General features: G+C 32.1%; 9 protein-coding genes across 9 annotated transcripts in view; 7 read left to right on the forward strand and 2 right to left on the reverse strand.

Moving 5' to 3' along the window:
- Positions 1–314: 314 nt before the first annotated feature.
- LOC142219433 (uncharacterized) lies at positions 315–110,695 on the forward strand. The gene is made up of 4 exons (XM_075288423.1): positions 315–446; positions 503–547; positions 105,793–105,881; positions 110,153–110,695. The coding sequence occupies exons 1-4, from the start codon at positions 363–365 to the stop codon at positions 110,508–110,510; spliced, it is 576 nt and encodes a 191-aa protein (XP_075144538.1). The 5' UTR covers positions 315–362; the 3' UTR covers positions 110,511–110,695.
- Positions 18,530–19,188, forward strand: LOC142222523 (sarcocystatin-A-like). Its single transcript, XM_075292697.1, has 2 exons — positions 18,530–18,779; positions 18,847–19,188. The coding sequence occupies exons 1-2, from the start codon at positions 18,595–18,597 to the stop codon at positions 19,043–19,045; spliced, it is 384 nt and encodes a 127-aa protein (XP_075148812.1). The 5' UTR covers positions 18,530–18,594; the 3' UTR covers positions 19,046–19,188.
- LOC142222524 (uncharacterized) lies at positions 26,231–27,070 on the reverse strand. Its single transcript, XM_075292698.1, has 2 exons — positions 26,727–27,070; positions 26,231–26,600 (listed from the first exon to the last, which is right to left on the reverse strand). Exons 1-2 carry the CDS (start codon positions 26,981–26,983, stop codon positions 26,378–26,380), a joined length of 480 nt encoding a protein of 159 aa, XP_075148813.1. The 5' UTR covers positions 26,984–27,070; the 3' UTR covers positions 26,231–26,377.
- On the forward strand, positions 44,847–45,575 carry LOC142219430 (sarcocystatin-A-like). The gene is made up of 2 exons (XM_075288419.1): positions 44,847–45,081; positions 45,340–45,575. The coding sequence occupies exons 1-2, from the start codon at positions 44,918–44,920 to the stop codon at positions 45,521–45,523; spliced, it is 348 nt and encodes a 115-aa protein (XP_075144534.1). The 5' UTR covers positions 44,847–44,917; the 3' UTR covers positions 45,524–45,575.
- On the forward strand, positions 55,709–56,460 carry LOC142219431 (sarcocystatin-A-like). Its single transcript, XM_075288420.1, has 2 exons — positions 55,709–55,935; positions 56,008–56,460. The coding sequence occupies exons 1-2, from the start codon at positions 55,772–55,774 to the stop codon at positions 56,201–56,203; spliced, it is 360 nt and encodes a 119-aa protein (XP_075144535.1). The 5' UTR covers positions 55,709–55,771; the 3' UTR covers positions 56,204–56,460.
- Positions 79,356–80,020, reverse strand: LOC142222525 (sarcocystatin-A-like). Its single transcript, XM_075292699.1, has 2 exons — positions 79,773–80,020; positions 79,356–79,707 (listed from the first exon to the last, which is right to left on the reverse strand). Exons 1-2 carry the CDS (start codon positions 79,955–79,957, stop codon positions 79,509–79,511), a joined length of 384 nt encoding a protein of 127 aa, XP_075148814.1. The 5' UTR covers positions 79,958–80,020; the 3' UTR covers positions 79,356–79,508.
- Positions 82,666–83,323, forward strand: LOC142222526 (sarcocystatin-A-like). The gene is made up of 2 exons (XM_075292701.1): positions 82,666–82,913; positions 82,980–83,323. The coding sequence occupies exons 1-2, from the start codon at positions 82,717–82,719 to the stop codon at positions 83,176–83,178; spliced, it is 396 nt and encodes a 131-aa protein (XP_075148816.1). The 5' UTR covers positions 82,666–82,716; the 3' UTR covers positions 83,179–83,323.
- Positions 91,246–100,470, forward strand: LOC142219432 (sarcocystatin-A-like). Its single transcript, XM_075288421.1, has 3 exons — positions 91,246–91,427; positions 91,496–91,614; positions 100,201–100,470. The coding sequence occupies exons 1-3, from the start codon at positions 91,353–91,355 to the stop codon at positions 100,391–100,393; spliced, it is 387 nt and encodes a 128-aa protein (XP_075144536.1). The 5' UTR covers positions 91,246–91,352; the 3' UTR covers positions 100,394–100,470.
- A 15,240-nt stretch (positions 110,696–125,935) lies between the features above and the next one.
- The window catches only part of Pde6 (phosphodiesterase 6), a 474,642-nt gene continuing 456,398 nt past the window's right edge, over positions 125,936–144,179 (forward strand). Inside the window, exon 1 of the mRNA XM_075292702.1 lies at positions 125,936–126,977. The gene's annotated coding sequence lies outside the window, so the exon portion shown is untranslated. The remainder of the gene's footprint in view (positions 126,978–144,179) is intronic.

Raw genomic sequence — 144,179 nt, forward strand, 5'->3', positions numbered from 1 at the left:
GAAAAAGCAGGAAAAAAAAGAAAATTCTCAACTCGGTTAGTTAGTCTACAATTTTGTTTCGATGGAAATATATTTTTTTGCGTGTATCTCAAAATTATCTCAATCAAATTTCTCTTCCGGTTAATAGACTACAAAATTTGAATGATGGTATTTTCCATTTTGAATTTCACACAATTCATATACAACTTGCATAAATTTTCTAATTTTCTAACAATGAAAAAAAAAAAAAAACTACAAAAGCAAATATTTTTAATTACTCCAACGTTGTTCGTATTTACAATTAGTACTGAATTCAAACTGTCCGAGTTAACACTGTTTTTTTGAAATCGTATATTTGTTTTTTATTATAAATAAAAGAGAAAATGTGTAAAATGCCTATAAATGTAGCATATAAATTATTATTTTTAAAAATTGCGTTTATTGCATACGTAATTTTACCAAGAATTGTAAGTAATATAGAAATAATGTTACAACATGATCTTTGACATGGGTATCTTTTTAGAGTGCTTTGTGTATTTACAATGAACGCTCTGTTTGTTTAACTGAGGTGAGTAATTATTTTTATTGATTATCTTGAAAAAATAAAAACACGCAATTGCAATACGGATTGTTTTTATATTATAAAAACCACCATGGTCAAGATAAAAATATTAACTGCAATAAATAAATATCCCACATAGGGGATTTTTTAGATTTATCATAGAAAATATTCTTGACAATGTTAATGATCATCAGAGGCATACAGAAAATGAAACACTTCGAACATAATGCCATATACATATGTCACGACTTTCATCTATAATAAAAGGTTTTCCATTAAGTGGTGTGGTGGTCTTGCATGCAAATGGATATTTCAAGATAAATGATTGAATATTTATTTTTATTTTATAATATGTCATTGATAATGAAAAGCCAAATGACCACCATTCCCATGCTTATAGGACCCTATATTTGATCAAACCGCTATCTATGCACGGTTGCCACTCGAGCCCAAAATAATCTAACAAAATTTAGAGAAAATTTTACCAAAAAAAATCTTGTTTTGCAAAATTGTATTTCTATTAAAAATTTTGTGAAAATTTTATTCCTATAAAAAATGTTGTCAAAATTTTATTTCTATAGAAAATTATGTGAAATTTTTATTTCTGTAATAATTTTTTGTCAAAATTTTATTTTTATAGAAAATTTTGTCAACATTTTATTTCTATAGAAAATTTTGTAAAAAGTTTATTTCTATAGAAAATTTTGTCAAAAATTCATTTCTTTGTAAAATGTTGTCAAAATTTTATTTCCATGGAAAATTTTGTCAAAATTTTATTTCTATAGAATATTTTGTCAAAATTTGATTTCTATAGAAAATTTTGTCAAAATTTTATTTCTATAGAAAATTTTGTCAAAATTTTATTTCTATAGAAAATTTTGTCAAAATTTTATTTCTACAGAAAATTTTGTCAAAATTTTATTTTATAGAAAATTTTGTCAAAATTTTATTTCTATATAAAATTTTGTCAATATTTTATTTCTATAGAAAATTTTGTCAAAATTTTATTTCTATAGAAAATTTTGTCAAAATTTTATTTCTATAGAAAATTTTGTCAATATTTTATTTCTATAGAAAATTTTGTCAAAATTTTATTTCTATAGAAAATTTTGTCAAAAATTCATTTCTTTATAAAATGTTGTCAAAATTTTATTTCCATAGAAAATTTTGTCAAAATTTTATTTCTATAGAATATTTTGTCAAAATTTGATTTCTATAGAAAATTTTGTCAAAATTTTATTTCTATAGAAAATTTTGTCAAAATTTTATTTCTATAGAAAATTTTGTCAAAATTTTATTTCTACAGAAAATTTTGTCAAATTTTTTTTTTATAGAAAATTTTGTCAAAATTTTATTTCTATATAAAATTTTGTCAATATTTTATTTCTATAGAAAATTTTGTCAAAATTTTATTTCTATAGAAAATTTTGTCAAAATTTTATTTCTATAGAAAATTTTGTCAATATTTTATTTTTATAGAAAATTTTGTCAAAATTTTATTTCTATAGAAAATTTTGTCAAAATTTTATTTCTATAGAAAATTTTGTCAAAATTATATTTTTGTAGAACATTTTGTCAAAATTTTTTTTCTATAAAAAATTTTGTCAAAATTTTATTTCTATAGAAAATTTTGTCAAAATTTTATTTCTATAGAAAATTTTGTGAAAATTTTATTTCTATATAAAATTTTGCCAAAATTTTATTTCTATAGAATAATTTGTCAAAATTTAATTTAAGAAAATTTTGTCAAAAATGTATTTCTTATATTTCATGTTAGCCTGATACCGAAACAGGCAATTGACGTCCAAATGCATTATATCTAATTATACAATTATTTTTCGAGCTTTATGGACAGATATAGATTAAGGAACATGGTTAATAGAGCCATTGAAAAGAAACATGTACAGTCCAGGCGTGTATAGATTTGTATCTGGCGTTTTCTTTTCAATGGCTCTATTAACCATGTTCCTTAATCTATATCTGTCCATAAAGCTCGAAAAATAATTGTATAATTAGATAAAAATTTATTTCTATAAAGCATTTTGCTAATATTTTATTTCTATAGAAAATGTTGTAAAAAATTTATTTTAAATTTGATCCCTATAAAAAAAAATTATGTCAAAATTTTATTTCTATAGAAAATTTTGTGAAAATTTTATTTTTGTAGAAAATTTTGTCAAAATTTTATTTTTATAGAAAATTTTGTCAACATTTTATTTCTATAGAAAATTTTGTCAAAATTTTATTTCTATAGAAAATGTTCTCAAAATTTTATTTCTTTCGAAAATTTTGTCAAAATTTTATTTCTCTAGAAAATTTTGTCAAAACTTTATTTCTATAGAAAAGTTTGTCAAAATTTTGCCAAAAGTATATTTCTATAGCAAATGTTGTCAAAATTTTATTTCTATAACAATTTATTGTTAAAATTTTATTTCTATAGAAAATTTGGTCAAGCTTTGATTTCTATAGAAAATTTTGTCAACATTTTATTTCTATAGAACATTTTGTCAAAATTTTATTCCTATGGAAAATTTTGTCAAAATTTTATTTCTATAGAAAATTTTGTTAAAATTTTATTTCTATAGAAAATTTTGTAAAAATTTTATTTCTATAACAATTTTTTGTTAAAATTTTGTTTCTATAGAAAACTTGGTCAAACTTTGATTTTTATAGAAATTTTGTCAAAATTTTATTTCTATAAAACATTTTGTCAAAATTTTATTTCTATAGAACAGTTTGTTAAAACTTTATTACTATAGAACATTTTGTCAAAATTTTATTTCTATAGAAATTTTTGTCAACATTTTATTTCTATAGAAAATTTTGCCAAATTTTAATAGCTATAGAAACTTTTGTCAAAATTTTATTTCTATAGAAAATTTTGTAATTTTTTTTTAAATTTTATTTCTGTCGATAATTTTGTAAAAATTATTTGGTTTTTGATAGAATTCTACAATTTTTATATTTATAGAAAATTTGGTCAAGCTTTGATTTCTATTGAAAATTTTGTCAAAATTTTATTACTATAGAAAGTTTTGTCAAAATTTTATTCCTATAGAAAACTTTGTCAAAATTTTATTTCTATAGAAAATTTTGTGAAAATTTTATTTCTATAGAAAATTTTGTCAAAATATAATTTCTATAGAAAATTTTGTCAAAATTTTATTTCTATAACAATTTCTTGTTACAATTTTGTTTCTACAGAAAACTTGCTCAAACTTTGATTTTTATAGAAAATTTTGGCAATATTTTATTTCTATAAAACATTTTGTCAAAATTTTATTTCTATATAACATTTTGTCAAAACTTTATTACTCTAGAACATTTTGTCAAAATTTTATTTCTATAGAAAATTTTGTCAAAATTTTATTTATATAGAAAATTTTGCCAAATTTTAATAGCTATAGAAACTTTTGTCAAAATCTTATTTCTATAGAAAATTTTATAATTTTTTTTTTGGATTTTTCTACAATTTTATTTCTATAGATAATTTTGTAAAAATTGTTTGGTTGTTGATAGAATTCTACAAACTGTGGGAATCGTGTACTTATGTCCACCACAAAAAAAAAAAAAATAATTCTTTTGTTCCAATCGATACAGCCTTAGGTTAGTTTAGGTATAGTGGCAGCCCGATATTTCAGGCCCACTTAGACTATTCAGTCCATTGTGATACCACAGTGGTGAACTTCTCTCTTATCACTGAGTGCTGCCCAATTCTATGATAAACTCGATGACAGGGGACCTCCTTTTTATAGCCGTGTCCTAACGGCGTTCCACATTGTAGAGAAACCACTTAGAGAAGCTTTGAAACACTCAGAAATGTTACCAGCATTACTGAGGTGGAATAATCCATCGCTGAAAATTTTTTGGTGTTTGGTCGAAACTGGGTTTGAACTCACGACCCTGTATATGCAAGGCGGGTATGCTAACCATTGCACCACGGTGGCTCCCTGCTATTTGTGATGGTTTTTTAACTAAAACCAAAAAAAAAAAAATAATTATATTTAAGAAAAATAAAATTTTGAAAATTAGGGAGTTTTCTACCCAAAAAGGATAATTACAAAGAACGTCAAAAAAATGTTATCTCTCAATTTTGTTCTTACACTATTTTTTGGGTTTATTATAGAGTATATTAAATAAATTAAAATAATAAAATTTTGATATTTTTGATTAGAAATATTTTTACGTTTGTAGTATATTTTTGGCAAAAATATCTCATTTTTAGCAACGAAGGGATTTTGAATGAGTTTTTGTCATGTATTGCATTTTATGTTAATTTTATTAGGTTTGAGTTTTCGATTTTAGTTTATACTCGTTGTTAACTATCATCCACAAAAATAAAATTCTGCAAACATTCGAAATTAACATTCTTTGTTGTTTTTTTTTTTTTTTTTTTTTTAAATTTTAACACATTTGATTTTTTGGCCATCTTAGTGGCACTTTGAGGACTTGTAATAAAAAATTATATCTCATTTCCATTTTTTTTTGAATTTGTATTACATTTGTTGTTAATTTTTAAATTTAAATTTAAAATTTTTCTAATTTTTGAGAAGTAACATAATTTTTTAGAAGATTTGCACAATTTTCCCTTTTTTGGCCATCTTGATGGTATTTTGAGGATTTGTAATAAAAAAATGTATCTCTGAATATCATTTCTCTTTTTGATTTTGTTTAATATCTGTTGTTAGGTTACAAGTCTTCAAAGTACCGCCAAGATGGCCAAACAGGAAAAAATTTGGAAATTTTACATGTTTTACAAACTTCTGAAATAATCGTGTTTCTTTTTTCATAATTAGCAAAATTTTAGTTTTTGAGTTGAAAGCTAACAACAAATATAAAACAAATTTATGTAAAAAAATCGTAAATTCTAAAAAAAATGAAAAGTTGATAATCTCTTCCTATAGCCGAGGGGATCCATTTTAGAGGCCTTTCAGTAGGGTTACGGTCCACCTAGGATCTCAAAGTTTGGCTCACTACTTGGTCGATATCTCTGCTCTAACCATAAAAAATCTCAAAGAGTGATCTATAACCCTTCCCAAATGACGGACATTGTCCCATTTTTGTTATCGCTCCCTTTTATGCAATCAGATATATTTGATTCCTTACGTGAAGAAGTGTTCCGATCGGAGGAAAAGTTCGCATTTATCTTAGCTTTCATCATCAACAAGGCCTTTCATTGTCATTAAAAAGCAATTATGACTATGGCCATCAACGCACACAGTCAAGCAGATCTATTTATAGCCCAGCAAAAAAAGAACTTGCAAAAAAGTAGTTTGGATCGCCAATTTGTTATCCGAAAGTAGTGCAAACTTGGATCATCTCCAATGAAATTAACATGGACTTGTCATATGACGGAATTACTCCATTTTTTGATCCTTTCCATTGCTTTAGAAATTGTGCCTTGGAAGTTCATTTGGATGGAGAAATTTAAAAAACTAAAAAAATTTTTTTTCCAATTTCACTTTTTATTTTTATCAGTAGTTTTTGTTACACTTTTATTTTCTTATTATCTAATTTTTACAAATTGAAAAACCTGGGTCTGTTGGCACCATAACAGAACGCCTTAGCACACTCAGCCGCAAACACCATTGAACACGACGCCTCAAAAGGTCTATTCAAATGTTAGTGATATGAATCTAATATGACCCCACGGCATGACATTCTAACTACTTCCTGAGATGTTCAAATCTCACCAATATTTTTCTAAAAAAATATTTTTTATGATATACATCGTTTTTATTTTGTTGTTTTCGGCATATATTTTTCTATAAATATATTTTTATACCCTCCACCAAAGGAAGGGGGTATATTAACTTTGTCATTCCGTTTGTAACACTTCGAAATATTGTTCTCTGACCCCATAAAGTATATATATTCTGGGTCTAGGTGAAATTCTGAGACGATCTAAGCATGTTAGTCAGTCTGTTGAAATCACGCTAACTTCCGAACGAAACAAGCTATCGACTTGAAACTTGGCACAAGTAGTTGTTATTTATGTAGGGCGGATGGTATTGCAAATATCGGATCACTTTTACGTATAGCTCCCATATGAACGGACCCCCAGATTTGGCTTGCAGAGCCTCTAAGGGAAGCATATTTCATTCGATCCGGCTGAAATTTGGTACATGGTGTTGGTATATGGTCTCTAACAACCATGCAAAAATTGGCCCAAATCGGTCCATAATTACATATAGAGCCCCTATATAAACCGATCCCCAGATTTGGCTTGCGGAGACTCAAAGATAAGCAAATTTCATTCGATCCGGCTGAAATTTGGTACATGATGTTGGTATATGGTCTCTAACAACCATGCAAAAATTGGTCCATATCGGTTCATAATTATGTATAGCCCCCATTTAAACCGATACCCAGATTTGGCTTGCGGAGCCTCAAAGAGAAGCAGATTTCATCCGATCCGGCCGAAATTTGGTACATGATGTTGGTATATGATCTCTAACAACCATGCAAAAATTGGTCCATATCGGTTCATAGTTATATATAGCCCCCATATAAACCGATCCTCAGATTTGACCACCGGAGCCTCTTGAAGGAGCAACATTCTAGTGTTTGGCCAATAACAACCGTGCCAAAATTGGTCCGTATCGATCTATATTATATATAGCCCCAAATAAATCGATCCCCAAAATTACGATTGCCACTCGAGCCAAAAATAATCTACCAAAATTTTATTGCCATAGAAAATTTTGTAAAAATTTTATTTCTATAGAAAATTTTATCAACATTTTATGTCTTTAGGAAATTTCGTCAAAATATAATTTATTTCTATAGAAATTTTATGAAGCATTTTATAGTTGAAGAGGAATATTTTTCAAAATTTTCCAAAACATCAAGAATTCTACCAATCTACCAAACAGTAAACAAGTATATACGGCCGCAAGTTCGGCCAGGCCGAATCTTATGTACCCACCACCATGGATTGCGTAGAAACTTCTACGAAAGACTATCATCGACAATCGAATTACTTGGGTTGTGGTATCTTAAAACTTCTTAACACCGTTTTCTAAATTGTGATTTAGTCCATACATGGTATATATTAGACAAAAAAAGTTAAGTTAAGTCTACAAATAATAACGAATCGATATGGACTTTTTGTATGTAGAGAGCCAGAATTGAAATATGGGGATCGCTTATATGGGGGCTATATACAATTATGAACTTGATATGGACCAATTTTTGTGTGATTGGGGATCGATTTATCTGAGGGCCATATATAACTATAGACCGACATGGACCTAGTTAGGCATGGTTGTTAACGACCATATACTAGCACAATGTACCAAATTTCAACTCACTCGGATGAAATTTGCTCCTCCAAGAGGTTCCAAAACCAAATCTCGGGATCGGTTTATATGGGGCTATGTACGATTATGGACTGATATGGACCACTTTTGGCATGGTTGTTAAATATTATATATTACCACCACGTACCAAATTTCAAGCAGATCGGATGAATTTTGCTTCTCCAAAAGGCACCGGAGGTCAAATCTGGGGATCGGTTTATATGTGAGCTATATATAATTATGGACTGATAGGAACCAATTCCTGCATGGTTGTTGGATACCATATACTAACATCACGTACCAAATTCCAACCGAATGGGAAGAATTTTGCTCTTCTCTGGAGGTCAAATCTGGGGATCGGTTTATATGGGGCCTATATATAATTATGGACCGATATCGACTAATTTTTGCATGGGAGTTTGAGGCCATATATTAACACCACGTACCAAATTTCAACTGAATCAAATGAATTTTGGTCTTCCAAGAGGTTCCGGAGGTCAAATCTGGTGATCGGTTTATATGGGGGCTTTATATAATTATGAACCGATGTGGACCAATTCTTGCATGGTTGTTAGAGACCATATACTAACACCATGTACCTAATTTCAGCCGGATCGGATGAAATTTGCTTCTCTTAGAGGCCTCGCAAGCCAAATCGGGGGATCGGTTTATATGGGGGCTATATATAATTATGGACCGATGTGGACCAGTTTTTGCATGGTTGTTAGAGACCATATACTGACACCATGTACCAAATTTCAGCCGGATCGGATGAAATTTGCTTCTCTTAGGGGCCTCGCAAGCCAAATCGGGGGATCGGCTTATATGGGGGCTATATATAATTATTGACCGATGTGGACCAATTTTTGCATGGTTGTCAGAGACCATATACCAACACCATGTACCAAATTTCTGCCGGATCGGATGAAATTTGCTTCTCTTAGAGGCCTCGCAAGCCAAATTTTGGTGTCCGTCTATATGGGGGCTATACGTAAAAGTGGACCGATATGGCCCATTTGCAATACCATCCGACCTACATCAATAACAATTACTTGTGCCAAGTTTCAAGGCGATAGCTTGTCTCGTTCGGAAGTTAGCGTGATTTCAACAGACGGACGGACGGACGGACATGCACAGATCGACTCAGAATTTCACCACGACCCAGAATATATATACTTTATGGGGTCTTAGAGCAATATTTCGATGTGTTACAAACGGAATGACAAAGTTAATATACCCCCCATCCTATGGTGGTGGGTATAAAAATCTGGCATTTTTGGTAGACTCGTGTTCATAATTTTATATATGCCCCATATAAAGCTACCACCATGTTTCAATTCTGGCTCTATAATTACAGCACAAAAGTTCATATCGGTTCGTAATTATTTCTTCCCTATATATACCGGTCAAAAACTGAATATATACGTATTTAGTCGACCTTTCTTTTGTCTACTATTTATCCCGCATAGACTAACTTATAATTTAGAAGATGATGTTAAGAGGTTTTAAGACGCCTTGCCATCGGCCGCAACCCAAGTAATTGAATTGTGGATAACTGTCTTTAGTAGAAGTTTCTACGCAATCCATGGTGGAGGGTACATAAAATTCGGCCTGGCCGAACTTACGGCTGTATATACTTGTTTCATTTAAAAAATCAACAAAAAATTAAAAATTATCGTAATTTGCGGAACCTTCTCAAAATAACTTCCATGGAAGTGAAAAAGTCAAACGGCACAGGTTCAAATCCCAGCGGGTATGAATTCTTTTATGGATATGCTTTTTGCGAAATTTAATTGTACAAAACTTAAATTTTCATTTAAAACGGCCTAATTCCGTACTTTCTAAGACTTGACCAAAGGGATTGCATCGGAAGTGAAAAAAAAATCGATAGGGATGCGCTTTAAAAGAAATGTTTGTGGACTTGTCCAAAAGGACCGGGATGCACTTTAAAAGAGAAGTTTGTGGAACAACTTCCAATTTTTTTGCTAGATTGTTTTGCACACCCAAGTTGCCCAGCAAAAAAATTTGGAAGCATTGCCAAAGGCACAACTTTAAAAGCAGTTCCAAAAATATTCTTTCAAAGATGTTCTTTATTTTAACTACTCAAGAAGTTCTTCTAGTTAAATTTTTTTTATAATTCGCTTTTTTTCATATTTTTATACCCTCCACCATAGGATGGGGGTATATTAACTTTGTCATTCCGTTTGTAACACATCGAAATATTGTTCTAAGACCCCATAAAGTATATATATTCTGGGTCGTGGTGAAATTTTGAGTCGATCTGAGTATGTCCGTCCGTCCGTCTGTTGAAATCACGATAACTTCCGAACGAAACAAGCTATCGACTTGAAACTTGTCACAAGTAGTTGTTATTGATATAGGTCGGATTGTATTGAAAATGGGCCATATCGGTCCACTTTTACGTATAGCCCCCATATAAACGGACCCCCAAATTTGGCTTGCGATTGCTCTAAGAGAAGCAACTTTCATCCGATTCGGCTGAAATTTGGGACATAGTGTTAGTATATGGTCTCAAACAACCATGCAAAAATTGGTTCACATCGGTCCATAATTATATATAGCCCCCATATAAACGGATCCCCAGGTTTGATCACCGGAGCCTCAAAGAGAAGCAAATTTCATTCCGATCCGGCCGAAATTTGGTACATGATGTTGGTATATGGTCTCTAACAACCATGCAAAAATTGGTCCATATCGGTTCATAGTCATATAGCACCCACCTAAACCGATCCCCCGATTTGGCTTGCGGAGCCTCTAAGAGAAGCAAATTTCATCCGACCCAGCTGAAATGTGGTACATGGTGTTAGTATATGGTCTCTAATGACCATGCAAAAATTGGTTCACATCGGCCTATAATTATATATAGCCCCCATATAAACCGGTCCCCAGATTTGACCTCCGGAGCCTCTTAGAGGAGCAAAATTCATCCGATCCGGTTGAAATTTGGTACGTGGTGTTAGTATATGGTCTATAATAACCATGCAAGAATTGGTCCATATCGGTCCATAATTATATATAGCCCCCATATAAATCGATCCCCAGATTTGTCCTCCGGAGCCTCTTGGAGGAGCAAAATTCATCCGATCTGGTTGAAATTTGCAACGTGGTGTTAGTATAAGGCCGCTAATAACCATGCCAAAATTGGTCCATATCGGTCTATAGTTATATATAGGCGATCCCCAATTACACAAAAATTGGTCCTTATCGGTTCATAATCATGATTGCCTCGCGAGCCAAAAATAATCTACCAAAATTTTATTTTTATAAAAACCATTGTCAAAATGTCATTTCTATAGAAAATTTTGTCAAAATTTTATTTCTATTGAAAATTTTGTCAAAATTTTATTTCTATAGAAAATTTTGTCAGAATTTTATTTCTATAGAAAATTTTATCCAAATTTTATTTCTATAGAAAATTTTTTCCAAATTTTACTTCTATAGAAAATGTTGTCAAAATTTTATTTTGTCAAAATTTTATTTCTATAGAAACTTTAAACTTAATTATATACGTATTTAATCGGCCTTTTTTTAGTTTAATATATACCACGTATGTACTATGTGGTATATATTACAGTGTTAGGAAGTGTTAAGATACCTTGCCATCGGCAAGTGTTACCGCAACCCAAGTAATTCGATTGTGGATGACAGTCTTCAGTAGAAGTTTCTACGCAATCCATGGGGGAGGGTACATAAGCTTCGGCCTGGCCGAACTTACGGCCGTATATACTTGTTAAAGGGTAATTTTAACTTTTTTTGTCTCAAATAGGTTAAAAACAGAGTAAAAATTAATAAAATGGTAAAAACTATTTAAATTTTGTCGAAAAATGCTAAATCCATTTTGGAAAAATTGCGAATGTTTTTTAAATATTTGAGGCGAAGCGTTTCAGACAGGCATTATAATGGATTAAAACTCATAAAAAATTAAATAATTAGTTATTTATCAAAATATCTCAAAATTGTTTAATTCACATCCAAAACACTGAATTCGGATCACACCTAAAGAAGTGATGTATATTCAGTGCAGCGGCTGTTGAAATGGTGTACATCCGTCCTATGACAAGCCCATGTTAAATATATCATTATATATACTCGTACATATATTTTTAAAATATAACTTTTATTCCTATGAGAGGTTGTTTGACATTTTTTTGAGTGTATTAAAGTTGTTGAAATAAAAATATATATTCACTATAATAAAATATTTTTATTTTAAAGTAAATAGTACATATTTATAAAAGTTGTGTAAATATTTAAGTTAACAAAAAAAAGCATATACCAAAATTCAAAAAAAAAAAAAAATCCTAAACATCTGTCTTAAACTAGACATTTGACTTTTTGGTATAAAAAAGTTTCAAAATTATAAATTGATGTGAGATCACCACTTGTCTTTGGAATCGTAATAGAAAATATCGAACATGAAGGTTCTCTTCGTTCTCGCTTTAACAACTTTAGCTGTGGCTAATGTATCCGCTATTTGTGCTGGCTGTCCCTCCCCTATAGATCCTTCACAGGCTAAAACTATTCTTGATGAAACATTTCAAAAAGTTGCCACTGCAGGGGGTCCTAATTTTAGGTATGTAAATATTTGGATATTACGAATGACGAAACATAGATTTATTGTAATAAAATATAATTTTAATATTTTATAGATTAAATAAGATTTACTCTGCTAGTTCTCAAGTAATTGGTGGCCATAGATATCGTATGAATGTCGATGTGATCAATGAGAATAATCAATCGCTTGGATGTGACATTGTCATCGTAAAGAGTGCAGGATCCCATCAAACTGAAGTAACATTTAATTGTTCCAATCATAATGTTTTCGATGTCGTTTTTGATAATTAAAATAATGTCTCAATTCTAAATATATTAATTAAGTTGTTTTTTTTTTTGTTTGAAATTATGTTTAATATTACACTGAAAAAAAGCTTTATCAGATCCAAAGAGTTTGCCGTTACTTAAGTTATTTTGATTGTATTGAACCCACGCCAAAGAAGCGAGAAATTTCACTAAGAATACATGTAAGACTCAATTTACTTTTAAAATTAGGCTTTTAATTCGTTTTTCTAGCTGTTTTTAATCTATATATATAAAATTCAAATTATGTTTGTTTATTTGTTTGTTTGTTTGTTTGTTTATTTGTATGTTCCGGGTTGGCGCGAAAACGGCTGAACCGATTTACTTGAAACTTTCAGAGATCGTGGGGGGCACTCATGTGCTGAAAATAGGGTACCTCATTTTTTGACATATGGTCGCGGAGAGGAACCTCCCCTTTGTCCGACTTTTTGAAAATTAAACCAAACTTGACCGATTTGCACGAAGTTTTCAGGGATAGTAGGGGGTGATCCCTAGACAAAAATTCGCAATTTTTTTTTCGAAATTTGATCGGGAGGGGGTACCTCCCCTTAAGCGACTTTTTGTTTGTTTGTATGGTCCGAGTTGGCTACGAAACGGCTGAATCGATTTACTTGAAACTTTCAGAGATCGTAGGGGGCGTTCATGTGGTGAAAATAGGGTACCTCATTTTTTGACACCTGGTCGCGGAGGGGACCTCCCCTTTGTCGGACTTTTTGAAATTTGGACCAAAGTTGACCGATTTGCTTGAAATTTTCATTGAAGGTTGGGGTTGGCATCTAGACAAAGATCCGCTACTTTATATTTCGATATTTGGTGGCGGAGGGGGACCTCCCTTTGTTCGACATTTTTTAAAGTACAGTGAAAAAACTAAAATTCTCTAAATTATCTGAGATTTACACAGAACATGCGGTGAGGTTATTTAATTAATATCGGATACCTGATGATTTCATATGTCGACGGGGAGAGGGACCTCCCCCTTGCCCCTTACTTTTTGAAACTTGGAACAAAATTATGCGATTTGCTTGAAATTTTCATTGAATGTTGGGGTTGGCATCTAGACAAAAATCCTCTACATTACTTTTCGATATTTGGGTGGGGGGAGGGTTGGGAACAGCCCCTTTGCCCGACTTTTTTTTAAAGTACAGTGAAAACAAAACTAAATTCCCGCGACTGAAATTTTACGGAAAAAATGGGCGAGGTTATGAAATTTATATCAGGTTCCAGATTTTTTAATAAAAACAAAGGGGCATAGGGAGACATCGGCTTCTCTTAAGTACATACAGAGAAACAATTAAACTTTACCGAGTTACTTGAAATTTACAGAGGACTGGGGAGAGGTTACGATATTAATAGTTGATACCTGACTTTGTGATATTTGGACGGAAGAGAGGCCGCCCCTTTAGGCTTATAATTCCGATATCAGGTCGGTGTGGAGTGAAGGTGGGGAGAGGGTTCCCTTTTGTCCGTTTTTTTTTCTTAAATTGAAAGTAGAGGGTTGTCCATAAATGGGAACTCGGTACATAATTTTATGATTTTTGCACAGGCTTCTGCCAGACTTCTTTTTAGTAACGAACTTAAATTTACATGAAATTGGCAGCCAACATAGAGGGTTAATGTGGTAAACTTTTTTACTACTTTTGCTTTTTCCGATTTATTGGATGGGAAACAATATTTTATTGTATGTTATTATAATAAAGTGCTTAATTTTGAGGAGAAGGATACCTTTCCTTGACAAACCACACTTAAAATTCTCAAGAAATATAGAAGATTGTCCAACTACTTGAATACAGAACATTATTTAAAAAATTTGGAGGAAAGGGTACACCCTCTCCCAGACATTTATTAAGACGAACCGTTTTACATATGAATATCCTCCGTATTTTCGAATTTGTTTTCAGCACGAAGGATATGGTTGACTAAGTTAACGCAAATTGTTCCTACAAATATGCTTCGGAATGCGCAGCGAAGCGGGCCGGGTTACGCTAGTATATAATATAAAAGTCCTTCGTAAATGTGTTAACCGCAACTTAAAATTCAAAATTGAAAATCGCCGTCAAGTATTAATTACGCCATGTTTATATCCTCTATCGCTGCTGTGGTACAGGTTATTATAAGTTTGAGCATTTGTATGTAACGCTAAGAAGGACCAGACTGAAACCCAAAAAATTCGACCAAAATTTTAAGAACATTTTACCGAACAACTACCAAATAAAAAAATATTATTTTGCATTGTTGTGAACCAAAAATGTTTCTTCAAACGAAATGTTTATTTATTATTATTTGTAGTTTTCACAATAGATAAAGTTTTTACTACACAAAAGGCAGAAAAGAGAGAAATTTGCAGTAGATAAGCTTAAAACGAAAATTAAAATTTTTTAAAGATATTGATTTTATAGAAAATTTAGTCAAAATATTTATTTTATAGAAAATTTTGACAAAATTTTATTCCTATAGAAAATTTTGTCAAAATTGTATTTCTATAGAAAATTTTGTCAGAAGTTTATTTCTATAGAAATTTTTGTCAAAATTGTATTTCTACAGAAAATTTTGTCAGAAGTTTATTTCTATAGAAAATATTGTCTAAATTTTATTTCTATAGCAATTTTTGTTAAAATTTTATTTCTACAGAAAATTTTGTCAGAAGTTTATTTCTATAGAAAATTTTGTCAAAATTTTATTTCTATTAAAAATGTTGTCAAAATTTTATTTTCATAGAAAACTTTATTTCTATAGAAATAAAATTTTGTCAAAATTTTATTCTATAAAAAATTTTGTTAAATTTTTATTTCTATAGAAAATTTTGTCTAAATTTTTTTTCTCTCAAAAATTTTGTCAAAAATTTAGTTCTCCTGAAAATTTTGTCAAAATTGTATTTCTATACGAAATTTTGTCAAGATTTTATTTCTATAGGACATTTCGTCAAAATTTTATTTCTATAAAAAATTTTGTCAAAATTTTATTTCTTTAGAACATTTTGTTAAAATTTTATTTCTATAGAAATTTTGTAAAAAATTTATTTCTATAGAAAATTTTGTCAAAATTTTATTTCTATAGAAAATTTTGTTAAAATTTTATTTCATTCGTTTTGACAAACATTCTTTTCCAATAGAAAATTTTGTCAAAATTTTATTTCTATAGAATATTTTTGTCAAAATTTTATTTCTATAGAAAATTTAGTCAAAAAATTATTTCTATAGAATATTTTTGTCAAAATTTTATTTCTATAGAAAATTTTGCCTAAATTTTCTCTCTTTAGAAAATTTCGTCAAGGTTTTTTTTATATAGAAAATTTTGTCAACATTTTGTTTCTCTGTTGGGTAAGCTACACTTGTAATTAATGAGTGCAAGGTTTTAAGCTGAAATAAAAAAACAACAACAATGCATAGAAAATTTTTGTTAAAATTTTATTTCAATAGAAAATGTTGTTAAAATTTATTTCTATAGAAAAATTTGTCAAAATTTTATTTCTATAGAAAATTTTGGCAACATTAATTTCTATAAGAAATTTTGTCAAAATTTCATTTCTATAGAAAATTTTGTGAAAATTTCATTTCTATAGAATATTTTGTTAAAATTTTATTTCTATAGAATATTTTGTCAAAATGTTATTTCTATAAAAAATTTTGTTAACATATTATTTCAATAGAAAATGTTGTCAAAATTTTTTTTCTATAGAAAATTTAGTCAAAGCTTTATTTCTAAAAAAAAAAATTGTATAAATTTTTTTTCTATAGAAAGTTTTGTCTAAACTTTCTTTCTTTAGAAAATTTCGTCAAGGTTTTTTTTCATATAGAAAATTTTGTCAACATTTTGTTTCTATAGAAAATTTTGGTTAAGTTTTATTTCGATAGAAAATGTTGTTAAAATTTATTTCTATGGAAAATTTTGTCAAAAATTTATTTTTATAGAAAATTTTGGCAACATTTATTTCTATAAGAAATTTTGTCAAAATTTCATTTCTATAGAAAATTTTGTGAAAATTTAATTTCTATAAAATATTTTGTCAAAATTTTATTTCTATAGAATATTTTGTCAAAATGTTATTTCTCTCAAAAATTTTGTCAAAATTTTAGTACTTTTGAAAACTTTATCAAAATTGTATTTCTGTACGAAATTTTGTCAAGATTTCATTTCTTTAGAAAATTTCGTCAAAATGTCATTTCTATAGGATTTTTTTGAAATTGTATTACTATAGAAGATTTTGTCAAAATTTTATTTCTATAGAAAATGTTGTCAAACTTTTATTTCTACGGAAAATTTTATCAAAATTTTATTTCTATAGAAACTTTTGTCAAAATTTTATTTCTATAGAAAATTTTGTCAAAATTTTATTTCGCTAGAAAACGTTGTCACAATTTTATTTCTATAGAAAATTTTGTCAACATTTTATTTTTATAGAATATTTTGTCAAAAATTTATTTCTATAGAAAATTTGTGAAGTATCTTTGATTTAGAGAGGAATATTTTGCGACATCTACCAAAACATCAAGAATTCTACCAAAGAGTAAATAGTTTACCATTTTGGTAGAATTCTACCAACTGTGGCAACAGTGATAGTGACGCTATGTATTTCAATAGAATATGTTGTCAAAATTTTATATTTATAGAAAATTTTGTCGAAATTTTATTTCTATAGAAAATTTAGTCAAGACTTTATTTCTATAGAAAATTTTGTCTATAATTTATTTCTATAGAAAATTTTTTCTAAATTTTCTTTCTTTAGAAAATTTCGTCAAGGTTTTTTTCATATCGAAAATTTTGTCAACATTTTGTTTCTATAGAATTTTTTTTTTTTAAATTTTATTTCTATAAGAAGTTTTGTCAAAATTCATTTCTATAGAAAATTTTGTGAAAATTTAATTTCTATAGAATATTTTGTCAAAATTTTATTTCTATAGAATATTTTATCAAAATGTTATTTCTATAGAATAGTTTGTCAAAATGTTATTTCTATAGAAAATGTTGTTAAAATTTATTTCTATAGAAATTTTTGTCAAAATTTTATTTCTATACAAAAATTTGTCAAAATTTTATTTCTATAGGAAATTTTGTAAAAATTTTATTCTATAGAAAATTTTGTCAAAATTGTATTTCTATAGGACATTTTGGAAAAAATTTATATCAATAGAAAATTTTGTCAAAATTTTATTTCTATAGAAAATTTTGTCATAATTTTATTTCTATAGAAAATTTTGTCAAAATTTTATTTCTATAGAAAATTTTGTCAAAATTTTATTTCTATAGAAAATTTTGTCAAAATTTTATTTCTATAGAAAATTTTGTCAAAATTTTATTTCTATAGAAAATTTGGTCAAAATTTTATTTCTATAGAAAATTTTCTCAAAATTTTATTTCTATAGAAAATTTTCTCAAAATTTTATTTCTATAGAACATTTTATTTTGCTAGAAAATATTGTCAAAATTTAATTTTTATAAAATATTTTGTCAAAAATTTATTTCTATAGAAAATTTGTTAAGTATCTCTGAGTTAGAGAGGAATATTTTGCAACATCTACCAAAACATCAAGAATTCTACCAAACAGTAAATAGTTTACCATTTTGGTAGAATTCTACCAACTGTGGCAACAGTGATGGTAATACTGCAGTAACGCATTGCTATGTATATCATAGGCAATATATTTTCTTGGAATGACTAATATTAAAATTGAATTGCTAACCAATTTCGAAATTCAAACTAAATACTAGGCCTAGCATTCGTGGAAAATCTAAGCCCAATTACAATATTGTAATGTCTTATCAATTCTCAAATCAATATAAATACCAGATGCTAATAAATCAAAGTCTGTAGTCATTGATTGATTGAAGAATAAATCATTTATAAACTCAAAATCAATTTTCGAAATCGAAATCAAAATGTTGAAGTTCTTCGTACTCTTGACTTTGTCGACATTGATCTTGGTCAATGCTACTGAAGACACCCCACAAAGAGGATGCGGTGGATGCAGAACCCCTTTAGAGGGTGATGATCTTAGGGAAGCTGAAAATCTATTAAAGACTTCCTTGTCGAAACTAGCAGCTGGTGATGGTCCATCCTTTAGGTAACTAATGTTTTTCTATAATAGTTTTTTCTTGGGTTTTCTATAATGTTTACTCTCCTCTTTACAGTATCGAAAAGATCAACTCGGCTTATAGACAAGTAGTGGGTGGTACTAGATATGGTTTCAATGTGGATTTGAATGACAGCACCAGCGGTCACAAAAATTGCGATATTGATTTGATTTTCCTGATTAGTACGCCAAATGAAGTTGAAGTCACCTATAAATGTGGAGATGAAGAAGAAGTAACTAAAACTCATGTAGCTTGAAATTCCAAAAAACGATTCTTTAGATAACTTTGTAGACCTATATTTCATATAGTGTACGTAGTAGTGATAGAGGTCAATCAATTGGCAAAAAAATAATAATAATAGTAATAAATATATGAAAATAAATTTTGGTAGTAAAGAAATAGTCTGACTATTTGATCACGGGCAATTTTGAAAGTAAATGGATCGCAACACACAGTTGTTGACTGACCCAAAGGCGACGATAAAGGTGGTAGACTGTTATTTTTCGACTCACTTAAATCATTCAGTTCATTATGATACCATAGCTGGTGAACTTCGACTTCAACTAAAGTCCAATGCGGTAGTATCACCTCACAGTAATGCTGATGATTTCTCCGCCTTACTACCTTTCGTACGAATTTTAGCTTTAAAACAGTAGACAAAGTTATCACACGCTGCACGAAAGTGGTATTTTGGTTCATACCCGGCATCTTGAGATGATCGACACAGTGGTATTTTTTAGAGTCAACCTTACTTTCCAAAATGCACCAGGCACAAAGCTCATCTGTGAATTGTGGAGGAAAGGGCTTTAAATAAAGGCCAGGACTTGTTTTGAGGATTTTGCATCTTTGGATTAAAGATTTTATTTGGAATTAAGAATTTTGTTTTACTTTGAAGAATTTGTTATAATTTGGAATTTGAATGTGTCATTTTTTGTTTTTAAATATGACCTGTAACAATTGTGAAGAAATTAGTCCAAATCGCTCTATAATTATACATAGCCTTCATATAAACCGCTGCGGGGATTTGGGCACTGCAGTCCTTGGAAGAGAAAATTTCATACCATCCGACTAAAAGTTGGTACTTGATAAATTTTTTTATGGCCTCTGAAAATAATAAAATAGCTTCCATAAATATAACATCCGTAGCCTTTTGGAAGAGTAAATTTCGTCCGATACGGTTGACATTTGGAACGTGCTGCCAGTATATACCCTCCAACACTTGTTCCAAAATTGGTCCATATTGGTATATAATTATATATAGCGTCTTGAAGGAATAAATGTCATTCGATCAGAAACTGAACATGATGTTAGTACATGATTTCTACAAAATGGGTGATATTAGTCAATAATTATATATGGACTAATATTTGAGCTCCAGAGCCTCGTTATGGGGCACATTTCATCCAATGCGGTTGAAATTCGGTACTTGATGTAACCTTTTTAATAATCATGCAAGAAAATTGTTTATTCCAATTTTCATTTCATAGAGCCTAGATAAAAATAGATAACTGACTAAAAGCTGTCTTTATTTTGAATGAAACCGCATCTATGGTTCGGAATCAATATAACATTTTTGAGGAAAAAGTCAATGACATTTTTTACAGCCGACTTAACTTTATTTTAGTTCATGAGTTGATTTTAGTTAAATTTTTGTGTGTGTGAGAAATTGTGAAAAGTTTTCTTAAATTTTGTCTGTCTTGAACTACACCCAGAGAAGGAATATGATCACCTCAAACATGTTTTAAGAGCAAAATGTTATTTTTGGGTGGTGACCATGTAACATGGTTTTCGCAACCATGTTCTTTTCTCGGAAATCATGTATCTGATTTTGGCAAGCAGGTTATATTTGACGAGAAAATAACATTTTAGTGACAAACATGTTACATGGTCACCGTACAAAAATAACATTTTGCTCTTGAAACATGTTTGAGGTGATCATATTCCTTCTCTGCGTGTACATATAGCGCAAAAGACATTTTAAGTTTTTTTTATAACCTCCACCATAGGATGGGGGTATATTAACTTTGTCATTCCGTTTGTAACACATCGATATATTGCTCTAAGACCCCATAAAGTATATATATTCTGGGTCGTGGTGAAATTCTGAGTCGATCTGAGCATGTCCGTCCGTCTGTTGAAATCACGCTAACTTCCGAACGAAACAAGCTATCGACTTGAAACTTGGCACAAGTAGTTGTTATCGATGTAGGTCGGATGGTATTGAAAATGGGCCATATCGGTCCACTTTTACGTATAGCCCCCATATAAAGGGACCCTCAGATTTGGCTTGTGGAGCCTCTAACAGAAGCATATTTCATCCGATTCGGCTGAAATTTGGTATATGGTGTTGGTATATCGTATCTAACAATCATGCAAAAATTGGTCCACATCGGTCCATAATTATATATAGCCCCCATATAAACCGATCCCCAGATTTGGCTTGCGGAGCCTCAAAGAGAAGAAAATTTCATCCGATCCGGCTGAAATTTGGTACATGATGTTGGTATATGGTCTCTAACAACCATGCAAAAATTGGTCCATATCGGTCCTTAATTATATATAGCCTCCATATAAACCGATCCCCAGATTTGGGTTGCGGAGCCTCAAAGAGAAGCAAATTTCATCCGATCCGCCTGAAATTTGGTACATGATATTGATATATGGTCTCTAAAAACCATGCAAAAATTGGTCCACATCGGTTCATAATTATATATAGCCCCCATATAAACCGATCCACAGATTTGGCTTGCGAAGTCTCCAAGAGAAGCAAATTTCATCCAATCCGGTTGTAACTTGGAACATGGTGTTAGTATATGATCTTTAACAAGCGTGCCAGATTTGGTCCATATCGGTCCATAATTATATATAACCCAGATTTGACCTCCGGAGCCTTTTGGAGGAGCAAAATTCATCCGATCCGGTTCAAATTAGGAACGTGGTGTTAGTATATGGTCGCTAACAACCATACCAAAATTGGTCCAATCACACAAAAATTGGCCCATATCGGTTCATAATCATGGTTGCCACTAGAGCCAAAAATAATCTACCAAAATTTTATTTCTATAGAAAATTTTGTCAAAATTTTATTTCTATAGAAAATTTTGTCAAAATTTTATTTCTAGAGAAAATGTTGTTAAAATTTTATTCGGTTCATAAAAAAAATTTCATCATTGTCAAAATTTTATTTCTATAGACAATTTTTCAAAATTTTATTTCTATAGAAAATTTTGTTCAAATTTTATTCGGTTCATAATCATGGTTGCCACTCGAGCCAAAAATAATCTACCAAGATTTTATTTCTATAGAAAATTTTGTCAAAAGTTTATTTCTATAGAAAATTTTGTTAAAATTTTATTTCTGTAGAAATTTTTGTCAAAATTTTCTTTCTATAGAAAATTTTGTCAAAATTTTTATTTCTATAGAAAATTTTGTGAAAATTTTATTTCTATAGAAAATTTTGTTAAACTTTTTTTCTGTAGAAAATTTTGTCAAAATTTTATGTCTACTTTGTCAAACTGAATTATATACGTATTGGATCGATCTTTTTTGATTTAATATATACCACGTATGGACATACAATTTAGAAGATGGTGTTAGGAGGTTTTAAGATACCTTGCCATCGGCAAGCGTTACCGCAACTTAAGTAATTCGATTGTGGATGGCAGTGTTTAGAAGAAGTTTCTACGCAATCCATGATGGAGGGTACATAAGCTTCGGCCTGGCCGAACTTACGGCCGTATATACTTGTTTTTTGTTAACATATATTCCAGATATGGTCGTAAGATTCCGAAAAAAAATTCAACATTACATTCTACTATATTAAATTTTTACTATGAACTGTAAAATGTGCCTTGTTAAAGACCTAAATTTAGAAAAGAACAGTGTTTGATATAAACGAAATGTTGTTGGTTCAAAAATAACGTTTTTTATTGAAAAAATAAAAATTTTGTAACAAACGAATTTTTTTGGTGATAACATTGTATACTTTTCGAAGCAATTCAAAAAACTCTAACAAACGAAAAACGTTTTCGGTACACGTTTTCCAAACGTTTTTTTTCTTTGCGTGCATATAAACCGACCCCCGATTTAGCTTGCGGAGCCTCTAAGAGAAGCAAATTTCATCCGATCCAGTTGAAATTTGGTACATGGTAGTAAGATATGGTCTCTAACAATCATGCGAGAATTGGTCTATATCGATCCATAATTATATATAGGCCCCATATAAACCGATCCCCAGATTTGATCTTCGGAGCCTCGTGGAGGAACAAATTTCATCCGATCCGGTTGAAATTTGGTACGTGGTGTTAGTATATGGTCTCTAACAACCATACCAAAATTGGTCCATATCGGTTTATAATTATATATAGCCCCCATATAAACCGATCCCCAGATTTGACCTCCGGAGCCTCTTGGAGGAGCAAAATTCATCCGATCCGGTTGAAATTTGGTACGTGGTGTAAGTATATGGTCCCTAATAACCATGCAAAAATTGGTCCATATCGGTCTATAATTCTATATAGCCCCCATATAAACCGATCCCCAGATTTGACTTCCGGAGCATCTTGGAGGAGCAAAATTCATCCGATTCGATTGAAATTTGGTACTGTGCGCTAGTTAATGCCGCTAACAGCCATGCAAAAATTGGTCTATATCGGTCTATAGTTATCGCCAAACCACCAAAAATAATCTACCAAAATTTTATTTCTATAAAAAATGTTGTCCAACTTTTATTACTGTAGTAAGTTGTGTCAAAATGTTATTTCTACACTGAAAAAAAAGCATACTCGGTTCCAAAGATTTTGTCTTTACTTTAAAAAATTTGGTATTGATTCCGAGCCAAAGAAGCGGAGAATACAAGTAAGGATACTTTTAAGACACAATTCTCTTTTAAATTTAGGTTTTGCGTACTTGCTTCTAGGAAGCAAATTTTAATTTTTCGTTCTCTCAGCTTTTTTTCTTCATATGCTATCAAAGTCCTTTAAAAACGAGTTAACGGCAACTTTATTTTCCAAATTAGGACTCGACTTCCAGTAGAAATTATGCTATGTTTGAAGTAGAAAACTTCTTTAAAATAAAGTTTTGAAAAACATGTCCTATATTTGAACGATTTTTTGCTTTGTAGTCAAGATGCAAAAAGACAACAAATTTAAAGACAATTTCATTAAATTTAAAGAATTTTTCTGAATTATTAAAGTCAAGTTGACCTTAGCCTATAATTTTTTTCTTTCATGTTAAGATACCCATTTTTAAGTCAAATCACTTAATTATAAGGACAATATGACTTCATTGAAAAGTTTATCGACTTTTGGACAAGGAAAATAACTTTATTTTAGAGAAATGCGTCTTCTATGCTAAGCAAAATTTGTATTCGTATTTTAAAGACATGAAATCTTTGACCTCACGACAATATTTTTTTCAGTGTATAGACAATTTTGTTAAAATTTTATTTTTATAGAAAATTTTGTCAAGATTTTATTTCTATAGAAAATTTTGTCAAAATTTTATTTTGTCAAACTGAATTATACACGTATTTAATCGGCCCTTATGGACTAACTTACAATTTAGAAGACGATGTTTTAAGATACTTTGGCATCGGCAAGTGTTACCGCAACCCAAGTAATTCGATTGTGGATGACAGTCTTTAGTAGAAATTTCTACGCAATCTTTGGTGGATGGTACATAAGATTAGGCCTGGCCGAACTTACGGCCGTATATACTTGTTTTTTAACTTCAAAGTATGAAATTTTTTAAACAAACTACACTCAAAAAAAATTTACTTGGATCCAAAGATTTTGACTACCCTTTAAGGATTTTGCTATTGAGTCCGAGCCAAAGATGCGGTCTCTTTAAAAAAAGGAAATTTTTTTGCGACCTATCTGGCTTTAAATCTTGAATCTATAAAATTAAAATCAGGATACAAATCTAATTTATCGAATATTCATTATATTTTTCCGGTATATTAATAAAGCTATTCACGTACAAACAAATGCCAGTTTAAAAATCCAAATTATGACGGATACTTCGAAGTAAAAAATAGAGTCTTAAGTCCAAAAAAACTTTAAACCACAGATGCTAAATCCTCAAAATAAGGACAATTTCTTTAAATCAAAAATGTTTTTCCTTATTTTAAGGAATATTTGCCCTAGCTTTAAGACATGCAACTTTAAAGAAGGGACACACATTTTCAAAATGTGTTTGAAGCAAAGATTATAAACGTTCTTTTAATTAAAATTTCATTATATTAAAGAAATTTGTTCTTAAAATTGAAGATAGAAGTAAATTTTTGACAAAATTTTCTATAAAAATACAATTTTGGCACAATTTTCTATAGAAATAAAATTTTGACATAATTTTCTATAAAAAAAGAATTTTGACAAAAATTTCTAAATGAATTTCTAAAGCAACAATTTCGAATAGGAAGAAAATTTTGTAAACATTTTATATGGAAATAAAATTTTGCGATAACTTTCTCTAGAAATAAAAGTTTGAAAAATTTTCTATAGAAATGAAATTTTGACCAAATTTTCTATAGATGAAATTTTAACAAAATTTTCTATAGAAGTAAAATTTTGACAAAATTTTCTATAGAAATAAAATGTTCACAAAATTTTCTATGAAAACAAGATTTTCGATGGGAATAAAATTTTGCAAATATTTTCTATAGAAATATAATGATTTGAAAAAACTTGTATAGAAATAAAATTTTGACAAAATTTTCTATAGAAATAAAATTTTGACAAAATATTCTATAGAAATAAAATTTTGACAAAATTTTCAATAGAATTAAAATTTTGACAAAATTTTTTATAGAAATAAAATTTTGACAAAATTTTTATAGAAATAAAATTTTGACAAAATTTTCTATAGAAATAAAATTTTGTCAAAAATTTTCAATGGGAATAAAATTTTGACTAAATTTCTATTGAAATACAATCTTGACAAAATTTTCTATATAAATAAAATTTTGACAAAATTTCCTATAGAAATAAAATTTTGACAACATTTCCTATAGAAATAGAATTTTGACATAATTGTCTATAAAAAGAAAATTTTGACAAAATTTTCTATAGAAATAAAATTTTGACATAATTGTCTATACAAATAGAATTTTGACAAAAATTTCCAAAGAAATACAATTTTGATACAATTTTCTATAGAAATAAAATTTTGATAAAATTAGAAAGATAGTAATAAAAATTTTGAATACAAATAAAAATTTGGCAAAATTTTCTTATTTTGGACAAATTTTAACTTTTAAATGATATTAGTTTAATTTGAAAAAATGGTCCATTGGTACGGATGGTGGTCCAATTTTGGGAAAATGTTGTGTCAAAATAAAGATTCATTGTTGCAACGCTGGTATTTTTCTTCGGGTGTAGGTATATGCCATATAATTTGTAAGCATGATGTTTGTCTGTCAGACCGCTAATTACTAATAGAATTATTTTAAATTGTTTTTGCAACTGATAAGCTAATAAAAGCAAAATATATTTTTATTTATTCGTTATCACAATAAATTTTTTTTGGCCTATTTGGTCATATAAAGAAATCAAACAAATTATCTTCAGTATTTATGTGCATTGACCCTTTAATTCTGAACTTCATTGTACATCTTCACATATTGAGGTTCATCATCGCAGGCCACCACAACAGCCGTCGTAATCATGGCATCATCCTCTGTTCGACCATAATTCTTATAAATCTGTACAACGCAAGTTTTGATTTGCTCGTTCTTATCAGTGAGGGTGACATTAAATTCATAGAGACCATTTGTAAATAGGCATTTGACAGCGGTAATAATTTTATCAATTCTAAAACCAGAATTATGGAAAAATTAAATAATTTCATAGAAATCATAAATAAATATTAAATAATTAAACATTGATAATTTGTTGACGATAATGAATTATGAATAATTCGAAAACATTTCGTTGTACCTGTATTGATTTTCATCAATCGTTTGAAGATTTTCCAATGCTGTTGTTAACATGTTTTTAGCCTCATTGTTATCGATGCCATGTCCCACAACCGGTCCAATACCACCAAATGGACTCCAATATGTGATTTTAGTTGGATCATTGAAATCCACCTGAGCACAACCAGCCCGTTGTTTCTGCTTTCCGAGTAGTATGTCTTGACCTAAAACAAACTCAACTGCAATGAGCAGCACAATGAATTTGAATAGAATTTTCATTGTAAGCTTTTTTTAATATTTCCTAAATTTTTGAAACTCAAGCAACGATGCGCTTGTCAGTATATTGTTAGCACGACTATTTGCTCTCTGCCATTAGAAAATATTTATAACGAAATTATTTCCCATAGAGTGAGAAATATTTATTTTTGTTATTATTTCTGTCAAACATTCGAACAAAAGCCTTAATGCATTTGATAATATTTGAAGTATTTTGTGAATACATATTTTTAGAAATTTCATATTCACACTGGAAAAAACATTGTCGTAAACCTTTAATTAAGTCGTTTTGTCCTTATAGTTAAGTGATTCGACTTAAAATTGAGTGTTTACTCCAAATAGAGAATTTTGTTTCTCTAAGGTCAACGTTGTTTTAATAATTCTGAAAAATTCTTCAAAATTAAATAAATTGTCTTTAAAAATACGAGACGTTTTTTTAAATTTTAATTTAAAGACGTTTCACTTGAAACACAGCATAATTTTTACTTGAATTCGAGTCTGAAAATGGAAGTTTAAGTTGTTATTAATACATTTATGAAGGACTCTCAAGCTTTTTTTTATCAAGTAGGAAATCGATAAAGAAATTCAAACGATCAATTGGATTATAACTTATAAACCCTATGAGGAAACTACAATTGTCGAAAATTTTGTTAAAAATATCATTTCTATAATTTTTTTTTTAATTTTAGTTCTATCAAAAATGTCAACATTTTATTTCTATAGAAAATTTTGTTAAAATTTTATTTCCATAGAAAATTTTGTCAAAGTGTATTTCTAGAGGAAATTTAGTCTAAATTTATTTCTATATAAAATTTTATTCTACAGAAAATTTTGTCAAAATTTTATTTCTAAAGAAAATTTGGTCAAAATTTTATTTCTTTAGAAAATGTTGTCAAAATTGTATAGAAAATTTTGTTAAAATTTTATTTCCCTAGAAAATTTTGTCAAAGTTTTATTTCTAGAGAATTTTTTTTTTAAATTTATTTCTGCAGAAATTTTTGTAAAAATTTTATTTCTATAGAAAATTTTGTCAAAATTTTATTTCTATAGAAAATTTTATCAAAATTTTATTTCTATAGAAAATTTTGTCAAAATTTTATTTCAATAGAATATTTTGTCAAAATTTTATTTCAATAGAAAATTTTGTCAAAATTTTATTTCTATAGAAAATTTTGTTAAAATTTTATTTCTATAGAAAATTTTGTCAAAATTTTATTTCTATAGAACATTTTGTCAAAATTTTATTTCTATAGAAAATTTTGTCAAAATTTTATTTCTATAGAAAATTTTATTTCCATAGAAAATTGTGTCAAAATATAATTTCTTAAGAACATTTTGTCAAAATTTTAATTCTGTAGAATATTTTGTCAACATTTTATTTCTATAGAAAATGTTGTCAAAATTTTATTTATATAGAAAATTTTGACACAATTGTATTTCTATAAAAAAGTTTATTTCTATAGGAAATGCTGTAAAAATTTTATTTTCATAAAATAAAATTTCTACAGAAAATTTTGTCAAAATTGTATTCCTAAAGAAAATTTAGTCTAAATTTATTTGTATATAATTTTTTTTCTATAGAAAATTTTGTTATATAGAAAATGTTGTCAAAATTGTATGCCAAACTTTTATTTTATAGAGAATTTTGTCAAAATTTTACTTCTATAGAAAATTTTGACAAAATTTTATTTCTACAAAAATTTTTGTCAAAATTTTATCAAAATTTTATTTCTATAGAAAATATTGACAAAATTTTATTTCTATAGAAAATTTTGTCAAAATTTTATTTCTATAGAAAATTATGACAAAATTTTATTTCTATAGAAAATTTTGACAAAATTTTATTTCTGTTGTTTTTTATTGCTTAAAACCAAACAACAAACAACAAGAATGGAAAATTGTATTTCAATAGAAAATTTTGACAAAATTTTATTTCTATAAAAAAGTTTATTTCTATAGGAAATGTTGTAAACATTTTATTTTCATAAAAAAATTTGCCAAAATTTTATTTCTATAGAAAATTTTGTCAAAATAGTATTTCTAAAGAAAATTTAGTCTAAATTTATTTCTATATAAAATTTTGTTTCTACAGAAAATTTTGTTAAAATTTAATTTCTAAAGAAAATTTGGTCAAAATTTTATTTCTATAGAAAATGTTGTCAAAATTTTATGTCTATAGAAAATTTCATCAACATTGTATTTCTATAGAAAATTTTGTCAAAATTTTATTTGCATTGGATATTTTGTCAAAATGTTATTTCAATAGAAAATTTTGTCAAAATTTTATTTCTATAGAAAATTGTGTCAAAACTTTATATTTGGAAAATTTTGTCAAAATTTTATTTCTATAGAAAATTTTGTCAACATTTTATTTCTATAGAATATTTTGTCAATTTTTCTTTTAAAATTAATTATTTTTCAAGCTTAATGGACAAGGTGGATTAAGGGACCTGATCAATAGAACCATTGGAAAAAAGGTAGAAGAAACTACACATGTAGAAGAAACTGTGTTATATTAACGAGATGTGTCATTAAAATTTTCGTTTCATTTCATTTTTCAAATTCTTCTTTATTAATTTGATTTTTAAATACAATTCATTTAATGAGATTTTATCACAGTAGATATTACAACAAATGAGACACTGGCTGGCAATATAAGCTATGTTATTTAAGATACATATTATTAAAGGCAAAAACAGGTTAAATACCTTTATATGAAATTAAACAAAAGTCAAATATTGTTGAAAATTAACATGCATGCAGAAGATTATCTAATTCAATAACCTAAAACAAACATATATTTTCAATTTGATAATTTAATAGTAAAATAAGAAATATTTTAATATACTCGCTCTACACAGGACCTTATCAAACAATAAGGGGAAGTTTCAATTTTGGAAAAATAATTTAAATTTAGCCTTTTGATGAAATCACAAATTTTCTCATATCCAGTTTCATTATGAAGTAATGAAGTAGAGTATCTCCAATTCTTTCCATTGATAATTTTTAAACATTTATTTTGTACAATCTGTAACTTCTCCAAATGGGTCTTTGCAGCTTTGTACCAAACTGGACATGCATATGTTAAAATAGGTCTTATGATACCTTTGAACAGTAGATTCTTATTTTTATGATTCAGCAGACACTTTCTACACAAAAGCGGCCACAACGCCTTTAACGATTTTAGCGATTTGTTACGGATCTCTTCTAAGTGTTTCCCATAAGATAATTTTTTATCTAACGTGACCCCAGATACTTGACACTATCAGCAACCGCAATCGTTTCATCTCCAAACTTAAGCCTTCGATTCGGCTTCCTTTTAGGGGATTTATAATAAGGAAATTTTCGTTAGTTTATTTATTTCTATAGAAAATTTTGTTAAAATTGTATTTATACAGAAAATATTCTCAAAATTTTATTTCTACAAACATTTTTTTAAAATTTTATTTCTATAGAAAATTCTGTCAAAATATTATTTCTTAAGATAATTTTGTCAAAACTCTAATTCTATAGAATATTTTGTCAAAATTTTATTTCTATAGAATATTTGTCAATATTTTATTTCTGTAGAAAATTTTGTCAAAATCTTATTTTATAGAGAATTTTGTCAAACTTTTATTTTGTCAAAATTTTATTTCTATAGAAAATTTTGTCAAAATTTTATTTGTATTTAAAATTTTTTCAAAATGTTATTTTTATAGAAAATTTTGACAAAATTTTATTTCTATAGAAAATTTTGACAAAATTTTATTTCTATAGAAAATTTTGACAAAATTGTATTTCCATAGAAAATTTTGAAAAAAATTGTATTTCTATAGAAAATTTTGACAAAATTTTATTTCTATAGAAAATTTGGTTAAAATTGTATTTCTAGAGAAAATTTAGTCTAAATTTTTTCTATATGATATTTTATTTTACAGAAAATTTTGTCAAAATCTTATTTTATAGAGAATTTTGTCAAAATTTTATATCTAAAGAAAATTTGATCAAAATTTTATTTCTATAGAAAATTTTGACAAAATTTTATTTCTATAGAAAATTTTGACAACATTGTATTTCCATAGAAAATTTTGAAAAAATTGTATTTCTATAGAAAATTTGGTCAAAATTGTATTTCTAAAGAAAATTTGGTCAAAATTTTATTTCTATAGAAAATGTTGTCAAAATTGTATTTCTATAGAAAATTTTGTCAAAATTTTATTTCTATACAAGATTGTATTTCTGTATTTCTATAGAAAATTTTGTCAAAATATTATTTCTATAGAAAATTTTACCAAAATTTTATTTCAATAGAAAATCTTGTCAACATTTTATTTCTAAAGAAAATTTGGTCAAAATTTTATTTCTATAGAAAATGTTGTCAAAATTGTATTTCTATTGAAAATTTTGTCAAAATTTTATTTCTATAGAAAATTTTGTCAAAATTTAGCTTCTATAGAAGATTTTGTCAAAATTTTATTTCTATATCAATAGAAACTTTGAAAAAAAGTAGAAGAAACTACGTTATATTAACGAAATGTGTCATTAAAATTTGGCCAATGAAATTTTTATAGAAAATTTTGTCAAAATTTTATTTCAATAGAAAATTTTGTCAAAATTTTATTTCTATAGAAAATTTTGTCAAAATCTTATTTCTATAGAAAATTTTGTCAAAATTTTATTTCGATGGAAAATTTTGTCAAAATTTTATTTCTATAGAAAATTTTGTTAAATATTTATTTCTATAGAAAATTCAGTCAAAATTTTATTTCTATAGAAAATTTTGTCAAAATTTTATTTCTATAGAAAATTTTGTCAAAATTTTATTTCTATAGAAAATTTTGTCAAAATTTTATTTCTATAGAAAATTTTGTCAAAATTTTATTTCTATAGAAAATTTTGTCAAAATTTAGCTTCTATAGAAGATTTTGCCAAAATTTTATTTCTATATCAATAGAAACTTTGAAAAAAACGTAGAAGAACTGCGTTATATTAACGAGATGTGTCATTAAAATTGGGCCAATGAAATTTTTCGTTAGTTTATTTAGTTTATCGACCTTTTTCTTTATTATTAGCTTTTGTTTTTGGTATGTTTTCTAATAGGCTTTCAAAGTCACTTTAAAATGCGAATAAAACAAGTATTGAATTATTCCATTATTTCCATCCAACGTTTCGCTGGGATTATTTCCAGCCTCATCAGGGATGGTTTATTTATTGGATATTCAATTTTCGTCAATTACTTTTGCAAAAAATACGTCTTTTAATACGATACTGATACAGCACGACATAAAACGCATATTTAATAATTGCAAGAATAATTAACTTAAACTAATAACATATCACAGTAAACCTTGTGTTGTTATCAACGATGGTAAATGACGTTATTTTAACGAATTTCATTATATTAATGAAAATTTTTCGTTGGTTCAATAGTTAGTTTGGTGTCGTTTTCGAATGTCCTCTGTAGTAAAGGGTGATACGTTCAAAATTTGGTCAATATAAACTTGACGTATTTCTTTCAATTTTGCATTTAAAAAACCTGAACACCCCTCATTTTGAAGGTGTGTGTGTGTAGAATGTTGCTCCTATTCTGATTTTGGAATTCACTCTTCAGTTGTCAAAATGCCGTCCAAGCAAGAAGAGCAGCGTATCAAAATGTTGCTCGCGCATCGCGAAAATTCGAGCTGCTCGCACGCAAAGCTGGCAAAATCGCTAAAAGTTGCCAAATCAACCGTTACAAATGTAATTAAAGTGTTTGGGGAACGTTTTTCGACAGCCAGGAAGTCTGGATCGGGGGGAAATCGAAAACCGGAAGCCGCTGAGACGACAAAGAGAGTTGCCGGTAGTTTCAAGCGAAACCATAAGTTCTCTCTCCGAGATGCCGTAAATAAGCTGGATGTATCGTCTACAACCGTGCATCGAGCCAAAAAACGAGCCGGACTATCGACTTACAAGAAGGTAGTGATTCCACATCGCGATGATAAACAAAATACGACGGCCAAAGCGCGATCCCGGAGGCTGTACACGACAATGCTGACGAAGTTTGACTGCGTGGTAATGGACGACGAAACCTACGTCAAAGCCGACTACAAGCAGCTTCCGGGACAGGTGTTTTATACGGCAAAAGGAAGGGGAAAGGTAGCAGATATTTTCAAGCACATAAAACTGTCAAAGTTCGCAAAGAAATATCTGGTTTGGCAAGCCATCTGTACCTGTGGCTTGAAAAGCAGCATTTTCATAGCTTCCGGGACTGTCAACCAAGAAATGTACGTGAAAGAGTGTTTGAATAAACGTCTGCTGCCTTTCCTGAAGAAACACGGTTGTTCCGTACTGTTTTGGCCGGATTTGGCATCTTGTCATTACGGTAAAAAGGCCATTGAGTGGTACGCCGCCAACAACGTGCAGGTGGTTCCCAAGGACAAGAACCCTCCCAACACGCCAGAGCTCCGCCCAATTGAGAAATACTGAGCTATTGTCAAGCGGAACCTAAAGAAGACCAAAAAAACTGCTAAGGACGAGCAGCAGCTCAAGGCAAACTGGCTTTCTGCGGCGAAGAAGGTGGACAAGGTGGCTGTACAAAATCTGATGGTAGGTGTCAAGCGAAAGCCTAACTGAATATTTTTCCTGAATTTTATACTAATTGAACTTGAAAAAGAAATTTAATTTTATTTTTTAAATAAACGATTTCACCGATTTACACGCGTTTTCCCTTGACCAAATTTTGACCGTATCACCCTTTAATTGGTTCAAAAGTATAGTACTCATTTCCTCTGACGTTGTATGGATATAAAACATTTTTTATTGTGATAATTTAAATGCTAACTTCGAATACTTAATATTAAATATTCAATAGTCATAAATATTTACAAATTAAAATGTTGATTTACAAATTAGAATGATCGCTTCAGTTTAATGATCGAGACTTTTCTACTTGCATTTTCATTAATATTTATTTGGAACGTAAAAAAATTAACTAAAAATTTATTAACAATAAAACATAATGACGTCTGTATAAATATACAGTGACGGTTAAAATAGTAACACTAGACGTCATGTTTCCTAACCTCTCTCCTATGTTTGTTTTCTATTTTTTGATTCTGGTCATAAATATGGCATTTACAATCACTTTTTGAATTAATGAGTGGATGTTGTCATTATCCAAAATTTGAAAGTAATAATACTAACAGAAAAGTATGACAATGTGGGGTCCGCACAGTCCTAGACCTTAAACCGATTGAAAATCTTTTTGCTGACTGAAAATCTTTGGGTCTTGTGTCCGAGGTCAATAAAATACGGATAAAATATTCCCACAATATGCAGTGAAGATTTTGTGAAAGCAATGCTAAGCAGTTGTGGCGCCTTTATTACCAATAAAGGTTGATTCAAAAAACATTCCGTTTTTCTTAACATTTTAATCAGAAAAAATTGGAGAAATTGCATCGGCTACAAATCGACACCGCAATACCATTAGCAATTTTTTAAAAAATCCCACAAACTATAGTTGTGCTAAACGCAGTGGGCGCATTCGAAGCGTTGACCAAAGGACAAAGCGACATATTCGCCAACTTTCTGCCAATGGAAATATGAGCTGCAGAGAAATAAAAATAGAATTGGGTTTGAATGTGACTAGACAACGAATTCAGCAAATTATCAAGTACGATATAGGACTAAAGTACGAAAATAAAATTCCTAAACCGCGGTTAACACAACACCATAAAAATGCTCGTATTTCTTTTGCTGGGACGAAGAGTTCGAAACGGTTATATTTAGCGACGAAAAGAAATTCAATTTGGATGGTCCTGATGGCCATCAAAAATATTAGCACGATTCTCGGTACCCTCGTCAAACTTGCTATAAACGCACCCACGGGGGTGGATCTCTTATGGTATGGGCAGCTTTTGGAGCACGAGGAAAATCTAAAATATGTTTTGTCCCCACTAAAATTAACGCGGAGGTATATGGCGATTTATTGGAGAACACTTTAATAGGTTTTGCAGATGAGTTATATGGTGAAGTTTGGACTTTCCAACAAGATAATGCTCCCATCCATGTTGCACTACTCACAAAAAAACTTTTTTAAGTCTCGCGATATACCTTTACTGGATTGGCCAGCACTAAGCCCCGATCTAACAGGTTGGCTGATAAGTCCCCGGTCTAAAAAAAAAAACACATTTTTTTGTCAAAATTCGTTTTTATTATTCAACATAGTTCCCTTCAAGAGCGATACAACGATTATAACGACCTTCAAAATTTTCGATACCATTTTGGTAGTACTCCTTCGGTTTTGGCTCAAAATAGGCCTCAGTTTCGGCGATCACCTCTTCATTGCAGCCAAATGTTTCCCTGCGAGCATCCTTTTGAGGTCTGAGAACAAGAAAAAGTTGCTGGAGGCCAGATCTGGATAATACTGTGGGTGGGGAAGCAATTCGAAGCCCAATTCATGAATTTTTGCCATCGTTCTAAATGACTTGCGTTGACTTGGTGGAACAACACTTTTTTCTTCTTCATATGGGGCCGTTTTGCCGAGAGGCCAATTACTTTGCCAGCGGACTTTTGAGTCTTTCCACGCTTCGGAGACGGTTCGCCGGTCGCTGTCCACTCAGCCGACTGTCGATTGGACTCAGGAGTGTAGTGATGGAGCCATGTTTCATCCATTGTCACATATCGACGGAAAAACTCGGGTGTATTACGAGTTAACAGCTGCAAACACCGCTCAGAATCATCAACACGTTGTTGTTTTAGGTCAAATGTGAGCTCGCGCCGCACCCATTTTGCACAGAGCTTCCGCATATCGAAATATTGATGAATGATATGACCAACACGTTCCTTTCATATCTGTAAGGCCTCTGCTATCTCGATCAACTTCATTTTACGGTCATTCAAAATCATTTTGTGGATTTTTTTGATGTTTTCGTCGGTAACCACCTCTTTCGGGCGTCCACTTCGGGCGTTCACCGTCCTCCGTGCTCATTTCACCACGCTTGAATTTTGCATACCAATCAATTATTGTTGATTTCACTGGGGCAGAGTCCGGAAACTCATTATCTAGCCAAGTTTTTGCTTCTACCGTAGTTTTTCCCTTCAGAAAACAGTATTTTATCAAAACACGAAATTCATTTTTTTCCATTTTTTTTTACAATAACAAAAGTTGCTTCACAAAAGACGCTCTATCTCACAAAGTAATTGACTTACAGATGTCAAATTTTGACACGAATCATTTGAAGGTTGGTACTATATAAAAATAATATGCATTTAATACTAGCGACGCCATCTATGTGTCAGACCGGGGACCTATCAGCCAACCTGTTAAATCCTATAGAAGATTTCTGGGGCATATTATCCGCTAAGGTATTTGCGAAGTCCCATCCATATACAATACCCAAAGAACAGGAGTCTGCAATTACGGCAGAATGGGAAAAAATCGATATGGCAACTCTGAAAAATATGGTATGTTCTATGCCTCACCGATTACAGCAATAATAAACAAGGGCAATACTATATCGTATTAGTTAATCAAACTATCTTGATTTTATTTTGACATTAGCTAAAATATAATTTTGTACATATAAGTATTTTCTATGACTAAAAGTTTAAGTATGTATTTAACGTTAAGTAAAGATTTAGTTTATGTATTTTAGTAACGTACAAAAGTGAAAATACAATAAGCAAAAATCTTTTCAATTAGAGTTCTTTATAAGACTAGAACATAAATTTACACGTTGCAGATATATATATATATAAATGGAACAAAAATCATGGAGCCATGTAGTATCCCAGCGTCGCCAAAAAAGTAATGAAAATGTTCTTTTTGGATCCGGAAGTGGTGCAAAATTGACGCAGAAGCGATGAATTTAACATGGGCTTGTCATAGGATGGAAGTTCTCCATTTCAACAGCCGTTGCACTGAATTTGCATCACTTTTTTAAGTGTGATCCGAATTCAATGTTTTGGATGTAAATTAAAAAATTCTGTGATAATTTGGAAAATAAATAAATTTTATATCTTTTTATAATTTTGAATGGATTCTAACGCTTATCGGAAAGGTTTGACCTCAAATATTTTCAAAAAATCATAATTTTTTCGGATTGGATTTAGCATTTTTTTCAACAAAATTTAAATGATTTGTACAATTTTATAAATTCTTCCTCTGTTTTTAACCTATTTAAAACAAAAAAAGTTAAAATTACCCATTAACAGTAAGAAAAACCCAAGTTATAAAACATTGAATTAAAAGAACTTCCTGGGTAGTTAAAATAAAGAACATCATTGGGAGTGCATTTTCTGGAAGTGCTTTTAAAGTTGTGCATTTGGAAGAACTTCCACATTTTTTTTCTGGGATGTAAAATGATCAATTTGTTAAGTCACGAAATTTGATGACGCTACTGTTTCGCCCGCAACTCTATATATAACCATAGACACTGAGTTCGCATACTTCGCATACCGAAAAATTGTATATTCATACAAAATTACAAATTAAAATTATCTAGTCTTTGTTACTTGGTTGTTTATTAATATTTATTTAGAATATAATAACTTAAACAAACATAAAATATTTTTCTATGAATTAGTTCATATTTTAACTCGTTAATTAACCCCAATTGACTGTGTCTTCTGGCTCCCAATCTTATCAACGCTTATTCCAATGTTTATTAAAAATTCCATATTTATTTATTTTTCCGGCCTAAATTTGAAATCCCTGATAAGGTTGAAATTTTTATTACCTATCAGGCCTATCAAAGATGCCAAATATACAAGAGATCATTATTCCGGGACCCCAAAGTATAAGTTTATTCGAGTGAAATCATAAGAAATATCACCTATATAAAATTACAGGAAGTACACAGAAAAAAATCCGTAGTTAAACTAACGCTAAATTTAAAGGGTGATACGGTCAAAATTTGGTAAATATAAACTTGACGTATTTCTTTCAATTTTGCATTTAAAAAACCTGAACACCCCTCATTTTGAAGGTGTGTGTGTGTAGAATGTTGCTCCTATTTTGATTTTGGAATTCACTTTCACTCAGTTGTCAAAATGCCGTCCAAGCAAGAAGAGCAGCGTATCAAAATGTTGCTCGCGCATCGCGAAAATCCGAGCTACTCGCACGCAAAGCTGGCAAAATCGCTAAAAGTTGTCAAATCAACCGTTACAAATGTAATTAAAGTGTTTGGGGAACGTTTGTCGACAGCCAGGGAGTCTGGATCGGGGGGAAATCGAAAACCGGAAGCCGCTGAGACGACAAAGAGAGTTGCCGGTAGTTTCAAGCGAAACCCTAACCTCTCTCTCCGAGATGCCGCAAATAAGCTGGGTGTATCGTCTACAACCGTGCCTCGAGCCAAAAAACGAGCCGGACTATCGACTTACAAGAAGGTAGTGACTCCAAATCGCGATGATAAACAAAATACGACGGCCAAAGCGCGATCCCGGAGGCTGTACACGACGATGTTGACGAAGTTTGACTGCGTGGTAATGGACGACGAAACCTACGTCAAAGCCGACTACAAGCAGCTTCCGGGACAGGAGTTTTATACGGCAAAAGGAAGGGGAAAGGTAGCAGATATTTTCAAGCACGTAAAACTGTCAAGTTCGCAAAGAAATATCTGGTTTGGCAAGCCATCTGTACCTGTGGCTTGAAAAGCAGCATTTTCATAGCTTCCGGGACTGTCAACCAAGAAATTTACGTGAAAGAGTGTTTGAATAAACGTCTGCTGTCTTTCCTGAAGAAACACGGTTGTTCCCTACTGTTTTGGCCGGATTTGGCATCTTGCCATTACGGTAAAACGGCCATGGAGTGGTATGCCGCCAACAACGTGCAGGTGGTTCCCAAGGACAAGAACCCTCCCAACACGCCAGAGCTCCGCCCAATTGAGAAATACTGGACTATTGTCAAGCGGAACCTAAAGAAGACCAAAAAAACTGCTAAGGACGAGCAGCAGTTCAAGGCAAACTGGCTTTCTGCGGCGAAGAAGGTGGATAAGGTGGCTGTACAAAATCTGATGGCAGGTGTCAAGCGTGAGGCCCGGCAATTCGGATTTGGAAAAGCGAAAGCCTAACTGAATATTTTTCCTGAATTTTATATTAATTGAACTTGAAAAAGAAATTTAATTTGATTTTTTATCGATTTCACCGATTTAACTTATTCTTTGCCAGTAGTCAAATTTTATTATTTTATTTCAAAATTGTGAAGTAAGTAAATATTTTTCGACAAATTCAAGAAAATTTATTAAACATTATTAATAATGGACGCATTATTGGTAACATTTACAAATTTTAGTCAAGGAAACTTTCTCAAAACATAATAATTCCATGAACTAAAATAAAGTTTAAATGGCTTTAGTTAAATAGAGGGTTCACTTTTTTTTGAGTGTAGCTTTATTTATATATCGATAAAAGAAAATTAAAATTTCACAAATGAGATCTGTATCCTAATTTTAATTTTATTGATCCTAGATTCAAAGCTAAAAAATGTCTTTATTTTAAAGAAGCCTTATCTTTGGCTTGGAATCAATACCCAAATCCTTAAGGGAAGGTTACAAATTCTTAGATCCAAGTAAACTTTTTATTGAGTATGTGGGTCGGTTTATATCAAGTTGATAGCTTGTTTCATTCGGAAGTTAGCGTGATTTCCACAGATGGACGGACATCGCTAGATCGACTCAGAATTTCACTACGACCCAGTATATACTCTATGCGGTCTGAGACCAACATTTCGACGTGTTACAAACGGAATGACAAAGTTAGTCTATCCTAATAGTGGATGGTATAATACAATGTAAATCTTTCCAGTTGAATTAATCAGATCAAATTATAATATCTGCTACCGTTGACATTAAGGTGTTACAAAGTTTATGCAAATTTATTAAAATATTTACAACATGGAAGTACTTTCGATTAATAAATTCGATCTTAATGTTTAGTGGCGTTCTAAAATATTCAATAATCTATTAACGGACCCAAATTTTGTGAGGGTCAAATTCTATTTTCTTTGTGATGGTGATTTAATATTCGTTAAAATAAATAACCTGTTTACATATACAATAGATAGAACTAAATTAATAAATATAATTAATTTCACTTAATATTCTACGATTATTTTAATGACATATTTTATTAAAATTCCAATGAGGTACATGGAGTTTTTTGTCCCCTATTTAAAGCCTTATCTAAAGATCCCCTGTCCTATTTAAATAAATTGTAACATAAAATATGAAACGCTTCTGAAAATAGGCAATTAAGAGCCCGTAAGAAAAAGTGATAACATTTAAAAATGCATAGAATATACGAAGTCCCCCATAACGAATAAAATTTTATAAAAAATAAAAACATACATATGTATGACTAAGTCTTATTTGACTATAGATTATACGAGGTCTGATCATAAAATTTCCATTATTTATTTTGTTTGGTTTTTTTTTTCTCAAAAAGTATTTATTTATGCATTAATAACTTGTCCCCTTCAAAATAATCCCACTCAGATATATTACATGTATGTCAATCTTCGAAACTCGTTTGTGGCGTAGTCAACGGCAGAGTTGTGGAGTCGAGCCAATTACGCTTACAATTGTATTGTTATAGAAAATTTTGTCAAAAAAAAAAAAAAAAAATATAGAATAAATTTTTTTAAAAATTTATTTCTATACACAATTTTGTCAAAATTTTATTTCTATAGACAATTTTGTCAAAATTTTATTTCTATAGAAAATTCTATAAAATATTATTTCTATAGAAAATTTTATCAAAATTTTATTCTTATAGAAAATTTTGGCAAAATTTTATTTCTATGGAAAATTTTGTCAAAATTTTATGTCTATAGAAAATGTTGTCAAAATTTTATTTCTATAAAAAATTTTGTCAAAATTCTGTTTCTATAAGAAATGTTGTCAAAATTTTATTCCTATTGAACATTTTGTCAAAATTTTATTCCTATAGAATATTTTGTCAAAATTTTATTTCTATAGAAAATTTTGTCAAAATTTTATTTCTATAGGAAATTATGACAAAATTTTATTCCTATAGAAAATTTTATCAAAATTTTGTTTCTGTAAAAAAATGTTGTCAAAATTTTTTCTTATAGACAATTTTGTCAAAATTTTATTTTTTAAAAAAATTTGGCAAAATTTTATTTCTCTTGCAAATTTTGTCAAAATTTTATTTCTATTGAAAATTTTATTTCTGTAGAAAATTTTGTCAAAATTTGATTCCAATAAAAAATGTTGTCAAAATTTTAGTCCTATTAAAAATTTTGTCAAAATTTTATTCCTATAAAAATGTTGTCAACATTTGATTCCTATAAAATATTTTGTCAAAATTTTATTCCTATGGAAAATTTTGTCAAAATTTTATTTCTATAGAAAATTTTATCAAAATTTTATTTCTATAGAAAATTTTATTCTTATAGAAAATTTTGGCAAAATTTTATTTCTATGGAAAATTTTGTCAAAACTTTATTTCTATGGAAAATTTTGTCAAAATTTTGTTTCTATAAAAAATTTTGTCAAAATTCTGTTTCTATAAGAAATGTTGTCAAAATTTTATTCCTATAGAACATTTTGTCAAAATTTTATTTCTACAGAAAATTTTGTTAAAATTTGATTTCTATTTAAAATAATATTACTATAGAAAATTTTGTCAAAATTTTATTTCTATAGAAAATTATGACAAAATTTTATTCTTATAGAAAATTTTGTCAAAATTTTTTCCTATAGACAATTTTGCCAAAATTTTATTTTGAAAAAAAATTGTCAAAATTTTATTTCTCTAGCAAATTTTGTCAAAATTTTATTTCTCTAGCAAATTTTGTCAAAATTTTATTTCTATAGACAATTTTGTCAACATTTTATTTCTATGTAAAATTTTATTTCTATAGAAAATTTTGTCAACATTTTATTTCTATTGAAAATTTTATTTCTATAGAAAATTTTGTCAAAATTTGATTCCAATAAAAAATTTTGTCAAAATTTTAGTCCTAGTAAAAATTTTGTCAAAATTTTATTACTATAAAAAATGTTGACAACATTTTATTCCTATAAAATATTTTGTCAAAATTTTATTCCAATGGAAAATTTTGTCAAAATTTTATTTCTATAGAAAATTTTGTCAAAATTGTATTTCTATAAAAAATTTTATTTTTATAGAAAATTTTGTCAAAAGTTTATTTCTATAGAAAATTTTGTCAAAATTTTGTTTCTATAAAAAATTTTATTCCTATCGACAATTTTGTCAAAATTTTATTTTCTAGAAAATTTTGTCAAAATTTTATTTCTCTAGAAAATTTTGTCAAAATTTTATTTCTACGGAAAATTTTGTCAAAATGTTATTTCTATAGAAAATTTTGTCAACATTTTATTTCTATTGAAAATTTTATTTCTATTCAAAATTTTGTCAAAATTTGATTCCTATAAAAATTTTTGTCAAAATTTTATTCCTATTAAAAATTTTGTCAAAATTTTATTCCTATAAAACATTTTGTCAACATTTTATTCCCATAAAAAAATGTTGTCAAAAGTTTATTCCTATGGAAAATTTTGTCAAAATTTTATTTCTATAGAAAATTTTGTCAAATTTCTATAGAAATTTTTGTCAACATTTTATTTCTATAAAAAATTTTGAAAATATTTTATTCTTATAGAAAATGTTGTCAAAATGGTATTTCTATAGAAAATTTTGTCAACATTTTATTTCTATTGAAAAGTTGATTTCTATAGAAAATTTTGTCAAAATTTTATTTCTATAGAAAATTTTATCAAAATTTTTTTCATACACAATTTTGTCAAAATTTTATGTCTATTGAAAATGTTGACAACATTTTATTTCTATAGAAAATTTTGTCAACATTTTATTCCTATAAAAATTTTTGTTAAAATTTGATTCCTATAAAATATTTGTCAAAATTTTATTCCCATAAAAAATATTGTCAATATTTTATTCCTATAAAAAAAATTGTCAAAATATATTCCTATGAAAAATTTTGTCAAAATTTTATTCCTATAAAAAAATTTTGTCAAAATTTGATTCCTATGAAAAATTTTGTCAAAATTTGATTTCTATAGAAAATTTTGTCAAAATTTGATTTCTATAGAAAATTTTGTCAAAATATTATTTCTATAGAAAATTTTATAAAAACAATTTTTTTGAGCATATTCTATTTCTATAGAAAATTTTGTAAGTTTTTTTCTATAAAAAATTTTATCAAAACAATTTTTTAGAATATTTTGTCAAAATTTTATTGCTATAGAAAATGTTGTCAAAAGTTTATTTCGATAGAAAATTGTGTAAAAATTTTATTTCTATAGAAAATTTTGTCAAAGTTTTATTTCTATACAAAATTTTGTTTGTATAAAAAAATTTGTTAAAATTTCGTCAAAATTTTATTTCTATTGAACATTTTATTTCCATAGAAAATTTTGTCAAAATTTTATTCCTATAAAAATTTTTGTCAAAATTTTATTCCTATACAAAATTTGATTTTGTCAAAAATTTATTTCTATAGAAAATTTTGGACAAAATTTTATTCCTATTGAAAATGTTGTCAAAATTGTATTTCTATGGAAAATTTTGTCAAAATTTTATTTCTCTAGAAAATTTTGTCAAAATATTATTTCTGTAGAAAATTTTGTCAAAATATTATTTCTATAGAAAAGTTTGTCAACATTTTATTTCTATTGAAAATTTTATTTCTATAGAAAATTTTGTTAAAATTTGATTCCTATGGAAAACTTTGTCAAAATTTTATTTCTATAGAAAATTTTATCAAAATATTATTTCTATAGAAAATTTTGTCAAAATATTATTTCTATTGAAAATTTTATTTCTATTGAAAATTTTATTTCTATAGAAAATTTTGCTAGAATTTGTTTCCTATGGAAAACTTTGTCAAAATCTTATTTCTATAGAAAATTTGTTAAACATTTTATTTCTATAGGAAATTTTGTCAAAAATTTATTTCTAAACAAAACTTTATTTCTATGGAAAATTTTGTCAAAATATTATTTCTATAGAAAATTGTGACAAATTTTTTTTCTATAAAAAATTTTGTCAAAATTTTATTTCTATAGAAAATTTTGTCAAAATTTTATTCCTATATGATGTTTTGTCAACATTTTATTTCTATTGAAAATTTTATTTTTATAGAAAATTTTGACAAAATTTTATTTCTATAGAAAACTTTGTCAAAATTTTATTTCTATAGAAAATGTTGTCAACATTTTATTTCTATAGAAAATTTTGTCAACATTTTATTTTTTGTCAACAGTTTATTTCTATAGAAAATTTTGTCAACATTTTATTTCTATAGAAAATTTTGTCAACAGTTTATTTCTATAGAAAATTTTGTCAACATTTTATTTCTATAGAAAATTTGTGAAGTACTTCTAATATGAAAAGGAATATTTTGTAAAATCTACCAAAGCATCGAGAATTCTACCAATCTACCAGACAGTAAAAAATCTACCATTTTTGGCAGAATTCTACCAACTGTAGTAACTTTGGCTATACCAAACCATGGATCGATACACACCATATGTCGACGTAATGACAATTTTTTTATAAAAATATGAAAATCGAACTCATGAAATTTGAAAATAACGGCAAGTTTTTGTCCAGACCTCGTATAACATATGGTCCGGTGGTACATACAAATATGTGTATGTATGTAACAAATTTCACTCAAATTTCCATAAACAAACAAAAATAAAATCAACATCTTGCAGTGATAGGAAAGAACAAAAATAAACCGGCTTGGGATTCAACAAAAACAACAAGGTATTCTTATACTAAATAAATAAATAGAGATAGAAATAAATACATAAAGAGAAATAGAAAAATACAACAAAATTTTGTCCACAAGAAGCAATGGAAGAAATCATTATAAATAGCCAGTGAGATTTTTTGGACAACCATCAGTTGTCGCTGGAGTTTCCTAGGGAAAGATCGTGTAGTCAAAAAATAAAATTTTACAAAATGATGAAGATTGCTTTTGTCGTAGTTTTGGCTGTTCTTGCCGTTGTTAAGGCCGAAGATGTCCCATGCTTGGGTTGTGAATCTACTTTAAGCCCTGAAAAGGCGGCCGCTACACTTAACAATTCATTGAACAAATTGACTGCTGGTGAAGGACCCCACTACAAGTAAGTTCTAGGCGTAGAGATGTCCAAATTTTATTTCATTGAAATGAGCAAGCAATGAACGTAATATGTTAAATAAAAAATAAATTTTTTCTTGAATATTATAAAAATTGTCATTATTTTAAAGAAAATTTATAATAATACAAAAATTACCTTACACTTGCGAACATTTTTCGTTTGCTTTTTTTCTATGATAAATTTAATTAATTACATGCTGTTAATAAATTTTTCTATTTTTGTTTTTTTTTTTTTGTAAATTAGACTTGTCAAAATCAACAGGGCCTCCAGCCAAGTTGTCCAAGGTATGTACTATAGAATCAATGCCGATTTAATGGATGAGCATAACCACACCAAGACCTGTGATATCGACATTGTTGACTTTAATGATGTTAAGGTTACTTTCAAATGCCCCGATGAACCTGAAGTACAAAGAACCCATGCCTAAATATTGTTGTTATTGTTGAATAAAAGGAAAAACTATTATTTTTGTACAAAAATGTTCTGGAGTATTTTAATAATTCAAGAGCTGTTATTTAAGGCTCTAAAACGATAGGGATGAATTATTTACAAAATTATCGGAGATCATTGTAACTAGGATTTAGTTTTTTTCTTTGAGATATATACTTAAAAAATTTTATTTTTTAAGGATTATAATATAAAATATATTAAAGTCCTTAAAAAGTAAAAAGTCAACTAATCGATATTTGATGTTGGTCAACTGATCGAACTTTAACAAACAAATCAATTTTTAATTGAAAGGGAAATTGGCTTTTTATTAAAAAAAAAAATTAAAGTCGAAGTGGCCTTTTCTAATCTTTAAATTCTACACGGAAAGAAAGAAACCCTTTGGAAAACGTGTACCGAAAGCGTTTTTCTTTTTTTTTCTTCAAAATTTTATCATCAAAAATTTTTTGTTACGAATTTTTTTTTGCAATAACAAACAAAAAAAAAAAAAATTTTGTATCCAAAAAACAGGCCAATTCGTTTATATAAAACACTGTTCTTTTCTGACTTTAAGAAGACACATTTTGAAGTTTTATAGTATTTAGAAACAAAATTTTGACAAAAATTTCTATAAAAATAGAACACAATTTTCTATAAATTCAATATAATAAAACAACTGGTTTTTATACTAATCCCAAAAATGTGACCAACAACTTCAAAATGTAATTAAATTTTGCCAAAAATTAAAAAAAAAAATACTATAGAAATAAAATTTAAACAAAATTTTCTATAGAAATAGAATCTTGACAAAATTTTCTATAGAAAAAAATTTTGAAAAAAAGTTCTATAGAAATAAAATTTTTGACAAAATTTTATCAAATGTTCTATAGAAATAAAATTTTAGTAAAATTTTCTAGAAAAATAAAATGTTGACAAAATTTTCTTTAAAAGTAGAATTTTAACACAATTTTCTATAAATTCAATATAAATCATTTCTCTACAATAAAAAAACATGTTTTTATACCAACTACAAAAATGTGACCAGCAACTTCAAAATGTAATGAAATTTTGCCAATTTTTTTTTTAAATAAATTCTATAGAAATAAAATTTTGACAAAATTTTCTAAAGAAATAAAATTTTGACAAATAAATGCCAGTCTAAAAATTCACATTATAATTAACAAAAAAAAAAAAAATAATAACAATAAAATTTTTGACAAAATTTTTTATAGAAATAAAATTTGTGACAAAATTTTCTATAGAAAACAAAATTTTATCAAATATTCTATAGAAATACAATTTTGATAAAATTTTCTACAGAAATAAAATTTTGACAAAATTTTCTATAGAAATAAAATTTTGAAAAAATTTTCAATAGAAATAAAATTTGGAAAAAATTTTCCATACAAATAAAAGCTAAGCAAAATTTACTACAGAAATAAAATTTTGAAAAAAAATTTAATAGAAATAAAATTTTGACAAAATTTTCTATACAAATACAATTTTGAACAAAAGTTCTATAGAAATAAAATGTTGACAACACTTTCTATAGAAATAAAATTTTGACAAAATTTTCTTTACAAATAGAATTTTAACACAATTTTCTATAAATTCAATATAAAACATTTCTCTACCATAAAACAACATGTTTTTATACTAACCACAAAACTGTGACCAACAACTTCAAAATGTAATTAAACTTCGCCAACATTTTTTAAAAAATACATTTTATATAAATAATATTTTAGCAAAATTTTCTATAGAAACAAGTAAGGAAAGTCTAAAGTCGGACGGGGCCGACTATATTATACCCAGCACCACTTTGTAGATCTAAATTTTCGATACCATATCACATCCGTCAAATGTGTTGGGGGCTATATATAAATACATACATTTAAATATCACTCGATCTGGACAGAATTTGATAGACTTCTACAAAATCTATAGACTCAAAATTTAAGTCGGCTAATGCACTAGGGTGGAACACAATGTTGGTTAAAAAAATATGGGAAATATTTAAATCTGAAACAATTTTAAGGAAACTTCGAAAAAGTTTATTTATGATTTATCGCTCGAAATATACAGTTGTGCTCAAAATAATAGTAGTGCTGTGCTGAATTTTTTTTCTGCTTCTTCTATTCCTTCCACTAAAGGTTTATTTTATCTTTGTTTTTTACTATATCATTGTTTGGAGTGTGCATAATAAAAAAATACCGTTGGTTTAACTTCTGATGCTATTGTTGTTGTAAAAAAATCGACATAAGAAGAATCCCTTTGCAAGCTCCAAAACAAATAAAAGGGTTATAAGCTAGCTTACAAACAATTAAAAGACGAAAATAATTTAGCTGTCCATAGTCCAAGAAAAGTCACTCTCCTTTCAAAAAAAACATGTATCGAAAAGAATAAAGTATACCCAAGAGGATTTCCATTGGTCAGTACAGAAATGGAGGAACATTCCCCAGTACAGAAATGGAGGAACATTAGATGGATGAGTCAAAAATGGTGCTTTATGATTGAAGAGGATCCCGTCTATAAGTTCGGCAACCTAAAAACACTGAGTACAGTACCAATTTTACGACAAAAACTGTAAATCACGATGGTGCTTTAATTTATTTGCTACTACTATTATTTTGAGCGCAGCTGTATGTATTAGAAGTTTAGGAAAATTAGAGTCATTTTTACAACTTTTCGACTAAGCAGTGGCGATTTTACAAGGAAAATGTTGGTATTTTGGCCATTTTTTTCGAAATCGGAAAAACATATATATGGGAGCTATATCTAAATCTGAACCGATTTCAACCAAATTTGGCACGCATAGCAACAATGCTAATTCTACTCCCTGTGCAAAATTTCAACTAAATCGGAGTTAAAAATTGGCTTCTGTGGTCATATGCGTGTAAATCGGACGAAAGCTATATATGGGAGCTATATCTAAATCTGAACCGATTTCAACCAAATTTGGCCCTGTGCAAAATTTCAACTAAATCGGAGCGAAAAATTGGCCTCTGTGGTCATATGAGTGTAAATCGGGCGAAAGCTATATATGGGAGCTATATCTAAATCCGAACCGATTTCAACCAAATTTGGCACGCATAGCTACAATGCTAATTCTATTCCCTGTGCACAATTTCAACTAAATCGGAGCAAAAAATTGGCCTCTGTGGTCACATGAGTGTAAATCGGGCGAACGATATATATGGGAGCTATATCTAAATCTGAACCGATTTCAATAAAATTTGGCACACTTGACTACACTACTAATTGTACTCCTAGTGCAAAATTTCAACCAAATTGGGATAAAACTCTGGCTTCTGGGACCGTATTAGTCCATATCGGGCGAAAGATATATATGGGAGCTATATCTAAATCTGAACCGATTTTAATCAAATTTGGTACACTTGACTACACTACTAATTGTACTCCTAGTGCAAAATTTCAACCAAATTGGGATAAAACTCTGGCTTCTGGGACCGTATTAGTCCATATCGGGCGAAAGATATATATGGGAGCTATATCTAAATCTGAACCGATTTCAATAAAATTTGGCACACTTGACTACACTACTAGTTGTACTCCTAGTGCAAAATTTTAACCAAATTGGGGTAAAACTCTGGCTTCTGGGACCGTATTAGTCCATATCGGGCGAAAGATATATATGGGAGCTATATCTAAATCTGAACCGATTTCTTCCAAAATCAATAGGGTTCTATTCTGAGCCAAAACACATACTTGTGCCAAATTTGAAGTCGATTAGACTAAAACTGTGACCTAGACTTTGATTACAAAAATGTGTTCACGGACATGGCTATATCGACTCAGGAGCCCACCCTGAGCATTTTTGCCAAAGACACCATGTGTCTATCTCGTCTCCTACTGGGTGTTGCAAACATATGCACTAACTTATAATACCCTGTTCCACAGTGTGGCGCAGGGTATAATAAAATTTTGATAAAATTTTCTATAGAAAAAAATTTTGATTTTTTTAGAAATAAAATATTGACATTTTCTACATAAAAAAATTTCCTATAGAAATAAAATTTTAACAAAATTTTCTATAGAAATAAAATTTCGACAAAATTTCCTATAGAAATAAAATGTTCACAATATTTTATATAGAAAAAAATTGACGAAAGTGTGTATAGAAATCAAATTTTGACAAAATTGTATATAGAAATAAAATGTTGACAAAATTTTCCATAGAAATAAAATGTTGACAAAATTTTGTATGGAATAAAATTTTGCAAAATAAAATTTTTGTTGGTAAAGTTTTCTACAAATTTGGTGGATTAGTTTTGGCTCATGGGTGGCAACCGTGCTTCAAGTACAAATTATGCTAAGTTTTAAGTAAAAATGTCCTTAAAATAAATTGTGGAAATATATCTCCTATTCTTGAACACTTTTTTGCTTTCAATTTCAATAATTTTGAAAAATTTTTCAGAATTATTAAGGCCATGTAAAATACTGTTTATTCTAAAGTTGTAAATGGCATATATACCATAGAAAATACCCTACGTTTTTAGTACCAAAAATACAAATATCGTACGTTGTCATCACCATTGACAACATGCACTCAACGAAAACTTCACTGAAAAAAGCATGCCCGGTTCCAAAGATTTTGTCTTTACTTTAAAAATTTTGGTATTGATTCCGAGCCAAAGAAGCGGAGAATACAAATAAAATTACTTTTAAGACACAATTCTCTTGATACCCTTCACCACTACTGTGGTACAGGGTATAATAAGTTTGTGCATTTGTATGTAACGCCAAGAAGGAAAAGCCTGAGACCCATCGTTTAGTATACCGATCGTCTTAGTATTAAATTCTGAGTCGATTTAGCGATGTCCGTCTGTCTGTCTGGCTGTCTGTCTGTCTGTCCGTCCGTCTGTCTGTTCATGTATTTTTGTGCGCAAAGTACACGTCGCAGTTTAAGTCCGATCGTCTTCAAATTTGGCATAGGGTCGTTTTGTGGGACAAAGACAATCGCTATTGATTTTGGAAAAAATCGGTTCAGATTTAGATATAGCTGCCATATATATTTATCCCCGATCTGGTCATAATTGGCGTGTTTATCAACCGATGTTCTTAAAATTCAGTACATCCGAATATTTTATGAGTCTCGAAAAACTTGCAAAATATCAGCTAAATCGGTTCAGATTTAGATATAGCTCCCATATATATCTTTCGTCCGATTTAGACTCATATGACCACAGAGGCCAAAGGTTACTACCGATTTTCGTGAAATTTTGCATAAAGAGTAGAATTGACATTCTACCAATGCTTGGTAAATTTGATTCAAATCGGTTCAGATTTAGATATAGCTCCCATATATAACTCTCGTCCGATTTAGACTCATATGACCACAGAGGCCAAAGTTTACTACCTATTTACGTGAAATTTTGCATAAAGAGTAGAATTGACATTCTACCAATGATTTGTAAATTTGATTGAAATCGGTTCAGATTTTGATATAGCTCCCAAATATATCTTTCGTCCGATTTGAACTTATATGGCCTCAAAAGCCAGAGTTTTGCCGTGATTTGGTTCAAATTTTGCACAAGGAGTACGTTTAATATTATCGATAAGTGTACCAAATTTGGTTGAAATCGGTTCAAATTTAGATATAGCTCCCATATATATCTTTCGCCCGATTTATACTCAAATGACCACGGGGGTCAAAGTTAAACTCCCATTTACGTGAAATTTTGCAGAGATAGCAGATTATTATTCTAACTATGCATGTTAAATTTAGTCGAAATCGGTTCACATTTTATATAGCTCACATTATATATACACCAGAGTTGGGAAAATATGGTACACTATTTTATATTTTTGACCCATTTTCAATGAGATTTTCCTCCAATTGACTGCATAGTTTCCACGTAGAATATATTTAATATGATATTTAAGTGTGTCAAGTTTTATCTAATTTGGTTCAGTATTAGATAAAGCCTCCATATATTCATTCTTCCGGTTTATACAAATATGGCCAAATTCACTTTACACAAAACTCTTCGATGATTTCCCCATATTTTAGTAATGCCAGACTTTCCACAGAACGGTTGAGTTTTAACCTTTAACCGGTGAGGTGAAATTTTTTTGCGTAATTTGCGACGTGTGGTAAATTTTACCCCCTCTTTTACATTAATATTTTTTCTGTAAAAAAATTTTTTTTTTTGTATCATTATTATATTTGTTGATTAGTAAACATTGTATTTAACGAAAATAAAACAATATTTCGAAATATTATATGTTCTTTCAATGATTAACATATACTTTATTTCACACGTCTTTTTTAAAATATATGTAAACGAGTGTTCGAGGTGGTAAATTTTACCACCACGTACCCAGTTAAAGGTTAAATAAGGCTCCAAGTCGCCCGACTTGACCAAGTAATATATCACAACCCACACTTGACCACATATCTTGGCAAGATCTAACCAATATCCTTGTAAAATCGCCACTGCTGAGTAGCAAAAATTGTAAATGTTACTCAAATTGTCCTATATCTCGAATACATAAGTATCGCCTGATAAATCGCAAATGCTCTTTTGTACAATTGCATCAAAATTTCTCTCGCTTCATATTTCCCATATTTGTATACCCTGCGCCACACTGTGGGACAGGGTATTATAAGTTAGTGCATATGTTTGTAACACCCAGAAGGAGACGAGATAGACACATGGTGTCTTTGGCAATAATGCTCAGGGTGGGTCCCTGAGTCAATATAACCATGTCCGTCTGTCCGTCCGTCCGTCTGTCTGTGAACACATTTTTGTGATCAAAGTCTAGGTCGCAATTTAAGTCCAATCGCCTTCATATTTGGCACATGTTCCTAATTTGGGTCAGAATAGAACCCTATTGATTTTGGAAGAAATCGGTTCAGATTTAGATATAGCTCATATATATCTTTCGCCCGATATGTACTAATATGGACCCAGCAGCCAGAGTTTTATACCGATTTGCTTGAAATTTTGTACAAACATAACACTTAGTCGTATAGTCAAGTGTGCAAAATTTGATTAAAATCGGTTCAGATTTAGATACAGCTCCCATATATATCTTTCGCCCGATATGGACTTATATGGCCCCAGAAGCCAGATTTTTGGCCGAATTTGGTTGAAATTTTGCACTAGGATTACAATTAGTAGTATAGTGAAGTGTGCAAAACTTGATTGAAATCGGTTAAGATTTAGATATAGCTCCCATATACATCTTTCGCCCGATATGGACTAATATGGTCCTAAAAGCCAGAGTTTTGGCCCAATTTGGTTGAAATTTTGCACAGGGAGTAGATTTAGCATTGTAGCTATGCGTGCCAAATTCGGTTGAAATCGATTCAGATTTAGATATAACTCCCATATATATCTTTCGCCCGATATGCACTTATATGGACCCAGAAGCCAGAGTTTTATCCGAAATCGGTTAAGATTTAGATATAGCTTCCATATATATATATATATATATATATATATATATATATATATATATATATATATATATATATATATATATATATATATATATATATATATATATATATATATATATATATATATATATATATATATATATATATATATATATATATATATATATATATATATATATATATATATATATATATATATTTTGTAGAAGTCTATCAAATTCTGTCCAGATCGAGTGATATTTAAATGTCTGTATTTGGGACAAACCTTTATTTATAGACCCAACACATTTGACGGATGTGATATGGTATCGAAAATTTAGATCTACAAAGTGGTGCAGGGTATAATATAGTCGGCCCCGCCCGACTTTAGAATTTCCTTACTAGTTATACCCTCCACCATAGGATGGGGGTATATTAACTTTGTCATTCCGTTTGTAACACATCGAAATATTGCTCTAAGACCCCATAAAGTATATATATTCTGGGTCGTGGTGAAATTCTGAGTCGATCTAAGCATGTCCGTCCGTCCGTCTGTCCGGCTGTCCGTCCGTCTGTGGAAATCACGCTAACTTCCGAACGAAACAAGCTATCGACTTGAAACTTGGCACAAGTAGTTTTTATTGATGTAGGTCGGATGGTATCGAAAATCGGCCATATCGGACCACGTAAACCGATCCCCAAATTTGGCTTGGGGAGCCTCCCGGAGCAGCAAAATTCATCCGATCCGGTTGAAATTTGGTACCTGATGTTAGTATACGGCCTCTAACAACCATGCAAAAATTGGTCCATATCGGTCCATAATTATATATAGCTCCCATATAAACCGATCCCCAGATTTGACCTCCGGAGCCTCTTGGAGGGGAAAAATTCATCCGATCCGGTTGAAATGTGGTACCTGATGTTAGTATACGGTCTCTAACAACCATGCAAAAATTGGTCCATATCGGTCAATAATTATATATAGCCCCCATATAAACCGATCCCCAGATTTGACCTCCGGAGCCTCTTGGAGGGGCAAAATTCATCCGATCCTGTTGAAATTTGGTACCTGATGTTAGTATACGGCCTCTAACAACCATGCAAAAATTGGTCCATATCGGTTCATAATTATATATAGCTCCCATATAAACCGATCCCCAGATTTGAACTCCGGAGCCTCTTGGAGGAGCAAAATTCATCCGATCCAATTGAAATTTAGTACGTGGTGTTAGTATATAGTCTCTAACAACCATGCAAAAATTGGTCCATATCGGTTCATAATTATATATAGCTCCCATATAAACCGATTCCCAGATTTGACCTCAGGAGCCTCTTGGAGGAGCGAAATTCATCCGATCCAGTTGAAATTTGGTACATGGTGTTAGTATATGGTATCTAACAACCATGCAAAAATTGGTCCATATCGGTCCATAATTATATATAGCAAAAATCACCCGATGCGGTTGAAATTTGGTACATTTTGTCAATATATGGCCTCTAACAGCCATGTAAAAATTGGTCAATATCGGTCTTTAGTTATATATAGCCGATGACTTATTACACAAAAATTGGTCCATATCGCCAAAAATAATCTACCAAAACTTTATTTCCATAGAAAATTTTGTCAAATTTTATTACTATAGAAAGTTGTGTCAAAATTTCATTTCTATAGAAAGTTTTGTCAAACGTTTATTTCTATAGAAATGTTTGTCAAAATTTTATTTCCATAGAAAGTTTTGTCAAAATTTTATTTTTATAGAAAATTTTGTAAAAAATTTATTTCTGTAGAAAATTTTGTCAACATTTTATTTCTATACAAAATTTTGTCAACATTTTACTTCCATAGAAAATTTTGTCAACATTTTATTTCTATAGAAAATTTTGTCAAGTTTTTATTTCTATAGAAAATTTTGTCAAAATTTTATTTCTATAGAAAATTTAGTCAAGTTTTCATTTCTATAGAAAATTTTGTCAAACTATATTATATACGTATTTAATCGGCCTTTTTTTGTTTAATATATGGGCTAACTTACAATTTAGAAGACAGTGTTAAAAAGTTTTACGATACCTTGCCATCGGCAAGTGTTATCGCAACCCAAGTAATTCGATTGTGGATGACAGCCTTTAGTAGAAGTTCCTACGCAATCCATGGTGGAGGGTACATAAGATTCGGCCTGGCCGAACTTACGGCCGAATATACTTGTTTTAATTAAAATTTCATTATATTAAAAAATTTTGTCCTTAATATTTTGTAAATTTCGCATCCTAAAATTTAATATTTTTAATATCACGTAAATATTTTTTTTTTCAGTGAAGGTATTTATTAAAATTTCTTTATTTTAGAGAAAATTGTCCTTAATATTGTATAAATTGCGTATTGTATTATTTGTGGTCCTAAAATACTTTTAATTCGATGTGTTACAAACGGAATGACAAACTTAGTATACCCCCATCTATGATGATGGGTATAAAAATACTGGTCCAACTTTTGTAAAGCCCCATTGACTGAAGCATACTTTTAGGCACGCAGCAAAAGGTAGCATTAAAATTTTTGTTGCAACCCATAAACAATTTATAACGTTGTTGGCTACATGCAATACAATTCGTCGAAATCCAATATACATGTTCGGCTGGACACTGGTAATAGGTGAAAAAAAATTCGAAATATGGACAATATTTAGATATGTAAGTATATTACGATTATATCACGTACTAGCAATTCGCGAGAACATTATACATATAAAGCCTTATATTGAACTGTTTGTGAAATTGTTTCAGACACTTATTATTGCTATTCCATAATAAATATTTTACAATTCGAACGATTTTTTCTTAATAAAAATGTTGAAGTTTATTATAATTTTGTCGTTGGTAAATTTAGTGCTATCTCAGACAATGAGTAATCCTGAAACACCTTGTCCAGGATGTTTCTTTGCTTCCGAAGGAGCTGAAGAAGTATTGAATAAATCACTGTCAAAACAATCGGGAGATGGACCTTATTTTAAGTAATATTGAAATTACTCATTTCTAATTTTTTTTAACAAATTATTATTATTATAATTATTTTAATTTTTAAGGCTTGTTAAAATAAATAGTGCCAAGCAGCAATTTATAAATGGCATGAAATATGTAATCAATGCTGATTTAAGGATCAACTTCCATATGCTAAAGGGTTGTAATTTCACCATAATTGTGAATTCCAGTCCTGATATACCAACCTTAGTTGATGTTAAATGTCCTGGAGTTGTTTCAGCATGGACTCATTGGCAATGAAAGTTCATATAGAGAAAAAAAAACAATTCGTGATTATCATAAAATTAGAAATGCTAAAAAATAAAATAGTGATAGTGACATTTGACTAAAAATTGCCAAGATTGTAAATCTTTCCCAAATTAAAATGAACACGTCTATTTAATAAAATAATGAAAAGTTAAAGTAAATCCTTTCTATAATAACGAATAAAACAATTGAATAAATTTAAATTGACGTCCCAAGAAAATCCATCACAAGTGGGGCTGTATATTATGCAACTTTTTGCTGACTCATTTCAAATTTGATGATCTTAACAAAAAACAAGTATATACGGCCGTAAGTTGGGCCAGGCCGAATCTTATGTACCCTCCACATTGGATTGAAGTTTCTACAACTTCTACGAAAGACTTTCATCCACAATCGAATTACTAGGGTTGTGGTATCTTAAAACTTCTTAACATCGTTTTCCAAATTGTGAGTTAGTCCATACGTGGTAGAGAGCCAGAATTGAAATATGGGGGTCGCTTATATGGGGGCTATATACAATTATGAACTTGATATGGACCAATTTTTGAGTGATTGGGGATCGATTTATCTGAGGGCTATATATAACTACACGGATGAAAAAGACTGTTTTTCATATGTTTGGCTATAAACATTATATGTGAATAATATATTAAGGATTTTAAATTAAGAGCTAAAGCTCAAGATGAGAAATTGAGTGGAAAAATGGGGAACTAAGGTTCCTCGAGATTATGCATTGGACGATGGAACTTAGGCTCCTGGGCTAATGGGTCATTTAATTTATTACCTTCCCACGACGAATACTTACATGGGATATACTGGTTTTGTAAGAAGAGAGACAGAGACAAGAGATTTCGTTTTTGAGATGTGTTATTTTATTGATGATGTTATCCCGTCGATGGCTGGATGAAGAAAGAGGCGGAAACTTAGACTACATTTGACAGGTGAATTCAGAGTTTTTTTTCAGAAAAGAAAGGAGAAAGCAGAGTTGCTACTTAAAATTATGACAGCTTAAAACTATAATCTATTACATGTTAACGACTGGTCTAAAAAAGGAAATTCATTTTAATTTATGTTTATACAAGAAATTCAATGTTAATTCAAAGTTCAAATTCAATATTTCCAAAACTACGCTAAACATCCTCCCGGCCTTGGCCGAGGAGGCCAATTTAATCGTCTAGGGCCTCTTCCAACTGGCGGAGGGCTTCCATGGCTTTCTTCAAAATAACTCGACGCGGTGAAAGTCTTCTATCTCTATTAGTCGACTGGGTGTGGAGTCTGCTAGATCTCTCTCGAATCTCATTCGCTTTATCCCGTATACGTTGGCGATCGATTGCTTGTTGTAATTGGTGTTCTTCTGCACGACGACTGGTAAGAAGGTGGCGGACATCAGAGGGAACACGACCACGTTTGATTTCGTCGTATGTCACTCGTACAAGGGGGGCGATATGTAGGAGGGTATGATGCTCCTCTCCACAATGATGGCAGGCGCTCTCAGAGATGCACTCGTACGTTTTGTGTGACCTAGCTAGACAATTAAAACAATAACCTAGCCTCCTAGCTTCGGTGCGACGACGACCCACGTCCATGTTTAAAAATTTCTTACAAAAGCGTAAGGAGTGAGTGCCTTCACAGACGAGACACTGGCGAATGTTGCTTGGAGCCCTGTGGAGATAAATTGAAACATTTTAAATATTCGTATAATTTATATTACGGGAAAAAAACTATCGGCATATAGATACAATGCTGCTGAGAGAGAAATTTATTTTGACAAGTGAAGAAAGGGCGGAAGTAGAGCAAAGAGAGCACCAACGGAGAGAAAGAAAACGAACGGTTGAGATAATCATTTTGAGATAGGGGTTTTTTTAGGGTTTGTTTGAGATTCGTATGGGAGAGGACATAACTTGGTGATATCTCGAGTGATAAGACCATTGCTTGTGCGAATGTCAACAATACGGACAAGACCATCGCGTCCTGGATGCACCGCTTTAATACGACCAAGCTTCCACTCGCAGGGTGGTAATTGGTCATCTTTAATAACGACGAGTTGGTTCATTTTGAGATTTTCATTGGGAGACTGCCATTTGTATCGCTGTTGTAACTCCTTTAAATATTCATCTTTCCAACGACGAGCAAATTCGTGCTGTTGTGACTTTAATTTATCCCAACGATCAACATATGACAGATTATCTGACACAGTTTCTGGAGCTGCAACTAAGGGAGCACCCCGAAGAAAGTGACCGGGTGTTAAGGCAAGAATTTCAAATGGATCGTCAGTCATGGGAGACAGTGGGCGAGAGTTGAGGACTGCTTCAATGCGTGCAAGTAAGGTTGTAAATTCTTCAAACGTATACTTATGGTTCTGAGAAACTTTACGAAAGTGGATTTTGAAGGATTTCACGCCGGCTTCCCATATTCCTCCCATATGAGGGGCATTTGGGGGTATAAAAGACCATTCAAACCCATGAATTTCATATTTTTCGGCAATATCACGAGATGTTGTATTCAGAAATTCTTTGAATTCGTGACGTAGTTTTCTTTCAGCGCCAACAAATTTCGTTCCGTTATCAGACATAATTTTCGATGGAAGTCCTCTTCTTGCTGCAAATCGAGTGAAAGCTGCGAGGAAGGATTCGGAGGAGAGATTGGAACATAATTCCAAATGTATGGCTTTAGTACTAAAACATACAAAAACACATACATAACCTTTGTGATAAATGGCCTGTCTGAGATTAGACGTCTTTATCGAAAAGGGACCGGCAAAGTCTAAACCAGTTACAGAGAAAGGTGGTGAAAAGGAGCTTCGTTCTATGGGGAGCGCGCTCATTTGTTGAGATTGAAGTTTTTGTTTATAAATCGCACAAATTTTACAAGAACGTATACATTTTTTAATCGCTGACCTTAATCTGGAAATATAATATTCCTCTCGTACTGAGCGCATCAATAAATTTATTTCTGCATGCAATAGAGTTGTATGTAAATAAGAGATGAGCAATTTGCAATATTGGGATTTAACTGGGATGATTATGGGGTGACGTTCGCTAAATCTTAAATTTGAATTAGCGATTCGTCCATTTACACGTATAATACCGCTGGGATCAATATATGGATTAATTGTGTAAAGTGAACTTTTACGATTGACTTGTTTCGACATGGTCATATTATCATATTCTTGGGAATAGTATTTTTTCTGTGTGACACGAATCAGTAAGTTTCTAGTCTCCTTAAATTCCTGATGAGTGATCGATAACGAGGTGGAGACTACTTGTCGTCGTGACGATTTGGAAAAACGAAGTACATAAGAAATAACTCGTAAAGCGCGAGCCCAGCATGAAAACCTGTCCAAAATATCTTCGTCGTTGCCACTCAAGTGAAAAGTTTCAATTTTTCGAATTTCTGGGGGATTCTCAATGGAGACAACAGATTTAGGCCAATTTTCGGGAGGCTCAATAAGCCACTCAGGACCGTGCCACCAAAGTGAGCTATTCATGAGTTCCATTGGAGAGCAACCACGCGATCCAAGATCTGCCGGGTTTTCGTTGGAACGGATATGACGCCACGAGCAGTTTCCTACATTTCGTATTATTTTAGCTATACGATTGGCTACAAAGGTTTTCCACGTATGTGGAGGCTTTCCTAACCAACCCAAAGCAATAGAGGAATCGCACCAAAGAAATAATTCAAAGTTATCAAGGGAAATGTCTTTGAGAACATGTTTAATCAGTTGAGAAAGGAGGACTGCACCACAAAGTTCCAAGCGAGGTAAGCTGAGTGGATCAATGGGTGCTACTTTGGTTTTAGACACCAAGAGATTACTCAGTACTGAGTCTCCTGTGTCCACTCGAATGTAAAGTACAGCGCAGTATGCCTTCTCAGAGGCGTCACAAAATCCGTGTAGTTGAGTTTTGTATTTGGGGGAGAAATGTACCCATCGAGGTATTTTTATTTGAGACGTATAATGAAGAGACTCTATGAATTGATTCCATCTTATAAGTGTATTCGGTTTCACATTTTCATCCCATCCTGTGCCTTCTAGCCACAAATGTTGCAATAGAATTTTGGCTTGAATGACAATAGGAGAGATCCAACCAGCCGGGTCAAATAATTTGGACACTGCCGATAAAATCTGTCGTTTCGTTATCGATTGGGTGATCTTCGGGGGATCAATCTTATAAGAAAACCCATCTTCAAGTGCGTTCCATTGTACGCCTAAAGTCTTCATTCCACTTGTTTCATAGAATTTAAGAAATTTTGAATCTAAGACTTTATCTTCGGAGACAGAATTGAGAATTTCCGAATTATTCGAAGTAATTTTCTTGAGTTGAAAGCCAGCAGAGCTTAACATTTCAAGGAGTTGGGACAAGGAATCTATTGCAGATTCTGGATCATGAGCTCCAGAAAGTACATCATCTACATACATATCATTCTTAATTATCTTCGCAGCACGAGGATAAGAATCCTCTGAATCCCGAGCAAGTTGGATTAAAGTTCTTATAGCCAGATACGGAGCACAATTTACTCCAAAAGTCACTGTCCTTAGGGCATAATCTCTGATAGGACTTGTGGGTGAAGGACGGAAAAGTATTCGTTGGAAATGAGTGTCGTCCTCGTGGACTAATATTTGACGATACATCTTCTCGATGTCGCCGTTAAAGACATACTTGAAGATTCGCCATCTGAGGATTAGAGTCATGAGGTCAGATTGAAGGGTAGGGCCTACATGGAGTATATCGTTAAGTGAGGTACCAGAGGTGGTACGTTTTGAGGCGTTAAAGACTACCCGAACTTTTGTACTGACACTTTGTGGTTTGAGTACAGCATGATGAGGCAAGTAAAATGATCCAAAAGAGCCGTTAATAGAAGATTCTTTTGAAGTCGTGGGTCTCATTTGATCAAGATCCAAATATTCCTTCAGGACATTGTGATAGGTCTGACAAAGTTCGGGTTTGTTCTGAATGGATTGCTCCATTCGAGCATATTGAATAAAGGCCTGAGTTCGAGAATGGCCAAGAGGTGATCGGAATTGATAATCTTCCTTAAAGGGGAGACGGACAATGTATCGACCGTCTTGGTTTCGGACAGTAGTCTTAGTGTAAAGGGATTCACAGAATTCATCCGATGGAGATAGAGTCTTCTCTTCTGGAACTTCTTCTTGCTCCCAGAACAATCGCAACTGTTTACTAATAGGGTCTTCAGTAACATCTGTTACTTGGATTGAGAAAGAGGAAACGAATTGTGTATTGATTGGTCCGCTAATTACCCAACCAAATATAGTCGCTTGAGCTAAAAGTGAATCACAAATATTCTTTACTCCATGAAGGAGTATTTGAGGAAGGATATTGCTACCTAGGAGTAAATCCACGAGACCCGGGCGATGAAACTGTGGGTCTGCTAAATCTAATTCTTGCACATCAGAAACATTGATTTTCTCTTTGGGAACGAAGAAGTTAGGCAAAAGTCGAGTGATCTTGGGGACGACAATAGCTTGAGTGTCAATAGTAATATCGTGCGATTGTGAAAATAGTGAGAGGGTACATATATGATTGGAATTGGCAACAACTTGACCACCAACACCGCGAATCTCAAAATTCTTGCTCTCAGTAGGAAGAGAAAGTCTTTGTTGAAGACTTCGAGAAATGAAAGTTTTTTCTGATCCTTGATCGAGAAAGGCACGAGCCTTAAAAGTGTCTCCTCTACGCCTGATGGTAACAATAGCTGTGGGTAACAAAGTGTTTTCTCTAGAGGAAGAGCTATTAGGAGAGGAAAAGTGGGCAGAAGTCTGTAAAACAGTAGCACTATCGGGCGAGTCAAAATTTTGGAACGACGAGTGTTCATTTTGGTCAGTTGATGCTGTTGTGAAATTCGATGTCGACGATTGGGGATGAGACTCCGATCCGTTAGGATTGACTGAAGCTCTAACCTTAGGAAAGTGTAAAAGAGTATGATGGTTTCTTTTACATTCAAGGCACACGAATTTGCTTTTACAATCTTTTCGCACATGTCTATAAGAAAGACAATTGAGACATATATTGTTTTCATTTACAAATCGATTGCGAGATGGAGGGCTTAAATCTCTGAATTTAGTACAATCCTTTAGGGGGTGACTTAGGTCACAAAGTTTGCACTTGAGATGCGCAATGCCTTCAGTTTTGAAAGAGTTGACTTCGGCGGATCTTTTAGTGGGAGAAGATTTCGGACCGTGAATACTGTCAAGTCTTTCAACAATTTCGTATCGATTTGAGAGAAAACTATCCATTTGGGACCAAGTTGGGAGCTCCTTATGAGTATGGAGAGATTGCTCCCACAGAGACAAAGTTTCGTGAGGTAACTTACTCGAACACAAGTATACTAAAATTGGATCCCAATCTTTCGTGGAAATATTATGAGTCTTAAGGGCAGCTAAACAATCATTAATTGTTGTCTGAATCTTTTGTAACGCTTCACTGCTCTCTGAAGAAATAATCTTCAAATTTAAGAGAATTTTCAATTGATTATCAACAAGTATCCTTTTGTTCTCATATCTTGACCGTAATGCTTCCCAAGCCAACTCAAAGTTTTCTCCACATAATTGGTATTTTCTCACAATACCAGCAGCCTGACCCTTTACCTTGAGGCGAAGATGGTAAAGTTTCTGAACGGGAGTTAATTTGGGGTGATTGATATATACTGCGGTAAACATATCGCGAAATGAAGGCCACTCTTCATAACTGCCTTGGAAATTCTCAGTATCGCAAGGGGGAACTTTAATACAACTAAATGATGAGTCTGAATTATCGAGTGGTAATGAAGCCTGAGATGGGTTTGGAGGAGCTACAAAAGATTTTTGTGCGTCCATCATCTTTGCTTTGCATGTGTGAAAACGTAAAGTACAGCTTCTGTACTTTTCCTTGGCAGCGCTTATGAATTCATCAGTGAATTTCCCCTCCCTAGTGGTGAAAATTTTTTTATAGGACATTTGGACATTTGTCCATCTTTCATGTAAATCCTGAGATGCAACTGTTAAGGAGGAGTCAGTATGATCTGTCTCTGGTCTCTCCTCGAAGTCCGTACAAAACATGACTAGATCGTCAGAAAAGAAAATAAAATCTCCTTGCAAATTATCCATTATGGGCGGGTAGTTATATGTGAGCAATTCGAGAGACAAATGGAAGTAAGTGAAAAAATTACAAGAATGAGCGTATCAAGAGAGTCCAAATTCAGCATGAAATGCTTCAAAAATTTTACGACAAAATGTGTGGGCTTAATTTTTATTCGGCGATAGAAAAAATTCTAGTGTGAAATATTAAATTCGTTTTAATTCTTCTTCAGATTTAAACGCATTAATGTGCGTATAATAACCGGCATAGAAATATCAGAATGCATCAAGGTTTCCGAGGATTGATTTCGTTGCAGACTACCGAAGTGAGACATTAACTTGAGCGGTCAACCCAAAATGGCAACTGGTACCAACCTTTGAATCTGAGTCAACCTTTGCAAGCCATTTGAAGCCATGACACAAGCAAGCAAGTTTGAGCGCTGACCCCAGGACTGATTTCAGGTTTTTATAGCGAGCAATGTTCAATTGAGTAGTCTTTAACTAGTCTTTCACCCAGCAAACACGAGAGAGCAGACTTGACTTTGATAGTTGTGGTTGTAATATCAGATAAATGCAAAGACGGAAGAGCAAATTTCAGTGATTCGTGAAAAAAAACACATTGATTCTATTCGAGACACAAACGAATATATCCGTCGAATCAATTGAAACTTCTAATAATTTTATATGTTGAAAAATGTACTGTGAAAAACGCCTTAACAGCAAGTGTTGAAAAAAAAATGAAAACCATTGATAAAAGCGGATTTGATAATTCTGAATACTCCCGTAAAGTCACACGAAGTTATTTCGAAGTCGTGGTAATGGCTGCGTTGAAGTCTCATAATCAATTAAAACATAATTCAACATAAATTTTCTTCGTACCCAAGGCCTGTGATATCATAAGCCCATGACCTCGGTGTACGGTACAGTCAGAAATCGTGAGAGATCACTTTCAATGTATCACAAATAAATTAAAGAGTATTAGCAATTTTTCCGTTTCGAACAACAGTTTTGTTTTTCAAATCCAATAAAGCTGATCAAAAATTATTCCAAGAGGGATTGGAATATGAGATCACTTTCAATATATCACAAATAAATTAAAGAGTATTAGCAATTTTTCCGTTTCGAACAACAGTTTTGTTTTTCAAATCCAATAAAGGTGATCAAAAATTATTCCAAGAGGGATTGGAATATGAGCAATTTCTCGACGGAGTCTGTACGACTCATAGTCTCTGGTAGCGAGACTCAAATATAAAAAACTTGTCCGTGTCTGTACGACGCTTGGTTTCTGGTAGCGAAACCCAAATCAATTCTCCAAGACTTTTCTATCGTGGTGAACGTTTTCGAATTACGACCGATTTACTTATAAAATGTAGCCTTTTAAATCTTCACTAAAACCATAACACATAATATCAAAAATATTTATATTTGTATTGTAGAGATTCAATTGGGAAAATTGTTTGTATGCAGTGACATACTATTTTAAATAGTTATATTCGTATTATGAAGGTGAATGCAGAATATATATATAAAATTTAATGACTATAATACTTTATGTTGGATTTATTAGCGGCTGTGTAGGGATCAATTTAGTTAAAGCAGTAAATTGGAAAGAGGGATTCGTTTATAATTCGTAGAAAAAAAGAATTGTTTCAAAATTCGTTACTTATATGCTTTTAACTTTATGTTTGATTCACGTTTGTTTTCAAGTGTGTCTCCCTACAGCAGTCCTGGCGTTGGTGTTTTCGTTACCTAGTCGTATAGCAACTGTTTTGGCGTTTGTTGACGAATATTGCGATGTACAACATAGCATATCTTTAGGCGTTTATAAATTATTATACGATGAGCCACACGAAGTAACGAAAACACTGAACTTTTACGTAAATAAAATGGTTGTCGACTTACAGAAATCCACATGCAACTATACCACAAGTGATTTGAACGAGATGATGTTGTTGTGTTGTGTTGTGCCTGTGTTGAAGAGTTCGCCGTTGTTTTTGTTGGTGCAAAAAATGTTGAGAAATATTTTGGTTGACAGCTAACGCTGAGAATACGTTGCGAGGTGGTTGTGAGATCAACTAAGTGGTGTTGTTATCAGCTGTGTTGTTGGTATGAATGCGTTGAGGCAGCGTTGAGTACTGAGGGTTGATTGAGTAGGTCGGTCGAGCTGGTCTGCAGTTTTGAAAAATTGTTACGTTGAAATATGTAGCCTGCTGCGATGTGGTGAATAACGCTATGATGACTTTAGAGACGAGGTATGAGCTCCGGTAGTTTCGGTATGTGAATTCAAGCGAAGATTAATTGTATTTCACAGCCGTTGCATAAGAAAACCAGTTTGACTTTGCCCCTAAAAATATGCCTGCTGTCGTATATATGGCCTTCCACCAAATAGCTTCTTCTAGTCAGCAAACCTGTAAATGTACATTTATTAGTTGCGCTTCTAACACGAACGGAGATTTCTAATGCAACAAACAGACGACATATAAAAATGGAAATACAAAAGAAATCACGCCTCTACTTTGGTTTTTTGGCAGAATGTTGCGTTGAACAATAGCGCCGTTTAATTGGTGGATTAAAGTTGGTCCTCTCCAGTACAGCTACTGAGATTGAAATGGTGAATTTTTGTGTTGCAAATAGAACATATGGCACTTCACTTTAGGTGATAGTGGTGGATTTTCATTGTTTTACCTCAATAATTCATAGGTTTAGTTGGTGTACGTAATTTTTGCAAGAATTTGTGATGACGTCACAGTGTTGATACGATTTGGTGGAGTTGTGTGTTTGTCTTCCAAATTTTTTCCTCCACTTGTATGATTCCAGCGGCGTGCGCAGGGGACTGTGTGTCTTCGCGAATCAGTGGCTTCTTGATTTTAAAACTTACTATTTCCAGGTTTGGGATGTATGGTGGTTATGTTGCTTTTACCATGAACCTTTGTTTCTTTTCCAACACGAGCGAACGGGGACACTATTACATATATATATGTAATTGGTTGATACCTGTATTAGATGCAAATCGTGCAAATAATGGTAAATGAACGGCCTCCTTTTACAGACTCCTAAAATGCAAACGAAGATTAACTATGAATAAAAAAATGTAGGTGGAAACCACAATTGTGAAGTAAAATAGATTGAGTATACCAAATAAACCCGTCAATATGAGTGTTGTTACAGGTTGTATGTCTTCCAAGCTACGTTGATTTGGCACTATGGAGCTGTCTATGGAAATGATGCAACATGTCGTAACCACGATGGGAGGCCCAGCTCAATTTGAGGTTATGGTGGCACTTACTGGGACGACCTGTATAACTTTCTGTGCCTGATAAGATTTTCAGCTCAACAATAGCGAACTGCTGTAAATTTTTTCCTCACAGACTTTTGGATTTTATCTGGTGTTTTTAATACACCAAAGATGCATATTTCCTCTGCCGCCGAAAACCGGCATTCATGTACATATGTATATGTCTCTTCCTTAATTCGGGGGAAACCAGACCTTGTTGTAATTTTTATTTCTTCTGCCTTTTTATCAATATTTTTATTATTTCTGTTTTTTTTTTGTTTGTTTTAATATGTCGAAAACTACGAGCTTTTTGTAATTTTCGTTTTTCCTTCAGTCAATATGTTGTTGGGCACGCGTGCAAAAATTTTCTCTACAACAATTATTGTAATTCGCACAAAGCCGCTCGCAATTGCGCCGACGGTAGTTATCAACCATTCACAATAGAGTTGATTCACGATATGGACAGAATGTGATTAACCGGGTATTCGGGAATTTTTGTGACCAATAAAAATTAAGATTTTTACAAGTTTTCTTTTTTGTTTGTTTTAACAATGGACTGTATTACAATATTGGTTGAACAACTTAGGTTCGAAGGGCCATGAATAATATATTAAGGATTTTAAATTAAGAGCTAAAGCTCAAGATGAGAAATTGAGTGGAAAAATGGGGAACTAAGGTTCCTCGAGATTATGCATTGGACGATGGAACTTAGGCTCCTGGGCTAATGGGTCATTTAATTTATTACCTTCCCACGACGAATACTTACATGGGATATACTGGTTTTGTAAGAAGAGAGACAGAGACAAGAGATTTCGTTTTTGAGATGTGTTATTTTATTGATGATGTTATCCCGTCGATGGCTGGATGAAGAAAGAGGCGGAAACTTAGACTACATTTGACAGGTGAATTCAGAGTTTTTTTTCAGAAAAGAAAGGAGAAAGCAGAGTTGCTACTTAAAATTATGACAGCTTAAAACTATAATCTATTACATGTTAACGACTGGTCTAAAAAAGGAAATTCATTTTAATTTATGTTTATACAAGAAATTCAATGTTAATTCAAAGTTCAAATTCAATATTTCCAAAACTACGCTAAACAATATGTTTGGAACACAAATTTTTAAACACAATATTTTTGAGTGCAAGCATATAATGTTCATAAACTAGCATAACATGTTTGGGACATATATGTTAATATGTTAGAACATATTATGTTTGGGACATAAAATGTTTGTAAATATAATATGCTTGGATGCAAACATATATTAATTTAGAAATAGCCTATAAACATATATGTGTTTAGTAGCTTGGAGCGCTATTTAACAGGGAGCGATATTGAATTAAGTTGGTGGTTGTTGCTTGTTATTACAAAATTAACATTTTATTTTCCCTTGGGCAATTGATCAGCTACTTCTTTGATCCTTACAAACTGTGTGGTCCGCTGTTCGAATCCCCGTCCGGTAAAAGGTAAAATTAAAATAAAAAAAATCATAAAATTGAATAATTTCTTCTACAATGTTTGTATTACAGAAAAAGGTGCTAAGAACTAAAAAATCTCGTGGAAGTGAGAAAGATGTGGGGGAATATACAATTAGGCAGAAACAAAATTTTGAGCATTCAGCTCGAAAACCTATGTTGTTAGCACCTATATTACCTGTTTATTTTCATAATTCATTATGATTGTAAATATATAAATAAATAAAATTTTGAGCACAATATTGTTTGGGAGAATTTTTTTTAAGCATATAATATTTTTGGGTGCAAAATGCTTCCAAACATATTATATGTTCACATAATAACATATTGTTTTTTGGAAGACAACATTATTGAATTTGGATGCAAAAATACAAAATGTTTGGAACTTAGACTACCCAAACATATATTTATTAGATTAATATGCTTTCAAACATATTATATATTGGAAGAGATCAAACATATAAATGTTTGGGCAATACTCAAAAATGTATATGCTTGAAGCAAAATATGTTTGGGAGTATATGTTACAGAAGCGATTTTTTGTGAGAGTGTATAGACCGATATGGACCTACTTAGGCATGGTTGTTAACGGCCATATACTAGCACAATGTACCAAATTTCAACTGACTCGGATGAAATTTGCTCCTCCAAGTGGCTCCAAAACCAAATATTGGGATCGGTTTATATGGGGCCTATATATGATTATGGACTGATATCGACCACTTTTGGCATGGTTGTCAAATAACATATACACGTACCAAGTTTCAACCGAATCGGATGAATTTTGGTCTTCCAAGAGGCTCCGAAGGACAAATCTGGGGATCGGTTTATATGGGGGCTATATATAATTATGGACTGATATGAACCAATTCCTGCATGGTTGTTGGATACCATATACTAACATCACGTACCAAATTTCAACGGAATCGGATGAATTTTGGTCTTCCAAGAGGCTCCGAAGGACAAATCTGGGGATGATCATTAGAGACCATATGCAAACACTATGTACCAAATTTCAGCCGAATCGGATGAAATTTGCTTCTCTTAGAGGCTCCGCAAGCGAAATCGGGGGATCGGTTTATATGGGGGCTATATATAATTATGGGCCGATGTGGACCAATTTTTGCATGGTTGTTAGAGACCATATACTAACACCATGTACCAAACATTTCAGCTGAATCGGATGAAATTTGCTTCTCTTAGAGTCTCCGCAAGCCAAATCGGGGGATCGGTTTATATGGTGGCTATATATAATTATTGACCGATGTGGACCAATTTTTGCATGGTTGTTAGAGACAATATACCAACACCATGTACCAAATTTCAGCCCGATCGGATGAAATTTGCTTCTCTTAGAGGCTCCGCAAGCGAAATCGGGGGATCGGTTTATATGGGGGCTATATATAATTATGGACCAATGTGGACCAATTTTTGCATGGTTGTTAGAGACCATATACTAACACCATGTACCAAATTTCAGCCGGATCGGATGAAATTTGCTTCTCTTAGAGGATCTGCAAACCAAATTTGGGGGTCCGTTTATATGGGGGCTATACGTAAAAGTGGACCGATATGGCCCATTTGCAATACCATCCGACCTACATCAGTAACAACTATTTGTACCAAGTTTCAAGTCGATAGTTTGTTTCGTTCGGAAGTTAGCGTGATTTCAACAGACGGACGGACGGACATGCGCAGATCGACTCAGAATTTCACCACGACCCAGAATATATATACTTTATGGGGTCTTAGAGTAATATTTCGATGTGTTACAAACGGAATGACAATGTTAATATACCCCCATCCTACACGCAAAAAAATAATTCTTTCCTCCCAAACGAAATTTTAGACAAACAAAGTTCGTTTCTCATTTGCTTTTCGTTGAAAGGAAGTGTATTTGGAAGAAAAGTATATACTTTTTGTGATAAACGTTTATTCTTTTCCAGGATGTAAAAACAATTTAATAAAGACTAACTGAAAAATTTTTTTTTCTGGCTAATTGCATTTTCCCTCACATCTTCCTCACTTCCACGAAGTTTTTTAGTTCTTTAGCACCTTTTTCTGTAATACAAACAATGTAGAAGAAATTATACGATTTTATAAATTTTAAATTTTTTTTTACCTTTCGCCTGGACGGAGAATCGAACCGCGGACCATGCAATTTGTAAGCCAACACACTACCCACTGAGCTATGTAGCCGTTATTGTCATCAATAGACAATTACCCATATAAGTTATATTTATATAGCATAGCTTGCGGCGCCCACGAGCCGATTAAACAAAGTTTATTTCACAGAAAAATACATTTAGTTGGGCACAATGGAGCAGTGGTTGCTACGTCTGACTTGCATGCCAAGGGTCGTGGGTTCGATCCCTGCTTCGACCAAAGTTTTTTTTTTTTTTACATATATTCTATTCTATGTTAGGAAGATTCCGAAAAAATGTTCAACATTACATTGTAGTATATTAAATTTTGAACTGTAAAATGTGTCTTATTAAAGACCTAAAGTCAGAAAAGAACAGTGTTTGATATAAACGAAATGGACTGTGTTTTTGGTTCAAAAATAACTTTTTTTATTAAAAAAATTAACATTTTGTAACAAACGAATTTTTTTGGTGATAAAAGTGTATACTTTTCGAAGCAATTCAAAAAACTCTAACAAAAGAAAAACGTTTTCGGTACACGTTTTCCAAACGTTTTTTTTCTTTGCGTGTATGGTGGAGGGTATAAAAAAAATGTTGGTATTGCCAGTATTTTCTGACTCTTGTCCGCTGATTGGGAAGCTATCATCCCCAATTGATATTAAAATTCCTTATAAAAATTTTTTTTACGACAAAAAACATTAAGAAATAGGCTCTGCTATAGAAAATCAGTAATGACTTAAAAATTGAAAAATATATAAAATTTTTACCATATCAGCTTGGGGACTGCAATAAGATCCAAATTTCGAAAAATAAAAAGCAGGAGAGCGATAATCGTCTTCAAAATGCTCGAGAAATGAAAATGTAGTTACACTCAAACAAAAAGTTTACTTGAATTCGATAATTTTGACCTAACTTTAACCCTTTGACTACCAACGTCCACTAAGTGGACGTTGGACTTTGACTCAGGACATTCGAAGAAGACACCAAATTTTATTTCCCCACTTAGTCACAATTTATTTCTGTTATTTTAAAGCGGTGGCTTTAATCTGAATAAGCTATAAATATTTTTGTGAGCAATAAAATGCATTTTTATACCCACCACCATAGAATGTTGACGGGGGTATAATAAGTTTGTCATTCCGTTTGTAACACATCGAAATATCGATTTCCGACTATATAAAGTGTATATATTTTTGATCAGGGAGCAATTCTAAGATGATATAACGATGTCCGTCTGTCCGTCTGTCTGTCTGTCTGTCTGTCTGTTGTAATCACGCTACAGTCTTCAATAATAAAGCAATCATGCTGAAATTTTGCACAAACTCGTCTTTTGTCTGCAGGCAGGTCAAGTTCGAAGATGGGCTATATCGGTCCAGGTTTTGATATAGTCCCCATATAAACCGACCTCCCGATTTGGGGTCTTGGGCTTATAGAAATCGTAGTTTTTATCCAATTTGCCTGAAATTTGAAATCTAGAGGTATTTTATGACCATAAAGAGTTGTGCCAAAAATGGTGAGTATCGGTCCATGTTTTGGTATAGCCCCCATATAGACCGATTTCCCGATTTTACTTCTTGGGCTTATAGAAACCGCAGTTTTTATTCAATTTACCTGAAATTGGAAATCTAGAGGTATTGTAGGACCACAAATACGTGTGCCAAAAATTGTGAGTATCGGTCCATATTTTGGTATAGCCCCCGTATAGACCGATCTCCTGATTTTACTTCTTGGGCTTATAGAAACCGCAGTTTTTACTCAATTTGCCTGAAATTGGAAATCTAGAGGTATTGTAGGACCACAAATACGTGTGCCAAAAATTGTGAGTATCGGTCCATGTTTTGGTATGGTCCCCATATAAAACGATCTCCCGATTTGGAGGCTTGGGCTTATAGAAACCGTAGTTTTTATCAAATTTGTCTGAAATTGGAAATCTAGAAGTATTTTAGGACCATAAAGAGGTGTGCTGAAAATGGTGAGTATCGGTCCATATTTTGGTATAGCCCCCATATAGACCGATCTCCCGATTTTACTTCTTGGGCTTATAGAAACCGCAGTTTTTATCCAATTTGCCTGAAATTGGAAACCGAGAGGTACTTTAGAACCATAAAGAGGTGTGCCAAAAATGGTGAGCATTGGTCCATGTTTTGGTATGGTCCCCATATAAACCGACCTCCCGATTTGAGGTCTTGGGCTTATAGAAACCGTAGTTTTTATCCAATTTGCCTGAAATTTAAAATCTAGAGGTATTTGAGGACCATCAAAAGGTGTGCCGAAAATGGTCCGTATCGTCCCATGTATTGGTATAGCCCCCATATAGACCGATCTCCCGATTTTACATCTTGGGTTTATAGAACCCGTAGTTTTTATCCAATTTGCCTGAAATTGAAAATCTAGAGGTAGTTTAGGACCATAAAGAGGTGTGCCACAAATGGTGAGTATCGGTCCATGTTTTGGTATAGCCCCCATATAGGCCGATATCCCGATTTTACTTCTTGGGCTTCTAGAATCCGAAGTTTTTATCCAATTTGCCTGAAATTGGAAACCGAGAGGTACTTTAGAACCGTAAAGAGGTGTGCCAAAAATGGTGAGCAGCGGTCCATGTTTTGGTATGGTCCCCATATAAACCGACCTCCCGATTTGAGGTCTTAAGCTTATAGAAACCGTAGTTTTTATCCAATTTGCCTGAAATTTAAAATCTAGAGGTATTTGAGGACCATCAAAAGGTGTGCCGAAAATGGTCCGTATCGTCCCATGTATTGGTATAGCCCCCATATAGACCGATCTCCCGATTTTACTTCTTGGGCTTATAGAAACCGCAGTTTTTATCCAATTTACCTGAAATTGAAAATCTAGAGGTATTTTAGGGCCATAAAGAGGTGTGCCGAAAACGGTGAGCATCGGTCCATGTTTTGGTATGGTCCCCATATAAACCGATCTCCTGATTTTACTTCTTGGGCTTATAGAAACCGCAGTTTTTATCCAATTTACCTGAAATTGGAAATGTACAGGTATTTTCGGGCCATAAAGAGGTGTGCGAAAACGGTGAGCATCGGTCCATGTTTTGGTATGGTCCCCATATAAACCGACCTCCCGATTTGAGGTCTTATGCTTATAGAAACCGCAGTTTTTATCCAATTTTCCTGAAATTGGAAATCTAGAGGTATTTTCGGGCCATCAAAAGGTGTGCCGAAAATGGTCCGTATCGTCCCATGTATTGGTATAGCCCACATATAGACCGATCTCCCGATTTTACCTCTTGGGTTTACCGAATCCGTAGATTTTATCCAATTTGCCTGAAATTGAAAATCTAGAGGTATTTTAGGACCATAAAGAGGTGTGCCACATATGGTTAGTATCGGTCCATATTTTGGTATAGCCCCCATATTCTTGGGCTTCTAAAGGGTGATACGGTCAAAATTTGGTCAATATAAACTTGACGTATTTCTTTCAATTTTGCATTTAAAAAACCTGAACACCCCTCATTTTGAAGGTGTGTGTGTGTAGAATGTTGCTCCTATTTTGATTTTGGAATTCACTCTTCAGTTGTCAAAATGCCGTCCAAGCAAGAAGAGCAGCGTATCAAACTTTTGCTAGCGCATCGCGAAAATCCGAGCTACTCGCACGCAAAGCTGGCAAAATCGCTAAAAGTTGCCAAATCAACTGTCACAAATGTAATTAAAGTGTTTGGGGAACGTTTGTCGACAGCGAGGAAGTCTGAATCGGGGGAAATCGAAAACCGGAAGCCGCTGAGACGACAAAGAGAGATGCCGGTAGTTTCAAGCGAAACCCTAACCTCTCTCTCCGAGATGCCGCAAATAAGCTGGGTGTATCGTCTACAACCGTGCATCGAACCAAAAAACGAGCCGGACTATCGACTTACAAGAAGGTAGTGACTCCAAATCGCGATGATAAACAAAATACGACGGCCAAATCGCGATCCCGGAGGCTGTACACGACGATGCTGACGAAGTTTGACTGCGTGGTAATGGTCGACGAAACCTACGTCAAAGCCGACTACAAGCAGCTTCCGGGACAGGAGTTTTATACGGCAAAAGGAAGGGGAAAGGTAGCAGATATTTTCAAGCACATAAAACTGTCAAAGTTCGCATAGAAATATCTGGTTTGGCAAGCCATCTGTACCTGTGGCTTGAAAAGCAGCATTTTCATAGCTTCCGGGACTGTCAACCAAGAAATTTACTTGAAAGTGTGTTTGAATAAACGTCTGCTGCCTTTCCTGAAGAAACACGGTTGTTCCGTACTGTTTTGGCCGGGTTTGGCATCTTGCCATTACGGTAAAATGGCCATGGAGTGGTACGTCGCCAACAAAGTGCAGGTGGTTCCCAAGGACAAGAACCCTCCCAATACGCCAGAGCTCCGCCCAATTGAGAAATACTGGGCTATTGTCAAGCGGAACCTAAAGAAGACCAAAAAAACTGCTAAGGACGAGCAGCAGTTCAAGGCAAACTGGCTTTCTGCGGCGAAGAAGGTGGACAAGGTGGCTGTACAAAATCTGATGGCAGGTGTCAAGCGTGAGGCCCGGCAATTCGGATTTGGAAAAGCGAAAGCCTAACTGAATATTTTTCCTGAATTTTATACTAATTGAACTTGAAAAAGAAATTTAATTTGATTTTTTAAATAAACGATTTCACCGATTTACACGCGTTTTCCCTTGACCAAATTTTGACCGTATCGCCCTTTAGAATCCGAAGTTTTTATCCAATTTGCCTGAAATTGGAAATCTATAGGTATTTTCGGGCCATAAAGAGGTGTGCCGAAAACGGTCAGTATCGGTCCATATTTTAATATAGCCCCCATAAGAACGATCTCCCGATTTTACTTCTTGGGCTTTTAGAAACCGTAGTTTTTATCCGATTTGCCTGAAGTTGTAAATATTCTGGTATTTTAGGCTCACAAAAACGTGTATCGGATGAAGTTTTTATCGGTCCATATGGTAATGCCTCCATATAGACCGACTTCACTTCTTGAGGGTATAGATGGTGCACTGATCATGAAAATTGCTTGAAACTCAATGTAAAATTTCCACACGCAGAGAAGGAATATGATCACCTCAAACATGTTTCAAGAGCAAAATGTTATTTTTGTATGGTGACCATGTAACATGTTTGTCACTAAAATGTTATTTTCTCGTCAAATATAACCTGCTTGCCGAAATCAGATACATGATTTCCGAGAAAATAACATGGTTGCGAAAACCATGTTACATGGTCACCACCCAAAAATAACATTTTGCTCTTAAAACATGTTTGAGGTGATCATATTCCTTCTCTGGGTGCAGATTTTACTTCTCGGGTGAAAATCTACAGATTTAAGATTTCAAATCAAGACGTGATTTTATAATTTTCTTGCACACTTACAAGAGATGTTAATGATTCCTCTAAAACTCAAATAAAAATGGTTCTTATAAATCTTCATGGGTAAAATTTTAAATTTATCTTCAGGAAGTGTAATGGTTGAACTGCTCTTCTTGATCTGTCATCAAACCTTCCTGAAAGTTCAAAGCAAACTATAATATTTGATCCATGGTGGTGGGTTTTAAAGATTCGGCCCGGCCGAACTTACTGCTGTATGTACTTGTTTAATTTAATTTAGTTAAGCTCCCCGATAAAAGGTATGCAAAAAATGTTTTATATTGTATTTATTCCAAACTCTACTAGATTTACATCTCTCATTCAGAACTTCAAACTATTCTTGGTTTTCGTGGTCCAAACTTTAGCTGCATCAACGAATGACTAGCTACAATTTTGAAAATTTTTAATTAGTATGGAAATTGGCTCTAATAAGCCAAAAAGTGATTTTATAAAATTTTCTCTAAACAGCAATTCACTTATATAAGACTTAAGTAGTTTTCCTTCATTCCAGTTTCTTCAGTAATTTGTGAAAGGTTAACTATGAGCGAGTACCGACCGTCACGTTTACTGCACCATCGAGTAGTTTATAGTAATTTTGGCTTCGAGTTTCCAATTGAAACAACTATATTCTCAAGTTTTTTTAAACTCGTTAAACATTTTATGAACATTCCTGAGAATTGAAACTTCTTCGCATATATCATCATTTTGGATATCATTCGCTGCCTATCTGAAGGGTCTAAAGTATTTGGAGTTTGTGACGTCTGCTACTATATTTCTACATTTACGACGTGTATGTGACGTTTACGACGTTTACAACTTTGCGACAGTCGCAAACCTTAAAATGTTTGATACAGACCATCTCTGCAACCATGCTCATATTGGTCCATAATTATATGGTATATAGCCCCCATATAATGTAGCAAATTTCATCCGATCCGGCTAAAATTTTGTACATGGTGTTAATATATGGTCTCTAAGAACCATGCAAAAATTGGTCCATAATTATATATAGCCCCCTTATAAACCGATCCCCAAATTTGACTCCGGATCCTCTTGGAGGAGCAAACTTCATCCGATTCGGTTGAAATTTGGTACATTGTGTTAGTATGAAGCTGCTAACAACTATGCCAAACTTGATCATTATCGGTCCATAGTTATAAAAAGCTCTCAGATAAACCGATACTAGTGGCCGCGTCCAGGAAAGGTTATGATCATATGATATGAAATGTTTCAAGGGTAAAATGTTATTTTTGGATGGTGAACATATGACATTTTTGTAGCAATCATGTAATTTTCTCAGAAATTATGTATCTGATTTCGGCAACATTCCATTCCATTACACCCCCTCCCCCTATTTAAAACTAATATTTTAATTGAACATCTTGAATCATGCTTGAGGTGATTCCTACTATTTTTTCTATTCTATTCCTTCTATGTATGTTTGAGACTATTTTCAAAAACATCGAAAATCTATTAGTCGAATTTGAAGATTGTTTCCAAATTAAACTAATATCTTTTAAACTTTAAAATTTTTCCAAAATTTTAGTTCGAGAGAAAAAATTTGACAAATATTTTTATTTTTATCCAAAATTTTTATATCTAAAGAAAATTGTGTCAAAATTTAATTTCTATAGAAAATTTTGTCAACATTTTATTTCTATAGAAAATTTTGTCAAATGTTAATGTTTGTAGAAAATTTTGTCAAAATTTCTATAGAAATTGTTTGTCAAAATTTTATTTCTATAGAATTTTTTTGTCAAAATTTTATTTCTATAGAAATTTTTGTCAATATTTATTTCTATAGAAATTTTTGTCAAAATTTATTTCTTTAAAAATTTTATCAAAATTTTATTTCTGTAGAAAATTTTGTCAAAAATTGATATCCATAGAAAATTTTTTAAAAATTTTATTTCTATAGAAAATTTTGTCAAATTTTAATGTCTGTAGAAAATTGTGTCAACATTTTATTTCTATAGAAAATTTTGTCAAATGTTAGTGTCTGTAGAAAATGTCAAAATTTTATTTCTGTAGAAAACTTTGTTAAAATTTTAATTCATTAGAAAATTTTATCAAAATTTCATTTCTATAGGAAATTTTGTCAAAAGTTCATTTCTATAAAAAATTTAGCAAAATTTCGTTTCTTTTGGAAATTTTGCCATAATTTAATTTCTATAGAAAATTTTGTCAATATTTTATACACTGAAAAAAAAAGCATGTCCGGTTCCAAAGATTTTGTCTTTACTTTAAAAAATTTGGTATTGATTCCGAGCCCAAGAAGCGGAGAATACAAGTAAGGATACTTTTAAGAGACAATTCTCTTTTAAATTTAGGCTTTGTGTTCTTGCTTCTAGGAAGCAAATTTTAATTTTTCGTTTTTTTCAGCTATTTTTCTTCTTATGCTATCAAAGTCCTTTAAAAACGAGTTAACGACAACTTTATTTTCCAAATTCGGACTCCACATCCAGTAGAAATTATGCAATGTTTCAAGTAAAAAACGTCTTTAAAATAAAGTGTTGAAAAACATATCCTATATTTGAACGATTTTTTGCTTTGTAGTCAAGATGCAAAAATACAACAAATTTAAAGACAATTTCATTAATTTTAAAGAATTTTTTTGAATTTTTAAAGTCAAGGTAACCTTACCCCAAGAAATTTGTATTTCTTGTTATAATACCCATTTTTAAGTCAAATCCTCTAATTATAAGGACAATACGACTTCATTGAAAGGTTTATCGACTTTTGGACAAGGAAAAAACTTTATATTAGAGAAATACGTCTTCTCTTCTAAGCAAAATTTGCATTCGTATTTTAAAGACATGAAATCTTTGACCTCACGACAATATTTTTTTCAGTGTATCCATAGAAAATTTGTCAAACTTTTATTTCTATAGAAAGTTACCGCAAAATTGTATTTCGATATAAAAACTTTTCTTCCTATACAAAATCTTTGCATAATTTTGTATCTATACAATTTTTTCAAAATTTTATTTCTGTAAACAATTTTGGCAAATTTTTTTTTATATAGAAAATTTTGTCAAAATTTTATTTCTATAGAAAATTTTGTCAAAATTTTATTTCTATAGAAAATTTTGTCAAAATTTTATCTCTATAGAAAATGTTGTAAAAATTTAATTGATATAGAAAATTTTGTCAACATTTTACTTCCGCGGAAGATTTTTTCAAAATTTTATTTCTGTAGAAAATATGCTAGATGGAAACATGAACGAATGTAATCCATCTTCGAACGTGATCTTCCTGCAGTGAAAAAACAGTGCAAAATTTACCAGTAAAAATTTGTCAAAAGTCATTATGAAGGCACAACTTTAAAAACACTTCCAAAAATGTCCTCAAAAAGATGTTCTTTATTTTAATTACACACAAAGGTCTTTTACTTCAATTTTTTACAACTCGCTCTTTAAAATTTTTAATGGGTAATTTTAACTTTGTTTGTTCCAAATAGCTTAAAAAGACAGTAAAAATTATTAAAATGGTACAAGTTATTACAATTTTGTCGAAAAAATGTTAAATCCATTCTTAAAAATTTGCGAATTTCAGAAAATATTTGAAGTCAAACGTTTCAGACAAGCGTTCGAATGCATCAAAAAATCATAAGAAATTATAATATATGAAAAAATTTATGAAAAAATTTTTTTATTCACATCCAAACTACTGAATTTGGATCACACCTTAAGAAGTGGTGCAAATTCAGTGCAACGGCAGTTGAAATGGTGGACATCCATCGTATAACAAGCCCATATTAAATTCATCGCTTAGGCGCCAATTTTGCAACACTACAGAAGTGTAGGAAAATGTTCTTCTACGTTTTATCTAGGAAAAATTTATTTTTGTATTACAAGATTTGTCCAATTAAAAGAAATCTACCACTACTATGATTATCACTACTACTACGTACATTCAATGAAATATAGGTCCACAAAGTTATATAAAACATCATTTTTGGAATTTCAAGCTTCATGAGTTTTAGTTACTTCTTCTTCATCTCCACATTTATAGGTGACTTCAACTTCATTTGGATTACTAATCAGGAATATCAAATCAATATCGCAATTTTTGTGACCGCTGGTGCTGTCATTCAAATCCACATTGAAACCATACTTAGAACCACCAACTACTTGTCTATAAGCCGAGTTGATCTTTTCGAGACTGTAAAGAGGAGAGAAAAATTATTGAAACCCCAAAAAAACGATATTATAAAAAGCATTAAGTACCTAAAGGAAGGGCCATCACCAGCTGCTAGTTTCGACAAGGAAGTTTTTAAAAGATTTTCAGCTTCCTTAAGATCATCACCCTCTAAAGGAGTCCTGCATCCACCGCATCCTGTTTGTGGGGTGTCATCAGTAGCATTAACCAAGACCAATGTCGACAAAGTCAAGAGTACGAAGAACTTGAACATTTTGTTTACGATTTCGAAAATTGATTTTTGAGTTTACAAATGATTTATTCTTCAATCAATCAATGACTACAGACTTTGATTTATTAGCATCTGTTATTTATACTGATATGAGAGTTGATAAGACATTGCAATATTGTATTTGGGGCTTAGATTTTCCACGAAAATCCATTGTAGGCCTAGAATTTAGTTTGAATTTCGAAATTGCTTAGCAATTCAATTTTAAACTTAGTCATTCCAAGAAAAGATCTTGCCGATGATATATGTACTTGGACATGCATTACTGCACACCCGCTGGCCTCTGCAGGTTTGGTTTTTATCTGTCCACATTTTTGTTGTTTGCAAGGTACACTAAGTAAAGAACTATGATGTTTCAATGTTAATTTTTCACGGAGAACATTGAACGTTTTTGTCGACAAAATAGTGTTTACTGCCGAACATAATGTGGTTGCTGATATCGGAGAAATAAAAAAAAAATTTGCCAAAATTTTTTACAGAAATAAAATGTTGACAAAATTTTCTATAAACAATTTGGTCAATATTTTATTTCTATAAAAAATTTTGTCAAAATTTTATCTCTATAGAAAATTTTGTCAACATTTTATTTCTATAGAAAATTTTGTCAAAATTTTATTTCCGCGGAAGAATTTTTTTCAAAATTTTATTTCTGTAGAAAATTTTGTTAAAATTTTATTTCTTTAGACATTTTTATCCAAATTTTATTTTTACAGAAATTTTTGTCCAAATTTTATTTTTACAGAAAATTTTGTCAAAATTATATGTTTATAGAAATATTTGAAAAAAAAAAATACCGATTTGACGAAAACGGATCGAAATAAATCAAATTCCAGTTGGTACGGCCAATGGACCAAATTTAAAAATTAATAATTTGTTGGACCAATTTTGGTCCGATCGGACCAAAATGACAAATTTAGATGCAAACAATCTGCGGGAGGTTAAGGACGGCTCGTGTGCAAACCACCAAATCAATAATTCCCAATGATTATTGATTTGGTTCCACGTACGAAGCAGTGGAGATTTGATTCCAAAAACGATTGAAAATAAAACCACAAAAATGGAACACAAGTGGATTAGTTTGGTATTCAAATTTTAGATTTTATTCTTTTCTGCGACACTTACGATTGTAACTCTACAGGCAAATGAGACAGACGACATATAAAATTTTGCGGAAGTCTAATGACGACAGGGGGATTCTTTGCAGCAAAAATAAATTTGTTTGATTGGACAATCTTCATTATATATCGAAATATTTGTACTTGGGGATGTTTAGTTTCAAGTGCGGGATAAGGGTTTATGTTCAAAATGACCTAAACAATACCCGTTTAATTCTTATCTTGTATTGACTATTCGAAAATTAGATTCTCGGAAATTATTTATCCGATATCAGCAACCGCAGTACACACTATTTTGGCGACAAAAATGTTCAATGTTCTCCGAGAAAAATTCACATTGAAACATCATATTTCTTTCCTTAGTGTACCTAGCGAACAACAAAAATGAGGACAGATAAAAACCAAACCTACAGAGGCCAGCGGGTGTGCAGTAATGCAAGTCCACACCCTCACAAAAAATCGCTTCTGTAACATATACTCCCAAACATATTTTGCTTTTTTTATTGCCCAAACATTTATATGTTTGATCTCTACCAATATATAATATGTTTGAAAGCGTATTGGTCTAAACAATATATGTTTGGGTAGTCTAAGTTCCAAACATTTTGTATTTTTGCATCCAAATTCAATAATGTTGTCTTCCAAAAAACAATATGTTATTATGTGACCATATAATATGTTTGGAAGCATTTTGCACCCAAAAATATTATATGCTTAAAAAAATTCTCCCAAACAATATTGTGCTCAAAATTTTATTTATATATTTACAATCATAATGAATTATGAAAATAAACAGGTAATATAGGTGCTAACAACATAGGTTTTCGACCTGAATGCTCAAAATTTTGTTTCTGCCTAATTGTATATTCCCCGACATCTTTCTCACTTCCACGAGATTTTTTAGTTCATAGAACCTTTTTCTGTAATACAAACATTGTAGAAGAAATTATTCAATTTTATGATTTTTTTTATTTTAATTTTACCTTTTGCCGGACGGGGATTCGAACAGCGGGCCACATAGTTTGTAAGGATCAAAGAAGTAGCTGATCAATTGCCCAAGGAAAAATAAAATGTTAATTTTGTAATAACAAGCAACAATCACCAACTTAATTCAATATCGGTCCCTGTTAAATAGCGCTCCAAGCTACTAAACACATATATGTTTACAGGCTATTTCTAAATTAATATATGTTTGCATTCAAGCATATTATATTTACAAACATTTTATGTCCCAAACATAATATGTTCTAACATATTAACATATATGTCCCACACATGTTATGCTAGTTTATGAACATTATATGCTTGCACTCAAAAATATTGTGTTTAAAAATTTGTGTTCCAAACATATAATGTTTATAGCCAAACATATGAAAAACAGTCGTTTTCAACCGTGCAAGTACATATATCATCGGCAAGATCTTTTCTTGGAATGACTAAGTTTAAAATTGAATTGCTAGGCTAGGCCTACAATAAATTTTCGTGGAAAATCTAAGCCCCAAATACAATATTGCAATTTCTTATCAACTCTCAAATCAATATAAATAACAGATGCTAATAAATCAAAGTCTGTAGTCATTGATTGATTGAAGAATAAATCATTTGTAAACTCAAAAATCAATTTTCGAAATGGTAAACAAAATGTTCAAGTTCTTCGTACTCTTGACTTTGTCGACATTGGTATTGCTAAATGCGGCTGATGACACCCCACAAACAGGATGCGGTGGATGCAGAACTCCTTTAGAGGGTGATGATCTTAAGGAAGCTGAAAATCTTTTAAAAACTTCCTTGTCGAAACTAGCAGCTGGTGATGGCCCTTCCTTTAGGTAATTAATGCTTTTTTATAATATCGTTTTTTTGGGGTTTCAATAATTTTTCTCTCCTCTTTACAGTCTCGAAAAGATCAACTCGGCTTATAGACAAGTAGTTGGTGGTTCTAAGTATGGTTTCAATGTGGATTTGAATGACAGCACCAGCGGTCACAAAAATTGCGATATTGATTTGATTTTCCTGATTAGTACGCCAAATGAAGTTCAAGTCACCTATAAATGTGGAGATGAAGAAGAAGTAACTAAAACTCATGAAGCTTGAAATTCCAAAAACGATGTTTTATATAACTTTGTGGACCTATATTTCATAGAATGTACGTAGTAGTACCGATAATCATAGTAGTGGTAGATTTCTTTTAATTGGACAAATACTTGTAATACAAAAATAAAATTATCTAAGAAAGCAATAGTCGGACTAATTATTCACTGAGCAATTTTGAAAATTTCATGGTTAGGATATAGTGGCACACCATTTCTTTTTTGGCTCACCAAAACTATTCAGTTCATTGTGATACCAAAGTGAACTTACATTTATTGCAAACAATATAACTGTAGTTAAATTTTAAACTTTTTTTAAGAAATTTTTCCTAGATAAAACGTAGAAGAACATTTTCCTACACTTCTCAAATATAGCAATAATGAACCATGGCTTGGTCAATATCCCACCTAAAAAAAGTGTAACCCAAAAAATACTGAAAATATTCTTTTTGGATTCGGAAGTGTTGCAAAATTGGCGCCTAAGCAATAAATTTAACATGGGGTTGTTATACGATGGATGCCCTCTAATTCAACAGTCGTTGCACTGAATTTGCACCACTTCTTAAGGTGTGATCCAAATTCAGTAGTTTGGATGTGAATAAAAAAAAATTTTGCATATATTGTCAAACGAATAATTTTTATAATTTTTTATGATTTTTTGATGCATTCGAACGCTTGTCTGAAACGTTTGACTTCAAATATTTTCTGAAATTCGCAATTTTTTAAGAATGGATTTAGCATTTTTTCGACAAAATTGTAATAACTTGTACCATTTTATAAATTTTTAATGTCTTTTTAACCTATTTGGAACAAACAAAGTTAAAATTACCCATTAACAAGTATATACGGCCGTAAGTTCGACCATGCCGAATCTTATGTACCCTCCACCATGGATTGCGTAGAAACTTCTACGAAAGCCTGCGTACACAATCGAATTAATTGGCTTGTGGTATCTTAAAACTTCTTAACATCGTTTTCTAAATTGTTAGTTAGTCCATACGTGGTAGACAAAAAGGGTATGTATAGGTAGTCTACAAATAATTACGAATCGATATGGACTATTGCACTGTACGTAGAGAGCCAGAATTGAAACATGAGGTCGCTTATATGTGGGCTATATACAATTATGAACTTGATATGGACCAATTTTTGTGTGATTGGTGATCGATTTATCTGAGGGCTATATATAACTATAGACCGATATGGACCTAGTTAGGCATGGTTATTAACGGCCATATACTAGCACAATGTATCAAATTTCAACTGAATCGGATGAAAACCAAATCTCGGGATCGGTTTATATGTGGGCTACATATGATTATGGACTGATATGGACCACTTTTGGCATGGTTGTTAAATATCATTTACTACCACCACGTATCAAATTTCAACCAGATAGGATGAATTTTGCTACTCCAAAAGGCACCGGAGGTCAAATCTGGGGATCGGTTTATATGGGCGCTATATATAATTATGGACCGATTTCGACCAATTTTTGCGTGGGTGTTTGAGGCGATATATGAACACCATGTACCAAATTTCAGCCGGATCGGATCAAATTTGCTCCTCTTAGACGCTCCGCAAGCCAAATCGGGGGATCGGTCTATATGGGGGCTATATATAATTATGGACCGATGTGGACCAATTTTTGCATAGTTGTTAGAGACCATATACCAACACCATGTACCAAATTTCAGCCGGATCGGATGAAATTTGCTCCTCTTAGACGCTCCGCAAGCCAAATCGGGGGATCGGTCTATATGGGGGCTATATATAATTATTGACCGATATGAACCAATTTTTACATAGTTGTTAGAGACCATATACCAACATCATGTACCAAATTTCATCCGGATCGGATGAAATTTGCTTCTCTTAGAGGCTCTGCAAGCCAAATCTGGGGATCGGTTTATATGGGGGCTATATATAATTATGGACCGATGTGGACCAATTTTTGAATGATTGTTAGAGCCCATATACCAACACCATGTACCAAATTTCAGCCGGCTCGGATGAAATTTGCTTCTCTTATAGGCTCTGCAAGCCAAATCGGGGGATCGGTCTATATGGGGGCTATATATAATTATTGACCGATGTGGACCAATTTTTGCATAGTTGTTAGAGACCATATACCAACCCATGTACCAAATTTCAACCGGATCGGATGAAATTTGCTTCTCTTAGAGGCTGCGCAAGCCAAATCGGGGGATCGGTCTATATGGGGGCTATATATAATTATTGACCGATGTGGACCAATTTTTGCATAGTTGTTAGAGACCATATACCAACACCATGTACCAAATTTCATCCGGATCGGATGAAATTTTCTTCTCTTAGAGGTTCTGCGAGCCAAATCGGGGGATCGGTCTATATGGGGGCTATATATAATTATTGACCGATGTGGACCAATTTTTGCATAGTTATTAGAGACCATATACCAACACCATGTACCAAATTTCAGCCGGATCGGATTAAATTTGCTTCTCGTAGAGGCTCCACAAGCCAAAACTGGGGATCGGTTTATATGGGGGCTATATATAAATAATTATTGACCGATGTGGACCAATTTTTGCATGGTTGTTAGTGCCCATATACTAACACCATGTACCAAATTTCACCCGGATCGGATGAAATTTGCTTCTCTTAGAGGAGCCGCAAGCCAAATTTTGGGGTCCGTTTATATGGAGGCTATACGTAATAGTGGACCGATATGGCCCATTTGCAATACCATCCGACCTACATCAATAACAACTACTTGTGGCAAGTTTCAAGTCGATAGCTTGTTTCGTTCGGAAGTTTCAACGGACGGACGGACATGTTCAGATCGACTCAGAATTCCGCCACGACCCAGAATATATATATATATATATATATATATATATATATATATATATATATATATATATATATATATATATATATATATATATATATATATATATATATATATATATATATATATATATATATATATATATATATATATATATATATATATATATATATATATATATATATATATATATATATATATATATATATATATATATATATATATATATATATATATATATATATATATATATATATATATATATATTATGGGACCTTAGAGCAATATTTCGATGTGTTACAAACGGAATGACAAAGTTAGTATACCCCCCATCCTATGGTGGAAGGTATAAAAATTTGAAAGAGCGAGTTGTAACAAATTAAAGTAAAAGACCTTCCTGTGTTGTTAAAATAAAGAACATCTTTTTGAGGACATTTTTGGAAGTTGTGCCTTTATAATGACTTCCAAATTTTTTTACTGGGAAATTTTGCACTGACTCGTTTTTTCACTGCAGGAAGATCACGTTCGAAGATGGAGCACATTCGTTCATGTTTCCATACAGCATATAGACCGATCTACCGATTTGACTTCTATTTTTATTGTTGTAAAAAGAGGAAGATACGCTTCATACACTTAAAAAAATTTTACTTGGATCCAAAGATTTTAACCTTCCCTGATTCCGAGCCAAAGATGCGGCTTCTTGAAAATAAATAAATTTTTAGCGACCTATCTGGCTTTAAATCTAGGACCAATAAAATTTTAATTAGGATACAGATCTCATTTCGCGGTTTAGTAATAAAGATACTCACGTACAAACAAACACCAGTTTAAAAGTCCAAATTATAACGGATACTTCAAAAAATGTTTTCGTAATTTCAAAAAAACTTTAAACCAAAGACGCTAAATCCTCAAAATAAGTCTTAGCCTATATTTGAGGCGTTTTTATCTTAAATCTAAAATTTCAATATTTCAGTTAATTTAAAGACAATTTCTTTAAATTAAAAATGTGTTTCCTTACTTTAAGGAAAATTAGCCTTAGTTCAAAGACATGCGACTTTAATGGAGGGACGCAAATTTACAAAATTTGTGTCCTAAATTTAATGAAAAATTGTTTGAAGCAAACTTTATTTTAATTAAAATTTCATTATTTTAATGAAATTTGTCCTTAATATTTTGTATCACGTAAATCATTAATATCACGTAAATATTGTTTTCAGTGCAGTACTAGTATCGACAACTAACCTAAGATAAGAGATTGGTTGCAAGTACTATTCGGGGTAGTTGCCCTAACCGAAGAAGATCGTAAAACAGTGATAGTAGAGGTAATCACATTCATTCGGTTGGCAAAAATTCGGTTAGGGCAACAAATATGTTTTGTGGGTTTAAGAAACGGAGCATTAGTCGATGACAACGAAGCTTCCTTAAAATAATTTTTGATCTATTATTTATTAAATCTATTATTTATTAAACCCCGAGTAAAAATTGAGGGATCTATTTTGATACAATTATATATGAGTAGATCCGAAAAATGTTAAGATCTAATCTTATCTAACTACTATGGAATTATATCTGATCAGATCTCAATAGGCCAATATTGAGATCTAATATCTTAGATATAATTATATCTATCCCTATATATAATTGGACCTTATGTTAGATCTCGTCATATTTGCAATTATATATAATTATATCTAATTCGGTCTCATCATATCTGGGTAAATCGGCTTAGATCTAAAGTGGAAAATTTTGAGATCTAATCATATCTAATTAGATCCTCCAATTTTTACACGGTTATAGAAGATATCACAGTTTATCGTACAAATAATACATTTTTCAAAATAAAATAAATTGCGATATTCTTTGGATTAAAATTTCGTATGGAAGGAAAGTACTTTGTTTTGCGTGTAGGATCCCACTCTACTGTCGAATTTACATGAATTTAGGTCATTTATATTTGTTTTTGTTTTTCCAAATTTAAAATATAAGTGGTCACCGATTGTTATCAATTTCGAAATAGAACACCCCTTATTATTTTAGAGAATTTTATTTTTTATTATTTATTACCACAACCAAAGATTAGTTGGTGTGGCATAAGGGTCATATGTTATTTTAATTTCACGCAACTTCAAGATTTGTATGTTTGACATTGGTTAATATGAAGTACATATAGGATTATCCACATAACTTCATAATTTTTACTACACTGAAAAGAGATAATTCTTTTCTCGGAAACGAATTATTTTTAAATTGTATTTCAAAGCAACAAAAAAAATCCGAAAATAACATCAAATTTAAAATCAATTTAGAACTGTTCGAATTGGCTAAGTTTGGTCTGAAATATGGCAAACGGAGGACAAATCCCTCATAGTCTACACGGTATTTTGATCTGCGGTATTTTGGCTCATTTCCAGCGAAGCGCCGTCTTGAGATGATCGTCAATCTTACTCTCCAAAAAGACCCTGATGCATATGACCAAAGGATGGCCATTATATGGTAGAAATGAAACGAGGAACCTCCTTTTTAACCCATTCTTACTGACGCGTGCTGAGAGCGATGGTGCCACATGTTACCCTATTTAAAAATAATAAGACCCGCAAGTTGGCCGAAATCCGACTATCGTCCACGGTTGCCACAGTTGGTAGAATTCTACCAAAAATGGTACATTTTTTTACTATTTCGTAGATTGGTAGAATTCTTGATGTTTTGGAAGATTTTGCAAAATATTCTTCTTCAAAAATTTTTTTAGAACTAAAATTTTGACAAAAATTTCTATAGAATAAAATTTTGACAAAAGTTTCTATAGAAATAAAATTTTGAAAAAAAATTATAGAAATACAATTTTGAAAAAAAAAATTCTATTGAAATAAAATTTTGACCAATGTCTATAGAAATAAAATTTTTTGAAAACAATTTCTATTGCAACAAAATTTCAGCAAAATTTTCTATACAAATAAAATTTTGGAAACATTTCCTAGAGAAATAATATTTTGGCAAAATTTTCTACAGAAATACAATTTTGGCAATATTTTCTAAAGAAATAAAATTTTGACAAAATTTTCTATAGAAATAAAATTTTGGCAAAATTTTCTATAGAAATAAAATTTTGACAAAATTTTCTATAGAAATGAAATTTTGACAAAATTTTCTATAGAAATAAAATTTTGACAAAATTTTCTCTAGAAATTAAATTTTGAAAAAATTTTCTATAGAAATAAAATTTTGACAAAATTTTCTATAGAAATAAATTTTTGATGAAATTTTCTATAGAAATAAAATTTTGACAAAATATTGTATGGAAATAAAATTTTGACAAAATGTTGTATGGGAATAAAATTTTGACAAAATTTGCTCTAGAAATAAAATTTTGGCAAAATTTTCTATAGAAATAAAATTTTGACAAAATTTTCTATAGAAATAAAATTTGGCAAAATTTTCTATAGAAATAAAATTTTGACAAAATTTTCTATAGAAATAAAATTTGGACAAAATTTTCGATAGAAATAAAAATTTGACAAAATTTTCTATAGAAATGAAATTTTGACAAAATTTTCTATAGAAATGAAATTTTGACAAAATTTTCTGTAGAAATAAAATTTTGACAACATTTTCTATAGAAATGAAATTTTCATAAAATTTTGTATAGAAATGAAATTTTGACAAAATTTTCTATAGAAATAAAATTTTGGCAAAATGTTCTCTAGAAATAAAATTTTGACAAAATTTTCTCTAGAAATAAAATTTTGGCAAAATTTTCTACAGAAATAAAATTTTGGCAAAATTTTCTATAGAAATAAAATTTTGATAAAATTTTCTAAGAAATAAAATTTTGGAAATATTTTCTAAAGAAATAACATTTGGATAACATTTTCTACACAAATAAATTTTTTGCAAAATTTTCTATATATTTTCTATATAATAAAATTTTGACAAAATGTTCTATAGAAATAAAATTTTGACAAATTTTTCTATAGAAATAAAATTTTGACAAAATTTTCTATAGGCATGAAATTTTGACAAAATTTTCTATAGAAATGAAATTTTGACAAAATTTTCTACAGAAATAAAATTTTGGCAAATTTTTCTATAGAAATAAAACTTTGACAAAGTTTTCTATAGAAATAAAACTTTGACAAAATTTTTTATAGAAATAACATTTTGACAAAATTTTCTTTAGAAATAAAATTTTAACAACATTTTCTATAGTAATAAAATTTTGCCAAAATTTTCTATAGAAATAACATTTTGGCAAAATTTTCTATAGAAATAAAATTGTGACAACATTTTCTAAAGAAATAACATTCGGATAACATTTTCTACAGAAAAAAAATTTTGACAAAATTTTCTATAGAAATAAAATTTTGACAAAATTTTCTCTAGCAATAAAATTTTGACGAAATTTTCTATAGAAATGAAATTTTTACAAAATTTTCTATAGAAATGAAATTTTGACAATATTTTCTGTAGAAGATTTGTTTGGTAGTTTTTTGGTCAAATTTTCTCCAAATTTGGTAGATTATTTTTGGCTCGAGTGGCAACCGTGCTTCTGTCTCACACCGCCAAAGACCGAAGGTAGTAGGGTTCATCTCTCCACTCGCCCACCACATTACAACCACAGCCGTGGAGAGCCGTTTATTGCCTGGCAAGATTCGAGCAAGTTAAGGACAGTTAGAACTCGTCTCACCATATGCAGAGATCCACAACCCGTAATAACCGCAGCCAGGAGGGCTTCATAAGATCTGGCACAACCATCCTTTCCTACTAAATATTAATTCTGTAATACACAAACTTCTCAGGACAATAAAGCCTATTACCTTAAAACCGCAATAACCGTGCCGTCTCTTTATCTCAGTCTGTAGAATAAATTTCTGTGACGTACCCCCGCCTCCCGGAGTATCATACCGGAAGGAGGAACCAGGGCTACAATACTATCTTCATGATATTTTTCGTATAATATTCGGCGTTTGTTTGGACGGCACGGTTGATAAATACGAGCGGGGGTCGAACATTAGCCATTATGGCGACCCACGGCGAGTTCTTAATTTAAAATTCGATCTTGTCAAACTTACTGCTGAATATACTTTTTTGTTCATAATTAGGTACAAATGCGTACTTCGAATGCTCCAACGTATTTAGTTATTTTCTTAAATTAACTTGAGCAACATTTTACTCCCTCTAATCTTGATGCTCATCCGAATCAATCTTATAGATGTTTAAAAATGTTCAACATCATCGACTATGCAAACAGTCTAATAGGGTAGCTGGAGAAGTAAACAACGCACTTTGCCGATAATCGCTTGACAAACAAGTACGGAGACAAGCACAAGCAAACAAATTTAAAAAAAAAAATGAATAAAATTATTATTTTGGGTCTTCTGGTTACATTTTGTGCTCTTATCAATGCCCAGACTGATGAGCCAATAGTAAGCATTGTGTTTTATTTTTAAATCTAAAAATCAATGTAATAAAATAATAATGATGACTTTTGTAGGTATTAAAAGTACGCGGAGGTGCACGCAATTTGGAGGGTGATGAATTGATAGAAGCCAAAGAGGTTCTAATGAATTCTCTAGGAACACTAGCAAAGGGTGAAGAGGGACCAAAATACAAGTGAGTAGTTACTTTTGATATTTTTTATGGGTTTTCAAACCAGTTTATTAATATAATTAACTATTTTTAAATTTTAATTCTTTGCTAATCACTACACTGGCCAACAGAGTTTTTTTATTTTGTGTTATTTTGTATATATTGAAGAAACATTGAGTTAAGTAGAAGTAAGATAATTCTCAATATTCCTATTATTTTTGCCGCTAAAGGATATTTAACTCGTGTTCCCCATTCCACTTTTCAATGTTAACGTTGTAGTGCTAAAAGTTGTATTGATATGTGAAATTGAATTTGGAATCTATTGGACCCTATCATTATTATTTATTCCCACTATAATATGTTACACACATATGTACACACATAAAAACTGTCGTTTATATGAAGCGATGTTCTCTTCTGAAGAACGTGTGACTTTACGCCGCAAAAATCATAGAAAAAATGGTATCGTTTGTACATAAGGCAACGTTAGACTTTTATAACTAAAATTGTTTGTTTTCTTTTATCGAAATTTCTTTAAATGCACTTGTGTATACGTTATATGCTAGTCTATAAATAGACACGCTTGGTTGTATGCGGTACCTGTGTGCAGAAAAGTATAGCGATATTTGTATGTTCATGAGTATAAGCCTACTGTTCGATTCTTCGAGACTCCACAAATTATATGTGCAGGGTGGTTGATATATAATGCAACAAAGTAAAACGCTTTTTATTTGAATCAGATTAGATTTGATCGAATCGGCTACCTTTGCCGTAATTTATGGCATTCAAACGGTCATTGTTATTTTTTAATACCAACCTTACTTTTCAAAATGGGAACCACCGTTGTGCAATGGTAAGAATAACTGCTTTGCATACAGAACTTCAGTTTCGACCAAACATTTTTTATTTTTCTCAGTAATGCTGATGACAGTTCTGAGTGCTGTGAAACTTCTCTAATTGGTTTCTCTAAGTGGTTTTTGTTCTTGAGCTAAACGTAGAATCGGGCAGCAACAATGGACTATGGTAATTGCGAAACGGCCGTCCATCCAACAATCTTGCAGTCTACAGGGCTTTGCCAAAATGAATTTGACAAGCATACTTTTCATCTCTTAGTTACGCACTCTTGTAGTTCAGTCAAAAATTTTCCAAAAATTTTATTTCTATAGAAATTTTTATTAAAATGTTATTTCTATTGAAAATTTTATTTCTATAGAAAATCTTGTCAAAATTCTATTTCTATAGAAAACGTTGTCAAAATTTTATTTCTATAGAAAATTTTGTTAAAATATAGAAAATTTTGTCAAAACTCATTTTTATAGAAAATTTTATTTCTATAGAACATTTTGTAAAAATGTTATTTCTCTAGAAAATTTGATCAAACTTTGATTTCTATAGAAAATTTTGTAAAAATTTTAGTTCTATAGAAAATTATGTCAAAATATGATTTCTATAGAAAATTTGATCAAATTTTGATTTCTATAGAAAATTTTGTAAAAATTGTATTTCTATAGAAAATTTTGTCAAAACTTATTTTTATAGAAAATTTTGTCAAAATTTTATTTTTATAGAAAATTTTGTCAAAATTTTATTTCTGTAGAAAATTTGTCAAAATTTTATTTCTGTAGAAAATTTTGTCAAATTTTTATTTCAATAGAAAATTTTGTCAAAATTTTATTTCTATAGAACATTTTGTCAAAACTTATTTTTATAGAACATTTTGTCAAAATTTTATTTCTATAGAAAATTTTGTCAAATTTTTATTTCAATAGAAAATTTTGCCAAAATTTTATTTCTATAGAACATTTTGTCAAAACTTATTTTTATAGAAAATTTTGTCAAAATTTTGTTTCTATAGAAAATTTGTCAAAATTTTATTTCTATAGAAAATTTGATCAAAATTTTATTTTATAGAAAATTTTCTCAAAATTTCGTTCCTATACAAAACTTTGTTTACATTTTATTTCATTAAAAATTTTTCCCAAAATTTTATTTCTATAGAAAATTTTGTCAAAATTTTATTTCTGTAGAAAATTTTGCTAAAATTTTATTTCGGTGGTCTTTATTTTAAAGAAGCGCTTCTTTGGCTCGGAATCAATATCAATACCAAAATCTTTAAGGGAAGGTCAAAATATTTAGATCCAAGTAAAGATTTTTTTCGAGTGCAGGAGAAAGTCTTAAACCCTAAAAGAAGGCCAGTCATGCAATAAACAAATATGATACAGTACTATTCGGAACAACAAATGCGTGTATATTTGACACCATTGTGAAATCCCAGAAAGGGGAAATAGCTTCTACTTGAAAATCAAGCACAATCCCAAACAGGAAATTGGGGTTCCTATTTGAAATATTGGGATTTGTGGTATTTTGATAATGCAAACGGAAATAAAATGAAACATAAAAAATTGCGTTGTTGGTTTTCATATAAAATTTTTTATGGTCCTAGTTCGTTTTGGGGCTCATTTCATGGGACTCAAAATGAACTAATTCATATCGACGACTTTTCCAAAACTAGTGGCAAAAGTTGGTATTATCATTACAAGCTCCATATTGAAGATGTGTTTAAATTTATTCTTATGTCTTATGTAAATTATTTCGATAAATTGGATAATAGAATAGATTAATATTCAGAATAAATGAAAACATCAACACTTGTGTAGAGATTTGAAGAGATCTGAATATCTACCTTATTTAACAGCATACAATCAATTTTTGTTCTAATGCTTTTCTGAACCAATCGTATATAAAATATACGACTCAATTGACTGCATAAGCAGTCTGACGGCATATCTCGATAAGAAAACAATACAATTTGGTCATAAAGCAGCAGGAAGCAGCAAATTAGCAATGAATAAAATTATTCTTTTGGGTTTCTTTGCCACACTCTGTGTGCTCATCAATGCTCATGATGATCATGATGGTGTAAGGATTTTTGGTTTAAATCTTCAATAAATTCCCACGAATTAATCAATAACCTTTAATGCCTCTATTAGATGTTGGTAGTCGGTGGTGTACACAATTTAGAAGGCGATGATTTAGTAGAAGCTAAAAAAATCTTAACTGGATCTCTAGAGACACTAGCGAACGGCGAAAAAGGACCAAAGTATAAGTAAGTCCATAGCAATCGATTAGAAGGTGTTTTTTTATATTCCGCAATTATGGACCATAGAAGGTTCCATTTTCTGTCAGGGAAAAACAGTTGCGTGAGCTTTGCTGGATGGTGATAATCGTCGTTGGTCTTCGTTTCCCGGGAAAGAAATTATTTTTTTTTTTCGTGTATAATCGGAAACAAACAGGAGTCATATGGATTTATAACATATTACGTTTTCTTTGACAAGTGCGACAGTATTTTTACACCCTCCACCATAGGATGGAGGGTATATTAACTTTGTCATTCCGTTTGTAACACATCGAAATATTGCTCTCAGACCCCATAAAGTATATATATTCTGGGTCGTGGTGAAATTCTGAGTCGATCTGAGCATGTCCGTCCGTCCGTCTGTTGAAATCTCGCTAACTTCCGAACGAAACAAGCTATCGACTTGAAACTTGGCACAAGTAGTTGTTATTGATGTAGGTCGGATCGTATTGCAAATGGACCATATCGGTCCTTTTTTACGTATAGCCCCCATATAAACGGACCGCCAAATTTGGCTTCCGAGGCCTCTAAGAGAAGCAAATTTCATCCCATCCTGCTGAAATTTGGTACATGGTGTTAGTATATCGTCTCTAATAACTATGCAAATTTGGTCCACATCGGTCCATGATTATATATAGCCCCCATATAAACCGATCCCCCGATTTGGCTTGCGAGGCCTCTAAGAGAAGCAAATTTCATCCGATCCGGCTGAAATTTGGTACATGGTGTTTGTGTATGGTCTCTAACAACCATGCAAATATTGGTCCACATCGGTCCATAATTAGATATAGCCCCCATAGGTTAGGTTATGTGGCAGCCCGATGTATCAGGCTCACTTAGACTATTCAGTCCATTGTGATACCACAGTGGTGAACTTCTCTCTTATCACTGAGTGCTGCCCGATTCCATGTTAAGCTCAATGACAAGGGACCTCCTTTTTATAGCCGAGTCCGAACGGCGTTCCACATTCCAGTGAAACCACTTAGAGAAGCTTTGAAACCCTCAGAAATGTCACCAGTATTACTGAGGTGGGATAATCCACCGCTGAAAAACTTTTTGGTGTTCGGTCGTAGCAGGAATCGAACCCACGACCTTGTGTATGCAAGGCGGGCATGCTAACCATTGCACCACGGTGGCTCCCATGACATGGTGTTAGTATATGGTCTCTAACGAACATGCAAAAATTGGTCCACATCGATCCATAATTATATATAGCCCCCATATAAACCGATCCCCCGATTTGGCTTGAGAGGCCTCTAAGAGAAGCAAATTTCATCCGATCCGGCTGAAATTTGGTACATGGTGTTAGTATATGGTCTCTAACAACCATGCAAAAATTGGTCCACATCGGTCTATAATTATATATAGCCCCCATATAAACCGATCACCAGATTTTACCTCTGGAGCCTCTTGGAAAACCAAAATTCATCTGATTCAGTTGATAATAGGTACGTGGTGTTAATATATGGCCTCAAACACCCATGCAAAAATTGGTCGAAATCGGTCTATAATTATATATAGCCCCCATATAAACCGATCCCCAGATTTTACCTCCAGAGCCCCTTGGAAGGGCAAAATTCTTCCCATTCTGTTGAAATTTGGTACGTGATGTTAGTATATGGTATCCAACAGGAATTGGTTCCTATCAGCCCATAATTATATATAGCTCCCATATAAACCGATCCCCAGATTTGACCTCCGGTGCCTTTTGGAGAAGCACAATTCATCCGATCTGCTTGAAATTTGGTACGTGGTGATCGTATATGATATTTAACAACCATGCCAAAAGTGGTCCATATCAGTCCATAATCATATGTAGCCCACATATAAACCGATCCCGAGATTTGGTTTTAGAGCCTCTTGGAAGAGCAAATTTCATCCGAGTGAGTTGAAATTTGGTACATTGTGCTAGTATGTGGTCGTTAATAACCATGCCTAACTAGGTCCATATCGGTCTATAGTTATATATATCCCTCAGATAAATCGATTTCCAATCACACAAAAATAGGTCCATATCAATTTCATCTATATATATAAAATTCAATCTATGTTTGTTTATTTGTTTGTTTGTATGTACCGAGTTGGCTCCGAAACGGCTGAACCGATTTACTTGAAACTTTCAGAGATCGTAGGGGGCGTTCATGTGGTGAAAATAGGGTACCTCATTTTTTGACACCTGGTCGCGGAGGGGGACCTCCCCTTTGTCGGACTTTTTGAAAATTGGACCAAAGTTGACCGATTTGCTTGAAATTTTCATTGAAGGTTGGGTTTGGTATCTAGACAAAGATCCGCTACTTTATATTTCGATATTTGGTGGCGGAGGGGGACCTCCCCTTTGTTCGACTTTTTGAGACTTTGAACAAAATTATGCGATTTGCTTGAAATTTTCATTGAATGTTGCGGTTGGCATCTAGACAAAAATCCGCTACATTATTTTTCGATATTTGGTCGGGGAGGAGGACCACTCCTTTGCCCTACTTTTTTTTTTTTAAAGTACAGTGAAAACAAAACTAAACTCGCCCGACTGAAATTTTACGGAAAAAATGGGTGAGGTTATGAAATTTATATCAGGTTCCTGATTTTTTAATAAAAATAAAAGGGCATAGGGAGACATCCGCTTATCTTAAGTACATACAGAGAAACAATTAAACTTTTCTATTGAAACAATTAAACTCTACCGAGTTACTTGAAATTTACAGAGGACTGAGGAGAGGTTACGATATTAATAGTTGATACCTGATTCTGTGATATTTGGACGGAAGAGAGACCGCCTCTTTAGGCTTTTAATTTGCTTGACATTTTCTGGGACGTTTACAAAAGATACGCTACATCACTTTTCGATATTTGGTCGGGGAGCAGGTCCTCCTCCAAAACTGCAAAAAAAAACAAAGATTCTTAAGTTTTCTTGAAATTTGCACGGCAGTGGGGGAAGGTTATGAACGAAGAGGCAACCTTCCTTGCCGGTGTTTGTCGATATTGTATCGGGGAAAGTGACGTCCCTTTAAAACAATAGAGCAAAATTTAAACATCTCCGATCTACTTGAAATTTACAGGGAACGTGGGTGGAGGTGATTAAATTTATACATGATTTTTAAATTAGAACATGATTTTTCGATATCTGGTTGTGGAAGGGGAAAATTGAAATAAACTTTGTCGATTTACTTCGATAGAATTTATAGGGACCATTGAGTAGTTGTGAAATGAATATGGGGTATCAGGTCGGAGTGGAGCGAAGGTGGGGAGAGGGTTCCCGTAATGTTGTCCGTAAATGAGAACTCGGTACATAATTTTATGATTTTTGCACAGGCTTCTGCCAGACTTCGTTTTAGTAAAGAATTTAAATTTACATAAAATTGGCAGCCAACGTAGAGGGTGCATCATTTTCTAACATTTGAGCAAATGTTAATGTGGTAACATTTTTTACTACTTTTGCATTTTCCGATTTATTGGATCGGAAACAGTAATTCTTTGTATGTTATTATAATATAGTGCGTAATTTTCAGATATGTTGAGGAGAAGGATACCTTTCATTGACAAACCACACTTAAAATTCACAAGAAATATAAAAGATTGTCCAACTACTTGAATACAGAGCATTATTTAAAAAAATTGGAGAAAAGGGTACACCTACTCCCCGACATTTTTTTAGACGAACCGTTTTACATGTGCGTATCCGCCGTATTTGTACCTATAAACGAAGAAGCAAGTAGTCCGATTTGTTTGAAAGAATTCAAATCTTTTCGAATTTGTTTTCAGCACGAAGGATATGGTTGACTAAGTAAACGCAAAATGTTCCTACAAATACGCTTCGGAAGGCGCAGCGAAGCGGGCCGGGTTACGCTAGTAATTGTATATACGTACCGTGCAAAATTCGATATCGATTCGTAATTATTTGTAGACCTAACTATACATAACTTTTTTGTCTAATATATACCACGTATGGACTAACTCACAATTTAGAAAACGATGTTAAGAAGTTTTATGATACCACAACCCAAGTAATTCCATTGTGGATGACAGTCTTTCGTAGAAGTTTTTACGCAATCCATGGTGGAGGGTACATAAGATTCGGCCTGGCCGAACTTACGGCCGTTTATACTTGTTTTTTTTTGTAATTCAACATTGAACCGGCCCAGCGATTCGCTATAGTGCAGTCGTTCCACGCTTTTATAGACAGTCCCGGATACGAGACGATATACAGACTCCCTCACTCTGAAAAAATACTGTCGTAAAGTCAAAGATTCCATATCCTTAAAATACGATTGCGAATTAGGCTTAGCATAGAAAACGCATTGGTCTTTTTCCTAGCCCAGAAGTCGATAAACTTTTCAATGAGGTCGTTTTGTCCTCAGAAATAAGTGATTCGAGTCAAAAATGGTTATCTTTGTATGTATGAATGTTTTCGAAAAGAAATCGTCTTTAAAAAGCGTTCAAACAGAGCATAATTTCTTCTTCTTCTTCGGAAGACTTAACACATGAGAGCTGTACTAAATCATGAACCGATCCACGCCATATTCGGTCTGTAAATAGGAAGCGAATTTTGAATTTCTGGCAAATCGGATAAAAATTGCGAATTTTGAATTTCTGACAAATCGGATAAAAATTGCGGTGTCTCAAAGTCACAATCGGAAGATTGGTCTCTACAGAGGTATCAAAATCGATCGATACGCCTCGTATTCGGCTTACTTATGTGTGGACCCAAAATACCTTTTGATTTTGAATTTCAGGAAAAGCTAATAAAAAGAGGTCAAATATGGAGATCGGTCTATATGAGGTAAATACCAAAACATGAACCGATACACCCCATAGGTTAGATTAGGTGGCAGCCCGATGTATCAGGCTCACTTAGACTATTCAGTCCATTGTGATACCACGTTGCTGAACTTCTCTCTTATCACTGAGTGCTGCCCGATTTCATGTTAAGCTCAATGACAAGGGACAAGGGACCACCTAGTGAAGCTTTGAAACCCTCAGAAATGTCACCAGCATTACTGGGGTGGGATAATCCACCGCTGAAAAACTTTTTGGTGTTCGGTCGAAGTAGAAATCGAACCCACGACCTTGTGTATGCAAGGCGGGCATGCTAACCATTGCACCACGGTGGCTCCATATTCGGTGTATGTTATTCCTCGCAATCTCAAAATTTTCATTTGGTGATATTATCATTAACCCTAAATCGTAAAAGCTTAAAATTTGCCCATATCGTTCTCTGTAATGAGATAATTGATGTGCGAGAGTATATAGATTTTTTTCGTTCTAAGAAAAATAAATTTGAGAATTCCGAATATCGGAATAAGAAGGAATTCCCTCATGTCTTTATTACACATAGAGCAAACTGTTCTTTTTGGATATTTTCAAACTTTAACTTTAATGAAAATAATTTTTGTTGGCCAGTGTTAATATATATATTTTTTAAGACATTTTAATATTTATTTGTGTTAATTATTGTTTTCGTATTTTAATCATCTCTACAGATTGGGTAAAATTAATAAAGCTAGTAAACAACTGGTAGCTGGTACACTTTATAAGTTTGAAGCTGAGATCATCGATGAGGAGGAGCATACTAAAGATTGCAATATTAAGATATGGTCACAACCATGGCTAGATAATGGCACCGAAGTCACTTTTGAATGCGGAAAGGAAGAATCTTTGATCAGATATCACTAATAAATACACTCTTTTTTAAATATGATACAATGTTGATTTTTAAAAATTAAAAAAAAAAAAATTGAAAGAAAATTCCATTTTTATTTGATTTTAATATTAAACTTTTATATGGCTCGAAAATTCTCCACTCTTTTATGTTTAAGTGGTACATATTTACCGGAGTTTTATATAAATCTAAACCCTTATGTCTGATATTTATCAAATCCAAGAGGTGTTCCAAAGTATTACACTTTGAGAAATTTGTATAAACTCGGCATGAGTGCATTGGAAAAAAATCTTGATAATTTAGTGACATGTATGGAAGCTATATCCAAATTTGATTCAATATGAATGGTATTTTACATGTTTGACTTATATAAATTCTAAGATAAATCGGTTAATAAGTGAGATTAATATTGTTATATGTCCGACATTTTGCATTAATATCGGCAATGTGGCTATATCCATGCTAATCGTCTGATATACATGGACTGAATAGTCTAAATGAGCCTGAGTCGAATCGAGCTGTCACTTTAACCTAACCTATCGTGCCAACTTTGAGTAAGATGAGTTAAGAAATAATGATATTATATCTAAATCAGAATCGATTTGAGTGATGTTTAGCAGGCATCGTTGGTATTATAGAAGAGTATTTTGTGTCAACTTTGATTTGAGGTCGACCATAAAATCGGGTATTATAGTCAAGTTTGGATAAATCGGGGGTTAGTTTAGGTTAGATGGCAGCCCGAAGTATCAGGCTCACTTAGACTATTCAGTTCATTGTGATACCACATTGGTGAACTTCTCTCTTATCGCTGAGTGCTGCCCGATTCCATGTTAAGCTCAATGACAAGGGATCTCCTTTTTATAGCCGAGTCCGAACGGCGTTCCACATTGAAGTGAAACCACTTAGAGAAACTTTGAAACCCTCAGAAATGTCACCAGCATTACTGAGGTGGGATAATCCACCGCTGAAAAACTTTGTGGTGTTCGGTCGAAGCAGGAATCGAACCCACGACCTTGTGTATGCAAGGTGGGCATGCTAACCATTGCACCACGGGGGTTACAAACACGTTTGCCACTCGAGCCAAAAATAACTTATCAAAATTAAGAGCAAAATTTTTTAAAAATTTTATTTCCATAGATAATTTTGTCAAAATTTTATTTCAATAGAAAATTTGTCAAAACTTTATTTCAATAAAAAATGTTATCAAAATTTTATTTCTATAGAAAATTTTTTCAAAATTTTATTTCTATAGAAAATTTTGTCAAAATTTTATTTCTATAGAAAATTTTATCAAAATTTTATTTCTATAGAAAATTTTGTCAAAATTTTATTTCTATAGAAAATTTTGTCAAAATCTTTGAAAATGTAAATTTTTGTGTTATTTCACACTTTAAAGTTTATTATGAGTAAGTTCTCCCTTTTTGTAGAATTATTTAGTAGTTTTCTTTTGTTCGGTGCAAGATAAAATCCTTAAAACATTTAAGATTCGACACATTTGCAATCCAAGGGATATTGTTACACCCAAAAAATTATCGGAACAGTGTGACATCGATAGATGAGTAATCAAACCATTTCGAAAAATATTATTTCCTTGATAAATCACTTAATTTTCATTCCTGAAACTATTAATACCGAATCGAATTCGCAATTAGCTCGAAATAAACTTTAATATGAGTACCCTATTTCGCATATGGGAAGGATTCAAAATATTAAAGGACCCCTCAGGGTCCACGGGTATGATTTTGTTAAATTTAAATATACCCTTTATTACCACTTATTTGGATATCATAAATATTATATTTGGGCAGATTTTGTACAATGGATACCAAATCACATATTGTACATTACATTTTGTGTTCCAAACACGGTTGCCACAGTTGATAGAATTCTACCAAAAATGGTAGATTTTTTAGTGTTTGGTAGAATTCTTGATGGTTTGGTAGATTTTACAAAACATTTTTATCCAACTAAGAGGTACTTCAATTTTCTGTGTGGAATTGCATTTTGACCAAATTTTCTATAGAAATAAAATTTCGATAAAAATGTCTATAGAAATAAAATTTTGAGCAAATTATCTATAGAAATAAAATTTTGACCAAATTTTCTATACAAATAAAATTTGGAAAAAAAATGAATAGAAATACAATTGTGATCAAATTTTCTATAAAAATAAAATTTGAGAAAAAATCGATAGAAATAATATTTTGGCCAAATTTTCTATGGAAATAACATTTTGAAATAAAATTGAATAGAAATACAATTTTGAAAAAATTTTCTATAGAAATATTTTTTTTCTATAGAAATAACATTTTCTATAGAAATAAAGTTTTAAGAAAATTTTCTATAGAAATAAAATTTTGAGAAAATTTTCTATAGAAATAAAATTTTGAGAAAATTTTCTATAAAAATAAAATTTTGAGAAAATTTTCTATAAAAATAAAATTTTGAGAGAATTATTGTATTTTCTATAGAAATAAAATTTTGAGAAAACAAAATTTTACAATTTTCTATAAGTAGGAATAAAATTTTGAGGAAATTTTCTATAGAAATAAAATTTTGAAAAAAAATCTATAGTAATAACATTTTGAAAAAAATTGTCAATAGAAATAAAATATTGAGAACATTTTTTATAATTCAATACCTACAAAAATTTTAATTTTCATGTTATTTAAAACTATCAAAGTCCATTGTAAGTTCTCCCTGTTGTGTAAAAGTAGCAATCTTCTCTTGTTGGTGCAAGCTAAAGTCGTTAAAACGTATAAAATTCGACACATGTTCAATTCAAGGGTATTTATACACCCCAACAATTGTCGCTAATAGGAGTGATCTTTCTACACTGCATAAATTGGCTGCAATAACGTAAACGAATGAGCATAAACTAGTTTGATTGATTACTTTGCACTGAAAAAAAATATTGTCGTGAGGTCAAAGATTTCATGTCTTTAAAATACGAATACAAATTTTGCTTAGCATAGAAGACGCATTTCTCTAAAATAAAGTTATTTTCCTTGTCCAAAAGTCTATAAACTTGTCAATGAAGTCGTATTGTCCTTATAATTAAGTGATTTGACTTAAAAATGGGTATCTTAACATGAAAGAAAAAATTTATAGGCTAAGGTCAACTTGACTTTAATAATTCAGAAAAATTCTTTAAATGTAATGAAATTGTCTTTAAATTTGTTGTCGTTTTGCATCTTGACTACAAAGCAAAAAATCGTTCAAATATAGGACATGTTTTTCAACACTTTATTTTAAAGAAGTTTTTTGCTTCAAACATAGCATAATTTCTACTGGAAGTTGAGTCCTAATTTGGAAAATAAAGTTGCAGTTAACTCGTTTTTAAAGGACTTTGATAGCATATGAAGAAAAAAGCTGAGACAGCGAAAAATTAAAATTTGCTTCCTAGAAGCCAGTACACAAAACCTAAATTTAAAAGTGAATTGTGTCTTAAAAGTATCCTTACTTATATTCTCCGCTTCTTTGGCTAGGAATCAATACCAAATTTTTTAAAGTAAAGACAAAATCTTTGGAACCGAGTATGCTTTTTTTCAGTGTGCATTAAAAAATTTTAAAAATTTATTATTCGGCAAAATATCACAAAATTTTTTCATTCACATCCAAATCACTGGACTCGCATCACACCTTAAGAAGTGATGCAAATTCAGTGCAACGTTTGTTGAAATGGTGGACATCCGTCCTATGACAAGCCCATGTTAAAATCATTACTTCTGCGCCAATTTTGCACCACTTCCGGATCCGGATCACTACTTTTTGGCGACGCTTTTTTTGCTGGAAAGAAGCGCAACTAGATTTTACTGCTGATATATTTTTTGCTGGGAAGTCAGTTGATGTAGAATTATATAACTCATCCAGAAGTCCTATAGGACCAACTTTTAAAATTGTAGACTTATTAAATTTTTGTAAAAATTTTAAAGTCGATTGTTAAAAAAGTGTTTTGTTTTGAAAATCGTTGGCCCATATTCAAGGCAGATTTAGTAAGGTAGTTTTAGTATTACAAAAACAAAAATGTCAGTCGCCATATTGAAACTTTGATTGTCAGTCAAATTGAATTAAATTTCTCACTTGTTGAACAATATGTTCAACAAGTTGGAAATTTAAAATAGAGAAAATCTGGAAATGATCGATGTATGCTTCGAAATATGATACGGTCTACAAGAATAATTGAAGTAATTCTTACTATCAATTATGAGGATAATTTATTTCGATACTTTTCTGTCATAAATTTAAAGCAAATTAAAAATTCAAAATTTTTGGTATAAAATAATTTTATTTTGAATTTTTATTTTTATTTGTCACAATTGTCTATTAAACATTGGCGTAGCTAGCAACATTTTCGTAGGGGGTAAAAGCTACGATGTGTGCTCATTGTGAAGATACCTCAAAAAGAGAAAAAATAAATTCTTATAGATGGGAAGAAACCATAATATTTAATTCAATGATTTATAATCATGATTTGAAGAAATACTGAATGGTATTTGGTAGGGGGAGATGAAAAACCCATAAAACCCCTTTAGCTACGCCTATGCCATTAAGCAGATACCGACAATCAAAGTTCTGCTCAAATGAAAAAATTTTAATCATCTGATAGCTTGAAACTACCTTCCTAAATATACCTTGGTCCATATTCTTAATCGATTCCGATGACTTTTTCAAAATTGTTGACAAATGTTGACATTTTCCTCCTGGTTGATTTTCTATTTTCCTATAGCAAATATATTTGCTATAGTTTGCGCAGACTTCAATTTAAAATTAAGATCGAATTAAAATAATATTTATTGGCCAGCCTAAATATATGTTGTTTTTTTAAATGAATAAATATTCATTAAATTAAAAACTAAATATAAAATATGTTAATTATTGTTTTTTGTTTTTCTTTAATCACCTCAACAGATTGGGTAAAATTAATAAAGCTACTAAATAACTGGTAGCTGGTACATTTTATAGATTTGATGCTGAGATCATCGATAATGAGGATTGCATATTAAGAGTACAATATTAACATATCGTTACAACCATGGAGAGAGAAAGACAGCACAGTGATTTTTGACTGCGGAAAAGAAGAAACTTTGACCAGAACTCACTAATGATTATGCTCTTTCTAGTTTTAATTTTAAAAAATTAATTATTTAAAAAAAATATTTTGATAGAAAATGTTGTCTTTATGTGATTTTAATATCCCAGCAATAAAAAAATTGGAAGTTGTTCCATAATCAGGCTAATTGGTTTTGAAAACGTAAACCGAGTTTGCGGAAGATTTTGCTAAGGAAACCCAAACTTAAAACTATTCCATACACGAAATTAATATAGCGATGTTGACAAATAAAACATGTTTTTTTTATATATATTCCAACCATAATAATAATATTTAACCACCAACAACATTCTTTTACAGATGTCATCGGAAGAGGCCAATGAAACTCTTGCTTATGTTCTCAGTAAATATGAAGGTGTGGAGATGAAAATCATTGGAGAACCCATATCGTAAGTATTGCAACCTTCAACGGCCATTTGATATTTGATATCATCATATCCCGTTGTCATCATCACCATCATCCTCATTTCTGTAGTCCTTAACTAATAATTGTGTCATTTGCTTTGACTCGGGTAATGCATTTTGCATGCCCTACATGAAGACATTCAATTGTGATTATGACTAGGCACAAGTAATTCTTATTAATATCGGGGTCTATATATAATTATGGACCGATATGGATCAATTTTTGCACGGTTATTAGAGGGCATACACTAACATCGCGTACCAAATTTATATTGTAAAAAAAACTATATATTTTGCGAAGGTTAGCATTTTTTCACTGTTTTTATACCCACCACCATAGAATGGTGATGGGGGTATAATAAGTTTGTCATTCCGTTTGTAACACATCGAAATATCCATTTCCGAAATTCTAAGACGATATAGACATGTCCGTCTGTCTGTCTGCCCGGCTGTTGTACACTGAAAAAAATATTTACGTGATATTAAAGATTGCACAACCTCAATTTTAGGATGTGCAATTTACACACTATTAAGGACAAAGTTCTTAAAAATAATGAAATTTTAATTAAAAGAAGGTTTATAATCTCTGCTTCAAAAATTGTTTTCATTAAATTTAGGACACACATTTTGAAAATTTGCGTCCCTTCGTTAAAGTTGCATGTCTTTAAACTAAGGCAAATGTTTCCTTAAAGTAAAGAAAACATTTTTTATTTAAAGAAATCGTCCTTAAATGAACTGAAATATTGAATATTTAGATTTAAGTTAAAAACGCTTCAAATATAGGCTAAAACTTATTTTGAGGATTTAGCATCTTTGGTTTAAAGTTTTTTTTTTTGGAATTAAGAAAATATTGTTTACTTCGAAGTATTCGTCATAATATGGATTTTTAAACTGGCATTTGTTTGTACGTGAGTACCTTTATTAATACACCGGAAAAATAGAATGAAAATTCGATAAATGAGATCTGTATCCTAATTTTAATTTTATAGATCCTAGATTTAAAGCCAGATAGGTCGCAAACAAATTTCCTTATTTTAAAGAACCCGCATCTTTGGCTCGGAATCAATACCAAAATCCTTAAAGAAGGTCAAAATCTTTGGATCCAAGTAAACTTTTTTTTGAGCGTAATCACACTACATCTTTCAATAATGGCACTATCGTCTTGTAATTTGGCACAGATTCGTGTTTTGTTGACAGGCAGGTCAAGTTCGAAGATGGCCGACCCAGGTAAACCAACCTGTTGTCTATCCGATTTGCCTGAAACTGGAAATCTAGAGGTATTTTGGAACCATAAATAGGTGCGCCGAAAATGGTGCTTATCGGTCCATGTTTTGCTATAGCCCCCATATAAACCAAACCCCCGATTTGGGGTCTTGGGCTTTTGGAAACCGTATTTTCTATCAGATTTGCCTGAAATTGCAAATCTAAAGGTATTTTAGGACCACAAATAGTGTGTCGAAAATGGGGTGTATCGGTCCATGTTTTGGTATAGCCCCCATATAGACCGATCTCCTGATTTTACTTCTTGGGCTTCTAGAATCCGTAGTTTTTACCCAATTTGCCTGAAATTGGAAATCTAAATGTATTCTAGGAAAATAACAGGTTGGCTGATAAGTCCCCGGTCTGACACATAGATGGTGTCGCTAGTATTAAATGCATATTATTTTTATATAGTACCAACCTTCAAATGATTCGTGTCAAAATTTAACGTCTGCAAGTCAGTTAGTTTGTGAGATAGAGCGTCTTTTGTGAAGCAACTTTTGTTATTGTGAAAAAAAATGGAAAAAAGGAATTTCGTGTTTTGATAAAATACTGTTTTCTGAAGGGAAAAATACGGTGGAAGCAAAAACTTGGCTTAATAATGAGTTTCCGGACTCTGCCCCAGCGAAATCAACAATAATTGATTGGTATGCAAAATTCAAGCGTGGTGAAATGAGTACGGAGGACGGTGAACGCAGTGGACGCCCGAAAGAGGTGGTTACCGACGAAAACATCAAAAAAAAACCACAAAATGATTTTGAATGACCGTAAAATGAAGTTGATCGAGATAGCAGAGGCCTTAAATATATCAAAGGAACGTGTTGGTCATATCATTCATCAATATTGGGATATGCGGAAGCTCTGTGCAAAATGGGTGCCGCGCGAGCTCACATTTGACCAAAAACAACAAGTTGTTGATGATTGTGAGCGGTGTTTGCAGCTGTTAACTCGTAATACACCCGAGTTTTTCCGTCGATATGTGACAATGGATGAAACATGGCTCCATCACTACACTCCTGAGTCCAATCAACAGCCGGCTGAGTGGACAGCGACCGGTGAACCGTCTCCGAAGCGTGGATAGATTCAAAAGTCCGCTGGCAAAGTAATGGCCTCTTTTTTTGGGATGCGCATGGAATAGTTTTTATCGATTATCTTGAGAAGGGAAAAACCATCAACAGTGACTATTATATGGCATTATTGGAGCGTTTGAAGGTCGAAATCGCGGCAAAACGGCCCCATATGAAGAAGAAAAAAGTGTTGTTCCACCAAGACAACGCACCGTGCCACAAGTCATTGAGAACGATGACAAAAAATCATGAATTGGGCATCGAATTACTTCCCCACACACCGTATTCTTCAGATCTGGCCCCAGCGACTGTTTCTTGTTCTCAGACCTCAAAAGGATGATCGCAGGGAAAAATTTGCCTGCTATGAAGAGGTGATCGACGAAACTGAGGCCTATTTTGAGGCAAAACCGAAGGAATACTACCAAAATGGTATCAAAAAATTGGAAGGTCGTTATAATCGTTGTATCGCTCTTGAAGGGAACTATTTTGAATAATAAAAACGAATTTTGACAAAAAATGTGTTTTTCTTTGTTAGACCGGGGACTTATCAGCCAACCTGTTAAAGAGGTGTGTCGAAAATGGTGAGTATCGGTCCATGTTTTGATATAGCCACCATATAGACCGATCTCCAATTTGCCTGAAATTGGAAATCTAGAGGTATTCTAGGACCATAAAGAGGTGTGCCGAATATATTGAGTATCGGTACAATTTTTGATATAGCCCCCTTATAAACCGGCCCTCCGATTTGGGGTCTAGATTCTAGAACTGCAATTAAATGTGCTGAATATTGTGTGTATCCTTTTTTTGGTACAGCCCCGTTATACCGAACTCCCTATTTTACTTCTTAGGCTTCTAGAATCCGTAGTTTTTATCCGATTTGTCACAAATTGAAAATATACTGGCATTTTAGACCTATAACAAAGTGTATATGATTTAGTTTTATCGGTCCATTTGGTAAGGCCTCCATATAGACCGATTTCACTTATTGAGGGTACAGAAGGCGCACTGATCATGAAAATTGCTTGAGACTGAATGCAAAATTTCCAGATTTTACTTTTCGTAATCATTTAAATAATTGGGATGGAAATTCACAGATTTTACATTTCAAATCAAGGCGTTATTCCATCATTTGCTTGCACGTAAAAGAGATGTTTATGATTCCTCTAATACTCAAACAAAAAATGGTTCTTATAAATCCAGAATCTGATCTAGTCTTCATAGGTAAAATCTTTACATTTATCTGTGGGAAGCTTAATGGTTGGACTGATCTACTTGGGAAAATATCTATCATCAAACCACCCTGAAATTTTCGGAAGAAACTATTATATTTTATCTATGGTGGTGGGTATTTAAGATTCGGTCTGGACGAACTTTCTGCTGTATACATTTGTTAGATTTGTAGTTAGAAGAAAATTTTCTTTCATGTAAAGATACCCATTTTTAAAGACAAAACTACTTTATTTGAAAGTTTATAGACTTTTGGAAAATGATATAAACTTTATATCAGAGAAATGTGCCTTATATGCTAAGCGAAATTCGCATTCGTATTATAAGGACATTAAATCTTTGGCTTCATGACAATAATTTTTTCTTGTACTAATCTTCAAGTAAATAGCTTGTTAGGGTGCTTTCAACAGACGGACGGACTTATGAACATCGCTAGATCGACTTAGAATTTCACCACCACCATAAATATGTTTTGTCTTTTCGTTAGTGTTAAATTGAAGCTTTAAATTTAAAATTATATTTTAGTTTACCCATAAAGAAAACGAAACAATCGCGAACCAAGACTTCGATGAACTAAAATGACATTTCTCAGCAAAAAATTCCCTTTTCTTTCCTTTTTGACAACAGGGCCCAAATCAATTCATCCCTTTCGAACCTCTTTAATTTCTTCCATTTATTGTGCATCTTTCTTCCTATTGCAGCATTTACGGTTTGCGTTTGTCACATGACGATAGCGAGGAAGAAATCAACATTCATTTCAAATACATGGACAATACCCAGCATGACATTATTCAGAATTGTATGTTCGCCTTGTACCGCCGCCAGAATGAATGCGAACTCATCAGGACAATATGCAATACATTCCTACCGATTACACCGCGTCCGTTGTTGGCACGCAACGATTTACGTGTTTGCGATGATGGCAATGACGTTCAACTCATTGAAAAAGAAGACATTGAAGAGGATACGGAAGAGAGCAGTACTATGACAATCACAGATGCTGAACAGGTTGTTGTTAATGCCGATGCTGATGCAGATGATGGACAAGAATCGCGTTAGAAAATCACAGCATGATGAAGAATGGTGGGGCAGTGAAGAAAAAAAAACAACACAAATGCAAGAGATGTGAATGTAAAAGTTCAACAGTTTGATTGTTTATACTCGAGATGATTGTGAAGGACACTCTCGTAGAAAGTTTACTCAATTACATTATGAATAAAATTTGAAAAGAAAACAATTGTGAATAGATTTTTTTTTATTTCCTGAAAACATTAGCTATTTACAGAGATTGGATAACAGGACAGGACCATGAAAATAACATCGTGAAAATAATTTATTGAGTTAACATTTTTTTTTATCTATTACCATAAATTCAAAAAGATAGTGACCTTATATGAAAGGCTATTCAACTTAAATTTAAAAACGCGCAATATTAATGAAATTCTAATTAAAACAAGTAAATGGTTGAAAGTTGAGTACAAAGTTCGGCTAAAGTCTGTCCTTAGCGGCTCTGAAAGCCAAATCTGGGGATCGGTTTTTATGGGGGCTATATATAATTATGGACCGATATGAACCAATTTTTGCATGGGTATTAGAGGTCATATACTAACATCAAGTACTATATTTCAACCAAATCTGATGAAATTTGCTCCTTCTAGAACATCCGCAAATCGAATCGGTTTATATGGGGGCTATACGTAAACGTGGTCCGATATGGCCCATTTGCAATACTATTCAACCTACATCGATTACAACTACTTGTGCCAAGTTTCAAGTCGATAGCATGTTTCGCTCGGAATTTCCACAGACGGACGGACGGACATAGCTATAGTTATGGGGTCTTAACATACACCAATATTTCGATGTGTTACAAACGGAATGACATCCTCATCCTATGGTGGAGGGTATAAAAAAAAAAAAACTGAATAAATGCCTATATACACCTCTTTAGTTCTTGATCGTTTTATAAAGAGGAGTCTAAAAATAATTGTGAATCGATATTAACCAATTATCCGGATCAAATGAAATGCGTTCCTTCACGAGGCTTCTTAAGTTTAATCTTTGGGAATTGGTTTATATGGGAGCTTAAAAAACACAGTGACGCAGTATTAAACTTTTTGGCTCCAGCCAAAAGTATTCGATGAGAACAGAAAAGTAATTTCTATATTTTATTTAGCCCTCCATTTTATATAAAATAATATTGTAAAGTAAAATTCCCACATTCAGCTCCCGGTAAAGCGGGATCGGAAAAATAGTGAATTTCCATGGTAAAAACACCCCACATCCATTGCATCATGGTGGCTCTCAAATTTACACCTTCGATGTGGTACCCGACTTCAATCACTTTCACCGGTAATGGTGTGGACCGCCGTAAAGGCCGGAGATCGCTCACAGAGTGTTTTAAAGCTTCACTAAGTGGTTTCACTGTAATGTGATATACCTTCCGATATCGCCTAAACATAAAATCGGGGAGCACTCATTGATAAGAGAAAGTTCACCACTTGTGGTATTGCAATGGTCTGAATAGTCCAAACGAGCCTTAAATAACGGGATGCCACTATACCTAAACTAACATACCGCACAATGGCCACCAAAGATTACAATCCATTGTTTTTATACCCTCCACCATACACCCTCACAAAAAATCGCTTCTGTAACATATACTCCCAAACATATTTTGCTTCAAGCATATATATTTTTGGGTATTGCCCAAACATTTATATGTTTGATCTCTTCCAATATATAATATGTTTGAAGGCATATTGGTCTAAACAATATATGTTTGGGTAGTCTAAGTTCCAAACATTTTGTATTTTTGCATCCAAATTCAATAATGTTGTCTTCCAAAAAACAATATGGTATTATGTGAACATATAATATGTTTGGAAGCATTTTGCACCCAAAAATATTATATGCTTAAAAAAATTCTCCCAAACAATATTGTGCTCAAAATTTTATTTATTTATTTATATATTTACAATCATAATGAATTATGAAAATAAACAGGTAATATAGGTGCTAACAACATAGGTTTTCGACCTGAATGCTCAAAATTTTGTTTCTGCCCAATTGTATATTCCCCCACATCTTTCTCACTTCCACGAGATTTTTTAGTTCTTAGCACCTTTTTCTGTAATACAAACATTGTAGAAGAAATTATTCAATTTTTTTATTTTAATTTTACCTTTTGCCGGACGGGGATTCGAACAGCGGACCACACAGTTTGAAGGATCAAAGAAGTACACCCTCACAAAAAATCGCTTCTGTAACATATACTCCCAAACATATTTTGCTTCAAGCATACACATTTTTTGGTATTGCCCAAACATTTATATGTTTGATCTCTACCAATATATAATATGTTTGAAAGCATATTGGTCTAAACAATATATGTTTGGGTAGTCTAAGTTCCAAACATTTTGTATTTTTGCATCCAAATTCAATAATGTTGTCTTCCAAAAAACAATATGTTATTATGTGACCATATAATGTGTTTGGAAGCATTTTGCACCCAAAAATTCTCCCAAACAATATTGTGTTCAAAATTTTATTTATTTATTTATATATTTACAATCATAATGAATTATGAAAATAAACAGGTAATATAGGTGCTAACAACATAGGTTTTCGACCTGAATGCTCAAAATTTTGTTTCTGCCCAATTGGTTATTCCCCGACATCTTTCTCACTTCCACGAGATTTTTTATAAATATAAATTAATATATGTTTGCATCCAAGCATATTATATTTACAAACATTTTATGTCCGAAACATAATATGTTCTAACATATTAACATATATGTCCCAAACATGTTATGCTAGTTTATGAACATTATATGCTTGCACTCAAAAATATTGTGTTTAAAAATTTGTGTTCCAAACATATAATGTTTAAAGCCAAACATATGAAAAACAGTCTTTTTCAACCGTGTAGCTGATCAATTGCCCAAGGAAAAATAAAATGTTAATTTTGTAATAACAAGCAACAACCAACAACTTAATTCAATATCGCTCCCTGTTAAATAGCGCTCAAAGCTACTAAACACATATATGTTTATAGGCTATTTCTAAATTAATATATGTTTGCATCCAAGCATATTATATTTACAAACATTTTATGTCCCAAACATAATATGTTCTAACATATTAACATATATGTCCCAAATATGTTATGCTAGTTTATGAACATTATATGCTTGCACTCAAAAATATTGTGTTTAAAAATTTGTGTTCCAAACATATAATGTTTATAGCCAAACATATGAAAAACAGTCTTTTTCATCCGTGTAGGATGGGGGTATATTAACTTTGTCATTCCGTTTGTAAAACATCGAAATATTGCTCTAAGATCCCATAAAGTATATATATATATATATATATATATATATATATATATATATATATATATATATATATATATATATATATATATATATATATATATATATATATATATATATATATATATATATATATATATATATATATATATATATATATATATATATATATATATATATATATATATATATATATATATATATATATATATTCTGGGTCGTGGTGAAATTCTGAGTCGATCTGAGCATGTCCGTCCGTCCGTCTGTTGAAATCACGCTATCTTCCCAACGAAACAAGCTATCGGCTTGAAACTTGGCACAAGTAGTTGTTATTGATGTAGGTCGGATGGTTTTGCAAATGGGCCATATCGGTCCACTTTTACGTATAGCCCCAATATAAACGGACCCCCAAATTTGGCTTGCGAGGCCTCTAAGAGAAGCACATTTCATCCGATCCGGCTGAAATTTGGTACATGGTGTTAGTATATGGTCTCTAACAACCATGCAAAAATTGGTCCACATCGGTCCATAATTATATATAGCCCCCATATAAACCGATCCCCCGATTTGGCTTGTGGAGCCTCTAAGAGAAGCAAATTTCATCCGATCCGGCTGAAATTTGGTACATGGTGTTAGTATAGGATCTCTAACAACCATGCAAAAATTGGTCCACATCGGTTCTTAATTATATATAGCCCCCATATAAACCGATCACCAGATTTTACCTTTGGAGCCTCTTGGAAGACCAAAATTCATCTGATTCAGTTGAAATTTGGTACGTGGCCTTTATTATACTCAAACTCCCATGCAAAAATTGGTCGACATCGGTCAATAATTATATATAGGCCCCATATAAACCGATCCCCAGATTTGACCTCCGGAGCCCCTTGGAAGAGCAAAATTCTTCCCATTCGGTTGAAATTTGGTACGTGATGTTAGTATATGATATCCAACAACCATGCAGGAATTGGTTCCTATCAATCCATAATTATATATAGCTCCCATATAAACCGATCCCAAGATTTGACCTGCGGTGCCTTTTGGAGAAGCAAAATTCATCCGATCTGGTTGAAATTTGGTACGTGGTGGTAGTATATGATATTTAACAACCATGCCAAAAGTGGTCCATATCAGTCCATAATCATATATAGCCCCCATATAAACCGATCCCGAGATTTGGTTTTTGGAGCCTCTTGGAGGAGCAAATTTCATCCGAGTGAGTTGAAATATGATACATTGTGCTAGTATATGGCCGTTACAACCATGCCTAACAAGGTCCATATCGGTCTATAGTTATATATAGCCCTCAGATAAATCGATCCCCAATCACACAAAAATTGGTCCGTATAAAGTTCATAATTGTATATAGCCCCCATATAAGCGACCCCCATATTACACTGAAAAAACAGTGAACCCACCAGGAAAGATAACTTTCGATTAATTTTAGAAAATTTGGAACTTTTTTAGAAAATTTTAACTAAACGGTATTACAAGCGCTGGCATCACTCCGACATGGCAAAAATAAGTAAATATTTGTCGACAAATTCAAGAAAATTTATTAGACATAACTAAATTTTTTCAGTAGTTAAAGAAAATTTTGTAGTTTTAAGAGAAATCTTGGAGTTCAAAATTGCAAGAATGTCTTTAGTGACATACGAAGTTCACGATGGACACATTTTTGGTAAAATTTACAAATTTAAAGAAATAATGAACTATTTTGTAAGAAATACGAAATTAGGAAACCTTTATGCTTTATATGTGTATAACTTTTTCCCGTTTTTTAGTTCATTTAACTAACATAAGCAAAAAATTATTTGACTAAAATAAACTTTTTCCAAACATAATGATTCTATGAACTAATATAAAGTTAATATGGCTTTAGTGAAATAGAGAGTTCACTTTTTTTGAGTGTACAATTCCGGCTCTCTACGTACCGTGCAAAAGTCCATGTCGATTCGTAATTATTTGTAGACTTACCAATACATAACTTTTTTGTCTAATATATATCATATGGGCTAACTCACAATTTAGAAAACGATGTTAAGAAGTTTTAAAATACCACAACCCAAGTAATTCGATTGTGGATGACAGTCTTTCGTAGAAGTTTCTACGCAATCCATAGTGGACGGTACATAAGATTCGGCCTGGCCGAACTTACGGCCGTATATACTTGTTTTTTTTCGCCTGGGGCATTTTCGAGTTTGGTACTAGAATTGTTGGCCGTAATTCGTGCCAAATGTAGCCAATTCGAATAAATCTAAGGTGATTTTAAAATGTGGTTTGAATTTTGCTTTTGAATAAAATTATTTAATGATATGCATTACATATCAGCCACCCTGTATTAATAATTACATCTCACTATATGTGATTGATTTCATTAAATATAACAATATATTTATAAGATCTAGAATTAGATCAAATCATATATCTAAATTTTTACATAGGTAGCTATAAACTCGTTATAACCTTCTTCGTTATAGACGTAATCATTTGCATGGAGAAATCAATACAAACCTTTCGGATATACCAATGTTCGATGCATTTTAGTAATTATAGTGTGAAATAGTATTGAATTCGTGTGTTATTCAAAGCTATAAGAAACAATTAAGTCTTGACAACAATCTCCTAATTAATTATCTTTTATATTTCGCCAATAATGTAGCAACGCTCTAAGTATAGTGTAATATCGCTCATAGCTAAGACACTTACTTGTTAGCATTATACAATGTTAGCTTGCCTCGCTGATTTGTTGTTTTTATTAACTGACAAACAATTTTACATATTACATTTTATCATAATCACTTCCTTACATTTGCTTTTCTCTCTCGCTACATAGCGGCTATAGCCTATTAAAGCCTATTAGCTGTTGACTATATCTCTCTGTTAATTACATTGCTTGCATAGTCTATGTTATTGGGTAAATATGCAATGTTGTTTTTGCTTTTAATGCCTAATACCGCATTTGTGAGTGGTATTTAGGAAATCTTTATGGTTGCGTATTGCGCATACTCATGGAGTATGACTGTTAAATATTTTGTTCCGGTTTTGGTGACACATGTTAAACACCAATACACAGTGCTTCGAAAACATAAATATAGTAATTGTTAAATTTATAGAAATATGGGAGTGATTTAACATAACAACACCATTTAGAAAATTTACAAATTCTAAAAAAAGAAATAAAAAGAAAATCTTAATTTTAGGAAATTTTATATATTTAAATAAACTGTAACACAAACATAGATATCTCAAAATTAATTAGAATATTTTGCAAGAAATTCAAGAAAATGTATTAGACATATTTTTTTTTACTTATCAAAGACAATTTCGTAGTTTGAAGAAAAAAATTGAAAACCATTTTATGTTTGGCTATAAAACTAATTTTTTTTTTGTGGAAAAGGTTCCATGTTTAAACATTTAAAATAAACATTTTACTCTAGGAGATTATCATATTCCTCCTAGAAGCTCAGGTATATATTAAGTAGATTATTTATCACTTTATTCTTTCCTCTTATATATCCAAGACTGGATGTAATATCGTTCGTATATATATTTTTTAATTAAATTTAAGAATTTTTGTTATCTCACTGAACACACTGTACCTAATGAGCACCTAATGAATTGCACAAAACAAACAACCCAATCTAGTGAATAGGGTAAGCGGAAGGAAGTAGGGAATATTTAGTTTGAGTGTTGCCATATAGAAACTTCTCAGATAGGGGAAATTTTCCACTCCATTTTGCTCTACCCATAAAAAAGATTAAAAGTATAAAAAAATAAAATCGGGGAGCACTCTGATAAAGAAAAAAACATATTTTTGTTGTATTCAATCACGAAATTAATTGATTCAATTATTTTTTAATTGACATTTCTTCAGTCACAGAAATGAAATTTAATTGATCCAATTAAAAATTTAATTGATACCATTAATTTTCGTGATTCAATTAAAAAAAATTTTGACCCAATTAAATGTTTACTTGGAAATTTTTTACAAACTTTAATTGGAACAAGTATATACGGCCAGGCCGAATCTTATGTACCCTCCACCAGGGATGGAAAATGCAATTTTTAAGAAAGTACAAAAAAGGTATTTTTTGAGCAAAAAAGTACTTTTCACTAAATTTCAACAAAATTCCATTGGAAGATTATTGTCAACAGCTCCTTTAGACTGAATTTTAAAGACACTAAAATTTTGTTTGTCAACTAGTCAATTTTAAATATTTTTTTATGGATGGAAAATGCAATTTTTAAGAAAGTACAAAAAAGGTATTTTTTGAGCAAAAAAGTACTTTTCACTAAATTTCAACAAAAATTCCATTGGAAGATTATTGTCAACAGCTCCTTTAGACTGAATTTTAAAGACACTAAAATTTTGTTTGTCAACTAGTCAATTTTAAATATTTTTTTAGTTTTATATCCGCTTACAAAGACTACCGTAGTATTGTAATCACGGTTGCCACAGTTGTACATCATACATTTTCTGTAGATAAATAAAAATAAATTTTTGACAAAATTTTCTAATTAAATAAAATTTTGACAACATTTTCTAATGAAATAAAATGTTAACAAAATTTTTTATAGAAATAAAATTTTGATAAGATTTTCTATAGAAAATTTTCTATAAAAATAAAATTTTTACTAAATTTTCCAAAAGAACACAATTTTGACAAAATTTTCTGTAGAAGTAAAATTTTGACAAAATTTTCTGAAGAAATAAATTTTTGCAAAATAATATTTTTTTGGTAGCTTTTGGTACGAAATATTGGTAGATTATTTTTGTCTCAACTTTCGACCGTGACTGACGAATGGTTCGCATTATTGTAGTATGCGATCGACAACTTCTCATCTAGAAAGTGTTCGTGTGAAGCTTAGTATAGAAACACATGCTTTTTCGACTAAAACATTCTTGAAATGCAATAAAATCGTGTTTTTTGACTATGGCTTTTACAAAATCAAGATTTTCTTCCCGCATGAACTTGTCTGTTTTCCCAAATTTGTAAAAGACTATTAGCAAATAAGAAACAGTTTTTCTCAAAATATTAAAATATTTTGTCAAAACCATTGTACCATAAATCCGATATCGGGTCAAAAAAATGTCTATACAAAAGGTACTAAATCATTCGCGGGGGTACTACGGTACTGATCAGGGTGAAAAAGTATTGAAAAAAGTACTATAGTACTGCATTTTCCATCCCTGCCCTCCACCATGGATTCCATATAAACTTGTACTAAAGACTGTCATCCACGATCGAATTACTTGGGTTGCGGTAACACTTGCCGATGGCAAGGCATCTTAAAACTTCTTAACACCGTTTCCTCAATTGTAAGTTAGTCCATACGGGATATATATTAAACAAAAAAGACCGATTAAAAATAAAATTTCGACAAAATTTTCTATAGAAATAAAATCTTGACAAAATATTGTATAGTAATAACATTTTGACAAAATTTTCTATGGTAATAAAATTTTGACAAAATTTTCTATAGAAATAAAATCTTTACAAAATTTTCTATAGTAATAAAGTTTTAACAAAATGTTTTATAGAAATAAAATCTTGACAAAATGTTGTATAGTAATAATATTTTGACAAAATTTTCTATAGTAATAAAATTTTGACAAAATTTTCTATAAAATCTTGACAAAATTTTCTATAGTAATAAAATTTTGACAACATTTTCTATAGAAATAAAATCTTGACAAAATGTTGTATAGTAATAATATTTTGACAAAATTTTCTATAGTAATAAAATTTGACAAAATTTTCTATAAAATCTTGACAAAATTTTCTATAGTAATAACATTTTGACAAAAATTTTATATAGTAATAAAATTTTGATAAAATTTTATTTCTATAGAAAATTTTGACAAAATTTTCTATAGAAATAAAATTTTGGTAGATTATTTTTGGGGATCGGCTATATATAACTATAGACCGACATGTATGTTAGAGACCATTTACTAACACCACGTACCAAATTTCAGCCGAATCGGGTGAAGTTTGCTCTTCCAAGGGGAGGTCAAATCTGGGGGTCGGTTTATATGGGGGCTCCATTATGGACCGATATGGACCAATTCCTGCATGGTTGTCAGAGATCACGTATCAAATTTCAATCGAATGGGGTGAATTTGGCTCATCCAAGAGGGTCCGGAGGTCAAATCTGGGAATAGGTTTATACGGGGGCTATATATAATTATGGACCGATGTGAATCAATTTGCGTGGTTGTTAGAGACCATGTACTAACACGATGTACCAAATTTCAGCCGGATCGGATGAAATTTGCTTCTCTTAGAGGCTCCGCAAGCAAAATCTGGGGATCGATTTATATGGCGGATATATATAATTATGAACCAATTGGGACCAATTTTTTGCATGATTGTGAGAGACTGTATGCTAACATAACAGGTTGGCTGCTAAGTCCCCGGTCTGACACATAATTGGCGTCGCTAGTATTAAATGCATATTATTTTTATATAGTACCAACCTTCAAATGATTCGTGTCAAAATTTGACGTCTGTAAGTCAATTAGTTTGTGACATAGAGCATCTTTTGTGAAGCAACTTTTGTTATTGTGAAAAAAATGGAAAAAAAGGAATTTCATGTTTTGATAAAATATTGTTTTCTGATGGGAAAAAATAAGGTGGAAGCAAAAATATGGTTTGATAATGAGTTTCCGGACTCTGCCCCAGGGTATGAGTGGTATGCAAAATTCAAGCGTGGTGAAATGAGCACGGAGGACGGTGAAGGCAGTGGACGCCCGAAAGAGGTGCTTACCGACGAAAACATCAAAAAAATCCACAAAATGATTTTGAATGACCAAAAATGAAGTTGATCGAAATATCAGAGGCCTTAAAGATATCAAAGGAACGTGTTGGTCATATCATTCATCAATATTTGGATATGCGCAAGCTCTGTGCAAAATGGGTGCCGCGCGAGCTCACATTTGACCAAAAACAACAACGTGTTGATGATTCTGAGCGGTGTTTGCATCTGTTAACTCGTAATACATCCGAGTTTTTCCGTCGCTATGTGACATTGGATGAAACATGGCTCCATCACTACACTCCTGAGTCCAATCGACAGTCGGCTGAGTGGACAGCGACCGGTGAACCGTCTCCGAAGCGTGGAAAGACTCAAAAGTCAGCTGGCAAAGTAATGGCCTCTGTTTTTTGGGATGCGCATGGAATAATTTTTATCGATTATCTTAAGAAGGGAAAAACCATCAACAGTGACTATTATATGACGTTATTGGAGCGTTTGAAGGTCGAAATCGCGGCAAAACGGCCCATATGAAGAAGAAAAAAGTGTTCTTCCACCAAGACAACGCACCGTGCCACAAGTCATTGAGAACGATGGCAAAAATTCGTGAATTGGGCTTCGAATTGCTTCCCCACCCATCGTATTCTCCAAATCTGGCCCCCAGCGACTTTTTCTTGTTCTCAGATCTCAAAAGGATGCTCGCAGGAAAAAAAATTTGCTGCAATGAAAAGGTAATCGCCGAAACTGAGGCCTATTTTGAGGCAAAACCGAAGGAGTACTACCAAAATGGTATCAAAAAATTGGAAAGTCGTTATAATCGTTGTATCGCTCTTGAAGGGAACTATGTTGAATAATAAAACCGAATTTTGACAAAAAAAAATGTGTTTTTCTTTGTTAGACCGGGGACTTATCAGCCAACCTGTTAATGTACCAAATTTCAGACGGGTCGGATGAATTTTGCTACTCCAAGAGGCTCCGCAAGCCAAATTTGGGGGTCCGTTTATATGGGGGCTATACGTAAAAGTTGTCCGATATGGCCCATTTGCAACACCATCCGACCTACATCAATAACAACTACTTGTGTTTTCAAGTCGATAGCTTGTTTCGTTCGGAAGTTAGCGTGATTTCAACAGACGGACGGACATGCAGAATATATATACTTTATGGGGTCTTAGAGCAATATCTCGATGTGTTACAAACGGAATGACAAAGTTAATATACCCCCCATCCTATGGTGAAGGGTATAAAGATGTTGGCGATATTTCTTTATGTGTAGTACAAGTAGGTCAATTACGAAATGGGCTATGTCGGTCAAGGTTTTAATATAACATAAGCTCCATATAAACCAATCCGCAAATTTGACTTTTTGAAAATATAGTCGCCGAAATTTTTATCAGATTTGTCTGAAATTGAAATCAGGTGTGCAAAATATGGTGAGTATCGGTTCCGATCTCCCGATTTGACTTCTTGGGTTTCTAGACACCGCACTTTTGAATATCTAGAAATAGTTTAGGTCCACAAATAGGTATGCAGAATATGGTGTTTATCGGCTCACATTTTGGTATATCACCGATTAGACTTCTTTATCTTCTAGACAAAACACTTTTTGTCCGCTTTTCTTGAAATTTGGAAGTATTCTAGATCCCCAAAACATATGTCAAATTTCGTTTATATTCGTCCATGTTTTGGTATAGCCCCAATATAGACCAATCTCCCGATTTAAATGTTGGATTCCACACGCACGGAAAAAACATGTTTGGACATGGTTGCCGCATCCATTTAATGCTTATATAGAGCATGTAATTGTCGCGAAAACCATATATTTTGTCTTTGTAAAAATAGTTTTCGAGCGGAGAAAAATGTATGGTGCCAATAAGCATTTGAATAGTTCTCAAATACCGCAAACATGTTCTATCATTTAAATGATAGAATTTGAGACCATTAAATGGTCGGGAAAATCATGTACCTGACCATTCAATTTTTTTACTTTTTTGTAGGGAAAAAATTATTTTTATAGGTTAAGTATAGACGTGTCTAGAACCATTACATGGCCATAAAGACCATTTACATTTTTTTGTGACCATTTAATTTTTTTAACTTTTTTGCAGCGAAAAGAATTTTATAAAAACATTGAGGAGGTACACACGATTTTCATTTTGCGCGTTAAGTGTGTGTTGATTGTTTCTTGGAATGGACGGACAATACGGATTTACTGTGTTTTGTGTTAATTTATTTATTCAGAAGTGGCACGTGGTTTTATGTGAACACAAAAAAGGAAAGTGTAATTGAAAAATTTACCTGTTTTTATACCCTCCACCATAGGATGGGGGTATATTAACTTTGTCATTCCGTTTGTAACACATCGAAATATTGCCCTAAGACCCCATAAAGTATATATATTCTGGGTCGTGGTGAAATTCTGAGTCGATCTGAGCATGTCCGTCCGTCCGTCCGTCTGTTGAAATCGCGCTAACTTCCGAACGAAATAAGCTATCGACTTGAAACTTGGCACAAGTAGTTGCTATTGATGTAGGTCGGATGGTATTGCAAATGGGCCATATCGGTCCACTTTTACGTATAGCCCCCATATAAATGGACCCCCAAATTTGGCTTTCAGACTCTCTAAGAGAAGGAAATTTCATCCGATCCGGCTAAAATTTGATATATGGTGTGAGTATATGGTCTCTAACAACCATGCAAAAATTCGTCCACATCGGTCCATAATTATATATAGCCCCCATATAAACCGATCCCCCGATTTGGCTTGCGAGGCCCCTAAGAAAGGCAAATTTCATCCGATCCGGCTGAAATTTGGTACATGGTGTCAGTATATGGTCTCTTACAACCATGCAAAAATTGATCCACATCGGTTCATAATTATATATAGCCCCCATATAAACCGATCCCCCGATTTTGTTTGCGAGGCCTCTAAGAGAAGCAAATTTCATCCGATCCGGCTGAAATTTGGTACATGGTGTTAGTATATGGTCTCTAACAACCATGCAAAAATTGGTCGACATCGGTCCATAATTATATATAGCCCCCATATAAACCGATCCCCCGATTTGGCTTGCGAGGCCTCTAAGAGAAGCAAATTTCATCCGATCCGGCTGAAATTTGGTACGTGATGTTAGTATATGGTCTCTAACAACCATGCAAAAATTGGTCCACATCGGTTCATAATTATATATAGCCCCCATATAAACCGATCACCACATTTGACCTCCGGAACCTCTTGGAAGACCAAAATGCATCTGATTCAGTTGAAATTTGGTACGTGGTGTTAATATATGACCTCAAACTCCCATGCAAAAATTGGTCGATATCGGTCCATAAGTATATATAGGCCCCATAAAAACCGATCCCCAGATTTGACCTCCAGAGCCCCTTGGAAGAGCAAAATTCTTCCCATTTGGTTGGAATTTGGTACGTGATGTTAGTATATGGTATCCAACAACCATGCAGGAATTGGTTCCTATCAGTCCATAATTATATATAGCTCACATATAAACCGATCACCAGATTTGACCTCCGGTGCCTTTTGGAGAAGCAAAATTCATCCGATCTGCTTGAAATTTGGTACATTGTGCTAGTATATGGTCGTTAACAACCATGCCTAACTAGGTCCATATCGGTGTATAGTTATATATGGTCCTCAGATAAATCGATCCCCAATCACACAAAAATTGGTCCATATCAAGTTCATAATTGTATATAGCCCCCATATAAGCGACCCCCATATTTCAATTCTGGCTCTCTACGTACAAAAAGTCCATATCGATTCGTAATTATTTGTAGACTTAACTATACATAACTTTTTTTCTAATATATACCATGTATGGACTAAATCACAATTTAGAAAACGATGTTAAGAAGTTTTAAGATACCACAACCCAAGTAATTCGATTGTGGATGACAGTCTTTCGTAGAAGTTTCTACGCAATCCATGGTGGTGGGTACATAAGATTCGGCCTGGCCGAACTTGCGGCCGTATATACTTGTTTTTAATAAAATTTACTAAAAATCAGGTAAACAAAATAATAAAGGATCTTTAGGAATTTATTATAAGTTTAACCACAGTTTTATTTCATAAAGATCATACTTCAAGCATTCACTTATAATAGGGAAACTAACTTACAATTTAGAAGATAATGTTAAGAAATAAAACTATGTATTGCCATCGAATGTTCATGAAAGTGTTGAGCGCAACTTTGTGTATTTACTTGTTTAATTTTATATAAAAACAATGGAAAATCGTAAAAAGGTTTTCAAATTCTGGGTGTGCTTAATTTAGCTTGTGGCGAGGGGGGGGAAAGGGTATAAGCCCCCTCCCCAGAGGCATTCCTATGCTTATGCTGACACCCCTTGTGAACTTGAATCGGAAGATGAATGAATTAGAAAAAAATTTGTATTTTCAATAATTCATTCCATTTATCCCTATTCCAACTAAAAATTGTAAACTTTACAAATTCACAAACTAAAACTTAACGTAAAACCCAATTCCTAAAGCTAAGCTCGTTGCAAATGCAATTTCCAATTATCTGGCATCTCTGTTATAGCAAAATCCCCACCAAATTTATGAGATACTATTTGTAATAAACAGAGCAAAATATTTTGCAAAACAAATGAAAATGAGAGTAAATCAGATAAAAGTCGAGAGCAAGAGAGATCCATTATGTTACGCATAGCAGTAGCTAACAGTTGAATCAGAATAGCAACAACAAACACAACGCATCAATGGCCCAAAAAAAAAAAAATTATTTTAAGGTGAAAATATTCGCTTACATGGCAGTTGTAAAAATATAACAGGAAATAGCAGACTCAACATTATTCTCGGGACTCCAGACTAAAACAGACCAATGGCGCAATGTGGCGCCATCAATAACAAAAAAAAAAAAACTGGAGCAACTAGCAACCAAAATTTGACACTTTTGAAAGACTAAAGAAAACAAAACAGAAAATCAACTAAAAAGAAAGGAAAACAAAAAAATAAACAATTTAGCAAATGCATTGTGTGTAGTGATATTTTTTTGATATACGGCTAAATAAAAAAAATTGAAATACATTGAATTTTACGTAAAAATACAATAAATAAACAAAAAAAATAAAATAAATATTTTTGCAAATTTATATCTGGGAGTATGTTTGTATGCATGTGTGTACAAGTCTCAGTGAGCAAGCAAAGCAACAAAGTGCAAGTTTATGTGTTATGATTTCTGTGGGCTTCGAAGAATTGTGTGTGAGTGTGTGTGTGCGTATTTTTTCTTCTAAAACACAAATTGCTATATACCGTTATATTCCTAAATCCCAACTACTCCCAATGAGTAGTTACATTTAAAAAAGAACCCACAGCCAACCACCTATTTTAACAGATAGAGTGAGAGAGAGAGAGAGAGAGAGAGCGCTATTGAGAGAGTATTTGCTTAAGAATATAATTATGAAAATATGAGAGAAAGTGGGGCCGCATCTAAAGCGCCAACACAATTACAACAATTTGTTTACGAGTTTACGTTTACTTAGTATAAGTCGTAAAGTCATACCGATGGCATGTTCTGTACACGCGGCGCTTAAACGGCATGGTAGAGAGGACATTTAACATTACAGTAGCAAGTTTAGTGGGGCAGTCGTATTTGTTGTCGCCATCCTAACGGTTGTGTTATTATTTTTGTGTCTAAGGATGTGCTACGAGCTAACTCTATGTGACTACTCATTGCCGCCGGTATTACACAAACACACATTTTTTGCATAATCAATGAATGGGTGAAGCGAAAAAAATTATTTTTCCATACTACAAAACGTTTATGAAAAGCAAATGTGAAAGAAATTATTTATGATTATTAAAAATATATCTATGACCTTATACTTGTGTGTAATTCTTTAATTAAAAACATTTTACCAAACAAAGAAACAAAAATACTAAGTGAAGGAAAAGCAAACATAACCAAAATAAATATAAATTAAAATACCAAGTGTTTTGATGTGTTTAGTGTAGTTTAAGTATTATCACCGTTGTCGTCATCATCATCATCAGCAGCCATTGTAGCATCACTCATCAGCACCCTCTTCATATGAAATAATAATAAAAAGAAATAATAAAATGAAATAGAAAATTTAAACAAAACAAGCAAATAAAAATATCAGCTACCATAATTTTTACGCTAAATAACGGAGAAAAAAAATCTTTATTCTTTTGTCGTGTTATATTTGATGATGTGGTATTAGTGATATTAAATAAATACAAAATAATACCGTAAGTAAACAAATACATATACAAAACCAAAAAGGAAAAAAAAAAAACAAACGTAAATAACAAAACACACATTTTGTAAAAACAAACACAAGTTAGTGAGCACACAACAATAGAACCAGGTTGAATGAAGTAACAACCATTTGAAGAATACAACCAAAACATCAACACAAGATAAAGGTCAGTATAAATTTTATAAAATTTGTCCCACGGGTTTTTTTCGATTATTGGCAGAGTAGAATTTTGTTACTTTTAAGCGTTTGTAAGGAGATTGTAAGAGAAATTCGACCATTTGTAAAATTATAACTTTTGATATAGAGTCGACCTATTCTGAATTTGAAAATGTTGCTTTTTTTATTATTGGAAAATCGATTTTAACATCGCAACTTTCGAACTTTGGTAAAATTTCAGTATAGCAAGTATATATATGGTGAGTGATATGTATTGCAACCAAATTCAGGTTGCTATTATTCATAAACGGTTCGTCTGACAACTGACATATTTATTCCAGTTCATTTTATTATAACCTGCGCCACACTATGGAACAGGGTTTTATAAGTTAGTACATATGTTTGCAACACCCAGAAGAAGACGAGATATACACATGGTGTATTTGGCAATAATGTTTAGGGCCAGCTCATGAGTCGATTTAGCCACATTCGTCTGTCTGTGGGCACATTTTTCTGATCAAAGTCTAGGTGGAAGTTTTAGTCCAATCGAATCAAATTTGGCGCAAGTAAATATTTTGGCTCAGAACAGAACCCTATTGATTTTGGAAGAAATCGGTTCAGATTTAGATATAGCTCCCATATATGTATATATGTTTCGCTCGATATGTACTCATGGTGCTCCAGAAGCCAGAGTTTTTTCCTCATATGCTTTAAATTTTGCAAAAGAGAGTACAACTGATACTGCCGTAAAAAATGCCAAATATATATGTTTCGTTCGATTTGCACTCATATAACCACAGAGGCAAAAGTTTTACTCCGATTTACTTGAAACTTTGCAACTAAAATTCTGAATATGCATAGGTTAGGTTAGGTTAAGTGGCAGCCCGATGTATCAAGGGTCACTTAGACTATTCAGTCCATTGTGATACCACACTGGTGAACTTCTCTCTTATCACTGAGTGCTGCCCGATTCCATGTTAAGCTCAATGACAAGAGACCACCTTTTATAGCCGAGTCCGAACGGCGTTCCACATTGCAGTGAAACCACTTAGAGAAGCTTTGAAACCCTCAGAAATGTCACCAGCATTACTGAGGTGGGATAATCCACCGCTGAAAAACTTTTTTGGTGTTCGGTCGAAGCAGGAATCGAACCCACGATCTTGTGTATGCAAGGCGGGCATGCTAACCACTGCACCACGGTGGCTCCCGTGGCATACAAATTTTGATGATATATATCTTTCGTTCGACTTACACTCATATGATCACAGAGTTTTACTTCAATGTACGTGCAATTTTGCACAGGAGACTTAACATTCTAACTACACACTAATAGAAAAAGTTTCGTTATATTAACGAAATGTGTCGTTAAAAGTCAGCCAATGAAACAAATTCGTTAATACAATGAATTTCTTCGTTAATATAATGAATTTTCTGCCAATCAACGTAACGTTTCGTACTATTAACGAATATTTTCATTGTATTAATGAAAATGTTTCGTTATATCAGTGAACATTTTTCGTTGGCTGACTTTTAATGAAATTTTCTTTGTATGTATGCATAACAATTTTAGTTTTAATCGGTTCAGGTTTACACATATTTTCTATATGTATTTAGCCCGATTTAGAATATGTAATCATCATAGGTCAAAATTCGATTCCGATTTACTTGAAAAATTTCACAGTGAGTAGAATTACCATTTTAGCCATGTCTGCCAAATTAGGTCGAAATCAGTTCAGATATAGATATAACACAGCTTCCATGCTTTATGGCATCTGAGACCAATATTTCGACGTGTTAGAAACAGAATAACAAAGTTAGTGCACCCTCTATCCACAAAACTGTAAGAACACAAGAAATGGTCCGAAAAGTGAAGGCCAGATTTGGCCGAAATTCACGCCACAGTGGTAGAAAACTTGTTCGTGGGCCGAACATATTGCTAGAACGGATGTAACTCTAAAAATGAGCTTGGACTAAAGGCATTGGAGTTCCAAAAGTTCAAGAACTCATCAATGCACTAAAAATAGTTAGGCTGGAAAGAGCCAAGGAGTTGTTTCGCTTGCTCGAAAATGGCCAGTTACACTGAAAAAACAGTGAACCCACCAGGAAGAAAACTTTTGGTTAATTTTAGAAAAATTTGAATATTTTTAGAAAATTTTAACTAAACTAAACAAACGCTGACATCACGCCGATATCACAAAAAAAAGTACACATTTTTCGACAAATTCAAGAAAATTATTTTTTTCTCTTGTTAAAGAAAATTTTGTAGTTTGAAGGAAAAAATTGGAGTTCAAAATTGTAAGAATTTCTTTAGAGATATACGAAGTTCATGATGGACGCATTTGTAGTAAAATTTATAAATTTAAAGAAATAATGAGAAATGCGAATTTAGTAAATCTTTGTGCTTAATTTGTGTATAAGTTTTCCCCGTTTTTTAGTTCATTTAACTAACGTACGCAAAAAACTATAAGAATAATGGAAACTTTCTCCAAACATAACAATTCCATGAACTAAAATATAAGGTGTGTTCCTTTACTTTACTCGTAGTAAAAAGTAGTAAAAGAGAGAAATATTGAAAATCCTCTCAGATTTGTATATTTGTTAAATGTACAGGAACGAAAATATAGTAAAAATTGTAAAAATGTCAAATAAAAAACAAAAGAAGCATTGTGATTTGAATAAATATTTTCAAAACATGTAGGTAAATTAAATACTTTTATATCGAAATTTTTTTGACAAATGGCAGATTTTTTGCAGGAAACTTTGAAATCCTTATTACGATAGAAAGAAGCTATGGTTTTTACTTTGTTATAAAAAGTACTCCTTTTGCAAAATTTTTAATCAAAGTAAAACTCTGACATCTGGGCTATAAAGTAGAGTAATAGCGCATATTATCAGTATCTTATAAGGTGGGGTTTTTCATTCCGTTTGTAACACATACAAATAACGAATTCTGAATATAGAAAGTATATATAGTCTTGATCAGGGAGAAATTATAAGACGATGTCTCCCTGTCTGGCTATCTGTTGTAATCAGGCTACTTCCTTCAATAATGAACCTATAGTGCTGAAATTTTACCAGACACGTTTTTCTTCTACATGCAGGTCAATTTTGAAGATGGGACTACTTCGGCCTAAGTTTCGATTTTGCTTCCATATGAACCGACCCCCCTTCATGACATAGACATTAAAACTTTTATCCGATTTGCATGAAATTCAAAACGTAGAGGTACTTTTGGTCCATTAAAGGGTGTGCCGAATTTGGTCGGTCAATGTTTTGGTACTTTTTTTCGAAACAAGTGGTATTGGTTCGGCATTGTTTTGAAATTCCAAATTGTGGAGTCTACACGTTAAATCTAAAGCACAAAGGTGCACAAATTTTTCCTCCAGAATACGTAGAATTTTATAAGGAATGTAGTCCTTCTCGACTCAAAATACAGACCCCACTTTGTTCAAATTTTGCAAAAAAAATAAATTATATTAAAAATAAATTATAAATTATATCTCGCAAATATTAGATATATTCGCACACATACACAATCTTTTTATGGTAGTTTATAAGTTCTATCCAGCAAAGCAAAAATCATGAAAATCGGTGCATAATTGCGCGTTTGCCAAGTAACACTAAATTTCATACATCCGAGGTGTCCAACTTCCAACGTCTATAGACCAGCCCGTGAATCCACTAGGGACCTACAAACCTCTATATATAGAGAAAAACATTTCAGCTTTGGCACAAAGAAAAAATTATAATGATAATTTAATCCATTAAAAAGTTACAGAATTATTTAAAAAAAAAAGCTATTTGGAACTACTTTAGTTTGGAAAATTTGAAAACAAATAATTATTTTTGTCATGACATATCTACAACTTTTACTCGAAAGAATTTGTCGAGTAACTTGTAGTAAAAAAATTTTAAAAGAGACATGAATTTTGACATTGTTCTCTTAAAATTGTTTACTACTTTTACTATTTTTTGGGGTTGAGGAACGGTTTCTAGTAAAAACTAGTAAAAGTAGTAACTAGTAGTACGTAAAGGAACACAACTATAGTTAAAATGGTTTTAGTGAAATAGAAAGTTCACATTTTTTGAGTGTACCTAATTTGCTTTTCTTCGATGAGAAAATATTCCAAATTGAACAGTTTGTGGAAAATGAAAACGATCGGGTTTAGTTGCCAAAGAGGTAAGCTGAAAATATACACGTAAGGGCCGATGGTTCCCCACTTGTATTCATCGACCGCGAGGTCAAAATAAATGCCGAATATTTCGATAAAATGTCCTGGAGACAATATTAAAGCCCTGGGCAGTCAAACATTTCCAACAGAACTCAGCACCAGTTAATTCGAAGAAATCTACATTAGCGGTCCATTTCTTCCGCTTCCCGCTCCGGAAAAAATAATCACTCCCTTCCAAGAAAAAATTTCGCTCCGCTCCTAGTTAGAGAAAATTCCAACATTGGTCCATATCGGTTCATAATTATATGTAGGCCCATATAAATAGATCTCCAGATTTGACTTCCAGAGCCTCTTGGGGGAGCAATTTTCATTAGATATTATTTCATTCGATTATGTTGCGGTATGCGGTGTAAGTATATATCCTCTAACAACACTGCAAATATTGCTTGTATCGCTCCATAATAATATATAGTCCCCATATAAACCGATCCCCAGATTTGATTTCCTTTCTTGGAAAAGCATTGATCGGCTTGAAATTTGGTAAGACACAATTCTCCTTTAAATTTGAGTTTTGCGCACTTGATTCTAAGAAACAAATTTTAATTTATGAGTTTTGTTTTCATCAAAGCTATCAAAGTCCTTAAAAAAGCGTAAAATTAAATTTCCAAATTCAGGATCGACTTTGAGTAAAAAACATCTTTAAAATAAAGTATTAAAAAACATCTCCTATTTATGAACGCGTTTTTGCTTTCTTCTCAAGATAGAAAAAGAACAAAAATTTGAATATGATTTAATTACATTCAAATATTTTTTTCAGAATTATTAAAGCCATGATGGCCTTAGTCAAACAAAATGTTCTTTCATGTAAAGATATCTAACTATAACGAAAAAACAACTTCATTGAAAAGTTTATCAAACTTTTGGATAAGGAAATAAACTTTATATCAGAGAAATGTGTCATATATGATAACCAAAAATCGCACGATACAATTTTTTCAGTGTAATAACCGTACAAAAATTGGTCCATATTGGTATATAATTATATATAAAGCCTATGTAAACCGACATCCATGATTTGACTTCTTTTAAGCCTCATGGAGAAACAAATTTGGACCGATCCGGTTGAAATTTGGCCCTCTAATTACTATGCGAAAATAACTAAAGAAGCTTATATAGGTATTTAATCAGCTTTTTTAAGCATAAAATATCAAAACACTGATCAAGTATCATCTTCTTGAAAAACCAGTTGACAACATTGTCTCAAATACATTACAAACGACCCTGTCTGCATGGCATCAATTCAAACGTCTCTCCCGACGGTTAACATTACCTGAGTACTGCCCTTGTTATTTGTCACACATTTTTCACACCTTTGATTGCTGATGTTTGTTTTTGTTTATCTGACACAAATTGTGTTAAAAGCACTTTTCTGTGCAAATATATTGCAAAATTTTCAATAAAAAAAAAAAACCTTTTGAAAAACTTCTTGTGGAAGAAAGTTGGAGGAGGGCAAGAACTTTTTTGGTTGGCTTTTTGTTTTGAAAAGTTAACACTAAAATGTCAAAATTATTGTCTGTTGATTTGTCGTCATCATCTTTGTTGTTGTTATTTTAGTGGCTTTTATTTTCAAATGGAGAAACAAATTTGGATCGATCCGGGTGAAATTCGGCCCTCTAATTACTATGCGAAAATTGGTTCATATCATTTCATATTTAGTCACAGATTACTCTATATAAACCGGTCAAGAACTAAAGAAGCTTATATAGGTATTTAATCATCTTTTTTAAGCATAAAATATCAAAACACTGATCAAGTATCATCTTCTTGAAAAACCAGTTGACAACATTGTCTCAAATCCATTACAAACGACCCTGTCTGAATGGCATCAATTCAAACGTCTCTCCCGATGGTTAACATTACCTGAGTACTGCCCTTGTTATTTGTCACACATTTTTCACACCTTTGATTCCTGATGTTTGTTTTTGTTTATCTGACACAAATTGTGTTAAAAGCACTTTTCTTTGCAAATATGTTGCAAAATTTTCAATTTAAAAAAAATACGTATGAAAAACTTCTTGTGGAAGAAAGTTGGAGGAGGCCGAGAACTTTTTTGGTTGGCTTTTTGTTTTGAAAAGTTAACACTAAAATGTCAAAATTATTGTCTGTTGATTTGTCGTCATCATCTTTGTTGTTGTTATTTTAGTGGCTTTTATTCTCAAATGGCTTTACGCTCTCATCGCTCGGTCAGGGCATCCCCCATCATAATAATGTTGTTTTCGTTTTTGTTTTGCCTGGTAACTGTTATTGGCTTCTTTCTGCGTACCCATTTCCCCCACTCGGGTTCAGTAAGTGTGTATATGTATGTGCATGTTTACATCGTTCCCCAAGTACTAAGCGAGCGTACTATTAACATCATTTGGTTCATCTCTTCAAACACCCACATTTTCGCGTACACTCTACGCGTCAGGCATATACGAACAAACTTACATACACATATTTGTTCACATATACGCTCAGTAGTCTACTCTCCGCATATAACCGTTATCTCCCGGCTTATGGTGATTTTCTAGCTTAAAAAAAAATAAAAAACTACAAGAACAAAAATTTAAATTGTGGTGCGTGGCCGGGTCTTTGTGTTAATGGTTCCGGCGACATAATACCGGCATTATGGGACGCAAAATGGTTTGGAACAACCCTCCCGTGGTTCGATTGAAGAATTTACCATGTTAATAACTTCAGTATGTCCTATGTCTTAAAATCTTTAGTTCAACAAGACGCCAGTGATGTTTGACAATGCTCTGCAATATGGATTTGTAAATTTTCAAAGAACATGGGCAACATTTGAAATAGTTTAAATAAGCAACGCATTTTGAATGTATTTCAAATTGGTTTTATTTTTAAAATTTTTATGTTCTATGCCATGGCACATTATTCGAATATGGACCACATATAGTATTTATTAGGATAGGATATGTATTAGGGTAAGATATGTACCTATGTTGGATTAGTCGACTTTTTGTAGAAAAAGCTGAAGTCGATTTTTTTTGAAGTGGACTTTTAATGATGATCGAAATCGATTATTTTTGTGTTAATCACAATCAACATAAATATCTAAATGTCGGCTTTGAAATGCAAAATAACTTCCTCTATCTTTTAATGTTTGGATTCAATCACGGAAATAGTATCAATCACAAAAGTTGATTAAAAAGGTAATTGATCCAATTAAAAAAAATTGATGCTATCACTTTTTGTGATTGATTTTTGTTTTAATTTAAAAAAATAGTTGAATCAATTAAATTTTTAATTTAATATTCATTAAAATAATTGAAAATATTTTGGTGATATTTATTTTTGTGTAATTTGAAAAATATCCTAGACAGAAAAAAAGCTTATCCAATTGCAAAGATAAGCAAAAAAAATCGAAGAAACGAATAAATTCAAATAAGTATTCCTAGTATAAAGTACGATAAACTTAACGATATAATGAAGAAGGAAGACTACCTCGCCATTTTCCAGACTCATCTTCCCGAGTTTGTTGACAAGAGTGCCTATCCTGAAGATATTTCAACAGGATGGTGATTCGCAGCATAGTGAGAAAATATCTTAGTGAGCAAAAATTTCAAGTGATGTATTGGCCAGCGCAAAGCCCCTACCGATTGAAAATTTATGGTCAATCGTGGGAAGACGGCTGGGATTGTACAAATCAGCGCCATTAAAATTAGAAGACCTGTGGGAACGAGTACAGCTTGAGTGGCGGAAAATACCAGATGAAATTATACAAGAATTGGTTGAAAGTATGCCAAAACGTATAAATATGGTATTAAAAAATAAAGGGAAATGGACCAAGTACTAGAAAATGTTCCAACTGACACCGGTATAGAAAAGTTCAAAATTGAGTACATGCGAGTATTTTTCGTTATGTTTATTTATCTCTCTGAATTCTTTAATTATACCCTTCACCACTACTGTGGTACAGGGTATAATAAGTTTGTGCATTTGTACACAGTCTCACACAAGTTTACATACGATTAAAGAATTTGTATTTTATTGAAATAATAAAATATTATAAACTATGCATATACATGCTTTAATTTTTGTAAAATAATTTGAAAACATAGTATTTGTTAATTTCTAACAATATTTTTTTAGTGTGGTTTATAAAAAAAACAAGAAAGATGTTTGGTTAGTAGGTTAAAAACTCAGGGGTATGTAAACTTGTGTAAGACTGTGTATGTAACGCCAAGAAATAGTGGTCATAGACCCATCTTTTAGTATACCGATCGGCTTAGAATTAAATTCTGAGTCGATTTAGCGATGTCCGTCTGTCTGTCTGTCCGTCTGTCTGTCTGTATATGTAATTTTGTGCACAAAGTACAGCTCGCAATTTAAGTCCGATCGTCCTCAAATTAGGGCAGAGGGCCGTTTCTTGGGACAGAGACAATCGCTATTGGGTTTGGAAAAAATCGGTTCAGATTTAGATATAGCTGCCATATATATTTATCCCCGATGTGGTCATAGTTAGCGTGTTAATCAATCGATTTTCTTGAAATACCGTACATCCAAATATTTTATGAATCTCGAAAATCTTGCAAAATATCAGCCAAATCGGTTCAGATTTAGATATAGCTCCCATATATATCTTTCGCCCGATATGGACTAATATGGCCCCAGAAGCCAGATTTTTGCCCGAATTTGGTTGAAATTTTGCACTAGGAGTACAATTAGTAGTATAGTCAAGTGTGCAAAATTTGATTGAAATCGGTTCAGATTTAGATATAGCTCCCATATATATCTTTCGCCCGATATGGACTAATATGTTCCTAAAAACCAGAGCTTTGGCCCAATTTGGTTGAAATTTTGCACAGGGAGTAGATTTAGCTTTATAGCTATGCGTGCCAAATTTGATTGAAATCGGTTCAGATTTAGATATAGCTTCCATATATATTTTTCGCACGATATGGACTTATATGGCTCCAGAAGCCAGAGTTTTGGCCCAATTTGGTTGAAATTTTGCACTAGGAGTACAATTAGTAATATTGTCATGTGTGCCAAATTTGATTGCAATCGGTTCAGATTTAGATATAGCTCCCATATATATGTTTTTCTGATTTCGACAAAAATGGTCAAAATACCAACATTTTCCTTGTCAAATCGCCACTGTTTAGTCGAAAAGTTGTAAAAATGACTCTAATTTTCCTAAACTTCTAATACATATATATCGAGCGATAAATCATAAATAAACTTTTGCGAAGTTTCCTTAAAATTGCTTCAGATTTAAATGTTTCCCATATTTTTATACCCTTCACCACTACTGTGGTACAGGGTATAATAAGTTTGTGCATTTGTATGTAACGCCAAGAAGGAAAAGTCTGAGACCCATCGTTTAGTATACCGATCGCCTTAGAATTAAATTCTGAGTCGATTTAGCGATGTCCGTCTGTCTGTCTGTCTGTCTGTCTGTCCGTCTGTCTGTCTGTTGATGTATTTTTGTGTGCAAAGTACAGCTCGCAGTTTTAGTCCGATTGTCCTAAAATTTAGTGTGGGGTCCTGTTTCGGCTCAGAGACGATCCCTATTGATTTTGGAAAAAATCGGTTCAGATTTAGATATAGCTGCCATATATATTTTTCACCGATCTGGTCATAATTGGCGTGTAATCAACCGATCTTCCTCAAATTCCGAACATCCCAATATTTTATGAGTCTCGAAAAACTTGCAAAACATCATCCAAATCGGTTCAGATTTAGATATAGCTCCCATATATAGCTTTCGCCCGATTTACACTCCTTTGTCCACAGAGGCCAATTTTTTGCTCCGATTTAGTTGAAATTTTGCACAGGGAGTAGAATTAGCATTGTAACTATGCATGCCAAATTTGGTTGAAATCGGGTCAGATTTGGATATATCTCCCATATATAGCTTTCGCCCGATTTACACTCATATGACCACAGAGGCCAATTTTTAACTCCGATTTAGTTGAAATTTTGCACAGGGAGTAGAATTAGCATTGTTGCTATGCGTGCCTTGCATTGCAAAATCGACACTGCTTAGTCGAAGAGTTGTAAAAATGACTCTAATTTTCCTAAACTTCTAATACATATATATCGATCGATAAATCATAAATAAACTTTTGCGAAGTTTCCTTAACATTGCTTCAGATTTAAATGTTTCCCATATTTTTTTTACTAAAATTGTGTTCCACCCTAGTGCATTAGCCAAGTTAAATGTTGAGGCTATAGATTTTGTAGAAGTCTATCAAATTCTGTCCAAACCGAGTGATATTTAAATGCATGCATTTGGAACAAACCTTTATATATAGCACCCAACACATTTGACGGATGTGATATGGTATGTGTATGGTATAGTCGGCCCCGCCCGACTTTAGGCTTTCCTTACTGGGTTTTTACTAAAATTGTGTTCCACCCTAGTGCATTAGCCAACTTAAATTTTGAGTCTATAGGTTTTGTAAAAGTCTATCAAGTTCTGTCCAAATCGAGTGATATTTAAATGTATGTATTTGGGACAAACCTTTATATATAAGATGTGATATGGTATCGAAAATTTAGATCTACAAAGTGGTGCAGGGTATAATATAGTCGGCCCCGCCCGACTTTAGACTTTCCTTACTTGGTTTTGTTTTGATTTTTTGTTGTTGTTTTATTTAGAACTGAAGAAGGTATAAAGAAACAAGTAAGTAAAGTAGAAAGTGGGGCGGGGCTGACTATATCATACCCTAAACCACCCTTACTGAATTAGTAATCATAAGCATTTGGGGCGTAACATTGATATAGGTGTGGGAGATAAACCGCAGTTGCATATTTAAGAAAATTAAGGGGTACATGTTTATGGGTGCTTTGTCTCAACCTGACTATAGCTCATAGTCAGTGTTGCAAGGAAAAATGTTCGGTTTACCCTACAAGGACAAAAAAAGTTCCCTACTTTCCCATACATTCCCAAACACTATTTTCGTTAAATTTAAACAAATTTTACAAAATCGTTCTAAGTACTTTATTATCGTAAAACATGAAAATGCAACGTATATAACCTAGAAAAAAAAAATTTGTATTACCACCACGGTTGCCACAGTTGGTAGAATTCTGCCAAAAATAGTATTTTTTTTTTGTTAAATCTCTATAGAAATAAAATTTTGGAAAAAGTTTCTATTAACAAACTTTTTTGAGAAATTTTTCTGTAGAAATAAAATTTTTATAATAAATTCTATAGAAATAAAATTTTGAGAAAAAAATCCATAGAAATAAAAGTTTGGGAAAATTTTTATAGAAATATTTTGAAAAAAATTTCTATAGAAATACAATTTTGACAAAATTTTCTATAGAAATAAAATGTTGACAAAATTTTCTACAGGAATAAAGTTTTAAATTTTTTAGATTTTTTCTTGGCACGAGTGGTAACTGTTGTTACCACACATAAAGGGTGATACGGTCAAAATTTGGTCAATATAAACTTGTCGTATTTCTTTCAATTTTGCATTTAAAAAACCTGAACACCCCTCATTTTGAAGGTGTGTGTGTGTAGAATGTTGCTTTTATTTTGAGTTTGGAATTCACTCTTCAGTTGTCACAATGCCGTCCAAGCAAGAAGAGCAGCGTATCAACATTTTGCTCGCGCATCGCGAAAATCCAAGCTACTCGCACGCAAAGCTGGCAAAATCGCTAAAAGTTGCCAAATCAACCGCTACAAATGTAATTAAAGTGTTTGGGGAACGTTTGTCGACAGCCAGGAAGTCTGGATCGGGGGGAAATCGAAAACCGGAAGCCGCTGAGACGACAAAGAGAGTTGCCGGTAGTTTCAAGCGAAACCCTAACCTCCCTCTCCGAGATGCCGCAAATAAGCTGGGTGTATCGTCTACAACCGTGCATCGAGCCAAACTGTTTGGCCGGATTTGGCATCTTGCCATTACGCCGCCAACGACGTACAAGTGGTTCCTAAGGACAAGAACCCTCCCAACACGCCAGAGCTCCGCCCAATTGAGAAATACTGGGCTATTGTCAAGCGGAACCTAAAGAAGACCAAAAAACTGCTAAGGACGAGCAGCAGTTCAAGGCTAACAGGCTTTCTGCGGCGAAGAAGGTGGACAAGGTGGCTGTACAAAATCTGATGGCAGGTGTCAAACGTGAGGCCCGACAATTCGGATTTGGTAAAGCGAAAGCCTAACTGAATATTTTTCCTGAATTTTATACTAATTGAACTTGAAAAAGAAATTTAATTTGATTTATTATCGCTTTCACCGATTTACACGCGTTTTCCTTTGACTTTAGTTAAAGATCAAGCCTTTAACTACGTGTGGTAAAAATTATTACAAATTGTGTTGGGTGAAAATGTCCCTACATTGTGGTCCCACGTCTTAAAAGACGCTAAATATTAGAAAAAAACCTACATATAGGGAATTTCCCCTACTTCTAGCAACACTGGCTGTAGTTGATATTGCACCTACTGGGTTAGTATGCCTCTAATATTGAGCCTATTAATAAAAAAGAGAAAATCGCTCAATTAGTGTGGGTAATAAATCCAAATATATGGAAGCTATATGTAAATCTGAACCAACGTGCATAATATTTTGCGGGTTTGATTACTACCACAAAAGGTTACCTTGTGCACAATTTGAGTAAGATCTGTTAAGAAATTAGGCTTCTATAGTCAAACATAAGGTTATTAGGGGCAAATTTTTCAAAATCGGGCAATACATATATGGGAACTATATCTACATCTGAACCGATTTCGATGAAATTTTGCATATATAGTTAGTACTATACAGGACTGGATCTAGCCAACTTTGAGTAAGATCGGTTTATACACACAAAGAAAATTTCATTAAAAGTCAGCCAACGAAAAATTGTCATTGATATAATGAAACACTTTCATTAATAGTACGAAACGTTAGGTTTACTAACAGAAAATTCGTTATAATAACGAAAAATTTCTTTGTATTAACGAATTTGTTTCATTGGTTGACTTTTAACGACACATTTCGTTAATATAACGAAACTTTTTCTATTAGTGTAAATAAGGGTTCTATGGACAAATTTGGGAAAATCGGGCTATACATATATATGGGAGCTATATCTCAATCTGAAACGATTTCGATGAAATTTGGCACATACAGTTAGTGCTATATAAAATTACATTTGGCCAACTTTGCGTACTATCGGTTGATAAATAAGGGTTTTATAGCCAAATTTAGAATAATCGAGCGGTACATATATATGGGAGCTATAGCTAAATTTGAACCGATTTCGATGTTTTTTTGCACATCTACTTAGTGCTATAGAAGATTACATTTAGCCAACTTTGAGTAAGATCGGTTGATAAATAAGAGTTTTGTGGCCAAATTTGGGAAAATCGGGCGATACATATATATGAGAGCTATATCTAAATCCTAACCGATTTGGATGAAATTTTGTAGACTTGCGGGACGATAAAAAAGATTATTTTTTGCCAAAATTGGTGACGATCCATTTGTAATAAAGCGCAGCGTAACCCCATTTGTCGAAATCGGGTGATACATATATATGGGAGCTATATCTAAATTTGATCCGATTTCTTCCAAATTCAATAGCGTTCGTCCTTGTGTCCAAAAACCTCCCTGTACCAAATTTCATCAAAATCGGTTAATAATTGCGACTGGAATCCTTTGAACAACAAATACATGGACAGACGGACGGACGGACGGGGTCTAAAATCAATATTTCTGGTAGGCACATTTTTTGGCCGATCAAACTTATTATACCCTGACCACTATGTGGTTTAGGGTATAAACAGACGCACAAAAATCCTATTTACATCCCAGCAAAAAAAAATTGGCACTACTTTAAAAGCACTTCCAAAAATGACCTCCCAAAGATGTTCTTTATTTTAACTACACAGGAAGTTCTTTTGATTCAATTTTTTAAAACTCGCTTTTTTCATATTTTTAATAAGAAATTTTAAATTATTTAGTTCCAAATCTATATATATATATAAAATTCAATCTATGTTTGTTTATTTGTTTGTATGTTCCGAGTTGGCTCCGAAATGGCTGAACCAATTTACTTGAAACTTTCAGAGATCGTAGGAGGCGTTCATGTGGTGAAAATAGGGTACCTCATTTTTTGACACCTTGTCGCGGAGGGGAACATCCCCTTTGTCGGACTTTTTGAATATTGGACCAAAGTTGACCGATTTGCTTGAAATTTTAATTGAAGATTGGGGTTGGCACCTAGACAAAGATCCGCTACTTTTTATTTCGATATTTTGTGGCGGAGGGGGGCCTCCCCTTTGTTCGACTTTTTTAAAGTACAGTGAATAAACTAAAATTCTCTAAATTATCTGAGATTTACAGAGAACATGTGGTGAGGTTATGGAATTAATATGGGGTACCTGATGATTTCATATGTGGATGGGGAGGGGGACCTCCCCCTTGCCCTACTTTTTGAAACTTGGAACAAAATTATGCGATTTGCTTGAAATTTTCATTGAATGTTGGGGTTGGCATCTAGACAAAAATTACATTATTTTTCGATAATTGATCGGGGAGGGGGGCCACCCATTTGTCCGACTTTTTTTTTTTAAAGTACAGTGAAAACAAAACTAAATTCCCCCGACTGAAATTTTACGGAAAAAATGGGTGAGGTTATGAAATTTATATCAGGTTCCTGATTTTTTAATAAAAATAAAAGGGCATAGGGGACATCCGCTTCTCTTAAGTACATACAGAGAAACAATTAAACTTTACCGAGTTACTTGAAATTTTCAGACGACTGGGGAGAGGTTACGATATTAATAGTTGATGCCTTTAGGCTTATAATTTGCTTGACATTTTCTGGGACGTTTACAAAAAAAAAATATCACTTTTCGATATTTGGTCGGGGAGGAGGTCCTCCTCTAAAACTGCAAACAAAAATTCTTAAGTTGTCTTGAAATTTACAAAGGCAGTGGGGGAAGGTTATGAACGAAGAGGCAACCTTCCTTGCCGTACACTTGAAGGAAAGTTTCAAGAATTTTCCGGGAAGGTTAGGGGTTCTCTTCACTACGGTGTTTATCGATATTGTATCGGGGAAAGTGACGTTCCTTTAAAACAATATAGCAAAATTTATACATCTCCGATCTACTTGAAATTTACAGGGCACGTGGGAGGAGGTGATTAAATTTATACATGATTTTTAAATTATTTAGTATATGATTTTTCGATATCTGGTTGGGGAAGGGGAAAATTGAAATAAACTTTGTTGATTTACTTCGATAGAATTTATAGAATTTATTTGAGTAGATGTGAAATTAATATAGGGTACGTGATAGTCCGATATCAGGTCGGAGTGGAGCGAAGGTGGGGAGAGGGTTTCCCTTTGTCCGTTTTTTTTTCTTAAGTTGAAAGTAGAGGGTTGTCCGTAAATGGGAACTCGGTACATAATTTTATGATTTTTGCACAGGCTTCTGCCAGACTTCTTTTTAGTAAAAAACTTCAATTTACATGAAATTGGCAGCCAACGTAGAGGGTGCATCATTTCTCAACATTTTAGCAAATGTTAATGTGGTAAAATTTTTTACTACTTTTGCTTTTTCCGATTTATTGGATGGGAAACAGTAATTCTTTGTATGTTATTATAATATAGAGCTTAATTTTCAGATATGTTGAGGAGAAGGATGCCTTTCCTTGACAAACCACACTTAAAATTCACAAGAAATATAGAAGATTGTCCAACTACATGAATACAGAACATTATTTAAAAAATCTGGAGGAAAGGGTACACCCTCTCCCCCGACATTTTGCATATCCGCCTTATTTGTACCTAGAAACGAAAAAGCAAGTAGTCCTATTTGTTTGAAAGAATTCAAATCTTTTCGAATTTGTTTTCAGCACGAAGGATATGGTTGACTAAGCTAACGCAAAATGTTCCTACAAATACGCTTCGGAAGGCGCAGCGAAGCGGGCCGGGTTACGCTAGTGGGTTAAAAAAAGTGTAAGAATCAATAAAATGTCACAAATTATTTAAATTTTGTCAAAAAAAATCTAAATTCATTCTAGAAAAATTGGTAATTTTACAAAATGTTTGAGGTCAAACGTTTTACGGCAAAATATGACACAATTTTATAATTCACATCCGAAACATAGAATTCGGACCACACCTTAAGAAGTAATGCAAATTCAGTGCAACGGTGAACATCCGTCCTATGACAAGCCCATGTTAAATTCATAGTTTCTGCGTCAATTTTGCATCACTTCCGGATCCAAAAAGAACATTTTCACTACTTTTTTGGCGACGCTTTTTTTTGCTGGGATTTTAATGACTTAGTGCTTACGACAATATTTTTTGCAGTGTGTACTATAGGCACAATTGTTTCTCGCAAGCTCTGATTAATTAATTCACGAAAATCAATTTTGTTTATTTAATCCCATATTAAATCGCTCACATCCAAAATATTTGTACAAACTAATCCGTTTCTTTCATATCACGGATTCAGTTTGTCATCAACTACGCCACATTACTCAATATTGGCTTCATGTAATAGAAGACAATATTAGTGCCTCCCAAAAGGTAGAGTGTTTTCTAGATCACTCTTAACTGACCTATTACTTTTGTTCACCCACACGTTATATGGAGAATCCCTTCGTTCCCTGCCTCCCATTCATTTATGGGAGTTTTGACATTGGACTTGTCCTCGTTGTAACACACTTTGCTCTGCCCTTGCAATCAACTCACTCAGACAAATATTCCCTGGGTTTTAATCATATTTTTTTCGCTCTTTGTTTTTATCTACTCCAGGCCATACCACCATTTGGGTATTGCGTATATTGGACCCCATCTAGTCAGCCAGCTCCACTCTGTTTCTATTTATTTTTTGTGTGTGGTGTTTGGCGAATAAGCATCCACTTTCATTATCAAAGACAACAAATTGCGTGAATGTGTTTTTGGGTTTCTATTTTGTTCTGCTCTTTCGTTTTTGTTTACGTCTTTCAATTTTGGTGTTTTAATATTTTTTGTTCTTTGTGTATGTGGAAAAAGAAAGGAAAAAATCCCCATTGTTCTACCATGTTCTTGTTATT

The sequence above is a fragment of the Haematobia irritans genome, chromosome 1 (genome assembly GCF_050003625.1).
Source record: "Haematobia irritans isolate KBUSLIRL chromosome 1, ASM5000362v1, whole genome shotgun sequence".
In the NCBI taxonomy this organism is placed as follows: Eukaryota; Metazoa; Arthropoda; class Insecta; order Diptera; family Muscidae; genus Haematobia; species Haematobia irritans.

Excerpts from the sequence above, each read along its gene's own strand:
- LOC142219433 (XM_075288423.1), top strand. The coding sequence starts at position 363 with ATGTGTAAAATGCCTATAAATGTAGCATATAAATTATTATTTTTAAAA. Across the intron at positions 447-502 it reads ACGTAATTTTACCAAGAATT|AGTGCTTTGTGTATTTACAA; the intron begins GTAAGTAATATA and ends GTATCTTTTTAG. Across the intron at positions 105,882-110,152 it reads ATCATTGGAGAACCCATATC|CATTTACGGTTTGCGTTTGT; the intron begins GTAAGTATTGCA and ends TTCCTATTGCAG.
- LOC142222523 (XM_075292697.1), top strand. The coding sequence starts at position 18,595 with ATGTTGAAGTTCTTCGTACTCTTGACTTTGTCGACATTGATCTTGGTC. Across the intron at positions 18,780-18,846 it reads GGTGATGGTCCATCCTTTAG|TATCGAAAAGATCAACTCGG; the intron begins GTAACTAATGTT and ends TCCTCTTTACAG.
- LOC142222524 (XM_075292698.1), bottom strand. The coding sequence starts at position 26,983 with ATGAAAATTCTATTCAAATTCATTGTGCTGCTCATTGCAGTTGAGTTT. Across the intron at positions 26,601-26,726 it reads ATTGATGAAAATCAATACAG|AATTGATAAAATTATTACCG; the intron begins GTACAACGAAAT and ends TTCTGGTTTTAG.
- LOC142219430 (XM_075288419.1), top strand. The coding sequence starts at position 44,918 with ATGATGAAGATTGCTTTTGTCGTAGTTTTGGCTGTTCTTGCCGTTGTT. Across the intron at positions 45,082-45,339 it reads GGTGAAGGACCCCACTACAA|ACTTGTCAAAATCAACAGGG; the intron begins GTAAGTTCTAGG and ends TTTGTAAATTAG.
- LOC142219431 (XM_075288420.1), top strand. The coding sequence starts at position 55,772 with ATGTTGAAGTTTATTATAATTTTGTCGTTGGTAAATTTAGTGCTATCT. Across the intron at positions 55,936-56,007 it reads GGAGATGGACCTTATTTTAA|GCTTGTTAAAATAAATAGTG; the intron begins GTAATATTGAAA and ends TTAATTTTTAAG.
- LOC142222525 (XM_075292699.1), bottom strand. The coding sequence starts at position 79,957 with ATGTTCAAGTTCTTCGTACTCTTGACTTTGTCGACATTGGTCTTGGTT. Across the intron at positions 79,708-79,772 it reads GGTGATGGCCCTTCCTTTAG|TCTCGAAAAGATCAACTCGG; the intron begins GTACTTAATGCT and ends TCCTCTTTACAG.
- LOC142222526 (XM_075292701.1), top strand. The coding sequence starts at position 82,717 with ATGGTAAACAAAATGTTCAAGTTCTTCGTACTCTTGACTTTGTCGACA. Across the intron at positions 82,914-82,979 it reads GGTGATGGCCCTTCCTTTAG|TCTCGAAAAGATCAACTCGG; the intron begins GTAATTAATGCT and ends TCCTCTTTACAG.
- LOC142219432 (XM_075288421.1), top strand. The coding sequence starts at position 91,353 with ATGAATAAAATTATTATTTTGGGTCTTCTGGTTACATTTTGTGCTCTT. Across the intron at positions 91,428-91,495 it reads CCCAGACTGATGAGCCAATA|GTATTAAAAGTACGCGGAGG; the intron begins GTAAGCATTGTG and ends TGACTTTTGTAG. Across the intron at positions 91,615-100,200 it reads GAAGAGGGACCAAAATACAA|ATTGGGTAAAATTAATAAAG; the intron begins GTGAGTAGTTAC and ends TCATCTCTACAG.